Source organism: Erythrolamprus reginae, chromosome 13 (genome assembly GCF_031021105.1).
Source record: "Erythrolamprus reginae isolate rEryReg1 chromosome 13, rEryReg1.hap1, whole genome shotgun sequence".
NCBI classification, from domain to species: Eukaryota; Metazoa; Chordata; class Lepidosauria; order Squamata; family Dipsadidae; genus Erythrolamprus; species Erythrolamprus reginae.
In genome coordinates this window covers 6,732,609-6,875,328 of record NC_091962.1, presented here as the reverse complement: position 1 = coordinate 6,875,328, position 142,720 = coordinate 6,732,609, and the positions used below count along the sequence as shown (strand labels likewise).

The 142,720-nt window shown below is 42.2% G+C and overlaps 5 protein-coding genes across 9 annotated transcripts; 4 read left to right on the top strand and 1 right to left on the bottom strand.

Annotated features, from left to right (window-relative positions):
* Positions 1-1,299: 1,299 nt before the first annotated feature.
* On the top strand, positions 1,300-33,866 carry DPP3 (dipeptidyl peptidase 3). 4 transcript variants are annotated; one of them, XM_070766250.1, is made up of 19 exons: positions 1,300-1,369; positions 2,154-2,212; positions 4,018-4,296; positions 7,363-7,452; positions 9,397-9,534; positions 9,661-9,735; positions 11,551-11,641; positions 14,450-14,577; positions 16,972-17,102; positions 18,647-18,705; positions 21,224-21,418; positions 25,010-25,122; positions 25,526-25,618; positions 26,817-26,879; positions 29,004-29,128; positions 29,338-29,458; positions 31,532-31,711; positions 32,678-32,840; positions 33,539-33,866. In XM_070766250.1, exons 3-19 carry the CDS (start codon positions 4,027-4,029, stop codon positions 33,682-33,684), a joined length of 2,181 nt encoding a protein of 726 aa, XP_070622351.1. In that variant the 5' UTR covers positions 1,300-1,369; positions 2,154-2,212; positions 4,018-4,026; the 3' UTR covers positions 33,685-33,866. The 4 variants fall into 4 exon arrangements, with proteins under 4 accessions (XP_070622351.1, XP_070622353.1, XP_070622352.1 ...); XM_070766252.1 differs by having other exon boundaries at positions 1,363-1,545; XM_070766251.1 differs by having other exon boundaries at positions 1,363-1,580.
* Positions 33,867-36,600: 2,734 nt separating this feature from the next.
* LOC139175251 (transmembrane emp24 domain-containing protein 10-like) lies at positions 36,601-43,708 on the top strand. The gene is made up of 5 exons (XM_070766254.1): positions 36,601-37,211; positions 37,368-37,488; positions 38,672-38,745; positions 39,739-39,865; positions 43,255-43,708. Exons 1-5 carry the CDS (start codon positions 37,017-37,019, stop codon positions 43,374-43,376), a joined length of 639 nt encoding a protein of 212 aa, XP_070622355.1. The 5' UTR covers positions 36,601-37,016; the 3' UTR covers positions 43,377-43,708.
* A 2,375-nt stretch (positions 43,709-46,083) lies between these two features.
* Positions 46,084-80,626, top strand: BBS1 (Bardet-Biedl syndrome 1). Of its 2 annotated transcripts, none has more exons than XM_070766795.1 (17): positions 46,084-46,145; positions 46,950-47,026; positions 48,285-48,319; positions 48,600-48,872; positions 49,852-49,898; positions 50,201-50,239; positions 52,158-52,230; positions 54,342-54,473; positions 56,427-56,533; positions 60,281-60,401; positions 63,052-63,210; positions 66,230-66,299; positions 68,073-68,231; positions 71,820-71,953; positions 74,130-74,264; positions 76,016-76,102; positions 78,941-80,626. In XM_070766795.1, exons 1-17 carry the CDS (start codon positions 46,108-46,110, stop codon positions 79,025-79,027), a joined length of 1,773 nt encoding a protein of 590 aa, XP_070622896.1. In that variant the 5' UTR covers positions 46,084-46,107; the 3' UTR covers positions 79,028-80,626. The 2 variants fall into 2 exon arrangements, with proteins under 2 accessions (XP_070622896.1, XP_070622897.1); XM_070766796.1 differs by having other exon boundaries at positions 46,129-46,268.
* A 1,968-nt stretch (positions 80,627-82,594) lies between these two features.
* Positions 82,595-103,437, bottom strand: LOC139175247 (cathepsin W-like). Its single transcript, XM_070766248.1, has 11 exons — positions 103,316-103,437; positions 101,743-101,809; positions 98,810-98,923; positions 91,064-91,203; positions 90,616-90,712; positions 89,913-89,996; positions 88,798-88,917; positions 87,052-87,116; positions 85,545-85,635; positions 84,112-84,188; positions 82,595-83,839 (listed from the first exon to the last, which is right to left on the bottom strand). The coding sequence occupies exons 1-11, from the start codon at positions 103,409-103,411 to the stop codon at positions 83,537-83,539; spliced, it is 1,254 nt and encodes a 417-aa protein (XP_070622349.1). The 5' UTR covers positions 103,412-103,437; the 3' UTR covers positions 82,595-83,536.
* Positions 103,438-117,380: 13,943 nt separating this feature from the next.
* Positions 117,381-135,695, top strand: LOC139175249 (growth/differentiation factor 15-like). Its single transcript, XM_070766249.1, has 5 exons — positions 117,381-117,629; positions 119,829-119,992; positions 128,556-128,630; positions 132,613-132,776; positions 133,370-135,695. Exons 1-5 carry the CDS (start codon positions 117,499-117,501, stop codon positions 133,481-133,483), a joined length of 648 nt encoding a protein of 215 aa, XP_070622350.1. The 5' UTR covers positions 117,381-117,498; the 3' UTR covers positions 133,484-135,695.
* Positions 135,696-142,720: the final 7,025 nt, after the last annotated feature.

The window sequence follows — 142,720 nt, the reverse complement described above, 5'->3', positions numbered from 1 at the left end:
AAGGAGGAAAGAAGGAAGGAGATAAGGAGGGAGGGAGGAAAGAAGGAGGGAGGGAGGAAAAGAAATGGGGGGAAAGGTAGGAATGAGGGAGAGAGGAAAGAAAGAGGGAGGGAGGAAAAAGAAATGGAAAAAAGGAAGGAAGGATACAGGAAGGAAGGAGAATGGGAGGGAAGGGGGAAGAAAATGGAAAGGGAAGGAGGAAAGAAGGAAGGAGATAAGGAGGGAGGGAGGAAAGAAGGAGGGAGGGAGGAAAAGAAATGGGGGGAAAGGTAGGAATGAGGGAGAGAGGAAAGAAAGAGGGAGGAGGAAAAAGAAATGAAAAAAGGAAGGGAGAAAGGATACAGGAAGGAAGGAGAATGGGAGGGTAGGGGGAAGAAAATGGAAAGGGAAGGAGGAAAGAAGGAAGGAGAGAAGGAGGGAGGGAGGAAAGAAGGAGGGAGGGAGGAAAAGAAATGGGGGGAAAGGTAGGAATGAGGGAGAGAGGAAAGAAAGAGGGAGGAGGAAAAAGAAATGAAAAAAGGAAGGGAGAAAGGATACAGGAAGGAAGGAGAATGGGAGGGTAGGGGGAAGAAAATGGAAAGAGGAAAGAAGGAGGGAGGGAGGAAAAGAAATGGGAAAAAGGAAGAAAGAAAGGATATGGGAAGGAACAGGAGAAAATGGGAGGGAAGGGGGAAGAAAATGGAAAGAAAGGGAAGGAGGAAAGAAGGTAGGAATGAGGGAGGGAGGAAAGGAGGAGGGAGGGAGGAAAAGAAACAGAAAAAAGGAAGGAAGGAAGGATACAGGAAGGAAGGAACGGGAAAGAAAGGGAGGGCAGGGGGAAGAAAATGGAAAGAAAGGGAAGGAGGAAAGAAGGAGAGAAGGAAGGGAGAAGGGAGCAAAAGAAAAAAGATACAAGGAGAAGAATAGTAGGAGAGAATGGGAGGGAAGGAGAGAAAGAAGGAAAAAGGGACAAAAGGAAAAAAGGAAAAAAGATACAAGGAGGAAGAATAGTAGGAGAGAATGGGAAGAAGGAAGAAGGGAGGAAAAGATAAATAAAGGATACAAGGAGGAAGGAACGAAGGAGAGAAGTGGAAAGAAGGAAGGAAAAAGGAAGGAATAGAGGGAAGGAAGGAAGGAGTGGACGGAGGGAGAGAGAAAACAAGATGAGAAGAATTAGGGGGGAAAAAGCCAGCAAAAAGAACGAATCAAGCCAAAAAGGGGAAAAAAAGAAAAGGCCGGCCTTCGGTCTCCCAGCAACGCAGCTATCACCCTCCATTGGCTGGATGCGCCCGGAGGGGCGTGTCCGCCCGATAGCCGAGCCGAATGGCCGAGCCGAGAAGGGGGCGTGGCAGGAAGTTGGGAAGTCTCGCAGGGCGGCGAGCTGCTGCAGGTGAGCGGAGCGGCCGGTCACGTGGGCGCGGGTGCGGGCAGTCTCGTGGGAACGGGAGCACGCGTGTACACCCACCCGGGTACTCTTGACCTCGGACCCGCCCTCGGGGCAATCCTCGAAGTCGGTGGAGATCTCAGGAGGGCGGGTCGCCTGGAAGCCCTCTGGGTTTCAAAAAAGCAAGTTTCTGGTCCTCGTGGTTTTGGAGAGGCAGGTGGGATTCACCGCAGAGGAAGCTGGTGGCCTGTGGATCGTGGGGAGGACAATTTGGGATGGCAAAGGGGATCGCCAGCCTGTTGGACAGGCAAATCCCTTCCCCACCCGCCTCCCCTGGAAATGGCTGGCAGGGAAGGGAAGGACTTTGTCCCAAAGAGGCTTCATTGATTTTATTTCCTCCCAAGAGTGCAACTGGACTTTCTGGTTGGGTTTTTTCCCCCCCTCCCTTTTGAAGACGTTTCGCTTCCCAAACCCAAGAAGCTTCTTCCGTTCTGACCGTTTCCCACCGTGCAAGTCAGAACGGAAGAAGCTTCCTTGAGGGGAGAAGCGAAACGTCTTCAAAGAACAAAAAAAAAACCCACCCAGAAAATCCAGTTGCAATCTTGTGGGAGGAAAAAAAAAAGTACTTTTTGGGAGAACCACGAGTGAGTTGAGAGGACTTTGTTTAGGTAACGCAGGGCGCAACCTGCTCCTTGTAAAGCCATATAAAAATTGCCCCCTGTTTAGGAAAATGTTAGAATATGAAAACATGGGTTTGGGGTTTTTTCCACTTTTTCTTCTTCTTTTCCAGGTTTAAAGCAACAGATTTTATGTCTGGCAGTTGCTACTTGAATTCAGGAAGAATCTGAGGTATTGGGGACGGGCTAAGGAAAAAGGGTCCCTTCCTTCTTTCCTTCCTTCCATTCATCCTTCTTTCCATTCTTCCTTCCTTTCTTTCATCCTTCCTCCTTCCTTCCTTCCTGTCATCCTTGCTTCCCTTCCTTCCTTCTTCCTTCCTTCTATTCTTCCTTATTTCCTTCCTGTCATCCTTCCCTCCCTCCTTCCTTCTTCCTTTCTTTCTTCCTTCCATTCATCCCATCCTCCCTCCCTTCTTCCTTCATTCCTTCCATTCCTTCCTTCTTTCTTATCATCCTTCCCTCCCTTACCCCTCCCTCCTTGTTTCCTCCCATTCATCCTTCCTTCCCTCCCTCCTTCTTCCCTCCTTTCTTCCTCACATTAATCCTTTCCTCCCTACCTCCATGTATCCTTCCTTCCTTCATCCTTTCTTCTTTCCATTCATCCTTTCCTTATTCCTTCCTTCTTTCCATTCTTCCTTCCTTCCTTCCTTCCTGTCATCCTTGCTTTCCTTCCTTCCTTCTTCCTTCCTTCTATTCTTCCTTCTTTCCTTCCTGTCATCCTTCCCTCCCTCCTTCCTTCTTCCTTTCTTTCTTCCTTCCATTCATCCTATCCTCCCTCCCTTCTTCCTCCCTTCTTCCTTCCTTCCTTCCATTCCTTCCTTCTTATCATCCTTCCCTCCCTTCCCCCTCCCTCCTTCTTCCTTCCTTTCTTCCTCCCATTCATCCTTTCCTCCCTACCTCCATGTATCCTTCCTTCCTTCATCCTTTCTTCTTTCCATCCATCCTTCCATCCATCCTTCCATTCATCCTTTCCTTCCTCCTTCCTTCCTTCCATTCATCCTTCCCCTTCCCCTTATTTATTGATTTTTTTATCCTGACTTAATTTTATTAATAAGTAACTCAATGCAGCAAATATGTTCAATGCACTTCCTATTTTCCCCACAACAACCCTGTGAGGTGGAATGGGTTGGAGAGGGGGAGTGACCTAAAGTCACCCACCCAGTTTTCATGCCTGGTGATTGACCCAAAGTCCTCCACTTGGTTTTGACAAAATTGAACGGGTCCAAAGACGGGCTACAAGAATGGTGGGAGGTCTTAAGCATAAAACGTACTGTATCAGGAAAGACTTCATGAACTCAATCTGTATAGTCTGGAGGCAGAAGGAAAAGGGGGGACATGATCGAAACATTTAAATATGTTAAAGGGTTAAATAAGGTTCAGGAGGGAAGTGTTTTTAATAGGAAAGTGAACACAAGAACAAGGGGACACAATCTGAAGTTAGTTGGGAGAAAGATCAAAAGCAACATGAGAAAATATTATTTTACTGAAAGAGTAGTAGATCCTTGGAACAAACTTCCAGCAGACATGGTTGATAAATCCACAGTCACTGAATTTAAACATGCCTGGGATAAACATATATCCATCTTAAGATGAAATACAGAAAATAGTATAAGGGCAGACTAGATGGATCATGAGGTCGTTTCTGCCATCAGTCTTCTATGTTGCTATGTTTTCATGCCTAAGGCAGGACTAGAACTCGCCGTCTCCTGGTGATTGGCTAAAAGTCACCCAGCCAGCTTTCATGCCTAAGGCAGGACTAGAACTCACAGTCTCCTGGTAATTGGCTCCAAGTCAACCAATCAGCTTTCATACCTAAAGCAGGACTAGACTTCATTGTCTCCCAGTCTCCAGCCTGGTGCCTTAACCACTAGACCAAACTGTCTCTGTTTTTATCTTTATAATAAAGACGTTTTTATAGGAAATTACCTACCGTGACTGGGCTGAAGGACGATGCCTCAGTTTCCTCCATTTTTCCAGGTTGGCGTCATGGTGGACTCTCACTACGTTTTACCCAACGACATTGGGATCGCGGCCTTGGATTGTGCCGAAGCCTTTGAGCTGTTGTCCCCGGAAGAGAAACTCTATGCTCACTACTTGTCACGAGCTTGCTGGTACGGGGGACTGGCGGTCCTGTTGCAAACGTCCCCGGAATCTCCCGCCATTTACGTCCTCCTCTCCCGCATCTTCCGAACCCAGGACCCGAGTGAGTTACAAGAGGTGGCCCGTTCGCTCGGCATCGCGGATGAAGAATATCAGGTAAGCAATCAATCGGAAGGCGGCTGGGAGGGATCGTGGAGGTCTTCTAGTCCAGCTCCCTGCTCGAGCAGGAGACGGTGTCCCATTTCAGACAAGTGACCGGCCCTTCTCTTCTTAAAATCAATCGGTCAATCAAAATAGATCTGGAAGGGACCTCGGTGGTCTTCTAGTCCAGCTCCCTACTCAAGCAGGAGAACTCTTGGGAGCCGCACCGAGTCTTCGGAAAAGGGCAGCATACAGATCTAATAATTAATAATAATAATAATAATAATAATAATAATAATAATAATAACTTATAGCAGTGATATAAGGCCGCACCCATAATGCAATGCCCCCCCGGCGTTTACACTGCCCCCATGCATGTGTAACCTGCCCCGTTCTGAACCGCCTCCACTGTACATCCGCGCACAAGTACCCCTATCCCCCGCAGCACCCTATTTTGGGCCTAGCAGGCCTCCCTGAAGCCTCCAGAACCCATTTCCGGACTTCTGGTAGGCCTGTTTTCCACTCTCCCCAGGCTCCAGAGGATTTCCTGGAGCCTGGAGAGGGTGAAAAACAGGCCTCCTCAGGCCCTCCAGAGGCTCTCTGGCAGCTGGAAAAAGCCCATTTCCGGACTTCCGGTAGGCCTGTTTTTCACTTTTCACCCTCCCCAGACTCTGCAGGCTTTCCTAGAGGCTGGAGAGGGCGAAAACTGCCGCGTCAGGCCCTCCGGAGGCTTTCTGGTGGCCAGAAAAGGCCCATTTCCAGGATTCCTGAAGGCCCATTTTTGCCTTCCCAGAGCCTCCGGGCAAACTGGCATTTAAAATAGTCCTCATGGAGACTCTTGGGAGGGGAAAGGCGGTGTGGGCGGGCCTGCTCACATGCATGCGCAGTAGAGGTGACCTAGGGCAACAGCTCACTTGCCCACTGAGATGGCTGCGCATGCTGCAGGTTCACCATCATGGACCTATACCATGGGTAGGCAAAGCTGGCTCTTCTATGACTTGTGGACTTCAACTCCCAGAATTCCTGAGCTGAGATGATTGGCTCAGGAATTCTGGGAGTTGAAGTCCACAAGTCATAGAGGAGCCAACTTTGCCTACCCCTGACCTATACCATGTCTTCTTTAAATCCCGTGATGACTTCTGGCGGCAAGCTGTTCCACTGGTTAACTGTCTCAAGTTTCTCCTCAGTTCCAAGTTACTTCTCCCTTTGATTAGGTTTCCCTCCATTGTTTCTTGTCTTGCTTTCTGCTTCTTTGGAAAATAAATTGTCTCCCTCTCCTTTGTGGCAGCTCCTCAAATACTGAAATACTGCTATTATGTCATCATTAATTCCTCTCTTCTCTAGATTGTCCAAACCCAATTCTTCATATATACAATCTGAAGTTAGTTGGGGGAAAGATCAAAAGCAACATGAGAAAATATTATTTCACTGAAAGAGTAGTAGATCCTTGGAACAAACTTCCAGCAGACGTGGTTGGTAAATCCACAGTAACTGAATTTAAACATGCCTGGGATAAACATCCATCCATTGTAAGATGAAATACAGGAAATAGTATAAGGGCAGACTAGATGGACCATGAGATCTTTTTCTGCCGTCAGTCTTCTATGTTTCTCTGTTTCTATATTCTTCATATATTTTAGTCTCCAGTCCCTTAAATCATCTTGGTTGCTCTTCCCTCACTCTCTTTCCAAAACCTCAACGTAATAATAATTAATAATAATTTATTAGATTTGTATGCCGCCCCCTCTCTGAGGACTCTTTTTTGTAATTTTGCAAACATCTTTTTGTAATGTGGTGACCAAAACTGGATGCAGTATTCCCAGTTTGGCCTTTCTAAGGTTTAATAAAGCGGTACTAATACCTCATGTGGTTTTGATTCTAGGCCTTTGTTCGTGCAACCAAGGATCGTATTCGCTTTTACAAATCCAATTAAATCTTACATCTTTTGGTTGCTACTGGACATGGCTGGCTCATATTTCAATGACCGTACACTAGGACTCCATGGTTCCTCTCATGGTTACTGGTTTCGAGTCACTTAAACACAGTTGCTTAAACTTCGGAGTCTTTGGAGAAGGGTGGCATATAAATTATTATTATTATTATTATTATTATTATTGTCATTGTTTCACATTTAATGACCGCACAATCCTTGGTCCTTGGTAATTTTTCACATTTAATGACTGCACAATCCTTGGTCCATGCGATCCAAATTTGGACTCCATGGTCCATCTCATGGTTACTGGTGGTTTTGAGTCACAGTTCGGAGTCTTTGGAAAAGGGCGGTATATAAATTTTATTATTATTATTATTATTATTATTATTATTGTTGTTGTTGTTGTTGTTTGTTGATGTTGATGTTGTTAATAATAATAATAATAATAATAATAATAATAATAATAATAATAATAATAATAATAATATAATGGGTTTTCTTGCCAAAGTAGAAAACTTTGCTACATTATTTGATGCCTGCGACAATTTTATACCTCATGATTCTTAACAAATGTACACTGCTCAAAAAGAAATAAAATAAAGGGAACGCTTAAACAACACACTATAACTCCAAGTAAATCAAACTTCTCTGAAATCAAACTGTTCACTTAAGAAGCAACGTTGATTGACAATCAATTTCACATGCCGTTGTGCAAATATTTCCTTTATTCAGATCTAGGGTGTGTTGTTTGAGTGTTCCCTTTATTTTTTTTGAGCAATGTATATTTTCTTTTAGAGCAATTCCTTGTGTGTCCTCATTTGGCCAATAAAAAATTCTGTTCTATTCTATTAAATTTCGTGTTTTTTGAAAGGATCCCTTTTTTAAGTCTGTCAAGATCCTTTTGGATCCTGAGCTTGTCTTCTGGGGGGGTCGGCGACTTCTGCCAGGTTAGCGTCGTCTGCCAATTTGATGAATTTCCCTTCTATCCCCCTCAGTCATTTAGGTCAATACTGAAGAGTATTGAGCACAATTTTGTGGTAAAGTACTGGAGATCATTTTTATTTCTTTTCCTTGCTTTCTGTTGACGTCAATTTTGGATAAAAATTAAGCTCTGGTTTTGTAAATAAAATGGATTTTCTCCCTTGCAGGCATTTCTGGTTTACACGGCGGCCATTTATGCCAATATGGGCAACTACAAGTCCTTTGGGGACACCAAATTTGTTCCCAGTCTCCCTAAGGTGAGCGCTGAAAAAAAGTCTAATAATTAACTTTTTAACATCTTTCCTTCAGCCAATCAGAAAACTCTTTAGACCTCATTGGGCAAGGGTTTGATGGAGGGGGCGGAGTCTTGCCAGTGGCTCCGCCCCTCTTTGGCCTTAAATATTTTTACTTTTATGTTTATTTATTGTCATTTTTTCCCTCAGGTCCAGTTTGAATTCTTTATTTTCATTTTCAATTTGTTTCAAAGGTTTGTTTTTTTTCATTCTTCTTGCTTACTTTGATTTCTGATATACTATATATTTTTAGTCCTGATTTTTTTTCCCACCTCACTTTCATTGGCTTTCTTTTATTTTTATTTATTTTTTATTTCTTTTAATTATTACTTTCCTCCTCATTATTTGTCTTCGGAGAGGGGCGGCATACAAATCTAATAAATTATTATTATTATTATTATTATTATTATTATTATTATTATTATTTCAGTTTTGCATCACTAATTTGAGGTTCTTTTGTTTGTCGTTTTGGTTTTCTTTTAGCTTTCATTTTTATTCTCTCTCATAATTCCTTTCCTCACCTTTATTTGTATTTTATTTCATTTCCCCCCCATTTATATGCCGCCCCTCTCCGAAGACTCGGGGTGGCTAACAACAATATAAAAAGACAATGTAAACAAATCTAATATTAAAAATAATCTAAAAAACCCCAATTTAAAGAACCACTCATACATACAAGCATACCATGTATAAATTCTATAAGCCTAGGGGGAAGGGGAAAATTTCAATTCCCCCATGCCTGACGACAGAGGTGGGTTTTAAGGAGCTTGCAAAAGGCAAGGAGGGTGGGGGCAACCCTGATCTCTGGGGGGAGCTGGTTCCAGAGGGTCGGGGCCGCCACAGAGAAGGCTCTTCTCCTGGGCCCCGCCAAAGGACATTGCTTAGTCGACGGGACCCGGAGAAGGCCAACTCTGTGGGACCTAACCGGTCACTGGGATTCGTGCGGCAGAAGGCGGTCCCGGAGATATTCTGGTCTGATCCCATTGCTAATTTGAGGGATTTTTTTGTTGTGATTTTGGTTTTCTTTTAGTTTCCATTTTATTCCTTTCCTTTGTTTTTCATTTTCATTTTGCTCTAGTTTCAATTTAATTTTTCTTTCGTTTTCCTCTTCGTTCTTCTTTTTCATATTTATTTTGACCCTTTTCATTTGGATTTTTGTTTTAATTTTTAGCAATAGCCCTTATAGACTGCTTTACAGGCCTCTCTAAGTGGTTTGCAGAGTCAGCCCCCGCCAACAAAAAATAGCAATAGCATTTATTATTATTATTATTATTATTATTTATTATTATTATTTATTAGATTTGTATGCCGCCCCTCTCCGAAGACTTGGGGCGGCTCACAACAGTAATAAAAACAATATAGTAGTGGAACAAATCTAATATTAAAAAACATATAAAACCCTATCATTGTTTTTTTTAAAAAACCAAAAAAACCAAACAGCACATTCATACCAAACATAAAGTATTAAAAAAAGCCTGGGGGAAAGGTGTCTCAACTCCCCCATGCCTGGCAGTATAAGTGAGTCTTGGAGTAGTTTACGAAAGACAGGGAGGGTGGGGGCAGTTCTAATCTCCAGGGGGAGTTGGTTCCAGAGAGCCGGGGCTGCCACAGAGAAGGCTCTTCCCCTGGAGCCCGCCAAACGACATTGTTTAGTCGACAGGACCCGGAGAAGGCCAACTCTGTGGGACCTTATCGGTCGCTGGGATTCGTGCAGTAGCAGACGGTTCCGGAGGTACTCTGGACTTCATTGTGTTTTTATAGCCCTCTCCAAGCAGTTTACAGAATCAGCATATTGCCCCCAACAATCTGCATCATCATTTGACCTATCTTGGAAAGATGGAAGTTAAGTCAACCTTGACTCTATTTTATCTTTTTACTTTATCTTTTGTTTCTTTTTTTCCCCCCTAGGAAAACCTGAAGAAGGTGGTGTGGGCGAGCCAAGCATTTTTGGAAAACCCGGAAGAGATGGAAGCTTTGTGGAAGAGCTGCGAGAAGCTAATGTATTCCCTGGAGCCCCTTCAGAGGCACTTAGGGCTCAGTGGGGAGGTATTGTCCTTGGGCCCATCTGAGTCCCATTTCTAAGCAGAGGGGTGGAAATCGGCCATTTGGGGTGAGGGATGGGTCTCTGACATCCATGCCTGGAACTCTCAGGGTACCTCTCCTTTTTCTTAGGGGGTTTCCACATACTTCTCTGCAAATTGTTCCATGAAAGATGCAAAACTGGCTCAGAAATTCCTGGATTCTCAGGTACGGTAGGAATTTTAGGAATTTTATTTATTTTATTTTATTTATTTATTTTATTTTATTATTTTATTATTTATTTTATTTTATTTTATTTTATTAGATTTGTATGCCGCCCCTCTCCGTAGGCTCGGGGCGGCTAACAACAATAATAAAAACAGCATGTAACAAATCTAATATTTAAAACCACAAAAAAACCCTTATTAAAAACAAAACACACACGCAAACATACCATGCATAAATTGTATAGGCCTTGGGGGAAATGAATATCTCAGTTCCCCCACGCCTGACGGCAGAGGTGGGTTTTAAGGAGCTTACGAAAGGCGAGGAGGGTGGGGGCAATTCTGATCTCTGGGGGGAGCTGGTTCCAGAGGGTCGGGGCCGCCACAGAGAAGGCTCTTCCGCTGGGTCCCGCCAAATGACATTGTTTAGTTGACGGGACCCGGAGAAGGCCAACTCTGTGGGACCTAATGGTCGCTGGGATTCGTGCGGCAGAAGGCGGTCCTGGAGATATTCTGGTCCGATGCCATGAAGGGCTTTATAGGTCATAACCAACACTTTGAATTGTGACCGGAATTTGATCGGCAACCAATGCAGACTGCGGAGTGTTGGTGTGACATGGGCATATTTGGGGAAGCCCATGATTGCTCTCGCAGCTGCATTCTGCACGATCTGAAGTTTCCGAACACTTTTCAAAGGTAGCCCCACGTAGAGAGCGTTACAGTAGTCGAGCCTCGAGGTGATGAGGGCATGAATGACCGTGAGCAGTGACTCCCGGTCCAGATAGGGCCGCAACTGGTGCACCAGGCGAACCTGGGCAAACGCCCCCCTCACTACAGCTGAAAGATGCATTAACACGAAGTGCAAAGTGTTAATAACACTTTAGAAACATAGATTGACGTCAGAAAAAAAACCTCATGGTCCATCTAGTCTGCCCTTCTACTATTTCCTGTATTTTATCTTAGGATGGATCTATATTTATCCCAGGCATGTTTAAATTCAGTTCCTGTGGATTTACCAACCACGTCTGCTGGAAGTTTGTTCCAAGCATCTGCTACTCTTTCAGTCAAATAATATTTCCCCCCGTTGCTTCTGATCTTTCTCCCAACTAACCTCAGATTGTGCCCCCTTGGTCTTGTGTTCACTTGGAATACTGCATTCAGTTTTGATTGCCACGATGTAAAAAGGATGTTGAGACTCTAGAAAGAGTGCAGAGAAGAGCAACAAAAATGATTAGGGAATTAGAGGCTGAAACATATGAAGAACGGTTGCAGGAACTGGGCATGGCTAGTTTAATAAAAAGAAGGACTAAGGGAGACATGATAGCAGTGTTCCAATATCTCAAGGGCTGCCACAAGGAAGAGGGAGTCCAGCTATTCTCCAAAGCACCTGAGGGTAGAACAAGAAGCAATGGGTGGAAACTAAACAAGGAGAGAAGCACCCTAGAATTAAGGAGAAATTTCCTGAAAGTAAAAACAATTAATCAGTGGAACAGCTTTCCTCCAGAAGTTGTGAATGCCTCAACACTGGAAGTTTTTAAGAACATGTTGGATTTGTCTGCAAGGTTTCTTGCCTAGGCAGTGGGTTGGACTAGAAGACCTTCAAGGTCCCCTCCAACTCTGTTATTCTATTCTATTTTATTCTATTCTATTCAATCCTCTCTCTCAGCCAAAACCACCTCACAGGGTGGTTATTGTGGGAAAAATAGGAGGAGGAAGGGTTATTAGGTGTTGTTAGCTGCATGGAGTTATTTATAAATATAATAATGACGGTTAGAAAAAAAATTACCTTTTTCCAATGCTTGATTCTTTTCTTATGTAGAACATCAGCGCATACAACACCCGGCTTTTCAAAACAGAAACCGGAGGGAAAACCAGCTACGAAGTCCGTTTGGCTTCAGTTCTTCTGGATGGTAATGACTGAAGCCTCCCTCCACCTCTTCTTCTCCCTCTTGGTTGACTGCTATGGTGTCCCCTAAACAAAAAACATTAATATTATTAATTAACATTAAAAACATTGCCCCCAAGATGTGAATACATTCAGGTAGCCCTCGACTTGCCATCTGTCATTTAGCTCAGTTAATTCAGAAGATATCTTCTCATTCCTTGGTATCATCTGTTTGTTTACAAGATTTTCATATTGCTCTTTACCGCCCAGAAGGCATAGGGCATTACCAAATAATAACCTATCCAGTAGAGAGAAGGTAATCTCTGTACTCATATCTTTATTGTTTACTATCTATTTTATATCTATCTTATCTATCTATCTATCTATCTATCTATCTACCTACCTACCTACCTATTCATTCGATTTTTTTAATGCCGCCCTTCTCCTTAGACTCAGGGCGGCTTACAACAAGTTAGCAATGGCACTTTTTAACAGAGCCAGCCTATTGCCCCCACAATCGGGGTCCTCATTTTACCCGCCTTGGAAGGATGGAAGGCTGAGTCGACTTTGAGCCGGTGATGAGATTTGAACTGCTGACCTACAGATCTAGCAGTCAGCTTTAGTGGCCTGCAGAACTGCACTCTACCCACTGCGCCACCTCGTCTCCTTATATATATATACACACAGACACAAATATATGGGTCTGCACATATATTTTTCCATTACAAATAAATTATACATTTATCAATTTTATATGTACATACGTATACCACACACACACACATCAGTCATGTACATAGATAGATAGATAGATAGATAGATAGATAGATAGATAGATAGATAGATAGATAGTTAGATAGATAGTTAGATAGATAGTTAGATAGATAAGATAAGATAAGATAGATAGGATAGATTTGATAGATAGATAGATAGATAGATAGATAGATAGATAGATAGATAGTTAGATAGATAAGATAAGATAAGATAGATAGGATAGATTAGATAGATAGATAGATAGATAGATAGATAGATAGATAGATAGATAGATAGATAGTTAGATAGATAGTTAGATAGATAGTTAGATAGATAGTTAGATAGATAAGATAAGATAAGATAGATAGGATAGATTTGATAGATAGATAGATAGATAGATAGATAGATAGATAGATAGATAGATAGATAGATAGATAGTTAGATAGATAAGATAAGATAGATAGGATAGATAGATAGATAGATAGATAGATAGATAGATAAGATAAGATAGATAGGATAGATTAGATAGATAGGATAGATAGATAGATAGATAGATAGATAGATAGATAGATAGATAGATAGATAAGATAGATAAGATAGATAGGATAGATAAGATAGATAGGATAGAGTAGATAGATAGGATAGATTAAATAGATAGATAGATAGATAAGATAGATAGGATAGATAGGATAGATTAGATAGATAGATAGATAAATAGATCGATAGATAGATAGATAGATAGATAGATAGATAGATAAGATAGATAGGATAGATTAGATAGATAGATAGATAGATAAGATAGATAAGATAGATAGATAGATAGATAGATAGATGATAGATAGATAGATAGATAGATAGATAGATAGATAGATAGATAGATAGATAGATATCAGATGTAGATACATATAGATATATATGAATTGGTAAAATTGATACATGTGTGTTTGTTTGGGGGGGGGTGTTTATACACACACAATTCATATATTCATATTCATATACACATACATGTATCATTTTTATACATACACATATAGATATATCAATTATTTTTCATCCATCAGTATTTATGTCCCTGATAGTCTCTCTCCATTATGGCCATAAGTAGAGGACTCTTTCTGTTCTGTCCTTTTCTTAAGTCAAGGAGAGAATATATTTATCCTGTTTCCTCCAAAACAAGACATCCCCTGATAATAAGCCCAAGCTGGCTTTTGAGTGCATGGCAGTAAGGCCAAGCACTTATTTCAGGGTTCAAAAAATATAAGACTGTTCAGGGTTCAAAAAATATAAGATCTATCTCATCTTATTTTGGGGAAAACATGGTATATGTGTGTGTATGTGTATAGATATATGCGTGTGTGTGTATACTTTATATAAAATGTACACATGTATATACACATATACATATATAAATTATACACATACATATATCCATATCTATCTAATCTTATCTATCGGTAATCCTTGACATACAATCACAATTGAGTCTAGAGTTTATGTTGCTAAGTGAAAAATTTGTTGTTAAATGAGTATCCTGATGGTTTAAGTCAGTGGTTCTCGACCTGGGGGTCGGGACCCCTTTGGGGGTCGAATGACCATTTCACGGGGGTCGCCTGAGACCCTGGGAGAAAAGACAAATTTCTCCTGGTATTAGGAACTAAAGCTTCTATTCTGGCATCTTGGAACGTATTTTTACAATCCGACCAATCAGGCGTTTACAGTGGGGGTGTCTCTCTGACCTTCCTGCCAATCAGCTCAAAGCTCTGTTGGGAGAATTGGCGCTAGACTTATGGTTGGGGATCACCACAACACGAAGAACTGTATTAAGGGGTTGCGGCCTTAGAAAGGTTGAGAACCACTGGTTTAAGTGAATCATTGACTTTGCTTATCGAAAGGTCAAAAAAGGAACACTGCAACCCATCATAATTGTGAGTCAGTTGCCAAGCAACAGGATGGTAATCGTGGCGGTGCCGCAACAGTTTGAAAAAGGGTCATCGGTCATTTTTTTTTTCTGTGAGGTGGTCGCCAAATGAACCGTTGTAAGTTGAGATCTTTAAAAATGCTGAATCCTTTCTCTCTTCAGAACCCCAACTTGATGAGGTGTCGGCCAAAACGAAGCAATTCCAGTTTGAGGGCTGCACGTTTACTGTCACGCGAGGCGATTACAGCCCAATTCTGAAGAGGGTTGTGGAGAATTTGCAGAAAGCTCAGGTAAAGAACGAGCGGGAGGGATTTTCTGTGGATTATGGGTTATCAGCTCCCTTCCGAACAAAATATCTCAATCTTGTAAGCTCACGTGTCCTTTTCAAACCCGTGAAGGCCTGAAAGGAAACAATCCTTCCCTCATGTCTGTGGAGACTCTCCGTTGTCCAAAAGGTGCTTTTTTAAAAAAGGCAACTGGACTTTCTGGGGTTTTTTTTTTCTTTTGAAGACATATCACTCCTCATTTAGGAAGCTTCCTCGGTTCTGACTGGATGGTGGGGAATGGAAGGATTGATTCTCCTTGCAGACAAAGCTGGTCATTTGCATCCTTTTAGAGAGCCGTTGAGGCCACTTGAAGGTTTATCTGTCTCCTCAAGGTCACCTGAGTGGCGCAAATGCTTCCTGTAGTCTGCATTTTTTCTCATAATAGCCCATATGCCTCAATTCTGACTAGAAACAGGGGTAGGCAAAGTTGGCTCTTCTATGACATGTGGACTTCAACTCCCAGAATTCCTGAGCTAGCATGACTGGCTCTGGAATTCTGGGAGTTGAAGTCCACAAGATAGTACACCCTCATTTGGTGGAGGGACCGAATGATTGTTGTTGGGTGGCAGGAGCACATATCACTGTTTTGTGTTGTGTGTATTTGTTTATATTATTATTATTATTATTATTATTATTATTATTATTATTATTATTAATTAGATTTGTACGCCGCCCTTCTCCAAAGACTTGGGGCGGCTCACAGGATACAAAAGCAACACAGCAACAAATCTAATTAATTAAAAATTACTCCTAAAATCCCATATATAATAAAATCAGTCAGCCAATTCATTCACAACCACACCTTACATCTCATAAACAGAGGAAGGGGGCTTGATCTAATTGCCCCATGCCTGGAGCTATAATGAGTTTTGAGGCTCTTGCGGAAGGCGAGGAGGGTGGGGGCAGTGCGAATCTCTGGAGGGAGCTGATTCCAGAGGGCCAGGGCTGCCACAGAGAAGGCTCTTCCCCTAGGCCCCACCAGGCGACATTGTCTAGCCGATGGGACCCAGGGAAGGCCAACTCTGTGGGACCTAACCGGTTGCTGGGATTCATGCGGCAGAAGGCGGTCCCATACGTAATCTGGTCCGATGCCATGTAGGGCTTTATAGGTCATCTCCAACACTTTATTATAAAAATCAATAAATTTTTATTATTATTTTTTTAAAGAGCCAACTTTGCCTACTCCTGGATTAGATCATTCTGGGAGTTGAAGTTCAGCAATCTTAAAAACACGGTTTTGGTTAACATAAGAACCTAAGAAGAGCCAAGCTGAATCGGGTCAAAGCCCATCGAGTCCAGTATTCTGTGTCACACAGTGGCCCACCAATTGTCCATGGGGATCTTGAGCAGAAAAAGAAGGCAAAACCTTCCCTTTCCCTTGACCCCCAACATAGAAACATAGAAACATAGAAGACTGACGGCAGAAAAAGACCTCATGGTCCATCTAGTCTGCCCTTATACTATTTCCTGTATTTTATCTTACGATGGATATATGTTTATCCCAGGCATGTTTAAATTCAGTTACTGTGGATTTACCAACCACGTCTGCTGGAAGTTTGTTCCAAGGATCTACTACTCTTTCAGTGAAATAATATTTTCTCACGTTGCCTTTGATCTTTCCCCCAACTAACTTCAGACTGTGTCCCCTTGTTCTTGTGTTCACTTTCCTATTAAAAACACTTCCCTCCTGAACCTTATTTAACCCTTTAATATATTTAAATGTTTCGATCATGTCCCCCCTTTCCCTTCTGTCCTCCAGACTATACAGATTGAGTACATGAAGTCTTTCCTGATACGTTTTATGCTTAAGACCTTCCACCATTCTTGTGGCCCGTCTTTGGACCCGTTCAATTTTGTCAATATCTTTATGTAGGTGAGGTCTCCAGAACTGAACACAGTACTCCAAATGGGGTCTCACCAGCGCTCTATAGAAGGGGATCACAATCTCCCTCTTCCTGCTTGTTATACCTCTAGCTATGCAGCCAAGCATCCTACTTGCTTTTCCTACCGCCCGACCATACTGCTCACCCATTTTGAGACTGTCAGAAATCACTACCCCTAAATCTTTCTCTTCTGAAGGTTTTGCTAACACAGAACTGCCAATGCAATACTCAGATTGAGGATTCCTTTTCCCCAAGTGCATTATTTTACATTTGGAAACAAATGATACCCCACAAATGATACCCAAGGGAATCCTGCCTGCCTCAACCAACATAGTGGTTGGGTGAACATCAACTCCCAGAATACCCAAGCTTACAGTGCTGGCTGAGGCATTCTGGGAGTTGAAGTCCACCCGCCTGTAAAATGACTTAACTTTGAGACGCAGTGTTTGGCAGCCTCTCGATGTTTCTTCCCCAGAAACATACCTCCAGGCCCGTTCAGACGGAGATGTTGGAGCACTACGTAACCAGCTTCAGGCAGGGCTCCATCGTGGCGCACAAAGAAGGCTCTCGCAGCTGGATTCGCGACAAAAGTCCCATCGTGGAAAGGTGAGCTCGGAAAGCAATCAATGTCCTTCCTTGGGATGAGATGAAATAATTGCTTAATTCTCCAAAAGTCGTGTCAGTTTGTGAATTTATCGTTAATTCTTAAGTTGGTTACCCATTCAAAGTTATAATGGCGTTGGAAAAAGTGACTTACAATGGTGCCTCTACTTACGACCTTAATTCGTTCCGTGACCAGGTTCTTAAGTAGAAACGTTTGTAGGAAGAAGCAATTTTTCCCATAGGAATCATTGTAAAAGCAAATAATGTGTGCGATTGGGGAAAACACAGGGAGGTGGAGGCCCTGTTTCCTCCCAGGAGATTCCTAGAGAGGCCCCACGGAGGCTTCTCCCCGTCTTTTCTGGCCCTGTTTCCTCCCAGGAGATTTCTAGAGAGGCACCTCAGAGGCTTCTCCCTGCCTTTTCCGGCCCTGTTTCCACCCAGGAGTTTCCTAGAGAGGCCCCACAGAGGCTTCTCCCTGTCTTTTCTGGCCTTGTTTCCTCCCGGGAGATTCCTAGAGAGGCCCCAGGGAGGCTTTTCCTTGCCTTTTTCGGTTACGGAGTCTACGGAGAGGGGCGGCATACAAATCCAATAAATTATTATTATTAATTATTATTACACTTTCGGAGGCTCGGGTTTGTAAGTGGAAAATGGTTCTTGCGAAGAGGCAAAAAAATGTTGAACACCCGGTTCTTATTTAGAAAAGTTCGTAAGTAGAGACGTTCTTAGGTAGAGGTACCACTGTACGGCTGTTTTTCACACTTACAAACATTGTAGCTAACCCTATGGTCACTTGATCAAAATTCCGGCAACTGGCTCATACATGATGGTTGTGGTGTCCTAGGGTTACGTGATCTCCTCTTGCGATTTGACAAGCAAAGTCAATGGGGAATCCAGACTCACTTAGTGACTGCGTTGCTAACGATTCACTTAACAACTGTTGCCAGAAATGTCGTACAATGGGGCAAACTCACTTAACTCACATTAGCACTTAGTAACATAAATATTGGACGCCGTTGTTGTCATAACCTGAGGACTACCTGTATAGGATTAGACCGCCATTATCAGACCTGAAAATGAGATCTATAAAAATTACATTCAATTGAATTTAAGGAATGAAATGAAGTTTTTTTCAAATGAAATCAACCCAAAAAATGTCATGAAACAAAAATTAAAGTGAAGCCCATTAAAAAATGAAATGAAATTTAAAAAATGTAATTCAGTAAAAAGGCTAAGTAAAATTTTAAAAGGTGAAATGAAATTTAAAAAATGAAATGAAATTTTAAAAATGTAATGAAATTTTAAAAATGTAATTCAGTAAAAAGGCTAAGTGGAATTTTAAAAGGTGAAATAAAAATTGAAATGACGTGAAATTAAAAAGTGAAATGCGATCGAAATGAGATGAAATAAAAAGTAAATGAAAATTGAACTGAAAAAAATGAAATAAAAATAAAATGAAACAGAATTATATGACATTATGGGAAGAAATAAAATAAAACAGTAGTGTGTAGGTATATTTCTGTTGATACTTGTCCAATTTGCCTCCACAGCTACATTGGTTTTATTGAGAGCTACCGAGACCCCTATGGATCCCGGGGAGAGTTTGAAGGTATTTCCTTTTCTGCCATCTGGAAATCTTTGAATCATGTCCATTAACGTGGACTCGAAGGGGGAAGATTGGAGACGGTCAAGGAATCGTTTTTGCCTATCCCCTAGAAAATATGATTCCGTTTCCCACAAATCAGCTCAGCTTTGATTCTTCCACGCTTAAGTGACACAAAAACGAATTCGGTCTTTCGTTCATCTTTTTGTTGTTGTTATTAGTCACGAAGTTGTGTCCGAAATATTGGATCTCCATCCTTTGTCGCTCATCCTTCCTGATGGTCCAGCTTTCATTGCACCTGGAAAACCCATCGGCTTGACTATACACACTTTGATTGGCAGGTCGATATCTCTGCTTTTTTAGCACGCTTTTCCTCTGCAAGAGCAAACATCTTTTAATTTCTCGGCTGCAGTCCGCACCTGTGGTCATCTTGGAGCCGAGGAAAATAAAATGATTTTTTTTTTTTTGCTTTTGAAAGAACTTTAGAATCAATCATATGCCTTTTCAATTCAAACCTATTTGTGATATTTATTATATACCAACCAAATATTGTTTATTATAGTTGGAGCTCATTGCAGTTGCAGTTATCAAAGATACTCAAAGATTCAGTTACTGTGGATTTACCAACCATGTCTGCTGGAAGTTTGTTCCAAGGATCTACTATTCTTTCACTAAAATAATATTTTCTCATGTTGCTTTTGATCTTTCCCCCAACTAATCAAACTTAATATTAACCGCTCCAAACTTGACTGTATTTAACAATCAAGTTGTCGAAGCGTGGAACTCATTACCGGACTCAATAGTGTCAACCCCTAACCCCCAACATTTCTCCCTTAGACTATCCACGATTGACCTCTCCATGTTCCTAAGAGGTCAGTAAGGGGCGTACATAAGTGCACTAGTGTGCCTTTCGTCCCCTGTCCAATTGTCTTTCCTTTATCTCATATATCATATATATTTTCTTCCTTTCATATATCTTCTCCTCTATTTTTACATATTATCTTTATATATATATTACTTCATGTCTATTTTCTTCCATATGTATTGTGTATTGGACAAATGAATAAATAAAAAATAATCTGAAGTTAGTTGGGGGAAAGATCAGAAGCAACGTGAGAAAATATTATTTGACCGAAAGAGTAGTAGATGCTTGGAACAAACTTCCAGCAGACATGGTTGGTAAATCCACAGTAACTGAATTTAAACATGCCTGGGGTAGACATAGATCCATCCTAAGATAAAATAGGAAATAGTATAAGGGCAGACTAGATGGATCATGAGGTCTTTTTCTGCCGTCAGTCTTCTATGTTTCTAAGTTTCTAAGAAGGGATAAAATGTAGATGGAACAAATCTAGCTGTCAGAAAAGTTGAGAAAAGACAAAACTGAAAAACCAGACAGCTATATTCTTCCAAAAAATCTTGCTAATAGCCACAAGCTAAAATCAAGTACAGTGATACCTCGTTTTACGAACTTAATTGGTTCCAGGACGAGGTTTCTAAGGTGAAAAGTTTGTAAGACGAAACAATGTTTCCCATAGGAATCAATGGAAAAGCGATTAATGCGTGCAAGCCCAAAACTCACCCCTTTTGCCAGCCGAAGTGCCTGTTTTTGCGCTGCTGGGATTCCCCTGAGGCTCCCCTCCATGGGAAACCCCACTTCCGGACTTCCATGTTTTGTGATGGTGCAAGGAAATCCCAGCAAGGGAATCCCAACAGCGCAAAACGGGTGCTTGGCTGGCAACGGAAGTCCAGAGGTGGGGTTCCCCAGTGAGGGGAGCCTCAGCGAAATTGCAGCATCGCAAAAACACGGAAGTCCTCAAAACCCCATCTCCGGACTTCTGTGTTTTTGTGCTGCTGTGATTTCGCTGAGGCTCCCCTCGCTGGGAAACCCCACCTCCGGATGTCTGTTGCCAGCGAAGCGCCCGTTTTTGCGCTGCTGGGATTCCCCTGCAGCATCGCAAAAACGCGGAAGTCTGGGGGTGGTGTTTCCCATGGAGGGGAGCCTCGGGAATCCCAGCAGCGCAAAAACGGGCGCTTCGCTGGCAACAGAAGTCCGGAGGCCGGGCATCCCTGTGGCAGCGGCTTGGGTTTGTAAGGTAAAAATAGTTTGGAAGAAGAGGCAAAAAAATCTTAAACCCCGTGTTTGTATCTCGAAAAGTTTGTATGACGAGGGGTTTGTAAGACGAGGTATCACTGTATTTGTTTATTCATTTGCATAATTGACTATTGATTATTAAAAGCAGGAGTGATGGTGGGAGTTCTAATTTTAACATATAACTCATTGGTTTTCCACCAAAGTACACCCACACTTCTTTATGTTAGGACTTTTCTCCATAACGTGCCAGTTCTAAAAACTAGCTCACTTTAAAAAAGGACACGTTCAGACTGTCGTGTGGTTTACGACATCCCCTTGTTATTTATTTTAATTCCATTCACTGGTAAAATACACGATCTGCAACCGTCACTCCATTTCTTCCCCCGTCTATTTTTGTCTATTCGTTCATCTGATCTCTGTCTTTTTCAGGTTTTGTGGCGGTGGTGAACAAAGCGATGAGCGCCAAGTTCGCGCAGCTAGTGGCCCAGGCTGAGCGCCTCCTAGAAGAACTGCCGTGGCCGCGCACTTTTGAGAAGGACCACTTCCTGAAGCCGGACTTCACTTCCCTCGATGTACTGACTTTCGCAGGAAGTGGGATTCCCGCGGGCATCAACATCCCAAATTGTAAGCTTGTTCTAACATTTTGGTTTTTTAAAAAAAATTATTAGAGCAGTGTTTCTCTTAAAAAAAAAAAGATTATTTACATTAAAAATGGCATAGAAACAATAAAACAAAACAATACAATGACATACTGTATATACATCTATTCGTTCTCATGCGGTAATTTATACCGATGATCTATTTATGCTTATACAATTCCTAAGATTAACGTAATTCTATAATTGCATTACAATTTTTGCTTCCTGTTGTGATTCAGCCTGAGGCTCCTCAGGGACCGGCTGGAGCTCTGCCGGATCCATGCCCAGAGGAGGAGGACAGTGACCAGGAGGGGGAGGACCAGGCAGACGGGGGAGAGGAACGTCAGGAAGAGGAGGAGGGAGAGCAGCCTGAGACCCCCCGGGGGGGGGGGGCTCTCCCCAGCTAGTAGCCTGGATTCATTGGATGAAGATGCACAGGCTATAATAGACATGAGGCAGAGACGTGCAGCTCAAAGAAGGGGCCAATTAGAAAGATATTTCCATCCCTGAATTGGCAACAGCTGGGTTTGGGTGTGGTTCTCCTCAGCAGGGTTGAAAAGGCAGGCCCGCCCCTACAGTCTTGTGGAGAGTTATCAACTGGGAGTCCTGTGACCTTGCTTCGATTCTTGGCGTCTCTGATCTTGGCTTGTGGTCTAGAAGTCTGGAAGACTTGGGGGAGGCGTGGGTTTTATTATCTCCAGTGTTGTTTTTGCCAGCAAGAATCCTGTTTTATTGCCTGGCCTTCGTGAAACCTCTGTGAAGCTTCATCGTGTTCCTGTCTAAGAACAGTTTTTGTTACCTATGTTTGCTTTCCAGTATATAAACTGCCTTTGCTTTTTACCAGTGTGTCTAGATACTGTTTTTGGTTGGTGTTGGCGTCTGGGGGGACCCAGACAGAACACTTCCTAAGTATAATTTTAGTAACTTAAACAAAATCTTATATGTATCACTCAGTTGAATGTTTACAAATTTATTTTAATTTTCTCTTTTCAAGCCCATTGTAGAATATATTCCAAATTTCACAGTACAGTGTTCCCTCGGTTTTCGCGGGTTCGAACTTCGTGAATAGCCTATACCACGGTTTTTCAAACAATATCAATTAAAAAAATACTTCATGGTTTTTTCCCTATACCACGATTTTTCCCGCCTGATGACGTCATACATCATTGCCAAACTAATCATTTTTGCAAATAAATAACAAATAATAGTAATACGTAATTGTTAATAAATAATTATGTTTATAAATATCAGGATCACTAAGTGTCTTGTTCAATGGTGAGTACCAGTAATAATGGTGAGTAAATGGTTGTTAAGGGAATGGAAAATGGTCATTTAGGGGTTTAAAGTGTTAAGGGATGGTTTGTGATACTGTCCATAGACAAAAATGGTGTATTTACTTCCGCATCTCGACTTCGCGGAAATTCGACTTCGCGGGCAGTCTCAGAACGCATCCCCCGCGAAAATCGGGGAACACTGTATTCCGAATCCTCCTTTTCATTTTAACTCCATTGTCATTTAATCTTCGGAGAGGGGCGGCATACAAATCTAAATAATAATAATAATAATAATAATAATAATAATAATAATAATTCAGCACAGTCAAAAGTTTTCTTTATTATGTTTTCAGTTGAGTTTCAGTTCAGTTACATTTGTTTTGTTTCCAATATTGTGCAAGACTAATTCTAGTTAGAGCAGTGTTTCTCTTACTCCTTACATTTTTTTTACTTTTATTGTATAATATACAAAAATAGAATAAAATAGGAAATTAAGGGAACGAGAAAAAGGGGGTGTGAAATACAAGAGAGAAGAGAAAAAGAATGAAAAGGCAGCATTGACTTCCAACTCTTCCTAGCACAGAACAAGATTAAAAAATTCTGTAAAGGTAGCTTGAAGGGATAGAGCTAAATGCAATATTGAAATTTAAAGCTTGTATGGCAAAGTCAAAGAATAAGAAGTATTAGAAAGTTTTGATTTAAAAGCAAAAAGTGCTCTTTTGTTTGTTTTTTTAATGTGGTTTTTTAAATTTAGTACTTGAGGGAAAGAGGAGGATGAAAAAAAGGCAGAAAGAAAGGAGAAAAAGATTTCCCTCCCTCTCTTCAGCAAGGTCAAACAATTTGAAAGAGTACAATAAATTTTGTAAATAAAAATGGTGACAGTTCAGAATATTTTGAAATCTGGGATAAATTGTACCATCAATGGGAATTGAACAGTATTGCTGGGATTATGAATCAGTGACAAGTGGGAAATGTATACATTCTTACATTCTGTGTTAGCAAAAACTTCAGAAGAAAAGGATTTAGGGGTAGTGATTTCTGACAGTCTCAAAATGGGTAAACAGTGCAGTCAGGCGGTAGGGAAAGCAAGTAGGATGCTTGGCTGCATAGCTAGAGGTATAACAAGCAGGAAGAGGGAGATTATGATCCCGCTATATAGAGCGCTGGTGAAACCACATTTGGAATCCTGTGTTCAGTTCTGGAGACCTCACCTACAAAAAGATATTGACAAAATTGAACGGGTCCAAAGATGGGCTACAAGAATGGTGGAAGGTCTTAAGCATAAAACGTATCAGGAAAGACTTAATGAACTTAATCTGTATAGTCTGGAGGACAGAAGGAAAAGGGGGGACATGATCGAAACATTTAAATATGTTAAAGGGTTAAATAAGGTCCAGGAGGGAAGTGTTTTTAATAGGAAAGTGAACACAAGAACAAGGGGACACAATCTGAAGTTAGTTGGGGGAAAGATCAAAAGCAACATGAGAAAATATTATTTTACTGAAAGAGTAGTAGATCCTTGGAACAAACTTCCAGCAGACGTGGTTGCTAAATCCACAGTAACTGAGTTTAAACATGCCTGGGATAAACATATATCCATCCTAAGATAAAATACAGAAAATAGTATAAGGGCAGACTAGATGGACCATGAGGTCTTTTTCTGCCGTCAGACTTCTATGTTTCTATTAGCAAGAAGAAAAAAATGAGTTCAGTATTATATTAAAGTTTGTATATATTCATAGAGATAAAGAATTGTATTTATGAGAAGGAATACCTTTGACAGAAACATTTAAACTGGAATGTTATGTCGTGTCCAACATTTTTCCTTTTTAATTGTATTATATATATAAAATACTTTTTTTTTAAAAATGGTGACAGTTCACAAAGATTACTAGGTGAAAATAGAAGTACATACTATTTCCATAGCAAGGAAGATAACAGCAGGAATGGTTACATTGAATACTTTATTTAAAGAGGAAAATATGTTCTCATTTAGATACGGCTTCTGGAATTGGTGCTTGTGAAAGGGAGGAAAAAAATGAAACCTTGGTTTTGTTGATTAGAAAGATTTGGTATTACAGAAATGGCTAGTTATATATTAATATGTAAAAGAAAAAAAAAGTTGAGTTTGGAGTGTTAGAACGGAGTTCTCAAACTTCTAACTCACAGAATTGCCCAGCCTTTTTGTTTTAATATCTGGACGCGGGGCAGAAAAAAACCCCGACCCTTTTTTCTGCTCTCAGCCCAGCTTCTGTTGGCCTGGGGATGATGGGAACTGTAGTCTACCCTTTCCTCCTCCACAGATGACGACATCCGCCAGACGGAAGGATTCAAAAACGTCTCGCTGGGGAACGTACTAGCGGTCGCTTACGCCACCCAAAAGGAGAAACTGACGTTCCTGGCAGAGGAGGACAAAGTACGGCTTTTGTGTTCCGGTTTGCCCGTTGGGCCGTTTTTCGCACTCCGGGGTTTCAAGAAGCCTCCCTGAAGTCTAGAGAGAGTGGAAAAACAGCACAACGGGCAAACCGGAAGTCCATTTTTCCAAACTTCCGATTTGCCCATTGGGCTGTTTTTTTGCACTCCGGGGCTTCCGGGAAGCTTCCTTGAAGCCTCCCAAGGGCGAAATGGCCTTCCCCAAGGCCAAAAATCAGCGCGCGCTGGAGCTGACATAGCACGACGCTTTGCATGCCCTCCGTTGTCACCTGTGGCCTGTGTCATAGGTTCACCGTCACTGCTATGGAGGAATAACAGAATAACAGAGTTGGAAAGGAACTTGGAGGTCTTCTAGTTCAACTCCCTGCTAACCGTGTCTTTTGCAGGATCTCTACATCCAGTGGAAAGGACCTTCTTTCGAAGTCCAAGTTGGCCTCCATGAACTTCTCGGCCATGGGAGCGGGAAGCTGTTTGTCCAGGTAAGGCCTACCTGTCTCTCTAGCCATACCCAAAACTTCAATAGAATAGAATAGAAAAATATAGTTAGTTAAATGCTAATATAATGCTAATATCTGTATATACTACTATTAATTTAATTTTCATTGATTTTCTTCTGTACTTTTACTATTGTGTTTTCTTTTTTAAAAGTGGAAAATTAATAAAAATATTTTAAAAGAATATAATATAATAATAATATAATAATAATAATAATAATAATAATAATAATTATTATTATTATTATTTATTAGATTTGTATGCCGCCCCTCTCCATAGACTCGGGGCGGCTAGAATAGAATAGAATAGAATAGAGCCTGAAGGGACCTTGGAGGTCTTCTAGTCCAGCCCTCAAGCAGGGCAACCTATGCCATCTCAGACCAGTCTCTTCTTAAAAATCTCTAGGGATGGAGCGCCCACGATTTCTGGTGGCAAGCAGTTCCACTGGTTCATTGTCCTCACTCTTAGGAAGTTTCTCCTTTTATTCCAAGTTACTTCTCTCCTTGTTTATTTTCCATCTGTTGTTTTTTGTCCTGCCCTCTGGTGCTTTGGAGAATAATTTGACCCTTTCTTCTTTGGGGCAGCCCTTGCAATACTGGAATCCTGCTATGCTGTCACTCTTAATTCTTCTTCTTCTTTTTTTAGACTAGCCAAACCCAAAACCTGCTTTTCTAGTATATTTTTAGCATCAGGGCTGGATATCTTCCAGGTGTTCGGGTGCCACACTTATAAATCTCTGCAGGTCCGCCTTTTATTTTATAAAAGCCGCTCCGAGTCTGCGGAGAGGGGCGGCATACACATCTAATAAATTATTATTATTAAATTATTAATTTAATTTATTTAATTCGACTTCTATGCCGCCCAATCCTGAAGGACTCAATATACAACAATATAAAATACAAAAAACAATAAAAAGAAGTCGAAGATACAATCTAAGACTATAAAACCCTAGTTAAAACCCGTAATTAAACATGCATGCCAGTTATTTATTTATTTTCTGCGACAACACTGCTTTGGCATTAATTTTGCACGGGATGGGCATTTTTTTTTTAAAAAAAATATTTTTACTTATTTTCAAATTTTATGTTACAAACAACAGTAAAACATGGCAAAAGTGTCAAAACAATAATAGGATGGGCATTTTAATAGCTCCCCTCCCCCCCTTTCCCCCCCTCTATATAGGACGATTCAGGGGCTTTCAACTTTGACAAGGATGCGGTGATCAACCCTGAGACCGGAGAATTGGTGAGGATGGAGAAAGAGGGTTTTAAGATGGATACCACATCCATCCTGACTTGTTGCATCAGGATGAAAATAAGTGGTGGAAGGTCATAAGCATAAAACGTATCAGGAAAGACTTCATGAACTCAATCTGTATAGTCTGGAGGACAGAAGGAAAAGGGGGGACATGATCGAAACATTTAAATATGTTAAAGGGTTAAATAAGGTCCAGGAGGAAAATGTTTTTAATAGGAAAGTGGACACAAGAACAAGGAGACACAATCTGAGGTTAGTTGGGGGAAAGATCAAAAGCAACATGGGAAAATATTATTTTACTGAAAGAGTAGTAGATGCTTGGAACAAACTTCCAGCAGACGTGGTAGATAAATCCACAGGAACTGAATTTAAACATGCCTGGGATAAACATATATCCATCCTAAGATAAAATACAGAAAATAGTAGAAGGGCAGACTAGATGGACCATGAGGTCTTTTTCTGCCGTCAGACTTCTATGTTTCTATAATAATAATAATAATAATTAATAATTAATAATAATAGTTGGGGGAAAGATCAAAAGCAACCTGAGAAAATATTATTTTACTGAAAGAGTAGTAGATCCTTGGAACAAACTTCCAGCAGACGTGGTCGGTAAATCAACAGTAACTGAATTTAAACATGGCTGGGATAAACATAGATCCATCCTAAGATAAAATACAGGAAATAGTATAAGGGCAGACTAGATGGATCATGAGGTCTTTTTCTGCCGTCAGTCTTCTATGTTTCTAAGTCACATCGTAGAGCAGGGGTCTCCAACCGTCCTGGGCCACAGCCTATTCGAAACTAGGCCATGGAAGAGATGGGGAAGAGACGTTACAAGAAGTCTTACTTGCGTGAGCGCCTGGCAAGCAGGTAGACGCGTTCAAAATTTCCTCACACGAGCAGAGGCTCATTAAATGAATAGTTGTAAGTCCAGGATTATCTGCAGTGGCTTTGGCTTAGGAAGGACAAAGTTTTGGAGAACTTTGCTGTTCTCCTCGCATTTACTATACACTTGTTACCTTCCGGGTCCTTTTAGACCTGGAGTATAGAAAGGTTGGCTCTAGCTACTGGAATAGTCTTTTTGAATACTTTTTTCACTAGTATACAAATCTGAACATTTCTGAAGACAATGATATGAAAATTGAAATGAAAAAATTAATACTTATTTGTTTATTTTGCTCATAAAAGTCCACCCTCCCGTTTTTCTGCAATTTTGTTCATTTTTATCTAGATTAGGCTACAAAATCTGACTTTTTTGACCATCTTTGGCATTGGCACACTAATTTGAACATTTCTTAACATAATGAAATGAAAATTGAAGTGAAAAAAATTGATGCTTATTTGTTTATTTTGCTCATAAAGCCCCCCCCCCAATTTTTGTGAAATTTTGTTCATTTTCATCTAGATTAGGCTACAAAATTTGACTTTTTTGATCATCTTTGGCATTGGCATACTAATTTGAACATTTCTTAACATAATGAAATGAAAATTGAAATGAAAAAATTGATGCTTATTTGTTTATTTTGCTCAGAAATGGGCCTCCCCCCCCCCCCCACGGTTGTGTGCAATTATTTCACTTTATATACAGTATATGTAAGGCTTCCAATTTAAAATTTTTAAAATACCTTTGGCCGTTACATAGTAACTTGAACATTTCTGAACATAATGAAATGAAAATTGAAATGAAAAAATTGATGCTTATTTGTTTATTTTGTTCAGAAAAGGGCCTCCCTCCCCCCCACCGGCTGTGTGCGATTATTTCACTTTATATATAGATTGGCCTGCCATTTCCAAATTTTTTGACCATCTTTGGCAATTATTTCACTTTCTATATAGATTAGGCTTATACTTGAGTATAAGATGAGCAAAATTTTGCTACTGGAACCAAAGCTCCGGTAGCAAAACTAGGCTTATGCTCAAATAGGCTTACACTCAATTCAATTTTCATATCATTGTGTTCAGAAATGTTCAAATTAGTATACTAGCGAAAAAAGTATTCAAAAAGACAATTTTGAATACTTGGGTGCTACTTGGGGTGCTACTTGGAACCCTCCCTAACAGTGTTTTTCTCTGCTCACCCTCTTCCCCCCAACCTCACACCCCTTCCAGATTCGGAGTTGGTACCAAGGGGGCGAGACCTGGGACAGCAAGTTCTCCAGCGTGGCCTCGAGTTACGAAGAGTGTCGGGCGGAATGTGTGGGCCTCTACCTCTGCTTGAACAAGGATGTTCTTCGGTGAGGCGCGATGGGTTTAGGGGCGAGTGAAGAACGAAGGGGTGCCTGCTGAGCTGCAGGAAATCTGAATTGCGGTACCGAATTCAGGGGCAGATAGAGGGGGAAGTCTTTTACTCACGACCACAATCGAAAATAGAAATATATTTGCATTTATCATATTTTTTACCCCCTCTTAACTGGAGTGTTCATTTTCTTTTCGGCTTTGTCAGGATCTTTGCACTGAAAGGGGAAGATGCTGAAAATGTGATCTATATTAATTGGTTAAATATGGTCCGTGCGGGACTCTTGGCTCTGGAATTCTATACCCCAGAATCTGGATCCTGGCGCCAGGTAAGGGTCCAATTTCAGAATTGTATTTCCTTCATGTTTCAGTGTGCCCCATTTGCAAAAGATAGAGATATTGGCATTATTATTATTATTATTATTATTATTATTATTATTATTATTATTTTAAATGATGATGGTGATAATAATTTAATGCAGTGTTTCTGAACCTTGGAAGCTTGAAGATGAATGGACTTCAACTCCCAGAATTCCCCAGCCAACCTAGATAGGGAAGTCTTCACTAATAATTGTTATTAACTTTATTTTTTTCTTTATTTGTGGATATTATTTTTGCACCAAAAGCAGTAGCACCAAGGTGTTTCCGGAATGAATAATCTTATCAATCAATCTTATATTTATTTTATAAATTGAGTGAAGCATAATGACAGCAAGTAAGCACAAAATACATTATATTGTTCCTAGGACACCGTTTTTTTGAATTGCTTGGAGAGGGACAGGATATAAATCCAACAAACAAGCAAACAAACAAAAGTTACATTTTGTTTTCTATTGGTTTGTGTGTTTTTTAAAAAAAACATTTTGCTCATGTTATTTATCTATTTCTATTGTGATTTTGTTCAATGTTGGCTTTATTGCTGTTGTTGTTGTTGCAATGGAAACTGCAGTTTAATTTTTCCAAATGTAAAATAATGCATTTGGGGAAAAGGAATCTTCAATCTGAGTATTGTATAGGCAGTTCCGTGTTAGCAAAAATTTCAGAAGAGAAGGATTTAGGGGTAGTGTCTTCTGACGGTCTCAAAATGGGTGAACAGGTGGTGGGGAAAGCAAGTAGGATGCTTGGCTGCATAGCTAGAGGTATAACAAGCAGGAAGAGGGAGATTATGATCCCACTATATAGAGTGCTGGTGAGACCACATTTGGAATCCTGTGTTCAGTTCTGGAGACCTCACCTACAAAAAGATATTGACAAAATTGAACCGCTACAAGAATGGTGGAAGGTCTTAAGCATAAAACTGATCAGGAAAGACTTCATGAACTCAATCTGTATAGTCTGGAGGACAGAAGGGAAAGGGGGGACATGATCGAAAAATTTAAATATGTTAAAGGGTTAAATAAAGTTCAGCAAGGAAGTGTTTTTAATAGGAAAGTGAACACAAGAACAAGGGGACACAATCTGAAGTTATTTGGGGGAAAGATCAGAAGCAATGTGAGAAAATATTTGACTGAAATAGTAGATACTTGGAACAAACTTCCAGCAGACGTGGTTGGTAAATCCACAGGAACTGGATTGAAGCATGCCTCCGTGGGGCCTCTCTAGGAATCTCCTGGGAGGAAACAGGGACGGAAAAGGCAGGGAGAAGCCTCTTTGGGGCCTCGCTAGGAATCTCATAGGAGGAAGCAGGGCCAGAAAAGGCAGGGAGAAACCTCCAAGGGGCCTCTCTAGGAATCTTCTGGGAGGAAACAGGGCTGGAAAAGGCAGGGAGAAGCCTCTGTGGGGCTTCCCTAGGAATCTCATAGGATGAAACAGGGCCGGAAAAGGCAGGGAGAAACCTCTGTGGGGCCTCTCCAGGAATCTCCTGGGAGGAAACAGGGCCTCCACCCTCCCTGTGGTTTCCCCAATCGCACGCCTTATTTGCTTTTACATTGATTCCTATGGGAAAAATTGCTTCTTCTTACAAACTTTTCTACTGAAGAACCTGGTCACGGAACGAATTAAGTTCGTAAGTAGAGGTACCACTGTACTAGTAAGGAAGAGAGGAATTTGTATGCCGCTCCGAGTCTTCGGAGAGGGGCGGCATACAAATCAAATCAAATCAAATCAATCAAATCAATCAATAAATAACGCAATCTTAGTAAATTATTTGACAGTGTTGTGGGAATTAATTGTTAAGCAGACTAATGGCATTCTGAGGAGGGGGGGGAACCTGACTAGGGAATTCTGGGAGTTGATTGCCAACATGGAAACCTTTAAAGGAGATGGGGAATTTTGCTTTGCTCTCTTGGAAACGGGCACACTGATTCTACTTGCAAGATAGGGGAGCGTGCAAAGCGCCTTGCACCTGCTACGTCTCTTTTCTTCCCTCTTAATGCCCCCTTGTCTTTCTCTCTCTCCCCAAGGCTCACATGCAGGCCCGCTTTGTGATTTTAAGAGTGCTGCTGGAGGCTGGCGGGGGACTAGTGGCCCTGCACCACACCACGGGGACGGACGGCAAACCCGACGCGGCAGTCTTGCTAGACCGCACCAAGATCACCACCGTGGGGAAACCAGCTCTGGAACGTTTCCTCCGGAAGCTACAAGTAAGTGAGGCTTAGCTTCCTTCCCTTAGCAATGGACGCTCTGCTCCTAATTGTGAAAAGAACGGAGCCAGTTTGATCTAGGGCAGGGGTCTCAAAGTCAAGGCCCGTTGGCTAGATTCGGCCCACCGGACCGTCCTGGGAAATGTAAGGGGCCAGCCAGAGATTGGCTGCTAAAAATATTACCGCCACACTGTGTCCGTGGCTTATTTTGTGGGTGTGGTTTGCTGGTCATGTGACTTTATTAGATTTGTATGCCGCCCCTCTCCGAGGACTCGGAGCAGCTCACAACAAGTAAAAGCATCATATACAAATCCAATATTAAAACAGTTTTAAAAACCCTTGTTAAAAAAACAATAATACAACCCAAACAAACCATACATAAACCAAGACAGCTAAGGATATATCAATTCTTCCATGCCTGGCGACATAGGTGGGCTTTCAAGAGTTTACGAAAGGCGAGGAGGGTGGGGGGCAGTCCTAATCTCCGGGTGGGAGTTGATTCCAGATGGCTGGGGCCGTCACTGAGAAGGCTCTTCCCCTGGGTCCCACCAGACAACATTGTTTTATCAACGGGACCCGGAGAAGGCCAACTCTGTGGGACCTAATCGGCCGCTGGGACTCGTGCACCAGCAGGCAGTCCCGGAGGTATTCTGGTCCGATGCCATCTAGGGATTTATAGGTCATAACCAACACTCTGAATTGTTTTTATTATTATTTTGTTTATTTTATTTATATGCTGCCCAACTCCCAAAGGGCCTCCAAGGTCCCTTCCAAATCTGTTAATCTATTAAAAATGATTATTTTTTAAATGGTTGATGTTGTTAAATATCTGGTGTTTTGTATTGTATTGTCTTTTTTTGTTTGATATGTTTTTTTAAAGAAGAAATTTAATAAAAACTATTTTTTTAAAAAAATGATAATTTTAGCAAGATTTCCCGCCCTTCCCCCCTTTTTTAATTTTTTCAGATCCTGAAATCGACTGCCGACGTTGAAGGCGGCCGGAAGCTTTACGAAGCCTATTCAGCCGTGACGGATGACAAACCGGAACGCTTTCTAAGCCTACGGGACACGGTGCTTCTACGCAAGGAAGCACGGAAGCTCTTCGTCCAAGCTAACACCCGCCTGGAAGGTAAGAAGGAGCCGTGGTTTTTAACCTGGTTTTAAGATCTCTCAGGGGTCCAACGTCAATGAATTCTCTCGGTATGGTAAAGCCACGAAAATCCTCCCAGTATATTCCAGTGCAGGGGTAGGCAAACTGCAATTTGGCCCCTTGGGTGTGGCTCTTCTGCAGAAGCTGAGTTTCCAGTATTGCACATGTGTCGCCATTTTGTCTTTGGCAGTTTTGTGGGGTTGGGGGGAATTTTTTCAGGGGTTTTTGCACTCAAGCCATGCTGTGCAGGAAGGAGTGAACCGAAGGCTGCAGAGATGGGTGTGTGTGTGTGAGAAGAGGGCAACCCACTAGAAGCTTTCTGGGCTAGTGGCCCCATCCCGCAGTCAACCAGCGTCTCCCAAAGTTTGCGAGGATAGAGGACGGGAGAGGGCCACACCCACCCAGGTTTTTGTGGCTCCCGGTATTTTTTTTTCTGTGGGAAAATGAGGACCAAGATTGTCGGGGGCAAGAGGGTGATTCTGTCAACCACTTAGAGAAGGCTGTAAAAGCACTGCAAAGCAGTATATACTGTAAGTCTATTGCTATTCACATTAAACATCCACAGATACACTTTTGGTGTTTACAAGCAAGGAGAAAAGATGATTGGGGGAATTATAATCTAATCGGAGAAATAGAGACAGGATAAATGTTGACTTGCTCTCCCCTTCCTCACCCAGATGGCAAAGTTCAACTGACTCAGTACGAAGCCAGCACCGGGGGCCTGATCCGTTCCTTCTCCGAACGCTTCTCCGAAGACGCCGAGATCCTTGAAAAGGAATTGCTGGAGCTAACTCATGCAGATGCTCATTTTTGGGAAAGTTAAGGCTGTAGGCCGGGGTGGGAGGGTGTTTGGGCCTGGGTCTTCTTCCCCCCCTCCATTCCCAGCGAGCCCTCCTGACGTCTGTCAATTCTCTCCGAATCACCTTTGGAAATGGGAGGATTGCCATGGCAGTGACATCGTGCCGTCACCGTTAGGAATCGAATAAAGTTAACTTTTCTAAAGTTTTCAGGTTTCCGTTTGATTTTCCTTTCACACCAATTCAGCGGCGGTCACAATCCATGTCCTGGTTGGGAATTTGGTATCCCCTTGGGAGGAAGGGCCTCGAAAACCGAAAGGAAGAGAAAGAGCAGGGAATGGGAGAGACGGAATTTGATCCAAGATCTTTGTGAAGATTCTTGTGAAAATGCTGTGTCATAAGTACAGAGAACCTGGATGAGATACAGAGATTGTATAACTTTATTTCGTCCTGGCCTAGGCAGTCTGTTCTTGGTCTAGACCAGTGTTTCCCAACCTTGGCAACTTGAAGATATTTGGACTTCAACTCCCAGAATTCCCTAGCCAGGATTCTGAATAGAGTAGAATTCTTTATTGGCCAAGTGTGATTGGACACACAAGGAATTTGTCTTTCCTTGCAATCTGGAACTAAAGAGAAACAGAACAAAACAGAATAGAATAGAATAGAATAAAATAGAATTCTTTATAAGGTCCAGGAGGGAAGTGTTTTTAATAGGAAAGTGAACACAAGAACAACGGGACACAATCTGAAGTTAGTTGGGGGAAAGATCAAAAGCAACATGAGAAAATATTATTTTACTGAAAGTAGTAGATCCTTGGAACAAACTTCCAGCAGACGTGGTAGATAAATCCACAGTCACTGAATTTAAACATGCCTGGGATAAACATATATACATCCTAAGATAAAATACAGAAAATAGTATAAGGGCAGACTAGATGGACCATGAGGTCTTTTTCTGCCGTCAGACTTCTATGTTTCTATATTTCTTTATTGGCCAAGTGTGATTGGGCACAAGGAATTTGTCATTGGTGCATATGCTCCCAATGTACATAAATATATATATAGATTTGAGGTACAACATTTAATGATTATCATAGAGGCTAAATAAACAATGGGAAAACTATTAATAAAAATCTTAAGATTACAAGCAACAAGTTACAGTCATACACTCCTAAGTGTGAGAAATGGGTGATGGGAATGATGGAGAAAAAAAACTAGTAGTGTAGACTTAGTAAATAGTTTGACAGTGTTGAGGGAATTATTTGTTTAGCCGAATGATGGCGTTCGGGAAAAAACTTCTTGTGTCTAGTTGTTTTGATGGTAGGGGTTGAAACAGTTTGTGTCCAGGATGCGAGGGGTCGGTAAATATTTTCACAGCCCTCTTTTTAACTTACGCAGTATACAGGTCCTCAATGGAAGGCTGGTTAATAGATAATGTTATAGAATAAGAGAACACAACAGAATATGGAATAGATTATATGGCATGTAATTGAATGGAAGGGAATAGAATTATAATTGAATTGAACAGAGAATAGAATACTTTATTGTCACACTGGACCCGAATCGGCAAAGATTAAAATGAAATGACATTGCATACAGCTCTCAAAAGGTCACCCCCTCCAATATACAATACCTAACCACGATGGAATTTATATAGTCTCACATATATGACACAGAGAAACAACACTCTAGTATTTATTTGTTTGTTTGTCCAAAATGTATAGGATATTTATTTATTTATTTTGTCCAATACACAATGAGAGTTTTAGTTGGTATACACATAGTAAAATACATGATGAAGGTTATAGAGGAGATACTCATAGTAAAATATATCTAAGAAATAATAGAAAAGAAGATATAGTAATAGAATATATCAATGAAAGAATAGAAGAAGAGATATAGAAATAGAAGAAAGGTATAGGAGAGCAATAGGACAGGGGAGGGAAGGCACTCTAGTGCACTTGTACTCACCCTTTACTGACCTCTTAGGAATCTGGATAGGTCAACCGTAGATAATCTAAGGGTAAAGTGTTGGGGGTTTGGGGATGACACTCTGGAGTCAGGTAATGAGTTCCACGCTTCGACAACTCGGTTACTGAAGTCATATTTTTTACAGTCAAGTTTGGAGCGGTTAAGATTAAGTTTAAATCTGTTGTGTGCTCTTGTGTTGTTGTGGTTGAAGCTGAAGTAGTCTCTGACAGGCAGGACGTTGCAGCATATGATCTTGTGGGCAATACTTAGATCTTGTTTAAGGCGTCTTAGTTCTAGGCTTTTTAGGCCCAGGATTAGTAGTATTGTGTATAAACATAACAAAAGTAGAAAGTAAGGATAAAAGAGGACAGTAGGATAGGGACGGCAGGCGCAATGGTAATTTGTTTCTTTTTTTCCTTTCTGGGCTCTGGGTATGTTTTTCCTGTCGCAGCAAATGAGGTTGAATGTGTATAATTTTAAAAGAGCTGTGTGCGTGTCTGTGTGTATACAGGCATAGAGTTTATATAGTAGATAATGTCTATTTTTGTGTGCCTGTGTGTAATATGTATTTACCCACATGGCATATATACATAGCATTAAATAGGGAAAGTGTATCTCTGAGGCGAGAAGAGGCCAGGACCCCAAACCCTTGAGGTGAGGGATGTCAAGATGGCCACCTTTAAGCCAGTCACATGACTTTTAAGCCACCCCCCCTCCCGTCACATGATCAAGCCACTCCCACAATATAAGCCACGTTCGCCGTGCGATGAACAGATGGAGAAAAACGAATCTCCCAGAATCCCTTGCGCGCTGGCTCACTGAGGAACTCTGGGATTTGAAGTCCACTCCTGAAAGTACCCCAGCTCGGGAAATATCGCGGGGAAGAAACCCCGGGTGTCCAACCGCACCTTCCCCCCAGCCTCGTCACCCTCCTTTCCCCGCCTCAAAACCCAGCTGCCCTCCGCCGAAATGGACGCGGATGGCACACCCGCCCCTTTCCCTTACAGGCCCTTGCCCCCCTAACTGTTTTCGTGAGGGGGCGTTGCTTCGTCAGGCCCCACCCCTACCCGGAACGAAGCTGTAGGCTGCGCCACGTCGCGCGTAGACGCCGGCCGAGGGGGGCGCGGCGAGAGAAGCGAGGAGCGCATGCGCGCTCAGACAATTCCCCGGGTTGTAGATGGCATAGAACGGTTGGAGGTCGCGGCGGCGTGTTTTTGCACCGTGCAGAAGGAGATCCGGGTTAGGAGGGTCGTGTGAACGTGCCAAGCCGGGTTCTGGGGGCGATCTGAGCCGGGGGTCGCTGCAACAGCCTCCGGGGTCTTTTGGAGACCCCCGACCCCAAATCAGCACCGGGGAAGGCGAGGGTCTCCCCCTTTGCACCGTCCCCATGTGGCTGCCTGCCTTGCTGGGTCCCTGGGCCGTGCTGCTAGCCTTGTCCGCCGGCCGCTGCCGGGGTCTCTCCTTCCACCTGGCCCCGCTGAGCCGCAAGTGCTTGAAAGAGGAGCTGCACCGGGATGTGATGGTCACCGGGGAGTACGAAGTGTCCGAAGCGGCCGCACCGGGCATCCGGACGGACTTAAAGGTGGGAGGCATGACATCCCTTTCTTTCCCCTTCCCCGGCTCCTTTTTGCCCCCCAACCTTGAATGCACCAACCTCTGCAAAATAGATTGCTGATCTGCCTTTTTTTTTTTTTTGGCACTCTGTGCATCCTCAGGGGTTCTCTTGTTCTGCCCGCAGGTGACCGACTCGGCTGGACACCTGCTCTACTCCAGAGAGGAAGCCAAGAAGGGGAAATTCGCTTTCACCACCGAGGACTACGAAGTCTACGAGATTTGCTTTCAGAGTCATGGACAGCCTGGTAAGAAAGGGTCGGTCCAGCTGCCTGACTACAGGTCCCGGGTAGGGACGATGGGCATTTTGTCAATGCCAGTAGTGTTCCAGGTGTGTTCCAGGTGTTTTGGGATTGCACCCAGGGCTTCTAACACTATTGGTCCCAATTGCTATCTTTTGCCACAGTTGTTTCAAGTCTGCGTATTAGGATTTTCTCTGGGTTTATTATTATTATTATTATTATTATTATTATTATTATTATTATTATTTTGTATGTATGTTTGTTTGTTTGTTTGATTATTAGACTTGTATGCCGCCCCCTCTCCGAAGACTTTTTATTAATTTATTATAAATTATAAATTAATTTATTAATTTATTATTACTGCTAATTTATTATTACTGCTATTCAGTTCACTTAATACACTATAACATAGAAAATATTAAGAATATTAAAAACATACTTTACTATTACAATCAGAGTCAGCCAGATTGGATTTGCCTTTTTATCCATCTATTGAGTCTTTACATTACTATTAATCTATATATATAAACCAAATACCACTCACGCATCATCACAAAATCTCCAGAGCCGTAAAACCTACAAATTTGAAACTTGTCACCTATGTTCCTCTTGGCTTTTAGGTACTCGCTAAGAAAGTATTTTTTGAAATGGCCATCAGATCATTAGCTATTACTTATATTATTATTAACACACTCTAATGCTAAGAAGTTAGATGTTATACTCCTCCTCCCCACCTGAAAAGAACTTTGTACCAACTGCCAGTTGCCTTACATTAATACGCTCTGATGCTAAGGAGTTCTGCTCCCCACCTGAAAAAAACTCTGTTCCAACTGCCAGTGGGTGTGGCCAGGCGTGACTCATCCGGCCTGTGGGCTGGGAGTTTAGACATTCTACTCCATGCTAAAGAGTTCAGTTTCATAGCGAAGCACAGGTATCCAACTACTATTATAATTAATAAGAGCATGCAAAGCTGCAGTAGGCTTTCTTAGTTTGGCTTTGCTACGTTTAGCAAAATCACCCATTGCAATTTGTAAAGCACGATTGGTGACTTAGTACATCGTGGGAAGCCAGCCCTTTCAATAGAATGAATCATGGCTTAGGCTGAGGGACCAACCTTGCTTGCAGCTAATGGGATTTTTCTCCCTGTGTTTTGTATCCTGTATTCAACTTTTCCTTTTTATCATTTTAGGGAACTTCCGTCTTCCAGATCAACTGGTCACCCTCAACGTTAAACATGGAGTAGAAGCCATGAATTATGAAAACGTAAGTCAAATTGGTGTAGCTGTGAATATTGTTAAGATAATACTGCAGTAGGTTCAGAGGCTGCATTCAAACCACAGATTTAACGTGATTGCTCAATTAACTCACTTTCTAGGTTTGCAAAGTTCTAGGCTTTATTCGGTGTATAAGACACGCCAACATTTCCACCCTCTTTTAGAGGGGAAAAGGGTGCATCTTATACTCTAAAAAATATGTTATATACTGCTTCACAGTGCTTTAAAAAAGTTTAAAAATGGTGGAAGGTCTTAAGCATAAAACGTATCAGGACAGACTTCATGAACTCAATCTGTATATGGAGGACAGAAGGAAAAGGGGGGACATGATGGAAACATTTAAATATGTTAAAGGGTTAAATAAGGTCCAGGAGGGAAGTGTTTTTAATAGGAAAGTGAACGCAAGAACAAGGGGACACAATCTGAAGTTAGTTGGGGGGAAAGATCAAAAGCAACAGGAGAAAATATTATTTCACTGAAAGAGTAGTAGATCCTTGGAACAAACTTCCAGCAGACGTGGTTGGTAAATCCACAGTAACTGAATTTAAACATGCCTGGGATAAACATATAACCATCCTAAGATATAATACAGAAAATAGTATAAGGGCAGACTAGATGGACCATGAGGTCTTTTTCTGCCGTCAGACTTCTATGTTTCTATGTTCGTAAAATTGGGGGCAACTTCCTTAGTAGGAAATTTTGATCCAAATTATGACTGTAATTTGAGGTGGATAATTTGAGGTCATTTGTGTGTGTGTAGGGGGGGGGGGGAATCCAATTGTTCATGTTATGGAAATAACCTTTGAGGACTGGTAACTTGATTAGGTGTGTGGTGTGACGACAGCCATTCATAGTGGCGCTACTTTCCCAGTTGGCTCCTAAGAGGGGTCAGGATGACCTCACAAGCAGTGGTGATGTTGCTGCAGACGTGCGGTCACTCAGCCCTCTTTCTCTGCCAAACTCTATGATTCTTCTGACGCAGGTCGCAAAAACGGAGAAGTTGAAACCGTTGGAGATAGACCTCCGTCGCCTGGAGGACTTGTCCGAGTCCATCGTCAAGGATTTCGCCTTCATGAAAAAACGGGAAGAGGAGATGCGCGATACCAACGGTGAGGCCGGACTTTCTAATTGGGGGCTTTTGACCGCTGCTTTTCTGGGCAGCTGACCCCAAGGAAAACAGCAGGACGTAGCACCTTGTGCATTGGCTGCCCCGGGCTTCCAATCTTCTCTAGTTCTTCTGAAACTGTTCGGAAACTTCAGATCGTGCAGAATGCAGCTGCGAGAGCTATCATGGGCTTCCCCAAATATGCCCATATTACACCAACACTCCACAGTCTGCATTGGTTGCCGATCAGTTTCTGGTCACAATTCAAAGTGTTGGTTATGACCTATAAAGCCCTTCATGGCATCGGACCAGAATATCTCCGGGACCGCTTCCTGCCGCATGAATCCCAGCGACCGATTAGGTCCCACAGAGTTGGCCTTCTCCGGGTCCCGTCAACTAAACAATGCCGTTTGGTGGGACCCAGGGGAAGAGCCTTCTCTGTGGTGGCCCCGACCCTCTGGAACCAGCTCCCCCCAGAGATTAGAACTGCCCCCACCCTCCTCGCCTTTCGCAAACTCCTTAAAACCCACCTTTGCCATCAGGCATGGGGGAATTGAAACAATTCTCCCCCGGGCCTATACAGTTTATGTATGGAATGTTTGTGTGTATGTTTGCTTTTAATAATGGGGTTTTTAGTGTTTCTCTTAAATTATTAGATTTGTTATATATTGTTTATTATTGCTGTGAGCCGCGCCGAGTCTACGGAGAGGGGCGGCATACAAATCCAATAAATAATAATAATAATAATAATAATACAAATCTAATAAATAAATAAACAAACTCCCAGCGAAGCCAAAACTCAGTCTTCCTTAGCCTTAGCCACTGTGTGGACTTCAATTCCCAGAATTCCCCCCAGGCAGCATGCACTGACTCTGATTGTAAACTTGAGGTTAACAAGCGAAGAGATTCAAACTGTAATACATGGATATGAACCACCAGCCCATTCTCCTTCTAACAAGGGGCTAGATAGCAATTGCACTTAGACTTACCGTATTTTTCAGACTATAAGATACACTAAGATTTCAAAAAGGTAAGTAAGAAAAAAAAGTTTTTGTCCTCTCCAGCTCACAGAAGCACTCCGCAGGCCTCCAAAACTCTTTGCACTCTTTCTTTTTCACAAAAGCGGGCTAATTTTTCACCCATTTTTGTGAAAAATGGGGTGCCCAGAGAGTTTGGGAATCCTGCAGAGTGCTTCTGGAGCTGGGGGAAGGCAAAAACGCCTATTTTTGTGAAAAGTAGCCTGTTTTTAGCAAAAATAGGGGTGTTTTTTGCCTTCCTCCAGCCCCTGGAAGCATTTTGCAGGCCTCCCAAACCCTCTACACACCCCGTTTTCTGCAAAAATGGGCCTATTTTCATAAAAATGGAACACGGGCAGGGTTCTAGGAGGCCAAAAATGGCTACATTTGGTATATAAGACGCACTAACATTTCCACCCTCTTTTAGGGGCGGAATGGTGTGTCTTATACTCCAAAAATATGGTATATACAGTAATACCTCATGATACGAACTTAATTGGTGCAAGGAGGAGGTTCGTAAGACGAAAGGTTCATAAGACAAAACATTGTTTCCCATAGGAAACAATGTAAAGTCAATTAATCCGTGCAACCAAAAACCCCCCCCGCAAAAAAACGGCGTTCGGCGACTGCTGGGAAGCCGCGCAGCTGTTTTAAAAGGTGACAGCCGGCCTGGGGGGCTTCCCAGCAACCTCCCGAACCCCAAACCCGGAAATTCGGCAAAAGTTCGGGGTTTGGGAGATTGCTGGGAAGCCCCCCAGGCCGGCTGTCACCTTTTAAAACAGCCGCGCGGCTTCCCAGCTGTCTCCCGAAGCCGAACGCCAAACCCGAACTTCTGCGTTCGGCGTTCGGAGACAGCTGGGAAGCCGCGTGGCTCTTTTAAAAGGTGACAGCCGGGCTAGGGGGCTTCCCAGCAACCTCCCGAACCGAACCCGGGGTTCAGAAAAATTTTGCCTCTTCTTACGAACTTTTTTCGAGTTACGAACCGGCGTTCGGGAGGCTTCTGGGAAGCCCCGCCGCCCGGCTGTCACCTTTTAAAACAGCCGCCCGGCTTCCCAGCAGTCTCCGAACGCCGGTTCGTAACTTGAAAAAAGTTCGTAAGAAGAGGCAAAATTTTTCTGAACCCCGGGTTCGTATCACGACTTGTTCGTAAGACGAGGGGTTCGTATCTTGAGGTACCACTGTATTGCTTCACAGTGCTTTATAGCCCTCTTTTTAAAAAAGTTTTTTATTTTATTTTATACACTGCTCAAAAAAATAAAGGGAACGCTTAAACAACAGAATATAACTCCAAGTAAATCAAACTTCTGTGAAATCAAACTGTCCACTTAGGAATCAATACTGATTGATAATCAATTTCACATGCTGTTGTGCACATTCAACTTTGTACAGAACAAAGTATTCAATGAGAATATTTCATTCATTCAGATCTAGGATGGATTATTTGAGTGTTCCCTTTATTTATTTTTTGAGCAGTATACAGTATAAACAAATCCCTCTTAGATTTAAACTCTGTGTCATCTGCTTACAAATATTTTGTGCAATAACAATTAAAAATTTACCACCATATTCATTTTCTAATCCGTTCTTAACTTACAAGTACGTTAAGTATCTAATACTATAGCAGTCCCCTTCTTAATTTCTTTATACATACAGATAGATAGATAGATAGATAGATAGATAGATAGATAGATAGATAGATAGATAGATAGATAGATAGATAGATAGATAGATAGATAGATAGATAGGGAGGGAAGGAAGGAAGGAAGGACGGACAATAGCTCTTAGACTTATATACTGCTTCACAGTGCTTTACAGCCCTCTTTTAAAAATTTTATTTTATTTTATATAAACAAATCCCTCTTACATTAAACTCGGTGTCATCTGCTTACAAATATTTTGTGCAATAACAATTAAAATTTACCACCATATTCATTTTCTAATCCATTCTTAACTTATCAGTACGTTAAGTAATACTACAACAGTTCCCTTCTTAATTTCTTTATACATATAGATCAAAAGGAAGGAAGGAAGGAAGGAAGGAAAATAGCCCTTAGACTTATATACCGCTTCACAATGCTTTATAGCCCTCTCTAAGTGGTTTACTGAGTTAGCATTGGTGAAGCCAATGATGGTTTGGCATAATGTGAGAATCTAGTTTGGTGCATTCAGGACCAGAAGTTATGTAGTAGTCTTGGTTAGGGGTCCCCAGGTTTGGCCATTTTAAGACTTGCGGACTTCAACACCCACAATTCCTCAGCCAGTCATGTTGGCTAGGAAGTTCTGGGAGTTGAAGTCCACACACCCAAGTATTAAAGTCCCCACTGTCTTAGTAACAGCCGTCGACGTGTTGTTGAATCCTTCATCTTTCTTTTTGCAGAATCCACCAGCACTCGAGTTTTCTACTTCAGCATTTTCTCCATGCTGTGTCTGGTCAGTTTAGCATCCTGGCAGGTGTTCTATCTACGACGGTTTTTCAAGGCCAAAAAACTCATCGAGTGACGGGGACCCGATCCAGGATTCCTGGTCTCCATACCTGATTGTGCCAAGATCTTGGGACAAACCACTTTTATCTTCTCCTCACTGACCCTCCGATCTCAATGAGGGTGACACAGAAATTGAACCGGATCTCTTTTGGGCCACAGATCGGTTTGAAAAACGTCCCAGCTTCTCAGTTTGGGGTGTGTTTCTTTTCTCTCGGACTCATCTGCGTGATTTTTTTTCGCCGTCTCTTCATCTTTGGGGTGGGTTTGGAGGGTAGGCATCTGATCTGACTGTTACACAATTTGAGCACACTGGATAATATTTGGAAATAATAAATCTTGGTTCCTAGACTGGCGGCTGTTGGTGGGGAAAACTCGCTTGAAACTTAAATTGGGAAGAAAAGTTTTCAAGGTCAGAAATATAAGATCGAGGGGGAGAAAGAGGGAGATTGTGATCCCCTTATATAGAGCGCTGGTGAGACCACATTTGGAATACTGTGTTCAGTTCTGGAGACCTCACCTACAAAAAGAGATTGACAAAATTGAACGGGTCCAAAGACGGGCTACAAGAATAGTGGAAGGTCTTAAGCATAAAACGTATCAGGAAAGACTTAATGAACTCAATCTGTATAGTCTGGAGGACAGAAGGAAAAGGGGGGACATGATCGAAACATTTAAATATATTAAAGGGTTAAATAAGGTCCAGGAGGGAAGTGTTTTTAATAGGAAAGTGAACCCAAGGACAAGGGGACACAATCTGAAGTTAGTTGGGGGAAAGATCAAAAGCAACATGAGAAAATATTATTTTACTGAAAGAGTAGTAGATCCTTGGAACAAACTTCCAGCAGACGTGGTAGATAAATCCACAGTAACTGCATTTAAACATGCCTGGGATAAACATATATCCATCCTAAGATAAAATACAGAAAATAGTATAAGGGCAGACTAGATGGACCATGAGGTCTTTTTCTGCCGTCAGACTTCTATGTTTCTATGTTTCTATTACTTAATTCACAATATTGGTATGTTCACTCATGTCCCTAAAACTAAGCCATCGTTTTTCCAACTTTAAGATCTGGGCTTCAGCTCCCAGAATTCCCTGGTGGGTCTTGCCTGGGGGAATTCTGGGAACTGGAGTCCAGACATCTTCAAAGTTGCTAGGAAAAATACTGCTCTAAGCAGTAATGCTGCTGGATATAATTCTAGTTTAGGATGTGTGAAGCCACACAACCAAATTATGGTTTATAAACCATGGCTTTGTGATTTATGATTGTGGACTCAGCCAGTTGTCACAGGTGGCTTATTAACAAACCTTGGTTCCCATCCTGTATTTGAGAAAGCAAGCTATGATTTTATGCAGGAGAGGGAGTGTTTATATAAACGTGTGAATATGAGCTATTGGATTTGAAAAATAAAAAGGGCTCACCGTTGCAGAGTTGATTACCAATGAGGCATTGAAAATGCACTTTCATTGAAACACCCTACCCATCCAAGTCCCAGGTGGCTGCAGCGGGACTACAACACACATAATTCCCAACCAGGGTTGGTACAGGTAGCCCTCAACAACAGTTCATTTAATGGCTTGAGTTACAACAGCACTGAAAAAAATGATTTATGACCTGTTTTTACACTTTAAACCAGTGTTTCCCAACCTTGGCAACTTGAAGATACTTGGACTTCAACTCCCAGAATTCCCCAGCCAGAAAATGCTGGCTGGGGAATTCTGGGAGCTGAAGTCCAGATATCTTCAAGTTGCCAAGGTTGGGAAACACTGCTTTAAACCATCAGATGTCACTGAAACACAGATGCTTGGCAACTGAATCACATGACTATCGCAGTGTCTCAGAATCATGTGATTTCGTTTTGCAACCTGACAAGCCAATAGGGAAGCCAGATTCACTTAATAACCAGGTGGCTAACTTAACGACTAACAGTGACAAGACAAGTTGTAAAATGGGGGGGGGGGGGGTGTTCAATTAATGACTGTCTCGCTTAGCAACAGAAATTTTGGAGCTAAATTCTGGTTGTAAGTTGACTTATCAATATTTGTTACCTGGGATGAGAAAGAAATGGGAGTCAAGATGTTCCCATGCCTCGGAAAGAGCTCAGCTGCAGAAATGGAGCTCTACCACAAAGGAAGGAAAAAAGCACTCCGTGCATGGACAGAAGTCCGCTTGTTATTCATCATTGAGTTTGCTATAAAGACAAGCAGGTTTAGGTTCCACAAACAGGAGACCTAGCAGATGCATTAAACGCAGCATGTTTCTGTCAATTTAATTTTTTGTGTGGCAGGTTTTGCCAGAAATTGTGCAAATGGAGAAAAAAAAAGATGGAAATGCAACTAATTTATTGCAAACCTTTATTTTTTAAGTGGCTAACCCCTTGCTAGCTGTGAATCCTAGAACCGAGCCTGTTTATAAACCTCACCTCCCCACAAAAAATAAATGTTGATGTGTATCCCAAGCCCAAAACGATCGGGATAAATAATCGCTCGACGGTGGACCAAATTCAATATTTATTTCAATGGCTTTCCGCGAAGAAGCTTCCTTCGCGGGTCCCTCTAACTTTTGGGAGTTTGTGAGTCCGTTTAGGGGGGACTCATTTTCGTGACGCACCCATTGCACGCCGTGGGGTTTCCATAACAACGGGCCTCGCAGGCGAGGACTCCCTTTCGCGTTGCACCCGTTGTACATCGCGGTGTTTCCAAGGCAACGGTCTCCGCGGCCTTGCAGGGAAGGCTTCAAAGGACCATGGCGATGGCAGCGTCTTCCGGAGGCGCCGGCGACGGGTAAACAAACACCCGGGAAACAACGGCATCCAGCCAAGCATACAGCAAGCAGAGCCCTTCAGGGCGGGGAAAAGTTGTGAGGGACGAGAAAATGAACCAGTTCTCCCTCATTCCCACTTCTTGGTAGTCTTTTACGGGAGAGGGGTTGATTTGTATGGAAAGGAGAATATTTAGGAATTTAGCTCTCACCTTTCTCAATCTTGGCAACTTTAAGATGGGTGGACTTCAACTCCCAGAATGCTCCAGCCAGCATGCTTTAATGTCTGGACTTTGATTCCCAGGGTCAGCATGCTTCAATGTATGCACTTCGACTCCTAGGATTCCAAGGCAGTCTGCTTTAACAAGGGTGGACTTCAACTCCCAGAATCCCCCAGCCAGTATGTTTTAAGATGGGTGGACTTCAATTCCCAGCCAGCATGCTTTAATGTCTGGACTTTTGACTCCCAGAATCCCCCAGCCAGCATGTTTAAGATGGTGGACTCCAACTCCCAGAATCCCCCAGCCAGCAATTGAGGTTTTCTTATCTTAAAGCATGCTGCATGGGGAATTCTGGGAGTTGAAGTCCACCCATCTTCAAACTACGAAGGTTGTGAAACACCTTTCTGCCATGTTAAAATATATATACTGTATTAGATTTGTTTATATTGTCTTATTATTGTTGCTAGTCTACGGAGAGGGGCGGCATACAAATCTGATAGATAGATAGATAGATAGATAGATAGATAGATAGATAGATAGATAGATAGATAGATAGATAGATATAACTCTATCTTTTCCTCTTTTTTTCCCTGTGGTTGCCAACAGTGTTCGCACCAGTTCCAAATGGCTGGATGCCTACTACGATCCCGTTGCCAATTTGCACACCTTTTCCTCGTGTGTCAGTAAGTCTCAGATACTTTTTTTCAACTTCCTCTTGCTTCTTTTTTGGGGGAGGAGTGGAGTGAATTCTAGAAGTTGTGGGTGCTCCAACGTTGGAGGCTTTCAAGAAGAGACTGGACAGTCCGGAATGGTACAGAATCTCCTGCTTGAATAAGGGGTTGGACTAAATGACCTCTGCGGTCCCTTCCAGCTCTATGATTCTATTGTGTCTAAACTGGCAGTGCCAGCTATTTTTAGTATCATGGTGAAGGTCCTGGCTTAGAAATCAGGAATTTGTAAGATTTTAATTTTGTCTTTTATTATTTTCAGTCCCCCTCCATATTCTTATATTTGTTGTATTAATTTTGGTCCTTCTCTTCTAAACTGAACACCAAGTCATCTGCAAAAGCCTTTAAATTATTATTATTATTATTATTATTATTTATTAGATTTGTATGCCGCCCCTCTCCGTAGACTCCGGGCAGCATATAAATATAATAATAATAATAATAATAATAAGTAGTAGTAGTAGTTGTTACAGGCTTTTGCAGATGACTTGGTGTTATATTCTTCTTTCTTAATTCTCATGCCTTTTATTGCCTCGTTTTGTCTTATCTTTCTAGTTAATATCTCTAGTGTCAAAGCAAACAATAATGGGGATAGAGGACACCCCTGTCTTGTACCTTTCATAATATTCACCTTCTCCGTCATATCTCCATTTATGATCACTTTTGCTGCTTGTTCACAAGAAATTGTTTTGATCATATTTACAAATCTTTCCCCCCAAATCCCTAAATTGTAATTGAGTTACCATGTATTGCCATTTCACATTATCAAACGACTTTTTGTACATCAAGGAAAATCAATGCTATTTGTTTTTCAAGATGTTCTTCATAATATTCCAACATGTTCAGGATTATTGTCATGTTGTTTCTAATCTGCCTCTTAGGTAAAAATTCATTTCGATCTGTGTGCATAAATTTGGTTAACAAGCTCTTTAGCCTTTCAACCATAATTGATACAAATATTTTGTAATCCACATTTAACAAAGAAATAGGTTTTTGATTTTTCTTATGTCTGACTCTTATTTCGGAATAAGAGTAATATATGCCTCCATCCATTTAGTAATTTGCTTCTATCATGAGCCCATTAAATATGTCCAGCATTGTGTTATCTATCACGTGTTGATAGAACATATTCCAAGATTCCTTCTGTCTGTTCTTGGTAGACTTCGATAAGCTTATATAATTGTCCTCTCATTGATTGTTAATTTTCTTCCAGCTCTGGCTGACTTGCATGGGGATGGAGACCACAAGGTAAAGAAAATATCCCTATCGTAGATAGAAAATCCCTAGCCAACTTTTCCCATATCCACCCAAGATATAAATCCACAGCCCTTTTTAGTGCTTGGTGGGCGCTAAATAAATGGTTGGAAATTAAAGTTGATCGTTATCTTTTTTCCCCCTTGATCTGTTGTAACTTTGAACACTCACTAAGCAACATCATAAGTGGAGAACTATCTATATCCGCTTCCTGATGATTTAAAGAAGTCAATGATGTTATATTTATGTTTTCTCTCTCCTCTCTCTCCTGCAGTTAGTAGTGGGTAATTTTGGCTGGACGGGCCACGAGATGAAGCTGAAAGTGTACCAGGGCACCACCCTCTTGAGCGAAAACACCCTGCCGGATTTACCCACAAGCGTTGTTTCCTTTCTGATGGAGCTACATGAGCCCCGCATGCCAGCCCTGGCTGTGGCTTCTGGGCCGTATATCTATGTCTACAAGAACCTGCGTCCCTACTTCAAATTTACTCTGCCAGCTATGGAGCCCAATCCGATGGAGAAAGTGGTTTGGGATCAAGCAAAGGAGGTGAGAAGAGAAAGAGAGAGAGAGAAACCAGATTTTAAATGAGCGCATTCTTTGACAAACCAACCCACCCCACAGGTGGTTGTGGGGAAAATAGCAGGAGGCAGGTGGGCTAGATATCTTCTCCACCTTGACTCCTTCCCCTTCCTCCCCTTCCTCCTCCTCCTGTTTCTTTGCATGTACACTGGGTACTTCTGCACCAGAGACAAATTCCTCGTGGGTGTAATCAGAAAAAGAGACTTAAATAGCCACCCATCTTATAGCATTTAGAGTTATATACCGCTTCACAATGCTTCATAGCCCTCTCTAAGCGGTTTTACAGAGTCACCCTCTTGCCCCCAACCATGACTCACCTCGGAAAGACGGAAGGCTTGAGCAGTCAGGATCGAACTGCTGGCAGTAAGCAGAGTCATCCTGCAAACCTGCATTCAAAGCACTGGGAGGGAGAGAAAGGGGAAGGAAGGAAAGGAAGGAGAGAGGGAGGGAGGGAGGAAGGAAGGGGAAGGAAGAGGAAGGAAGGGAGGAAGGAAGGGGAAGGAAGAGGATGGAAGGAAGGAAAGGAAGGAGAGAGGGAGGGAGGGAGGAAGAGGAAGGAAGGGAGGAAGGAAGGAAGGGGAAGGAAGAGGAAGGAAGGAAAGGAAGGGGAAGGAAAGGAAGGAAGGAAGGAAGGAAGGAAAAATTATTAATAGCACTTAGACTTATGTATCACTTTACAGTTCTTTTCAACCCTCTTTAAACAGATTACAGAGTCATTCTATTGCCCCCAACAATCTGGGTCCCCATTTTATCCACCTCAGAAGGACAGAAAGCTGAGTCAACCTTGAGCCTAGTGAGATTCGAACTGCCAAACTGTAGTCAGCCGGCAGTCAGCAGAAGTAGCCTGAGTACTGCACTCTAACCACTGCGCCACCGTGACTCATTATAACCATAACCCTGTCGGTTGCATGATGTGCCTGCTGCCCTTTTCTCTGTCTCCTCACAGGAAAAGGTTGATCCTTTGTCAATGAAAGAGATGCTGGAATCCATCAGGTAAGAGAATCTTAGCGCTCAGGCAGGAAACCCTCTACCATTTCAGACAAATAGTTTATTTATTGGATTTATTTATTTATTTATTGGATTTGTATGCCGTCCCTCTCCGGAGACTCGGGGCGGCTAACAGCAACAATAAAACAGTGAAGCCCCTTCTTAAAAGGGACTCTGGTGTTGGAGCATCCACAATTTCTGGAGGCATCCAGGCTCACCTTGAAATGTTGAGTTGTGAAGTCCCCTTGGCCCTTCGCTGCACCCGTAGCTCGTTCTAATATGTCTTCCCTGCTCTTCTTCCTTCACAGAGAAAATGCCGAAATGCCTCTCTCGGTCCAGTCTTTGAGGTGAGCTGTTAATATATAAAACGTAACCAACTTGGGTATTGCCATACAGTAACTAACAATGATAGTTTTTATAATGTGAAGACTGTACCTATAAAGAACTTTTACTGGTTGGCCTTAAGAGGGCGCCAATACGGTTCCCTTTTGGGGGGGAGTTACTTTGTTAGAGATATATTTGCCATGAGCTGTATTCTTGCTGTGTGCATGGTTTGTAAACTATTAGTATTATTGATCCTGTATATTTGTACATAATATTATTTATTATTATTTATTATTATTATTATTATTTATAATAATATTGTTTTATATATATTGATATTAAGTCTGAGTCATTGTCTGGCCAACACACATTTTCCTACACCACAACAACTCTGCTTAAAGTGTGTTGAAGGTTTCATACCGAGACATACTAACATGAGCGTCTCACGTTGGAGATGTTGGTTGTGGGAAATGTTCTCTCTCACTCACTCTCTCTCTTTGGTGGTACTTCTTGATCTGGGAATCTATACTGCTCAAAAAAAAAAAGGGATACTTAAACAACACAATATAACTCCAAGTAAATCAAACTTCTGTGAAATCAAACTGTCCAGTTAGGAATCAACACCGATTGACAATCCATTTCACCTGCTGTTGTGCACATTCAACTTTGTACAGAACAAAGTATTCAATGAGAATATTTCATTCATTCAGATCTAGGGTGTGTTCTTTGAGTCTTCCCTTAATTTTTTTGAGCAGTGTATATTGGGAGCCCTTGACTTTCAGTCAGCATTGAAATCACCCCAAAAGTTTATTGTTTAAGCAAGACCATTGTCGAATGAATGCCGCCCCATTTTACCACCTTTCTGGCCACCGCTGTTAAGTGAATCACTGCCATTGCTAAGTTGGTAACCCGGTTGTTAAGTGAATCCAGCTTCCCCCATTTGACTTGGCTTGTCAGATAGTCTCAAAAGGGGAATCATGTGACACCCCCCCCCTGCGCATACCCAATTTTGATCATGGGGGATAATAATAATAATAATAATAATAATAATAATAATAATTATTATTATTATTATTATTATTAATTAGATTTGTATGCTGCCCCTCTTCGTAGACTCGGAGTGGCTCACAGCAAAATACAGTGATACCTCGTCTTACAAACCCCTCTTCATACAAACTTTTCGAGATACAAACCCGGGGTTTAAGATTTTTTTGCCTCTTCTTCCAAACTATTTTCACCTTACAAACCCAAGCCGCCACCACTGGGATGCCCCGCCTCCAGACTTATGTTGCCAGAGAAGCGCCCGTTTTTGCGCTGCTAGGATTCCCCTGAGGCTCCCCTCCATGGGAAACCCCACCTCCGGACTTCCGTGTTTTTGCGATGCTGCAGGGGAATCCCAGCAGCGCAAAAACGGGCGCTTCGCTGGCAACAGAAGTCCGGAGGTGGGGTTTCCCAGTGAGGGGAGCCTCAGCGAAATCGCAGCATCGCAAAAACACGGAAGTCCGGAGATGGGGTTTCTCATGGAGGGGAGCCTCAGGGGAATCCCAGCAGCATAAAAACGGGCGCCTTGGCTGGCAAAAGGGGTGAGTTTTGGGCTTGCATGCATTAATTGCTTTTCCATTGATTCCTATGGGAAACATTGTTTCGTCTTACAAACTTTTCACCTTACAAACCTCGTCCCGGAACCAATTAAGTTCGTAAGACAAGGTATAACAGTATAACAAATCTAATATTAAAAACATCTAAAAAAGCCAACATTAAAACCATACAACAGAATCATACCATGCATAAACTGCTGGACGGTTGTAAGTGTAGACAAAAAAAATCCCGAGCATAAGTCACTTTTGTCAGCGTTGTCGTAACTTCGAGTGGTCACTAAATCAACTGTTGTCAATGGAGGACTAGTTGTATTACCCTCACTGCCTTTTCTCTGCTCTATAGGTTCCTGACCCTTGACCTCCCTGAGATGGAATCCTTTGTGAACCAGCATAAGTTCCAGCCCATCAAACGTCAGGTCCGTACTCCTGCATCTAATAGCAGAGTTCATTTAGTGAACGTTTGAAGTTACAACGGCATTGAAAAAGATACAAGAGTGTTTTGGAACAAACGGTTGGATAATAGAGGGATAATAGAGGGAGAAATTAGGAACCGGGAAATTAGGAACCGGGAAAGCATTATTATGTACCCAAAGGGGGGTAAAAACTTGGGGGCGTTTTATACACTGAATGTAGCTCCAACAGCCACCTCCCACCCTGTGGCCTCTGCCTCCCAGCAATTTACCTCCTTGCAGCAAACAGAATGGAGCCCTGTTAAGCCAAGCATCTGATTATCATCTTCCCGACCTTCATCTGATTAAGGCTGCAGGTGGAGGCTAAAACTGAAAGCGAAACTAAAGCTGCAAGGAGGCAAATTGCTGGGAGTTAGAGACAGAGGCAGAATTTTATTTTCTTGTGCTGATCAAATGGCTGAATCTGGATGCAAGGGGGTAAGTCAACTATAAATGTCTACCGAATGTTCAAATTCTTAGACATTTTTTAAAGACTGCTTTATTGTTGTTCGAGACAACTGACCAAAATGAAGAAGCTTATAAAAATAAATGCTTGATCTGAAGAGGCTATTGTATCTTCTTTTAAATAGCAGAGAATAACCAGAAAGCCACATCGATTTTAACAGCATCTATACAAGTATAGTCTGAAATGTAACAGTATTACCGTAGTATTTAGTATTAAAATAAAACAGCTGAATTAAATCCTGACTTAGTCATGTTTGCAGTAGATCTATTTAAATAATTGGGAGGAGTTAGTGCGATTATGTTTAAGAAAACTTTCTGGCATTGATATACAGTAGTCCCTCACCTATCGCTGGTGTTACGTTCCAGACCCGGCCGCGATAGGTGAAATCCGCGATGGGGAATTTATTGACTGATAGTACTTATTTAACTATTTATATTGTAATTGTTTGGTAAGTTTTCATTGTTTTAAGTGTTTATAAACCCTTCCCACACAGTATTTATTTTAGATACAGTATTTAAATACAGTATTTACAATTTTAGATATATATATTTTTTGAAAAACCTGCCGATCAAGTTCGGCGGGCTGTTTAAATCAGCCGATCGACTTCCTCAGAAACCCGCGATGAAGTGAAGCCGCAGTAGGTGAAGCGCGGTATAGCGAGGGACTACTGTACTGCCATAATCCTCGGAGAGGGGCGGCATAGAAATCCAATAAATAAATAAATAATGCACATTTCTCCAATTCTTTGCTATTTCTATGGATCAGGCACAGAAATACACAGCAAACAGTGCATAGCATCTGTGCTGTTTGCTGTTTAGCAAATTTCTGGGAGGCAGAATTTTGTCCCCTTGTTTTCCTCCCCCGAAACTAAGGTGCGTCTTATACTCTGAAAAATACGGCAAGCAAAATGATCCAAACGGTACACTGTTCACTAAGCATGTATGTATGTATGTATGTATGTATGTATGTATGTAATGTGAAAATGTATAAATAAACCCTTAAAAAATAATAGATTTTTTTTAAAAAGGTGACTTACAACTGTTTTTCATAGTTAACAACTTTTGCAGCATCCCCATGATCGTGTGATCAAAAATCCTGCAGTTTGTCAACTAATTCATATTTATGACATACCTGGGGTTGTGTGACCCCAGTTTGTGACCTTTTGACAAGCAAAGTCAGCGGGGAATGTGGAGTCCCTTAGCCTTTTCATTATTAGATTGTTAGTCTCAAGTGTTCGATTGCTGTAGCACTTGAGACTTTCAAGAAGAGATGGGACTGCCATTTGTCTGGGGTGGTATAGGGTTCCTGCTTGAGGAGGAGGTTGGACTAGATGACCTACAAGGTCCCTTCCAACTCTAGAAAGTAAGTAAATAAGTAAGTAAGTAAGCAAGCAAGCAAGCAAACAAACAAATTACTACTTTAGCAAGTGTGGTGATTCACTCAACAACTGTGGCAAGAAAAGCCATTAAGCAGAACTCACTTAGCAAATGCGCGGCTTAACAATGGAAATATCGAGCTCTATTGTAACCATATGTCAAGGACTACCTATTAATTCTGCTGGCTGGTTAATGGAATAAAGTGCCTTTTTTCGTTTTTCCCGGGTGTTTATCAGACGGTGATCACCTGTATGGCCACTCTGAAAAAAAACCGGGTGGAAGAGGACGCGATCAGCTGCTTGGTGGTCGGGACGGAGAACAGGGAAATCCTGATTCTGGATCCCGAAGCCTTCACCATCTTGTCCAAAGTGAGGCTCCATTCCTGAATTTTTTTATTCCCCCCCGCCTTTGTAATATGGTATGCTCTCCTTCTTTCTCAAACATATTCCCCCTGCTATTCAATATCTACATGTGAGTGACATAGGGGAAGGTTTGGTAGGGAAGGTTTGCCTATTTGCCGATGACTCTAAAGTGTGCAATAGGGTTGATATTCCTGGAGGCGTCTGTAATATGGTAAATTTTATTATTAATCAGGTAAATGATTTAGCTTTACTAGATAAATGGTCAAAGCAATGGAAACTGCAGTTTAATGTTTCCAAATGTAAAATAATGCACTTGGGGAAAAGGAATCCTCAATCTGAGTATTGTATCGCCAGTTCTGTGTTAGCAAATACTTCAGAAGAAAAGGATTTAGGGGTAGTGATTTCTGACAGTCTCAAAATGGGTTAACAGTGCAGTCAGGCGGTAGGGAAAGCAAGTAGGATGCTTGGCTGCATGGCTAGAGGTATAACAAGCAGGAAGAGGGAGATTATGATCCCGCTATATAGAATGCTGGTGAGACCACATTTGGAATCCTGTGTTCAGTTCTGGAGACCTCACCTACAAAAAGATATTGACAAAATTGAACGGGTCCAAAGACAGGCTACAAGAATGGTGGAAGGTCTTAAGCATAAAACGTATCAGGAAAGACTTCATGAACTCAATCTGTGTAGTCTGGAGGACAGAAGGAAAAGGGGGGACATGATCGAAACATTTAAATATATTAAAGGGTTCAATAAGGTCCAGGAGGGAAGTGTTTTTAATAGGAAAGTGAACACAAGAACAAGGGGACACAATCTGAAGTTAGTTGGGGGAAAGATCAAAAGCAACGTGAGAAAATATTATTTTACTGAAAGAATAGTAGATCCTTGGAACAAACTTCCAGCAGACGTGGTAGATAAATCCACAGTAACTGAATTTAAACATGCCTGGGATAAACATATATCCATCCTAAGATAAAATACAGGAAATAGTATAAGGGCAGACTAGATGGACCAGGAGGTCTTTTTCTGCCGTCAGACTTCTATGTCTCTATGTTTCTCCGAAGACTCGGGGCGGCTCACAGAATAGATACAAACATAAGCATGTAGCACAAATCTAATAATTGAAAATACAGTCCAATCACACCATACATTACATTTATTGGTCAGAGGGGCAAGGTGTAATTGCCCCAGGCCTGGCGACATAGATGGGTCTTGAGACTCTTGCGGAAGGCGAGGAGTGTGGGGGCAGTGTGAATCTCTGGGGGGGGGGAGCTGATTCCAGAAGGCCGCCAAAATAAAAAAAAATCCCCAAAAAATATCAAAATTTGTTTTTGAAAAAATGGAGCAGCACCAACCGAACCAATTCTGTGATGTCATTAGGGGGTGTCACTATTTTAAATATTTCATTTATTCAATTTTTTAATGCCGCCCTTCTCCTTAGACTCAGGGCGGCTTACAACATGTTAGCCATAGCACTTTTTTTAACAGAGCCAGCCTATTGCCCCCGCAATCCGGGTCCTCATTTGACCCACCTTGGAAGGATGGAAGGTTGAGTCAACCTTGAGCCGGTGATGAGATTTGAACCGCTGACCTACCGATCTACAGTCAGCTTCAGTGGCCTGCAGTACAGGACTCTACCTCGGCTCTACCAGTTTGTTTTAACCAGTAGGAACCCACCTCTGGTGTGGGCATATGCGTGCACAGGCCATTTTTGGCACCCGAGCCCAAAAAAAGTTCGCCATCACTGCGATATTGTGTCAACCCAACAGGCCACGTTAAAGAGAGAAAAAAACAACAACGCTAATCCAGTTTAACAGGCGGAGCAAAGTTAACCACGCCAGGCAAAAATAACCTGGTTGGATGTTGTGTGTGAATTCGGCTATCGCGTCCTATCCTCCCTTCCAGGTTTTGTGGACAGAGGTCCAACAAAGAGTTCAGGATTCTCTTTTTCTCTGGTAGGTGGCCATACCAAGTGTGCCCGCCTTTCTGGACGTCACAGGCCAGTTTGACGTGGAATACTACCTCACCGTGGCGTGTCGGAACGGTAGCATTTACATCCTCCGCAGGTACATCATTCCTCCAGCTGCGAAGAGGCTGTTCTGGAGCAGACAGTGGGTGAAGCACCTTCAAGCCTCGGTGATATCAGCCGCTTCCCAGAGCATCCCATAATAAAATATGATATTTTAGAAAAGTCACAACTGGGGCAAGGTGGCCGTATTGTGAGAAATTTGTGACACAGTGGGAAAAGACTGTGCGTCCTCCTTGATCCACAGCTCACATTAGAGAACCATCTTTCGGCTGTGGTGAGGGGGGCGTTTGCCCAGGTTCGCCTGGTGCACCAGTTGCGGCCCTATCTGGACCGGGACTCACTGCTCACAGTCACTCATGCCCTCATCACCTCGAGGCTCAACTACTGTAACGCTCTCTACATGGGGCTACCTTTGAAGAGTGTTCGGAAACTTCAGATCGTGCAGAATGCAGCTGCGAGAGCAATCATGGGCTTCCCTAGGTATGCCCATTTCACACCAACACTCCGCAGTCTGCATTGGTTGCCGATCAGTTTCCGGTCACATTTCAAAGTGTTGGTTATGACCTATAAAGCCCCTCATGGCATCGGACCAGAATATCTCCGGGATCGCCTTCTGCCGCACGAATCCCAGTGACCGATTAGGTCCCACAGAGTGGGCCTTCTCCGGGTCCCGTCGACTAAACAATGTCGTTTGGCGGGTCCCAGGGGAAGAGCCTTCTCTGTGGTGGCCCCGACCCTCTGGAACCAGCTCGCCCCTGAGATTAGGATTGCCCCCACCCTCCTTGCCTTTCATAAACTCCTTAAAACCCACCTCTGCCGTCAGGCATGGGGGAACTGAGATAACTTCCCCAGGCCTATATTGTTTATGTATGGTATGTTGTGTGCATGTTTTTTTAAATTATGGGTTTTTAGTTTTAATTATTAGATTTGTATTCTACATTGTTTTTTCTATTACTGTTGTGAGCCGCCCCGAGTCTACGGAGATAGATAGATAGATAGATAGATAGATAGATAGATAGATAGATAGATAGATAGATAAATAAAATAAGAACGGAAGGGAAAGGAGACAATAAATCAGAGTTCCATGACCTTGAAGATAGGTGGACTTCAAACTCCAGAATTCTCTAGCCAGCCATGGAGTCCTGGGAGTTGAAGTCCACCAGTCATAAATAATAATAATAATAATAATAATAATAATAATAATAATAATAATAATAATTTATTAGATTTGTATGCCGCCCCTCTCCGAAGACTCATGTTAAAACATGTTGGCTGGGGAATCCTGAGAGTTAAAGTTCACACATTAAAGCAGATGTGAATAAGACATGGTGTGAATGGTATTTATTTTTTCTTTCCTTCCTGGAATTTAAAGAGAAGTAAATTTGGAAATCTCTTTTGTTAAGGGCAGCTATGATAACATGAGGGTTTAAAAAGCAGGAATGAGTTAAGTAAGGATTCAAGAAATGAACTGAAGCACAACGGCAGGGTTTTGAAAAACAGCAAATAGCCAAGAGAAATTTAGATAGCTAATAGCACTTTGAACTCAAATGAAGGCGAAGAATAACATCTGAAATCCGGATGATAGTACAGTGATCCCTCTATTATCGCGAGGGTTCCGTTCCAAGACCCCTCGCGATAATCGATTTTTCGCGATGTAGGGTTGCGGAAGTAAAAACACCATCTGCGCATGCGCGCCCTTTTTTTCTATGGCCGCGCATGCGTAGATGGTGGCGTTTGCGTTCCCCGCCGCCCACGCAAAGGGGAAACCCAATTCGGCTCCTCGCTGCTGCTGCGCTACCGAGCAGATCAGCTGCTGGGCAGCCGAAGGAACCTTCCCTGGGTCTTCCCGGCCGCCCACGCAAAGGGGAAACCCCGGCTCCTCGCTGATGCCCGCCGCTCGCCCGCCCGCCAGCAAGAGGGGGAAGACCCAAGGAAGGTTCCTTCAGCCGCCCAGCAGCTGATCTGCTCGGTAGCGCAGCAGCAGCGAGCAGACGAAGATCGGGGTTTCCCAGCCGCCCACGCAAAGGGGAAACCCCGGCTCCTCGCTGATGCCCCCGCTCGCCCACCCGCCGCCCGCCAGCAAGAGGGGGAGAGATAGAGAAAGAGAGAGAAGGAAAGAAAGAGATGAGAGAGGGAGGAAGGGAGTGTGAGAGAGGAAGAAGCAAGATAGAGAAAGAGAGAGAGAAAGAAAGATGAGAAAGGAAGGAAGAGAGTGACGTCATCGGGTGGAAAAATCGCGATATAGCGTTTCGCAAAGATCGAGATCGCGAAACTCGAGGGATCACTGTATTTGAAAAGGAGGTAACAAAGAAATAAATAAAAATTTATGCAAAGCAACATGTCGAATAAAAGAATTGAAAAATTAATACTATGTGAAAGAAGTAAAATTCTCTGAGCGAACACCTAAAAAGTGGGGACACTTTCCTTTCCCAAATGTTGTATGTGTATGTTTCTGTGTATTTTTTTTTCTTTTTTTATGTTATATTTGAAAAGAAAAGAAAAAAAGAAAAGGAGGTAGCACAGGATGAATGATATGTACCAAAATAAATTGGATAATTAGGAAAATTGGATTAAGAAATTGGCATTTGATATTATATTGTATTTTAATTCGAGGGATGTGAATTTGAATTAAGGTGTGGAAAAACAATAAAAATGTATGCCCCCCCCCCCCCCCAAAAAAAAGCATGGTGCTGGAGAATTCTGGGAGCTGAAGTCCAGACATCTTAAAGCATGCCGGCTTGGGAATTCTGGGAGTCGAATGTTAGAATAGCATTTTGGAGAAGATACATAGCCCAACCAGCCAACCACAGACCAAGATTGAAGTTTTGAATAAATGCAACATAGCAGGAATTCTTGAGAAAACATTTTACTTCTTCCTAGCAAAAACTATTCTGTCCATTTACATTAGATAGATAGATAGATAGATAGATAGATAGATAGATAGATAGATAGATAGATAGATAGATAGATAGGATTTGTATGCCGCCCCTCTCCGCAGACTCGGGGCGGCTAACAACAGCAATAAAACAGCATATAATAATAATCCAATGCTAAAACAGTTAAAAACCCTTATTATAAAACCAAACATACATACAGACATACCATGCATAAAATTGTAAAGGCCTAGGGGGAAAGGAATATCTCAATTTCCCCATGCTTGGCGGCAGAGGTGGATTTTAAGAAGCTTACGAAAGGCGAGGAGGGTGGGGGCAATTCTAATCTCTGGGGGGAGTTGGTTCCAGAGGGCCGGGGCCGCCACAGAGAAGGCTCTTCCCCTGGGTCCCGCCAAGCGACATTGTTTGGTTGACGGGACCCGGAGAAGACCCACTCTGTGGGACCTAACTGGTCGCTGGGATAACTATAACTATCTTACCAGTACAATATAGACAACAAGCCACCCACAATTCACAACAAGCCGCCTACAACAAGCCACCCACCACAAGCCACACCCATGCAAAGGTGCATTACATTATTATGCATGTATCCATCAATCAGGTTGTAGCACATTCTGTAGATTCACAGTCTTTACTTGCTACAATCATTGCATGAATTATAATCCTTCTTCCTACATTGGGATATTAGGTCAAGTCAGTAGTAATCCTGACATTGAAGTCCACCCATTTTAAAGCCTGCTGGCTGGGGAATTCTGGGACTTGAAGTCCACAGTGTTTGGATATATATATATATATTTTGCATTTTCTGCCCCATTGGAACCATGTCCCCTGTTCCATCCATGTCTCCGGGCTTAATTTTTTTCCTGTTTTATTATTTTTTCCCCACACAGGGACTCCAAGCGGCCCAAACACTGCATCGAACTCAGCTCCCAGGCTGCGGGCTTGGTTCGAGTCCAGAAGAACATCATGGTAGCTTGTTCAGATGAGACGCTGCGAGGCTACAACCAGAAGGTTAGGGGCAGTGAGTTGTAGCCATGGACAAGTTGTTGCTCCCAAATTGTGTGTTTACACAGATTTTAACAACTCCCTTAATCCCGGGCACCGTGTGAAAAGCGAACCTAAATCTGCCATCAGAACGTAGCTGGAGTTTGTAACAGCTAGATGGGCTTTTAATTTTATTTTTATCCAAACAAATTAAAATACACAAAGTTTAAATTAAAAGGAACGCCCACAAAGAATGCAAAACAAAAGCATTAAAAAGGAGACATGTAGAAACATAGAAACATAGAAGACTGACTGCAGAAAAAGACCTCCTGGTCCATCTAGTCTGCCCTTATACTATTTCCTGTATTTTATCTTAGGATGTATATATGTTTATCCCAGGCATGTTTAAATTCAGTGACTGTGGATTTACCTACCACGTCTGCTTGAAGTTTGTTCCAAGCATCTACTCCTCTTTCAGTCAAATAATATTTTCTCACGTTGCTTCTGATCTTTTTCCCAACTAACCTCAGATTGTGTCCCCTTGTTCTCGTGTTCACTTTCCTATTAAAAACACTTCCCTCCTGAACCTTACTCAACCCTTTAACATATTTAAATGTTTCAATCGTGTCCCCCCTTTTCCTTCTGTCCTCCAGACTATACAGATTGAGTTCATGAAGTCTACTACTGAAAGAGTAGTAGATCCTTGGAACAAACTTCCAGCACACATGGTAGATAAATCCACAGTAACTGAATTTAAACATGCCTGGGATAAACATAGATCCACCCTAAGATAAAATACAGAAAATAGTATAAGGGCAGACTAGATGGACCATGAGGTCTTTTTCTGCCGTCAGACTTCTATGTTTCTATGTTTCCTGATACGTTTTATGCTTAAGACCTTCCACCATTCTTGTAGCCCGTCTTTGGACCCGTTCAATTTTATCAATATTTATGTATTTATTTATTTATTTATTACTTAGATTTGTATGCCGCCCCTCTCCGAAGACTCGGGGCGGCTCACAACATGTAGAAACAAATCATGGGTAATCAGACAAGTTTAAAATGTTTAAATATTAAAAACCCCATATGCTAACAGACATACACACAGACATACCATGCATAAATTAAACGTGCCCAGGGGGAGATGTTTCAGTTCCCCCATGCCTGACGGCAAAGGTGGGTTTTAAGGAGTTTACGGAAGGCAGGAAGAGCAGGGGCAGTCCTAATCTCCGGGGGGAGTTGGTTCCAGAGGGCCGGTGCCGCCACAGAGAAGGCTCTTCCCCTGGGTCCCGCCAGACGACATTGTTTAGTTGACGGAACCCGGAGAAGGCCCACTCTGTGGTACCTAATCGGTCGCTGGGATTCGTGCGGCAGGAGGCGGTCTCGGAGATATTCTGGTCCGATGCCATGAAGGGCTTTTTCTTTTTGTAGGTGAGGTCGCGAGAACTGAACACAGTATTCCAAATGTGGTCTCACCAGCATTCTATATAGCGGGATCACATAGGCAAAAACATATACATATATTGTGTTCCTGAGTTAAATAGTGATAGTTGTATTACAGCAATAATCGTTCACACACACACACTTTGCAAAACAGGCTAACAATTTATAAATTGTACACCTCTGTTTGTACATGCATGGGGAGGAGGGAGAATGGATTAACCGAAAGCAGGGAATGGCTTTATGACTTGCTATAAAATTGAGTCCAGTCGTGCAGTGAGTGGCTCAAATTATGACTGCAGCTCATTTAACCGATGTCTCACTTTTAATGACAACAGAAATCCAGAGCTCTGTTATAGTGGTGATGAAATCCAAAGACGGGCTACAAGAATGGTGGAAGGTCTTAAGCATAAAACATATCAGGAAAGACTTCACGGACTCAATCTGTATAGTCTGAAGGACAGAAGGAAAAGGGGGGACATGATCGAAACATTTAAATATGTTAAAGGGTTAAATAAGGTCCAGGAGGGAAGTGTTTTTAATAGGAAAGTGAACACAAGAACAAGGGGACACAATCTGAAGTTAGTTGGGGGAAAGATCAAAAGCAACATGAGAAAACATTATTTTACTGAAAGAGTAGTAGATCCTTGGAACAAACTTCCAGCAGACGTGATAGATAAATCCACAGTAACTGAATTCAAACATGCCTGGGATAAACATAGATCTATCCTAAGATTAAAATACAGAAAATAGTATAAGGGCAGACTAGATTGATCAAGGTTGACTCAGCCTTCCATCCTTCCGAGGTGGGTAAAATGAGGACCCGGATTGTGGGGGCAATATGCCGGCTCTGTTAAAAAGTGCCATTGCTAACATGTTGTAAGCCACCCTGAGTCTAAGGAGAAGGGCGGCATAAAAATTGAATAAATAAATAGATAAATAGATAGATAGATAGATAGATAGATAGATAGATAGATAGATAGATAGATAGATAGATAGATAGATAGATAGATAGATAGATGGACCATGAGGTCTTTTTCTGCTCTCAGACTTCTATGTTTCTATATTCTTCTGCAATGCCTTGAACAATCCTGAGGGGGGCAGCATTGCTCTGCTCAAACTCCTCCAGCAAAGGAAGGACTACGGTATCTAGAGTAGTTAGAAAGGGATCTTGGAGGTCATCTAGACCCTATGATTTTTCTCACACACACACACCCTCCCTATCTTCTTGTACCAGGGAAAGAAACTCTGGGCTGTGACGTTGTCAGCAACCCCCATCACTTTGGGCCTCATGGACGAGAGATTGCAAAGTTTCCAGGCTGTGTTGGTGTCGCTGGCCAACAGGGAAATTCATGTCTACCGGGATAAAAACCTCGTCAACGTCATCCCGGTGCCGGTAAGCTTCCAAGCTTCGGGAATGTTTGTGGAAATCCCGTCAAGCTAACGCTAATCTCCACTTCCTCCTCCCGTCCCTTTTTTTAACTTCACGTTTCTCTTGCCACTTACCTCCCAGAGACCTATAAGAGCACACAGAGTTGGCCTCCTCCAGGTCCCGTCAGCTAAACAATGCCGGGAAAGGCCTTCTCTGTGGCTGCCCCGGCTTGATGGAATCAACTGGGTGAGATCATCCAAGGGCATGGGGTGAGGTATCACCAGTACGCTGATGATACCCAGCTTTACATCTCCACCCCATGTCCAGTCAACGAAGCAGTGGATGTGATGTGCCGGTGTCTGGAGGCTGTTGGGGCCTGGATGGGTGTCAACAGACTCAAACTCAACCCGGATAAGACGGAGTGGCTGTGGGTTTTGCCTCCCAAGGACAATTCCATCCGTCCGTCCATCACCCTGGGGGGGGAATTATTGACCCCCCTCGGAGAGGGTCCGCAACTTGGGCGTCCTCCTCGATCCACAGCTCACATTAGAGAACCATCTTTCAGCTGTGGCGAGGGGGGCGTTTGCCCAGGTTCGCCTGGTGCACCAGTTGTGGCCCTATCTGGACCGGGAGTCACTGCTCACAGTCACTCATGCCCTCATCACCTCGAGGCTCGACTACTGTAACGCTCTCTACATGGGGCTACCTTTGAAAAGTGTTCGGAAACTCCAGATCGTGCAGAATGCAGCTGCGAGAGCAGTCATGGGCCTACCTAGGTATGCCCATGTTTCACCATCACTCCGCAGTCTGCATTGGTTGCCGATCAATTTCCGGTCACAATTCAAAGTGTTGGTTATGACCTTTAAAGCCCTTCATGGCATTGGACCAGAATATCTCTGAGACCGCCTTCTGCCGCACGAATCCCAGCGACCGATTAGGTCCCACAGAGTGGGCCTTCTCCGGGTCCCGTCAACTAAACAATGTCGGTTGGCGGGTCCCAGGGGAAGACCCTTCTCTGTGGCGGCCCCGGCCCTCTGGAACCAACTCGCCCCAGAGATTAGAACTGCCCCTACTCTCCTTGCCTTCTGTAAGCTCCTTAAAACCCACCTTTGTTGTCAGGCATGGGTGAACTGAGACATCTCCCCCGGGCATGTACAATTTATGCATGGTATGTTTGTATGTATGTTTGTTTAGTAAATGGGGTTTTTAAATATTTTAAACTACAATTTAGATTTGTTATGAATTGTTTTGTTTTGCTGTGAGCTGCCCCGAGTCTGCGGAGAGGGGCGGCATACAAATCTAAATAATAAATAAATAAATAAACTCCCCCGCCCAAGATCCGTATGGCCCCCACCTGCTGGCTTTTCATAAAGTCACAAAGACCTGGCTATGCTGGCAGGCTTGAGGACCCTAAACTAACTACAGTGGTACTTCTACTTAAGAACTTAATTCCTTCCGTGACCAGGTTCTTAAGTAGAAAAGTTTGTAAGCAGAAGCAATTTTTCCCATAGGAATCAATGTAAAAACAAATAATGCATGCAAAGTTATTAGGAAAGAAATAAAAGCTCGGAATTTGGGTGGGAAGAGGAGGCAGAAGAAGAGGAGGAGGAGAGTCGCTGCCGAAGGAAGAAGGGGATCCAAAACTTTGACTGTGCCAGAGAGAGAAACCCAGGTGGAATGGCAGGAAACCGGCCGGTCCTTCATGCCGCTCTCAAATTTCCTGATAATTTTTTCCGGGCTCAGGTTCTTAAATAGAAAATGGTTTTTAAGAAGAGGCAAAAAATCTTGAACATCCGGTTATCTTGAAAAGTTCTTAAATAGAGGCGTTCTTAAGTAGAGGTACCACTGTACTAGCTTGTCCAAGTGTATGAATTGATATGAATGAGTAGTACGCGTGCGGCTGAACAGTTTTAATTAGGGTTTAAGAAATTCATTCGTTTTTGTCTCGACTTCGTTTGATTGTTATTGTTACTTGTAATTTACACTGTGGTGAGCTGCCCTGAGTCCTTCGGGCATAGAAGTCAAACTAATAAATAAATGAATGAATGAATGAATGAATGAATGAATGAATGAATGAATAAATAAAATAATAATAATAATATTTTTTTTACAAACGTATCAATGCATGAACAGCGTGATACCCGAGTGTCATACATTTTGATACCGTTTCCCTCAAAATAAGATCTCCCCTGATAATAAGCCCAATCAGGCATTTGAGTGCGTGGCAATAAGGCCAAGTGCTTATTGCAGGGTTCAACAAATATAAGACAGGGTCTTATTTTCAGGGCAAACACAGTAAATAGATGATGGAGGGATGGATGGGAGGGAGGGAGAGAGAGATACCCTATTTTTCTCAAAATAAGACTTTCACTGATAATAAACCCAATTGGGCTTTTGAGTGCATGGCAATAAGGCCAAGTGCTTATTGCAGGGTTCAACAAATATAAGACAGGGTCTTATTTTTAGGGAAACACGGTAAATAGATGATGGAGGGTGGATGAAAAAGAGAGAAAGAGACATAATAGGAAGGATATATATATATAGTAGGTAAATAGATGGATGGATGGATGGATGGATGGATGGATGGATGGATGGATGGATGGATAGATAGATAATAGATAGATAGATAGATAGATAATAGATAGATAATAGATAGATAGATAGATAGATAGATAGATAATAGATAGATAGATAGATAATAGGTAGGTAGGTAGGTAGGTAGGTAGGTAGGTAGGTAGGTAGGTAGATAGATAGATAGATAGATAGATAGATCGGTAGATCGGTAGATAGGTAGATAGATAGACAAGCAATGGATGGATAGGCCTGACGTGCAATGTCCCACTTTGTAAACATCACAATGAATTGACTCTCGCTGCAGGCTCCATGACGGTTGTAAGTCGAGGACTGCTGAGAAAGCCTCTCACACCTATATTGTCATGGAGGATCCCAGCAAAAATATCCAGCTCATCCCCTCTCAAGGTTTCTAATTTCGCTCCTTCGTTGCTGACCAATTGTCCCTTGTTTCTTTCCCGATTCTTGGCAGGACGTGGTCACCAGCATCGTTTTCGGCCACTATGGACGAGAGGACAACACCCTCATCATGACAACCAAAGGTGTGAATGTTAAAAACGAGCTTGGTTTGGGATCCGATCTGGGTCGGTCAATGGGAACCGGAGGTTTTGTCTTCCGGGGGTTTCGGAACCGTGCTGGAGCCCAGCCTCATGGAACTTCCCTCTTGCCAGAATGTAGGTGAAGTTGGCTAGCGAAGCCTTTCCATCATTTGTGGGAGCAGGACAGCTAGCCTTAACTTTAACAGATTTCTTTAACAGAGTTGGAAGGGACCTTGGAGGTCATCTAGCCCAACCCCCCACGCAAATAGGAGACCCTACAGCCAAGATCACAGTCCAGTTTCTTCTTGTAAGCTTCCAGTGATGAAGCTCCCACAACTTCTGAAGGCAACTTCTGTTCCATTGGTGGATTGTTCTCACCATTAGGAAATTTCTCCTTATTTCCAGGTTGAGTCTCTCCCTGGTCAGTTTCCATCCATTATTCCTTCTCTGGCCTTTGGGTGCCATCGAGAACAGCCTGACCCCCCTCCTCTCTGTAGCATCCCCTCAAATATTTATTCATTTATTGGATTTGTATGCCGCCCCTCTCCGAAGACTCGGGGCAGCTCCACAGCATATAAAACAATAAATGCAAAGACAAATCTAATGAAACTACATAATACAAAGAGAAATCTAAATAAACTGCACTGTTCACCCAGAAGAGAAGGATTTAGGGGTAGTGATTTCTGACAGTCTCAAAATGGGTGAACAGTGCAGTGAGGCGGTAGGGAAAGCGAGTAGGATGCTTGGCTGCATAGCTAGAGGTATAACAAGCAGGAAGAGGGAGATTGTGATCCCGCTATATAGAGTGCTGGTGAGACCCCATTTGGAATAATACTGTGTCCAGTTCTGGAGACCTCACCTACAAAAAGATATTGACAAAATTGAACGGGTCCAAAGACGGGCTACAAGAATGGTGGAAGGTCTTAAGCATAAAACGTATCAGGAAAGACTTCATGGACTCCATCTGTATAGTCTGGAGGACAGAAGGAAAAGGGGGGACATGATCGAAACATTTAAATATATTAAAGGGTTAAATAAAGTTCAGGAGGGAAGTGTTTTTAATAGGAAAGTGAAGACAAGAACATGGGGGCACAATCTGAACTTAGTTGGGGGAAAGATCAAAAACAACATGAGAAAATATTATTTTACTGAAAGAGCAGTAGATCCTTGGAACAAACTTCCAGCAGACGTGGTAGATAAATCCACAGTAACTGAATGTAAACATGCCTGGGATAAACATAGATCCATCCTAAGATAAAATACAGGAAATAGTATAAGGGCAGACTAGATGGACCATGAGGTCTTTTTCTGCCGTCAGTCTTCTATGTTTCTAAACTACATAACCTAAAATCCCAATATATTAAAAATCAATCAAACAAATTCAAATCACAACCATACATCACATTTATTGGCCAGGGGGCCAAGATCTAATTGTCCATGCGTATTGCCTCCTAGATATTCCAATCTAAATATTGGAATACTGCTCTCATGTCTCCCCTGGTCCTTCACTAGACTAGCTGTGCTTGGTTCCTGCGCAAACGTTATGATGATGATGATGATGATTATTATTATTATTATTATTATTATTATTTAGATTTGTATGCCGCCCCTCTCCGAAAACTTCTTCTTCCTATGTTTTAGCCTCCAGTCCCCTCATCCTCATACAAATCTAATAAATCTTAAATCCTCCTGGTTGTTCCTCACTGCCCTTTTGCTAGTCCCAACATCACTCTCCGTCATACCTTGCGCCCACCCCAACTTTTATATCCTCTCCAGGTGGGGGTCTCCTCATCAAGATCTTGAAACGCACCAGCACTTTCCATAAGGGGGACGCAACTGCTGGCGTTCCGGTGGCCCAGAGCACCAAACTCAACGTGCCCAAGAAAACAAAACTCTACGTGGACCAGACACTGCGGGAACGAGAATGTGGAGTCGGTAAGCAGAATCCAGGGTCCCCCTCTCTCTCACTCACTTTATTGTCCAGGGAAGGTGCTGGGTTAGAAAGAGAGAGTGTGTGTGTGCTGAATTCTAATCCCACCTTAGGCACAAAAATTGCTGGGTGATTTTGGACCAATTGCCAGGAGATTTATTATTTACTTCCTTATTTATTATTTCGACTTGTATGCCGCCCAAGCCCATTGGGACTCAGGGCGCCATACAACAATATAAAAACGTGATACAATAATAAAAGAATAGAATAGAATAGAATAGAATTTTTATTGGCCAAGTGTGATTGGACACACAAGGAATTTGTCTTGGTGCCTATGCTTTCAGCGTCCATAAAATAAGATATACATTTGTCAAGAATCATGTGGTACAACACTTAATGATTGTCATAGGGGTCAAATAAGCAATGAAGAAGCAATATTAATAAAAAATCTTAGGATATAAGCAACAAGTTACAGTCATACAGTCCTAACTGGGAGGAAATGGGTGATAGGAATGATGAGAAAAACTAGTAGAATAGAAGTGCAGATTTAGTAGAAGTCAAATATAATTACCAAACAATTTAAAAAAAAACATTGTAAAACCCACAATGCAGATTAAAAAAAATAATATAAAATATAATACAAAAGAATAGAATAAATAATTTTTTTTAAAAAAATAATAATACAAAAAACAATGGCTGTCTATTGAGGACCTGTACACTGCACGAGTCAAAAAGAGGGTGGGGAAAATATTGACTGACCCCTCGCATCCTGGAGATAAACTGTTTCAACTCCTACCTTCAAAACGTCGCTACAGAGCACTGCACACCAAGACAACTAGACACAAGGACAGTTTTTCCCAAATGCCATCGCTCTGCTAAACAAATAATCCCCTCAACACTGTCAGACTTTCTACTAAATCTGCACTTCTATTCTACTAGTTTTTCTCATCATTCCTATCACCCATTTCCTCCCACTTAGGACCGTATGACTGTAACCTGTTGCTTCTTATCCTTAAGATTTTTATTAATATTGATTGTTTCCTCATTGCTTATTTCATCCCATGACAATCATTAAGTGTTGTACCTCATGATTCTTGATAAATCTATATTTTCTCTTATGTACACTGAGAGCATCTGCACCAAAGACAAATTCCTTGTGTGTCCAATCACACTTGGCCAATAAAGAATTCTGTTCTATTCTATTCTATTCCTATTCCTATTCTATTCTATTTTATTCTATTCTATTCTATATTCCAGTGTTTCCCAACCTTTTTTGAGCCGCGGCACATTATTAATATTTTCAAAATTCTGGGGAACACTGAAGGGGGGGCGGGGGGCGGGGCTAAAGAAAAGTTTGGACAAAAAAAAAATATCTTCCTCCCTTTCACTCTATTTCTCCCTCCCTCTTTCTCTCTCTTCCTTCCCTTCTTTCTCTCTCTCCATCCCTCTTTCTTTCTTCCTCTTTTTTGCTCTTTCTCTCTCCCTCCTTCTCTCCCTCCATGTCTTTCCCTCTCCCTCCTTCCCCCCTCTCTTTCTCTCTCTTGCTTTCTTTCCCTCTCTTTCTCTTGCTTTCTTTCTCTCTCATTCTCTCTCCCCTCCTTTTTCTCTCTCTCTCTTTCTCTCTCGTTCACCATGCCGGCAACAGAGAGAAAAAGAAAGAGAGAGAGAGAGCTGGAGAGAGAATGGAGGGCGCCGTTGTCTTCGCCTCCACCCGCCGGCTCTGCAGCTAAGAGGCAACAGCAGCCATCAGCCTCCTCGCCCTCCCAGACGTTCCCAGCGCCCGGCCACGCGCCGCCTCCCGTTAGCCCGGCTGACCTTTCCCTGCTGCCGTTTTCTCTTCATGGCGCAAAGCCACACAGTCCCGGACTCCCGGATTGCTCGCTTTTCCGGCCAGCAAGCGCGGCGCTTTCCTGGGCAGATGGCTTTGCTGACCGGAGAAGCGAGCGATCCGGGAGTCCGGGACTGTGTGGCTTTGCGCCATGAAGAGAAAACGGCAGCAGGGAAAGGTCGGCTGGGCTAACAGGAGGCGGCGCGTGGCCGGGCGCTGGGGACGTCTGGGAGGGCGAGGGGAGCCGGCGGGCGGAGGCGAAGACAACGGCGCCTTCCATTCTCTCTCCGGCAGCGAAGGAGAGGGGGCGGATCACGCCCCAAGACAGGAGGCGGCGGCGGCGGAGGAGGAGAGGGGGCGGATCGGGCGGGCAATGGGGCAGGGCAGAGAAGCCAGGGGCGCGTTTGGCCAGAGGCACCGTGGGGAGGCAGGGGCGGCCGCGGCTCCCTTTACTCCTACTGCTGGACCTCCCCGCCCCTGCCTCCTTTTTCCCGCCTTCCTTCTTTGGGGCCCAGCCAGAAACAGCTGCATCGGGCTGCGAGTGGAAGCTCCAGGTCGGAGGCACTGGCAGTGCCCCGCCCACCTGGAGCTTCCTGCGGCACACCTGACCGTGTCTCGCGGCACACTACTGTGCCGCGGCACACCGGTTGGGAAACGCTGCTATATTCTATGACTTATGACTGCTTTTCAAACTTAATGACCTCTGCAGCGACCCATGGCCCCATGATCAAAATTGAGGCGCTTTGCAACCGCCTTGTGCTATTTAAACATTTTTCAGTGTCCCTTGGTGGGGGTCTCATCATTCCCCCTTTCATGACTTTCTGACAAATAAAAGGAGCCAAATTCACTTAAAAACCGTGTTACTAACTGGCTTTATAGGTCATGATCAACACTTTGAATTGTGACCGGAAACTGATCGGCAACCAATGCAGACTGCGGAGTGTTGGTGTGACATTAGGTCCCACAGAGTCGGCCTTCTCCGGGTCCCATCGATGAAACAATGTCGTCTGGCGGGATCCAAGCGAAGAGCCTTCTCTGTGGTGGCTGCGGCCCTCTGGAACCAGCTACCCCCGGAGATTAGAATTGGCCCCAGCCTCCTTGTCTTTCGTAAACTTCTTAAAACCCACCTCTGCCGTCAGGCATGGGGGAACTGAGACACCTCCCTAAGGCTTTAATATTTTATGTTTTGGTATGTATGTGTTGCATGGTTTTTAATTGTTGGGGTTTTATATATCTTTCTCTTTTAATATTAGATTTGTTGCAATGTTATATTGTCTTTGATTATTGTTGTGAGCCGCCCCGAGTCTTTGGAGAGGGGCGGCATACAAATCTAATAAATAATAATAATAATAATAATAATAATAATTATTATTATTATTATTATTATTATTAACTGAGACATCTCCCCCGGGCCTATACAGTTTATGCATGGTATGTTTGTGTGTATGTTTTGCTTTTTGATACGGGGTTTTTAGTGACTTTTAATTATTAGATTTGTTATATATTGTGTTATTGTTGTTGTGAGCCGCCCCGAGTCTACGGAGAGGGGCGGCATACAAATCTAATAAATCAATAAGTAAAATAAACAAATATTGGAGCTGAGCTAGGGCAGCGGCTCACGTGCCAGCAGATACGGCTCCGCGTGCCACCTGTGGCGCCTGTGCCATAGGTTTGCCCTCACTGGCCTCTATGGCAAGAGGGGGTAGAATAGAAGGGCTCCTCCACTTGCCTTCCGTTCATCCTCCTCTCTTCTCCCCATTCCCAGCCATGCACCAAGTCTTTCAGACCGACCTCAGCCGCATCCGTCTCACGGCGGCCCGTGCCTACGTCCGGGCGCTGGAGTGCAGCATGGCCCCTGTCTCGGAGTCCCTGCAGGAACCACTCAAGCTGAACGCCGTGGTGAGGAAACCACTGAGAGATCCTGGATGAGCTCATGGGTGTCTTGGGCCTCAAACACATCTTTATATTATATCAATACTGTCAAGATTGTTTTGCAATTTGGTGCCATTTGTTTGGAGGGAGAATTCTGAAAGTTGAAGTCCATGCTTTTAAAACGGGTTATCAAACGATGTTTTCTTGAGCTTAGATTCAGATTACAATAATAATAATAACAACAACAGAGTCGGAAGGGACCTTGGTGGTCTTCTAGTCCAACCCCCTGCTTGGGCAGGAGACCCTACACCACTTCAGACAGATGGTTATCCAACATCTTCTTAAAAACTTCCAGTGTTGGAGCATTCACCACTTCTGGAGGCAAGCTGTTCCAATGATCAACTGTCAGGAATTTTCCCCTTAGTTCTAAGTTGCTTCATTCCTTGTTTAGTTTCCACCCATTGCTTCTTGCTCTGTCCTCAGATGCTTTGGAGAATAGCCTGACTCCCTCTCCTTTGTGGCAACCCCTGAGATATTGGAGGACTGCTATTATGTCCCCCCTGGTCCTTCTTTTCATTAAAATTCTTTCATTCATTCATTCATTCATTCATTCATTCATTCATTCGATTTTTATGCTGCCCTTCTCCTTAGACTCAGGGCGGCTTACAACTTGTTAGCAATAGCACTTTTTTAACAGAGCCAGCCTATTGTCCCCACAATCCGGGTCCTCATTAGACCCACCTTGGAAGGATGGAAGGCTGAGTCAACCTTGAGCCAGTGATGAGATTTGAACCGCTGACCTACAGATCTACAGTCAGCTTCAGTGGCCTGCAGTAAAGCACTCTTCCTGCTGGGCCACCCTGGCTCTTTATAGACTTTATAGACACACCCAATTCTTGCAAGCATTACAATTAGATTAGATCCAGATCTAAAAGGTTAGATTCAGATTAACAGAGCTGGAAGGTACCTTGTAGGTCATCTAGTCCACCCCCACCTCGCCCCCTGCCCAAGCAGGAGACTCTGCCAAGAACCTTAGCCACTTCAACTCCCAAAATGCTCCAGACAGCCCTCCCCCTGTCTCCTGGAGAGATTTCATGCCCTGATTTGCTTAAGGCAAAGGTAGAGGGTCCCCTCCCAGGTATATGCTAGTCGTTCCCTGCTCTAGGGGGTGCTGCTCGTCTCCTTTTCTAAGCCAAGGAGCCAGCGCTGTCCAAAGACGCCTCCATGGTCATGTGACCAGCATGACTCAACGTCGAAGATGCAAGCTACGCTGTTGACCATCCCACCCAAAGGGGTCCCTATTGGTCTTCTTGCATTTTTTACATACTTTCGAACTGGATGCCAGCGATAATACATTTTATAAAGATTCTCTTTGTACAGTGGTACTTCTACTTACGAACTTAATTCGTTCCGTGACCAGGTTCTTAAGTAGAAAAGTTTGTAAGAAGAAGCAATTTTTCTCATTGGAATTAATGTAAAAGCAAATAATGCGTGCGATTGGGGGAACCACAGGGAGGGTGGAGGCCCTGTTTCCTCCAGGAGATTCCTAGAGAGGACCCACGGAGGCTTATCCCTGCCTTTTCCAGCCTTGTTTCCTCCAGGAGATTCCTAGAGAGGACCCACGGAGGCTTCTCCCCACCTTTTCCAGCCCTGTTTCCTCCCATGAGATTCCCAGAGAGGCCCCACGGAGGCTTCTCCCCACCTTTTCCAGCCCTGTTGCCTCCCAGGAGATTCCCAGAGAGGCCCCACGGAGGCTTCTCCCTGCCTTTTCCAGCCCTGTTTCATTCCAGGAGATTCCTAGAGAGGCCCCACGGAGGCTTCTCCCTGCCTTTTCCGGTTACACTTTCGGAGGCTCAGGTTTGTAAGTGGAAAATAATTCTTGAGAAGAGGCAAAAAAAATCTTGAACACCCGGTTCCTCTCTAGAAAGGTTCGTAAGTAGAGACCTTCTTAGGTAGAGGGACCACTTTACCATGCCGTCATAGTCAATTTATAATTTTTTCGTCCATACTTTTTCCCAATCATCTAGTTGAATAGTGTAACCAATTTTTTTTGCCCATGCCTATCATATTATCTTTTTCACAATCTCTTCAGACTTCTCAAGTTGTAGTAAATAGTTAAACATTTTGGATAGAATTTTTTTTCTGATCCTTTGTCCTCATTTAATACGGCTTCCTCTTCCTCCTCCTCTTCCTCTTCCTCCAGGTGCAGGGCATGGGCCCCGTTTTCAAACTCTGCCTTAACCTCCAGAACATGTCCGAGAATCGCGCGATAGCAAATCTTCTCATCTGCTTCATTTACAACGAAAGCCATTATTCTGTCGAGCGTCCGTTCTTCAAGGTAACACCGTGTCCTTCTCTGGATCTCTCCTTCCCCTTGATTTTTCTCGTTGGCACTACGTTGTTAACTTCAATTGGTAACCAAACAAATGCTTGTAAGCTGAGGATTACCTGCATTTATTTCTCTTTGCAACACTAGAGTGCCTTCCGTCCCCTGTCCTATTGCTCTCCTACATCTCCTATACCTTTCTTCTATTCCTATATCTCTTCTTCTATTCTTTCATTGATATGTTCTATTACTATACCTTCTTTTCTATTCTTTCTTAGATATATTCTACTATGAGTATCTCCTCTATAACCTTCATCATGTATTTTACATATATATATATATATATGTAGATTGTTCTGAGTTCGGGTTTTGCCCCGAACTCAGAACAATCTACATACATATACCCATGAAAATCTACGAATATATATATATATATATATATATATATATATATATATATATATATATATATATATATATATATATATATGTAGATTGTTCTGAGTTCGGGTTTTGCCCTGTGTAATGTTTTGCATGTCTATGCGACGTTTCGGTAAAATCACATTTACCATCATCAGGCTGGAGTTCCAATCTCTGTGTTTTTGCAAAAACACAGAGATTGGAACTCCAGCCTGATGATGGTAAATGTGATTTTACCGAAACGTCGCATAGACATGCAAAACATTACACAGGGCAAAACCCGAACTCAGAACAATCTACATACATATACCCGTGAAAATTTACGAAAACAAATATATATATATATATATATATTTGTTTGTTTTCGTAAATTTTCACGGGTATATGTATGTAGATTGTTCTGAGTTCGGGTTTTGCCCTGTGTAATATTTTGCATGTCTATGCGACGTTTCGGTGAAATCACATTCACCATCATCAGGCTGAAGTTCCAAGCTACAACAACACGAAGCTTGGAACTTCAGCCTGATGATGGTGAATGTAATATTTTGCATGTCTATGCGACGTTTCGGTGAAATCACATTCACCATCATCAGGCTGAAGTTCCAAGCTACAACAACACGAAGCTTGGAACTTCAGCCTGATGATGGTGAATGTGATTTCACCGAAACGTTGCATAGACATGCAAAATATTACACAGGGCAAAACCCGTTTCTTCCCGTGTAGGATTTGGAAATTTCTGGCGACGTTTCGATAAGGTCCCACTCATCATCTTCAGGCTGGTGTTTCTGTCCTCGTTCTAGGTCTCGCAGTGTTCGCCTTAGAACAAGGACAGAAACACCAGCCTGAAGATGATGAGTGGGACCTCATCGAAACGTCGCCAGAAATTTCCAAATCCTACACGGGAAGAAACCCAAACATACCAAGACCGTCATATATATATATACGGTATATACCCACTAAAACTCTCATTGTGTATTGGGCAAAATAAATAAATAAAATAAATAAAACTTTACCCTTAGTCTATCCACTGTTGACCTCTCCTGATTCCTAAGAGGTCAGTAAGGGGCAGGTACAAGTGCACTAGAGTGCCTTCCGTCCTCTGTCCTATTGCTCTCCTATATCTCCTATACCTTTCTTCTATTCCTATATCTCTTCTTCTATTCTTTCATTGATATGTTCTATTCCAATATCTTCTTTTCTATTTTTTCTTAGATTTTTTTACTATGAGTATCTCCTCTATAACCTTCATCATGTATTTTACTCTGTGTACATAGATATATACCCACTAAAACCCTCATTGTGTATTGGACAAAATAAATAAAATAAATAAACTTTCTCTTCAGGCTCCAATGTTGATCCCAGGATTGAATTATCCATTGACCACTTTCGTCGAGTGTCTCAGCAACCAAGCCATCTCGGATGTTATCAAGGTTGGTGACCTTAAGTTGGGTTTCCCCACCATTCTCAAGCCCCACCACCCTCCAATCCTTTTGTTTAAAGAAAAAAAAGAAGGCTTAATGGAAAAGACGGATCAATGAAACCAGCCTTCCAATATTTGAGGAGCTGACATAAAGAAAAGGGGCGGTCAACCTATTCTGCAAAGCACTGCAACACACGAAGCCATGGATGGAAACTAAACAAGGAGAGGAGCAACCTGGAACTAAGGAGGAATTTCTGGACCGTGAGATCAGTTTATCGATGGGACAGAAGTTGTGGGTGCTCCAACACTGGAGGTGTTCAAGAAAAGATTGGAGTGGGTTCCAAAAATGGTGGGAGGTCTTCAGCACAAAACTTATCAGGAAATGAACTCAATCTGTTTAGTCTGGAGGACAGAAGGGAAAGGGGGGACACGATCGAAACATTTAAATATGTTAAAGGGTTAAATAAGGTTCAGGAGAGAAGTGTTTTTAATAGGAAAGTGAACACAAGAACAAGGGGGCACAATCTGAAGTTAGTTGGGGGAAAGATCAGAGGCAATGTGAGAAAATATTTGAAAGAGTAAAAGAGGCTTGGAACAAACTTCCAGCAGACGTGGTTGGTAAATCCACAGGAACTGAATTTAAACATGCCAGGGATAAACTTACAGTGGTACCTCTACTTACGAACTTAATTCGTTCCGTGACCAGGTTCTTAAGTAGAAAAGTTCTTTAAGTAGAAGCAATTTCCCCCATAGGAATCAACGTAAAAGCAAATAATGCGGCCAAACCCATTAGGAAAGAAATAAAAGCTCAGAATTTGTATGGGAGGAAGAGGAGGAAGAAGAGGAGGGGGAGGACAGTCGCTGCTGAAGGAAGAAGGTGAGGGGAGGGGAAATTTAAAAAATCTAAAACTTTAAGGCTTAAAAAAAAAGAGGGACTCTGAGGTGGTGCCCAGAGAAAGGAAAACGCTCCGTTCGCTCTGGGCTGCCAAAGCCTCCTTAAGCGCCACCGAAAGGCTCCTCTGGCAGCCCAGAAAAGCCCGAGATGCCCGGGATTAAAGAGGGAATGGAAGGAAACTGGCCGGGCCTTCATGCCGCTCTCAAATTTCCTGGGAAATTTTTATGGGCTCGGGTTCTTAAGTAGAAAATGGTTCTTAACAAGAGGCAAAAAAGATCTTGAACGCCCAGTTCTTATCTAGAAAAGTTCTTAAGTAGAGGTACCACTATATATCCATCCTAAGATAAATACAGGAAATAGTATAAGGACAGACTGGATGGACTATGAGGTCTTTTTCTGCCGTCCATCTTCTATGTGTCTATGTTTCTATGACAGCCGTTTATTCAAAATGGTTGCAAAAATCACATGACCTTGGGACACACATAGCAGGATCGAACTGTTGGCAGTTGGCAGAGTTTAGCTGATGTGATAGCTACTAGAAAGGCAGTTTTTATTGACAAAGGGTGTAAGTCAATCGTTCTAAGAGGTTCAAACGGGGGCCCTGTTAATGACTCTAATACTAGAGTTAAATCCCAAGATGGGAATCTATGAATTTTTGCTGGACAGATGTTTAAGGCCCCTTTTAAGAAGTCCCTAATCCAAGGATGCCTTGATAGGGGGCGGTTGAAGTCCCAGACTAAGATGGTAGATAGAGCCGCCACATGTCTCCTTAAAGTGTTGGGTGCCAGTCCTTTATCTAGACCTGACTGAAGAAATCTTAAAACTATGTCAGGCGTAGCAGATTGAGGATCAACCTCTTGGATTGTGCAAAAATTACAAAAGGCCGCCCATGTGGCTTGATAAATACGTCTGGTAGAAGGTCGACGTGCTGCTTGTATGGTGGCAATGACCGTGTCTGCGTTCTCACCACTGAGCCACCTCGCTAACCCATCAAATCCCCTTTCCCTCCCCTCCCCTCCCTCCCCCATTTTGCTATTGGGAGAAATCTAGTTGAGCCGGGATGGCGCAGTGGTTAGAGTGCGGCACTGCAGGCTCCTTCAGCTGACTGCTAGCTGTCGTTCAGCAGTTCAAATCCCACCACCGGTGGACTCAGCCTTCCATCCTTCCGAGGTGGGTAAAAACGAGGACCCAGATTGTTGGGGGCAAGAGGCTGATTCTGTAAACCGCTTAGAGAGGGGTGTAAAAGCACTGTGAAGCGGTATATACTGTAAGTCTAAATGCTATTGCTATAAAGCAAGAGAAGGAAAAGAAGTATAATTGTGAGCTCCTTAGATGCAACGACTGTGATTTCCAAAGCAAAAGAAGGAAAGAAAGAAACAACCAACAAGGAGGGAGGGAGGAAGAGGGGAATGGGGAGGGAGAGAGGGTGGAAGGTGGAATGGATGGGAGCAAGAAAGGAAGGAAGGAGAGAGGGAAGGAAAAAGGAAGGAATAAAAGAAGGAGGGAGAGATGGAAGGAAGGAAAAAAGAAAAGGAAGGAAATAAGGATTGAGGGAGGGAGGGAAGGAAGGGAAAGAGAAGAGGGAAGGAGAAAGGGAGAGAGAAAGGAAGGAAAGAACAAAGGATATATACTATAGGGCTTCCTGCTTGAGCAGGGGGTTAGACTAGAAGACCTCCAAGGTTCCTTCCTTCCTTCCTTCCTTCCTTCCTTCCTTCCTTCCTTCCTTCCTTCTCATTTTTTCCTTCTGCAACACACACACACACACACACACACACACAAAGCTGATCGAACAATAGTCTAAATGCTATTGCTATTATCTCGGTCCTCAATTCCTTCTGCGGGACCCTGTCTGTCTTTCTGTGCTCCAAAAGGGAACAATTCCATACGCCCCCCATCCTCCTCTTTGATGCCCTTTGACCTTCAGACCTCTCTCTCTCTCTTTTCCCCCTGCAGGTGTTTGTGCTCAAGGAAGGCGACCATCAGCCGCTGCTCACAGCCCACATTAGCATGCCCGTGAGCGAAGGCTTGGCCGAGACGTGAACCGTCTCCGAGGGGAGGCCTGACTTCCTTGACCGTCTCGGCACAGCAACTGGGAACCGCAAGAGGAGATTGGAGTCCCAATGTTGCTGCATCTTCTCAAACGTAGGAAGGACATTCTCCTTTTGCTGCTGCTAAGGAGAAACAACCCACACACGGGGGGAGACCTGGTTAGAATTAGCTACCCAACGGCAGTTAGAGGCCCGGAGGCCCGAAAGGTAGATTATATAATAAATTATATTCATCCTGCCATCTAAAGAAAAGGAGCATTTCCTGTTTGAGAGGAACCAAATAAACCCCAAAACAAACTAATGTATAGCTGGAATGGAATACATAGTGTAAGAGTAGGATAGAGATGGATTGGAATGGAATGGAGATGGAATGGAAGTCCATCTAAGAAAGTCACAAAGAGCCATCACGTTACACACAAACACCAGGATTGTCGTACATCCATGCCAGCTGCCAAGGGCCTGAATTTTTATCATAAGGTCTTGGGGTGGTTGTATGTGCGAGTCTCTTTTTTCCCCAGTGCTATTGAAACTTTTCAACAGTGGATAAATGAATGGATTTAAGTCAAAGATTACCAGTCTATTGGGGGTCACCTTCCTTCCCCTGATTTCCTGAAAGCCCAGCTCTTGATTTCTCCTCTTCTGCCGTCTGTCAGTTAAAACTTTCTTTCTTTTCCTTCCTGTTTTCTAAAGCTGGGTTCTTTCTTTCTTTCTCTCTCTCTCTCTCTCTCTCTATCTATCTCTATCTCTCTCTCTCTCCCTTTCTTTCTTTCCTTTCTTTCTCTTCCTTTCCTTCCTTCCTTTCTTTCTCTCTCTCTCTCTCTTTCCTTCCTTTCCTTCCTTCCTTCCTTTCCTTCCTTCTTTCCTTCCTTTCTCTCTCTCTCTCTCCTTTCCTTTCCTTCCTTTCTTCTTTCCTTCCTTCCTTCCTTTCTCTCTCTCTCTTCCTTCCTTTCTCTCTCTCTCTTCCTTCCTTCCTTCCTTTCTCTCTCTCTCTCTCCTTTCCTTTCCTTCCTTCCTTTCTCTCTCTCTCTTCCTTCCTTCCTTTCTCTCTCTCTCTCTTCCTTCCTTCCTTCCTTTCTTTCTCTCTCTCTCTCTTTCCTTCCTTCATTCCTTCCTTTCCTTCCTTTCTTCTTTCCTTCTCTCTTTCCTTTCCTTTCCTTCCTTTCTTCTTTCCTTCCTTTCCTTCCTTTCTTCTTTCCTTCCTTCCTTCCTTTCTTCCCCCCTCCCTCCTCTCCGCCTCCTCCTCTTCCTCCTTCTCCTTTTTTTTTTGCAACGTTGAGGGGAACAGCCACCTGTTTCAAAAGCCTAGCAGCTTTTTCTTCTTTTGTGTGGGCTTTTTAAAAAAATAAATAAAAATCACACCCTTTTTCACACCAGGGTGTGAATTGGAAGCTGACAGTCATAGTCTTCCTAGCAGCAACAGCCTGGTTTATAAGAAGAGAGCTCATTTCCCTTCTCTGGCAGTGAAGCCTTTCATTAAAAGACGTTTTCTTTCTATCCTGCCTAACTTCCTATTGTGTCAACTCCATAAAAAAGGAGAGAGAGAGAGAGAAAAACAAATCAAAACAACAATAAAGAAGAAATATAGCCTATCCATCGTCTCTTGTTGCTTCAATACTTTAATTGCTATCCTTTTTTTTTTAAAAAAAATTCCTCCTATATTCCTCTCTCAAATCTTTTATCGATCACTGCGAATATTTCTTGGCTATTCAGACCGAGTATTTCTTAAGCGTAAGAATAGCATTTCATTAAATTCATTAATTTAAGTGGAAAAAATGCTGTTTCTTGATCTGGGATGATTCGGTCTGTACAAAATATATTCTTGTTTTTCCCTCCCACGCCCCCCTCAACTGTGTATGTGTTTAGGTTTAAATATGTATAAGTTAAAGAAGCCTGGGGATGCCACATCAAACCGACCAACAACACACTTGAGTTGGGGCACACAGTGGAAACGAAATGAAACTCTGAACAAAAAAATACCCAAAGAAACAAAGATACAAAACCATGAAAGATCTTGTGACTTTAGAGGTGTGAAAAAAAAACACACATTCCCACGCATCTAATCGGAGCAAAAAATGCAAGGGCAAAACAGTCCAAATTTCTTCCTGTCTTAGCCAAAAAGAGGATGAAGAGAGAAACAAATGTGAAGAAGGGGATTTTTTTAATATATATAACGAAAGACGGTTTTGATTCCAGAATTGGGGGGGTGAGGTGGGGAATACACAGTTGTTTTGATGATAATCCCTTTAAAAAAAATTCATTCTGTACGAAGATTACCAGCAGTGTTCATTGTATTTTCATAATCTGCTTTCAATTTACAAAGTCTGCACTGAGTGACATAAGGGAAGGTTTGGTAGGGAAGGTTTGGTAGGGAAGGTTTGCCTATTGCCGATGACTCTAAAGTGTGCAGTAGGGTTGATATTCCTGGAGGCGTCTCTAATATGGTAAATGATTTAGCTTTACTAGATAAATGGTCAAAGCAATGGAAACTGCAGTTTAATGTTTGCAAATGTAAAATAATGCACTTGGGGGAAAAGGAATCCTCAATCTGAGTATTGCATTGGCAGTTCTGTGTTAGCAAATACTTCAAAAGAAAAGGATTTAGGAGTAGTGATTTCTGACAGTCTCAAAATGGGTGAGCAGTGTGGTCGGGCAGTAGGGAAAGCAACTAGGATGCTTGACTGCATAGCTAGAGGTATAACAAGCAGGAAGAGGGAGATTATGATCCTGCTATATAGAGCGCTGGTGAGACCACATTTGGAATACTGTGTTCAGTTCTGGAGACCTCACCTACAAAAAGATATTGACAAAATTGAACGGGTCCAAAGACGGGCTACAAGAATGGTGGAAGGTCTTAAGCATAAAACGTATCAGGAAAGACTTCATGAACTCAATCTCTATAGTCTGGAGGACAGAAGGAAAAGGGGGGACATGATTGAAACATTTAAATATATTAAAGGGTTAAATAAGGTCCAGGAGGGAAGGGTTTTTAATAGGAAAGTGAACCCAAGAACAAGGGGACACAATCTGAAGTTATTTGGGGGAAAGATCAAAAGCAACATGAGAAAATATTATTTTACTGAAAGAGTAGTAGATCCTTGGAACAAACTTCCAGCAGACGTGGTAGATAAATCCACAGTAACTGAATTTAAAAATGCCTGGGATAAACATATATCCATCCTAAGATAAAATACAGAAAATAATATAAGGGCAGACTAGATGGACCATGAGGTCTTTTTCTGCCGTCAGACTTCTATGTTTCTACCATTACTACTAGTTTTTTCTTCATCATTCCTATCACCCATTTCTTCTCACATATGACTGTAACTTTCTGCTTGTATCCTTAAGATATTTATTAATATTGTTTCCTCGTTGCTTATTTGACCCCTGTGACAATCATTAAGTGTTCATGATTCTTGACAAACATATCTTTTCTTTTATGTACACTGAGAGCATCTGCACCAAAGACAAAATTCCTTGTGTGTCCAATCACACTGGGACAATAAAGAATTCTATTGGAGAATGATAGAAAAAATAATAAAAGAAATAGTAAGACAGGAAATAGAAATAACCCCGGAATTTTATTTACTGGGTATAACCAATCAGAAATATAAGAAAGAAATTTTACACCTAGTCATTCATATTTTGACAGCGGCCAGGATAGTGTATGCGCAAAATTGGAAAGGGGAAAATATTCCCAAAGAAGAGGAAGTTATTAAGAAAATATTATTGGGGGGAAAAAAGAATTCTATTCCATTCTATCAATCAAAACAACACGCATACCAACCACACAATTCAGCTGTGACAGATGTTGCTAATCACGGCCCCAGGTCCATCAGCAAAGCCAAGACTTTGCAGCCTTTCAGAAGGCCAGTAGGGTAGGAGCAGTACAGACATGAGGGGAGGGAGTTGGTTCCATAGAGCTGGGGCAGCCACAGAGGAGGCCCTCCCTCATGGTCCCACCAACCTGCATTGCTTAATTGACAGGACCCGGAGAACGCCAACCCTGTGAGATTTTATTGTCACTGGGAGGTATGCGGCAAGAGGCGGTCCCATAATTATGGGTTCTAGTCCTTAAGATATTTATTAATATTGTTTCCTCATTGCTTATTTGACCCTTATGACAATCATTAAGTGTTTTTTAGTTCATGATTCTTGACAAATGTATCTTTTTCTTTTATGTACACTGTGAGCATCTGCACCAAAGACAAAATTTCTTATGTGTCCAATCACACTTGGCCAATAAAGAATTCTATTCTATTCTATATTCTATTTTATTCTATTCTATATTTTCTATTCTATTCTTTACATCGATATACCCTATTCTGTCCATGCACTTATTCTGTTTCCATTCAGATATTCCTTTCGCCCAGGTCCACATACTTGCACACCCACATATACGTACACAAATATGTAAACACAAAAGATTTTGCACAAAAAAAACCCTGGCGATTCGGTCCATCATCCCCCCAGTGTTGTACTTGGCAATTCTAAAAAGTTAACACTACTCATCGGTTGCTCTTAAAAATGAAGAAAGATTCGAGAAGCCTTTTGCATTCGAAAGGAACGGAATAACTCGGAGGAAAATCAAATAGTGCAGGCCGCTAATATCTGGAGCGCGCCGGGGCTGCGAAAGCTTGAAAAGGAATGGGATCGAGTACTTCGAAAGCGGAAAACGGACAGATACATGCACAGCCTCATCTGGGACAAACGGCCGGCTTCTCTCCTTCCACATATTTGAGGAAAGCTGTTGAGACATACTGGGCAATCCACAGGTGTTTGAATTCCTCTCCATCCGGAAATAGCCCTTAACAGAAAATATAAACAATCCAGTTCATTGCTAAGGCAGGACTTGTTTCCAGCCTGGTATACCTTGCCTTAAGAAGAGATTGGACTGCCATTTGTCAGAAATGGTGGAAGGTCTCCTACTGTTTGTGTGGGGGTTGGACTAGATGACCTACAAGGTCCCTCCCAACACCGTTAAATCTAATCTAATTTAATCTAACCACTAGACACCCCCCCCAGAGAGGCACTTCCATTCTATCCTCTTTTCCCGCCAATCAGCGGAACGCAACCCACCTCTTCTCCCCAATCTTTCCCCCAAGTGTTCTGGATAATCCAGTATGGTCCACTCCAGGTACCACGTCGGCTTTTTCCTGCAATCCAAAGGAAAGAAAACCACGCAAAATTAAAATGACAAAATATCAAGAAAGTTTTTGACAGTCCATTCTTGCTCTATTGAGCTAAACACTCCACGGACTGCATTGGTTGCCGATTGGTTTCCGGACGCAATTCAAAGTGTTGGTAATGACCTACAAAGCCCTACATGGCATCGGGCCAGATTACTTCTGGGACCGCCTTCTGCCGCATGAGTCCTAGTGACTGGTCAGGTCCCACAGAGTCAGACTTCTCCGGGTCCTGTCAACCAGACAATGTCACTTGGTGGGGCCTAGGGGAAGAGCCTTCTCTGTGGCGGCCCCAGCCCTCTGGAACCAGCTCCCCCCAGAGATTCATACTGCCCCTACCCTCCTCGCCTTCTATAAGAGTCTTAAGACTCATCTATGAGGCCAGGCTTAGACTCTAGACCCAATGAATGTTACGTAAGGATTTAGAACCTACTACTGGATTACCTATGAGAATCCTTCGGGAGTTGGGCGGCATATAAATTAAATTAATTAATAATTAAATTAAATTAAATTAATAATAGATTAATTTAATAAAATAAAATTAATAAATTAATAAACAGATTCGCACAGCAAGCTAAGTCTCTCTCTCACACACACACAGATCAGAAGTGAGTTCTAAGATCCATTACTACCGGTTTGTACACATGCTTGCAGAGGGGCCTGATGCTTCTGCACATGTGCAGAAGCGTCCCGGGTAAGTGGGCGGAGCCTCCTGCTGCCGCTACCAGTTCACAGAACTGGGACGCAACCCACCGCTGATAAGACCATGATGGAGCCCCAAATTACGACTGTACGTCGATGCAGCCGTTAAGCAGGTCCGCTCCATGACCGCATGCTGATTTTATTGCCATTTGTGTGGATGTCGTTAAATAGACAACCATGACGGTTAAGGAAACATGGCGGTCTTTTAAACAAATCTGTTTTAATCTGGCAAAACCCATCGAAAATTGTGGTGAGATTCTGCAAATCGCCATCAATGTGATCCAGTTGCCAAGATCCTGTCACTGTGAAAGGAGGGTATGTATCATAACTTTGACATCACATCAGGAGTACCTTCGTAAGGGGGCTGTTGCCACTTTAGACGGTCATTAAACGGGGACTAAATCGGATTAAAATCCTAACGTTAGGACACTGGGTGATTTGCAACGTCTCCGCCAGGATTTTAGCCCTGTTTCTCACCCGAAAGGTTTTGGGGTTCATCCAACAACCCAACCGCCTTCAAACTGGTGTTTTGATGATGTACCCATCTCCAAAACTGGCGGGACACTGAATGGAGAATCACGCTGGAATCCAGTGGATCCCAACAGCCAAGGAAATATGGCTTACCTTCACCGAAGCCAACAATAAGGACCACATGGTCAAGCCGCTTTGGGTCACAGGTCTGCTTGGGCCTCTGGATGATGCCTTTTTCGTAATGCTGCCCCCCAGGGAGAGAATCGAAACAGACCATTATTAGCCACAGATGGAGGATTCTTTAAATCTCGGTTACCTCTCTAGGTCTCTCTTTCTCTTGAGTCTTTCTGGAATCCGTTCCAGTGGCCAAATTCACACATCTCATCTGTACTTTGCCCCATTTTTTCATAAATTCTATATTCTATTCTATTCCCTATTCTACTCTCTATTCTCTATTCTATTCTAATTCTGTTTAGAAAAGAGAAGAATAGAATTAGAATGGAATAGAATTGAATAGATAGAATAGAGAATAGAATTTATGAAAAATGGGGCAAAATACAATATTCTATTCTATTTATTCTATTCTACTCTGCTCTATTCTTATTCTATTCTATATTCTATTCTATTTTATATCTATTCAATTTTTATTTCTATTCTATTCACTATTCTATTTTTATTTCTATTCTATTCACTATTCTATTCTCTATTTTATATTCTATTCTATTTTTATATCTATTCTCTATTCTATTTTATATCTATTCTGTTCTCTATTCTATTCTATTTTTATATCTATTCTATTCTATTCTATTCTCTATTCTATTTTTATATCTATTCTATTTTCTATTCTATTTTTATATCTATTCTATTCTATTTTATATTCTATGTTATATCTATTCAATTTTTATTTCTATTCTATTCACTATTCTATTTTTATATCTATTCTATTCTATTCACTATTCTATTCTCTATTTTATGTTCTATTCTATTTTTATATCTATTCTCTATTCTATTTTTATATCTATTCTATTCTATTCTCTATTCTATTTTTATATCTATTCTATTCTATTTTCTATTCTATTTTTATATCTATTCTATTCTATATTCTATTCTATTTTATATCTATTCAATTTTTATTTCTATTCTATTCACTATTCTATTTTTATATCTATTCTATTCTATTCACTATTCTATTCACTATTTTATATTTTATTCTATTTTTATATCTATTCTCTATTCTATTTTATATCTATTCTATTCTATTCTCTATTCTATTTTTATATCTGTTCTATTCTATTCTCTATTCTATTTTTATATCTATTCTATTCTATTTTCTATTCTATTTTTATATCTATTCTATTCTATATTCTATTCTATTTTATATCTATTCAATTTTTATTTCTATTCTATTCACTATTCTATTTTTATATCTATTCTATTCTATTCACTATTCTATTCACTATTTTATATTTTATTCTATTTTTATATCTATTCTCTATTCTATTTTATATCTATTCTATTCTCTATTCTATTTTATATCTATTCTATTCTATTCTCTATTCTATTTTTATATCTGTTCTATTCTATTCTCTATTCTATTTTTATATATATTCTATTCTATTTTCTCTTCTATTCTCCACCAGAATTTCCCCCCTATTCTCACCTGAAAGGCTTTGCTGTTCATCAAAGCTGTTACAGGACCCTGGGTGGCCACAATAGCAGCGATATCTGGGAGGAAAACATCACAAATTAACAGGGAAGCTTCGATAAGCCAAAATTTATAACAGCAAAATCAGGATTTTGGCACTAGTCATTCCCCATCCCACATTTCAAAGTTACAACGGCCCTGGGGAAAAAAGCGACTTGTGTTCATTTTTCACACTTAGCGACCATTGCAGCAGTCATGGTCACATGTTCAAAGTTCAGATGCCCTTATGCTATTTCCTGTATTTTACCTTAGGATGGATTGATGTTTATCCCAGGCATGTTTAATTTCAGTTCCTGTGGATTTACCAACCAAGTCTGCTGGAAGTTTGTTCCAAGCATCTACTACACTTTCAGTCAAATAATATTTTCTCACGTTGCTTCTGATCTATCCCCCAACTCACCTCAGATTGTGGCCCCTTGTTCTTGTGTTCACTTTCCTATTAAAAATACTTCCCTCCTGGACCTTATTTAACCGTTTCACATCTTTAAATGTTTCGATCGTGTCCCCCCTTTTCCTTCTGTCCTCCTGACTATACAGATTGAGTTCATTAAGTCTTTCCTGATAGGTTTTATGCTTAAGACCTTCCACCATTCTTGTAGCCCGTCTTTGGACCCGTTCAATTTTGTCAATATCTTTTTGTTGGTGAGGTCTCCAGAACTGAACACAGGATTCCAGATGTGGTCTCACCAGCGCTCTATACAGCAGGATCACAATCTCCCTCTTCCTGCTTGTTATACCTCTAGCTATGCAGCCAAGCATTCTCCTCGCTTTCCCTACCGCCTGACCGCACTGTTCATGGTATCATGCTCTGGAGTCCCCAGAAATTAAATAAATAAAATAAATAAGTAAATAAATAAATTATCATAATCTTTTAACAACCCCATAATCCCTTGCAGGGTGGAGTAACTGAATCAGTGGTGCATTGCTACCAGTTCAACCCAGTACAGTGAACCAGTAACGGCGGTGGTGGGAGGTTCTGCCCACTCAGACATCATCAAAAAACCCCGCTCTGCACATGCGCAGGGGCATTGCGCATGCTTCCGTTCTCGAACCGGTAGCAAAATTAAATAGAATCTGCTACTGGTTTGAATGGCTGGATGCCCTCCCTGTCCCCAATGCGGAGGGTTTTTTTCAACAGATCTCATCGGGCCCAGAGAGAGAAATACCTGCCTCTACCTAGGATCGAACTCCCAGCCTCCCGAATGTGACCTCTAGGCCGCCGCACCACAATGATTGTAAGAACACTGACTATACCTGTATTAAGCCACAATGTTGTGGTGGCTGTTTATGACGGACAATAAATGCACCTCTTGCTTTTAAATTGGTTCAACTTGTAAAAGAGCCTTTGTCTGCTTTCCAGAGGATAAATGTTTTTATTCCTAATTTTTTCATCTGCAAAAAAAAAAAAAAACCACCCCACAATCCTACTTTCCCCCCCCTCTTTATCTTGACTAAACCTGCTAATTTTTCAGGGGACTGAAGAGCCTTATAATTGTTGGGGTTTTATATATATACTTTTTTAAATATTAGATTTGTATTACTATTATATTGTTTTTGTTATTGTTGTGAGCCGCCCCGAGTCTTCAGAGAGGGGCGGCATACAAATCTAATAAATTATTATTATTATTATTATTATTATTATTATTATTATTATTATTATTATTTCAGATATCTCAATCCAGCCCTTGGCCAAAGACTTACATTTTTCATCCCTTGGAAGCACATTGTAGCCATCAATCTTGGTTACTTTTCGCTTCCTGTGTTTCTGGCAGCTCTGGTTTCTCCCCACATAAGGGTAAAGTATGCTTGAGGACAATCCACCTAGAAGCCAAGCATGGAAAGATGTAGATGAGAAAGACTTTTTTAAAAAAAAGGTTTTTATTACTGTTATTATTTTGAAATTCCCCAGTTAAATAACTGCCTTGAAACTTTTTAACATTCAGGCAGATAATCCACTAATCCAACCGAGCTTTCTGTGGCACAGAATCCAGCACCCAGCCAAGTTGATCATCAAATAACTAATATGAAAACAGCTGCAGGAATTGGGTGTGTTTATTTTAATGAAAAGAAGGACCAGGGGAGACAGGATAGCAGTCATCCAGTAACTCAGGTTGCCCCAAGGAAGAGGGAGTCAAGCTATTCTCCAAAGCACCTGAGGGTAGAACAAGAAGCAATGGGTGGAAACTAAACAAGGAGGGAAGCAACTTAGAACCAAGGAGAAATTTCCTGACAGGGAGGACAATTAACCAGTGGAACGGCTTGCCACCAGAAGTTATGGGTGCTTCATCACTCTTTTAAGAAGAGATTTTTGTGTGTGTCCCTTTGTTCTTTCAAGAACAAGGGGACACAATCTGAAGTTAGTTGGGGGAAAGATCAAAAGCAACATGAGAAAATATTATTTTATTGAAAGAGTAGTAGATCCTTGGAACAAACTTCCAGCAGACGTGGTAGATAAATCCACAGGAACTGAATTTAAACATGCCTGGGATAAACCTATATCCATCCTAAAATAGAATACAGAAAATAGTATAAGGGCAGACTATGTTTCTATGAGATTGTATAGCCATTTGTCTGAAATGGTGTAGGGCTTCCTGCTCCAGCAGTGGGTCCAGCTAGAAGACCTCAAGGGGTCCCTTCCAACTCTGTTGTCTTATTATCTCTGCCTCCTTCATCTGCTTACACTGAGGCCAACCTAGTGGGTTGTTGTGAGGCTCCAACCCGGGTGGAGCCATCACAGACTTCAATGAGGAGGGGAACCGTTGTGTTTGAACTCACATAAACGCTACAACAACAACAAAAAAGGGATGTCCACATACTGTTGTTGAAAACGTAGTGAAACGCGTCCCAGGGGTAGCCCCCTAGGCAGCCTTTTCTGGAAGGGTAGGTGCAGTCGACGAGTTCTAGGATGAAAGGAAGGAAAGAAAAAAGATCATTTCGAAGAAGATTGTCGGGCAGTCTCACATTAACGGAATTATAAAGGAAATTGTCCCCATTCCCCAATTTGACAGCGTTTCACCATTAAGGGGGCTACCCAGTTGTGCTTCTCAATCCCAGCAATTTTAAGATGGGTGGACTACAATTCCCAGAATTCCCCAGACGGTTTGCTTCAAGATGGGTGGACTTCAACTCCCAGAATTCCCCAGACGGTTTGCTTTAAGATGGGTGGACTTCAACTCCCAGAATTCCCTACACAGCATGCTTTAAGATGGGTGGACTTCAACTCCCAGAATTCCCTACACAGCATGCTTTAAGATGGGTGGACTTCAACTCCCAGAATTCCCCAGCCAGCAGACTTCAAAATGGATGGACTCAGCATGCTTCAAGATGGGTGGACTTCAACTCCAAGAATTCCCTGGCCAGCCTACTTTAAGAAGGGTCAACTTCAATTCCCAGAATTCCCTGGCCTGCAAGGAATTCTGGGAGTTGAAGTCCCCACCCCGTCTTAAAATTGCTGGGATTGAGAAACACTTGAATAAATCCTCCTTTCTCTCCTTCCTTCCTGCCCATCATCTCTCATACCTTGCACCGAGAGGCTGCAGTTAACATTTCGGTGAATCTTCCACAACGCCTCGATGTTGGAGGCCGCCGCGAAAGCCCAGCAGGACCCGCACTTTCCCTAGGAAAGAGTTAGGAAACATTAAACTAATTTTTAGGCGGCTTTTTAGTTTCTTTTTAAAATGTAATTCTTAATTTTAACTTCATTTTTTTGATGTAGCTTTTATATGTTGTGAGCTGCCCCGATTCTTCGGAGAGGGGCGGCATATAAATTTAATTTTTTATTAATATTATTATCATTATCATTATCATCATCATCATCATTATTATTATTATTATTATTATTGTTCAGCGTAAGTCACATCCATTGGCCCCAAAAACACCATATGGCTAAGAAGATGGAAATTGGTGTCCTATGTGACGTTAGTTTCGCAGAAGATAAGTTGGCAGCCCGCTTTCTCTCCGCACACACCTGGTACTTCACGGGGGACAAGCCCTTTTTTCTCCAGTCGCAGAATTGTGTAGCCGTGGAGAAACTGCGTCGCGGCTCCGTCGGCCCAAACGGTACAGACCGCAAAACCGGGTTGGCAAACCTCTCAGCAAACTCGCTTTCTGCGTAGGGAAGAAAACACATTTTTAAAATTTATTTATTTATTCATTCATTCATTCATTCATTTATTTATTTACTTATTTATTTATTTTGTCCAATACACAATGAGGGTTTTAGTGGGTATATATCAATATACACATAGTGAAATACATGATGAAGGTTATAGAGGAGATACTCATAGTAAAATATATCTATGAAAGAAGAGAAAAGAAGGTATAGGAATAGAATATATCAATGAAAGAATAGAAGAAGAGATATAGGAATAGAGGAAAGGTATAGGAGATATAGGAGAGCAATAAGACAGGGGACGGAAGGCACTCTAGTGCACTTGTACTCGCCCCTTACTGACCTCTTAGGAATCTGGATAGGTCAACCATAGATAATCTAAGGGTAAAGTGTTGGGGGTTTGGGGATGACACTATGGAGTCTGGTAGTGAGTTCCACGCTTCGACAACTCGGTTACTGAAGTCATATTTTTTACAGTCAAGTTTGGAGCGGTTAATATTAAGTTTAAATCTGTTGTGTGCTCTTGTGTTGTTGTGGTTGAAGCTGAAGTAGTCGCCGACAGGCAGGACGTTGCAGCATATGATCTTGCGGGCAAATACTTACATCTTGTTTAGGGTGTCTTAGTTCTAAACTTTCTAGACCCAGGATTGAAAGTCTAGTCTCATAGGGTATTCTGTTTTGAGTGGAGGAGTGAAGGGCTCTTCTGGTGAAGTATCTTTGGACATTTTATACTCTTCGCTGGTGGCTTAGGCTTACAACTCCAGTCTCTCTCTTAACAGGCCTGACTGAGTTGTGTGGGCAGGGGATGAGGGATATTGTAGTGTGGTGGAGGAAGTGCCCGACGGAGTTTGCAGAACTGGGCAACTTGGTTAATCTAGCTTTACTCTTTTGCCAAAAAGCGCCGAAGCTTAAAAAGTAGCCTAAATGTGGGCAACAGTCATAAATCCCCTTTTTTCAATTCTTTTCAAAGACAGATTTTATTTTTCTCCAACTTAGGATAAAAAACAGTACAGAAGTACAAACACTACAACCATGCTTAAAATAAAACATATAATTTTTTTTCTATTATTCATTGGAGGCTTATCTTTCTTCCATTAAAAAAACATTCTATAGAACTTATATATTATCAAATAAGAAAACCTCAAAAAACGGATACAAATCTAATTAATAATAATAATAAATAATATACAGTATTGTGCTACCACCAATTCTTATCTTGCCATCTGGCTAACAATATCTTAATTCAATTTTCATATCTCATCTTTCCCCAAAATAAGTACCGGTAAGTATTTATTTATCTTTTAATATTCCATCCAGTCATAAAACTTCCCCCAAATTATATAATAATCAGAATCTTGTTTATCTTTCATTTTCAAAGTCAATCTATTCATTTCTGCACAGTCCCTTTTTTCAGTTCTTGGCTTAAGTTTGAGCGGTCACTAAATGCACTGTTGTAAGACGAGGATTACCTGTCCATCCTTTTTTATGTGTGTGGTGGAAATGAATGGGTTAACACTCCAACTGACTAAGAGAAAAGGATGAAACCGACTTTTACATAATTTGGGACAAATGGTATTTATTTTATTTATTTATTGGACGTTTATGCCGTCCCCCTCTGAGGACTCGGGGCGGCTTACAACATATAATAAAACAATACGAAACATTTTCCAATTAATTAGAGATCTAAAAACCCAAAACCAATAAAAACAGTCATTTCATTCAATCAACTTTCTCTCAACACATTCATTGGCCAGGGGAAAGAATCCAAGCCTGGCAGCATAAATGAGTCTTAAGACTCTTATGGAAGGCGAGGAAGGGGGGGCAATACGAATCCCTGGAGAGAGCTGATTCCAGAGGGCCGGGGCCACCACAGAGAAGGCTCTTCCCCTAGATCCTGCCAAGCGACATTGTCTAGTTGACAGGACCTGGAGAAGGCCGACTCGGTGGGACCTGACCAGTTGTTGGGATTCACGCGGCAGAAGGCGATCCCGTAGATATTCTGGTATGCATGGTAGAATAAGAAAAATAAAACAAATTGATATTAGTAGTACAGAGGTGATATAAATGTGAATTCTTAGAACTGTAGAGTAGAGATAAGTGTGAATTAAATATCAATGTGATTAACATCGTAGGTATTAACATGCTAAATTTGACCGATGATTTTTAGGATAGATAAAGCAATAAGACATAGTACAAAGATAGATAAAATAACGATATGTAAAATTACGTAAGATTATCAAGAATTTATGCTGAAAATTTGGAAGTTTGGAGAGAATTAATGGTGATAGATGTATAGAGAGAGAGAAATTAATAACCGAAACAATTCTCTTTACCGATTGTATTTGCCAAAACAAGAAAACAAAAGAATATAAGGAGGGTGTTTGATGTAATATTGTTCTTGTAAATGTATTTATTGTTATGTGCATTTGTTTGGTTTCTTTTTTGTTTTCTTTTTCGTGCCTTTTCTTTCTTTTTGTCTTTTGGTGTTATTGTTATTGTATGTCCATTTTTCCTTTAAAATTTGAAAATTCGATCAAAGATATTTTTTAAAAAAGAATTTATGCTGAAGATTTGGAAGTTTGGAGAGAAACGGGTTGTTTCTCTCATTTTTTAACTATTTTTTTCCTTATGATTTTTTGTGGTTTTTTAAATTTTCTTTTTGTTTTGGGGTGGGGTTTTTTGTTTTTTGTTTGTCAATAATAATAATAATAATAATAATAATAATAATAATAATAATTTATTAGATTTGTATGCCGCCCGTCTCCGAAGACTCGGGGCGAAGACCCTATCATTTTTACATCATATGTGAAGTTTGTATCTCTGTGTTAAATATCTTAATAAAATCTTATATATATATGCAGATTGTTCTGAGTTCGGGTTTTGCCCCGTGTAATATTTTGAGTGTCTATGCGACGTTTCGGTGAAATCACATTCACCATCATCAGGCTGAAGTTTTAAGCTTCGTGATGCTGTAAATATGGAATGTTTGCAACTGCCATTTGTTCCTTATATATAGTGTTGGGGGTGGAGATTTGGTTTGAATGTAGCAAATAGATTGGGTGACTATGTTTTAGTGATTTGATTGGTTGGTGGAATCACAATTACTTGAAGGATTGACATGGTGATTATTATGATATGTTTTTTTGTTTAAGGCTGATTTCCGAATCTCTGGTAGGCGGGACGTGTCATCCCGTTTGTTCATGCTGAAGGGGTGCTTCTCTATCTCTATGGCTTCCATAGCAATTCTTCTGTATAAATTTTCTGTTTTGGAAAGTAATTTAGTTTTTTCAAAGTCAATTTCGTGCCCTGTTTTTTTAATGTGCCGGACAAGGGAGGAAGTCTTTTCTTCTTTTTTAACTGCATTCTTATGTTCTGCAATGCGTGCGCTCACTCTTCGATTGGTTTGTCCAATGGATGTGGCTGCACATGTTTTGCAAGGGATTTCATAGATTCCTTGGTGTTCGAGTTGGATTTTATCTTTTGGGTTTCTTAGGATGTATATACTGTATATAAAATGCCTGTCAATCCTGAAGGCTTTCCCAGTTGGCCCTTTGCCTACCTGCCTTTAATAAACATTTTATTAAACAAACCGAGGAGATGTGATTCTACCGCAGGCGTGGGGTGGCATAGCCTGCCTTCTACTTTTTATTAATTTTTCTATTTTTACTCTTTTCCCCAAAGAGGGAGACGTCCGTGTGGAATTTTCGGCCTCGGCTGCCAAAATAATTTGGCCAGCTTTGGGGTGTTGTGTACCTTCGCAAAGGAGTAGGGAAAGAAACCAGAAAGTTGGGGGGGGGCGGCAGTTCTTTTGATCCTGGGTGACGATAGCCTTGAAAGACTCGGGGTGAACGTCTCCAGGAATTCAACACTCTTGGACCATTTGCTTGGTATTCCACCGAGTGTTGTGCCAGCCAAGTTGCTCCCTCTCTCAGCTCATCCCTTCAACCCGGGTGAATAAAACACACAACACTTGAACAAAAGAGCCATTGTGTGGCTGTCTGTCCCAAGCCCTTTCCTGCAAGCTGCTGAGATAAGGGCAGCTTCCCCACCATACGCTTCGCCCGTTTCAGTTTAACAGAATTACAGAGTTGGACGGGACCTTGGAGGTCCCTCTGCGTCGCCTAAAACAGTGTTTTTCAACCAGTGTGCCTTGGCGCACTAGTGTGCCGGGAGACATGGTCAGGTGTGCCACGAAGAAGGAAGCTCAGGTTCCGGTCTCGCAACTTTTTGCTGAGAGAGTGAGAGTGAGAAAGAGAGAGAGAAAGAAAGAGAGAGAGAAAGAGAAAGAGAGAGAGAGAAAGAGAGTGTGAGAGAGAGAGAGAGAGAGAAAGCAAGAGAGAAAGAAAAGAGAGAAAGAGAGAGAAAGCAAGAGTGAGAGAGCAAGAAGGCAAGAGAGAGAGAGAAAGAAAGCAAGAGAGAGAGAGAGAGAAAGAAAGAGAGAGAGAAAGAAAGCAAGAGAGAGAGAGAGAAAAGGAGAGGATGAGAGAGAGAGAGAGAGAGAAATGAGCAGAAAGGGGAGGAAAAAAGACAAATGAGAAAAAAATGATTGAGACAGAGAATGAGAGGAAAGAGAAACAAAAGAGAGAGAGAAGTGACTCTTGATTTAAAGCATATGATAAAAAGCACCCAAAGAATAAGAGAGAGAAAAACCCCAGCCCTCACCTGTTTTTGGAAATGGTTCAAGAGTGTGTATACACACACACACACACACACAAGGGTGGGGAGGAGACAGGGGTGGAAAAAGAGAGGAGAGTGTCTTAGGGTGTCATTTTGTGTCATTTTGGTTGGTGGTGTACCCCAGGATTTTGTAAATGTAAAAAATGTGCCGCGGCTCAAAAAAGGTTGAAAATCACTGGCCTAAAACACGATCTAAGTATTGCCCACAAGATCATATGCTGCAACGTTCTACCTGTCAATGACTACTTCAGCTTGAACCGCAACAACACAAGAGCACGCAACAGATTCAAACTTAATATTAACCGCTCCAAACTTGACTGTAAAAAATAGGACTTCAGCAACCGAGTTGTCGAAGCGTGGAACTCATTACCGGACTCAGTAGTGTCAACCCCTAACCCCCAACATTTCTCCCTTAGACTCTCCACGATTGACCTCTCCAGGTTCCTTAGAGGTCAGTAAGGGGCGTGCATAAGTGCACCAGTGTGCCTTCCATCCCCTGTCCGATTGTCTCTCCTTATCTCATTTATCTTTTCTTCCTTTCAAATATGTTCACCTATACTTTTATATCTTTTCTTCTATTCTTTTCTTTACTTATATTACTACATATCTTTCTCTTCAATGTGTATTATGTATTGGACAAAATAAATAAATAAAATAAAATAAAATAAAATAACCCCCTGCCTAGACAGGAAACACTATGCTAACAATAACAATAATAATAACAACAGTGTTGGAAGGGACCTTGGACTCTACTCCAACCTCCTGCTTATAAGGGCAGACTAGATGGACCATGAGGTCTTTTTCTGCCGTCAGTCTTCTATGTTTCTATGTTTCTATGAGGTGGTCCTGTAAATAGGGCCTAGCAGTGCTCCCTGAAACCTCTGGAAGTTATAGTTATAGTTTATTAGATTTGTATGCCGCCCCTCTCCGAAGGCCCGTTTTTCACCTTCTGAGGCTTTGCTGAAGCCTCCAGGTGAGCGAAAACAGCCTCCCGCAAACTCTGGAGGCCAGAAACGGCTCATTTCCCGACTTCTGAGTAGCCCGTTTTTCACCCTCCCAGAGCCTCCACGCGAGCCCTCGTGGTCTTGTTTGAACAAGCTACGGAGAGATTTAGCCATTGTGTTGATGCAACAAGACTGAAACTCGGCTGGTTAGACCCTGGTTAGACCCTGAACGGATGTTGAGCCCTGTGGTGGGCTTGTCTCTAAAACATCCTGCTTTGCCACAGCGGTGTGGCGGCCCGCCTACTTCTGCAGGGAACCTTCAGCTCACCACCAGCCCACCGCTAAGCCAGGGTTTGTTTGCACACGCTGCCCATGGCAACACTTTCCAATTTGCAAAAGGGCTGCGCGGTTTACCCCACGACTCATTTCACTTTATTGAAGTCCGTAGGCCCGCCGGCTGTTTTGGGAACGTTCACCCCCCCTCTCCTGCTCCTTAGGCACTAGAAACATAGAAACATAGAAGTCTGACGGCAGAAAAAGACCTCCTGGTCCATCTAGTCTGCCCTTATACTATTTCCTGTGTTTTATCTTAGGATGGATCTATGTTTATCCCAGGCATGTTTAAATTCAGTTACTGTGGATTTATCTACCACGTCTGCTAGAAGTTTGTTCCAAGGATCTACTACTCTTTCAGTAAAATAATTACTTACTTACTTATTTATTTATTAGATTTGTATGCTGCCCCTCTCCGCAGACTCGGGGCGGCTCACAGCAATAATAAACAATATATAACAAATCTAATAATTTAAGAGGAAAGCTAAAAAACCCATTATTAAAAGCAAACATACACACAAACATACCATACATAAACTGTATAGGCCCGGGGGAGATGTTTCAATTCCCCCATGCCTGACAGCAGAGGTGGGTTTTAAGGAGCTTACGAAAGGCGAGGAGGGTGGGGGCAATTCTAATCTTTGGGGGTAACTGGTTCCAGAGGGTTGGGGCCGCCACAGGGAAGGCTCTTCCCCTGGGTCCCGCCAAACGACATTGTTTAGTCGACGGGACCCGGAGAAGGCCAACTCTGTAGGACCTGACTGGTCGCTGGGATTCGCGCGGCAGAAGGCGGTCCCGGAGATATTCTGGCCTGATGCCATGAAGGGCTTTATAGGTCATAACCAACACTTTGAATTGCGACCGGAAACTGATCGGCAACCAATGCAGACTGCGGAGTGTTGGCGTAACATGGGCATACCTAGGGAAGCCCACGATTGCTCTCGCAGCTGCATTCTGCACGATCTGAAGTTTCCGAACACTTTTCAAAGAGAGCGTTACAGTATTAAGCATTAAATGTTCCCTTTTTTTAGCAGTGTATCTTTCTAAAAAACCCAGTTTCTTAAGAACCAGTCATCCACAATCATTCGATCAGACATAGAAATTCATTCATCGGCCGGGGCTAGATGTTAAACTTCGTGGCCCCAAGCCTGCCAGCAGAGATGGGTTTTTTAAGACCTTGCGGAAGGCAGGGAGGGTGAGGGCGGTACAAATCTCTGGTGGGAGTTGATTCCAAAGAGCCGGGGCCACCACAAAGAAGCCTCTTCCCTTAGGCCCCGCCTGGCAGCATTGTCTGGCTGACAGTACCTGGAGAAGGCCAAATCTGTGGGACCTGACCGGCCGCTGGGGTATATGAGGCTGAAGACGGTCCCGTAAGTCAGTGTTTTTCAACCATGAGACATGGTCAGGTGTGCCGCGAAGCTCAGAGAGAGAAAGAAAACAAGAGAGAGAGAGAGAGAAAGAAAGAAAGAGAGAGAAAGAAAGAAAGAGAGGAAGAAAACGAGAGAGAAAGAAAGGAAGAAAGAGAGAGAGAGAAAGAAAGCAAGAGAGAGAGAAAGAAAGAGAGAGAGAGAGAAAGAAAGAAAGAAAGAGAGAGAGAGAGAGAGAAAGAAACCCGTTGATCAAATATTTCATTTCCCTTCCGCCTTACCTGTCAAGTCGCTGAAAGGGGTGACCCCGTATTGTGCAGTCCCAACCTCACTGTCCTGCAAGGCGCGGCTGATTTCCATGTTCTGTACAAAAACCTTGAAGCGGTAAATCATCTCTAAGGTGAAGAAATCAAAGAGTCAGGAGGCAGAAAACACCACTTAGTTAACAAACGTGGACTCTTAGCTGACTTTGGACCCTGATTTGTCTTGCCTCTCTCTATCCGGGGTAGATGGTGGTTTTAATACTTTTTGATTGGGAAGTCAGGTCACCATTCCAGAAAGAGAGGGGTGCAAAAACCTCGTAGCCAAATCCCTTTTTTGTGTCCCTGTCGTTTTTGTTGGGTATTTTGATTATTATTAATATTATTTGTATTAGCAGAGTTCAGCTGGCTTAATTCGCAGCAGAAGCGTGCTGGGCCCATAACCCTTTGTTGGGTATTTTGATTATTATTAATATTATTTGTATTAGCAGAGTTCAGCTGGCTTAATTTGCAGCGGAGTTGGCATGGCAAGAAATAACACGTGGTTCAGAATCCCATTGGTTAGCAATGAATGACCACTCCTTCATAAAGATGAACAATGCAATCTTCACTTACAATTATGTTGATTCATGCAATTGATAGATTGCAGGCAGATAAGTTTATATCCCAGTCCATATTAATAACTTCTGGATGGTCCCATGTGTGAGGTTGGCTTTGGATTTCATCTCACACATGTGTCCTCAGCCGAGGACAATGGAACACACACAGAAGAAGAAGGTAGAAGAGGTAGAAGAGAAAGAAGAAGTGGGGGAGCATCTACTTTGCAGAGGTTTATATAGCCTGCAGGGTATCTGCCTCTTTTGGTCATCAAAAGGTGACACACTGGTCAGTTAATTGCGACCTGACCATAGAGATGTGTTTACAAGACAGTGCAAGCATGTAGTAGAGTAGTTAAACCCAACAGTTTTAACTCCTCGGGAGTAAAAAAATGGTTTTATTTTAAGCTCCCGGAGTGCACTGAAATGCTGCAAAATGAGCAATAGCCTTTCGACTTATATATCGCTTCCTAGTGCTTTTACAGCCCTCCCTAAGCGGTTTACAGAATCAGCCTATTGCCCCCAACAATCCGGGTCCTCATTTGACCCACCTCGGAAGGATGGAAGGCTGAGTCAACTTTGAGCAGGTGGGGAGATTTGAACTGCTGAACTACAGCTAGCCGTTGGCTGAAGTAGCCTGCAGTTGCTCAGCTGGACACATGAAAATCAACGCAGGTGAAGTCTAATATTTTTAGAACTGTGTTTTGCAACCTTGGTAGCTTGAAGAAGTGTGGTGTGGACTTCGACTCCCAGAATTCCCCACCCAGCCTGCTTTAAGATGTCTGGATTTCAACTCCCAGCATTCTTCTTTAAGATGGGTGGTCATCAGTCCCAGAATTCCCCAGCCAAATTGCTTTAAGATGGGTGGACTTCAACTCCCAGAATTCCCCAGCCAGAATGCTTTAAGATATCTGGATTTCAACTCCCAGAATTCTTCACCCAACTTGCTTTAAGATGAATGGACATCAATCCCAGAATTCCCCAGCCAGAATCCTTTAGGATGGGTAGATTTCAACTCCCAGAATTCCCCAGCCAGAATCCTTTAGGATGGGTAGATTTCAACTCCCAGAATTCCCCAGCCAACATGCTTTAAAATAGGTAGGCTTCAACTCCCAGAATTCCCCAGCCAGAATGCTTTAGGATGGGTAGGCTTCAACTCCCAGAATTCCCCAGCCAACATGCTTTAAAATAGGTAGGCTTCAACTCCCAGAATTCCCCAGCCAGAATCCTTTAGGATGGGTAGATTTCAACTCCCAGAATTCCCCAGCCAACATGCTTTAAAATAGGTAGGCTTCAACTCCCAGAATTCCCCAGCCAATATGGCTTAAGATAATTGGACTTCAACTCCCAGAATCGCCCAGCCTGCAGTTTGACTGAGGTATTCTGGGAGTTGAAGTCCATGTATTTTCCTGCTGCCAAGATTGAAAAATACACTGCCCTCGAGGACATCCAATTGACCTACTTACCTCGAGAGTCTCAGCTCTGCTTCTCTTATTATTATTCAAATCTGCATTTCACACATACTAAAAACACGGCTCGATTCAACCGCTTCTGTGATTTCCCAGAAGAATACCATTTCTTTGGGCTACTTTTACGATTTACGGTGTAGTAGAGCAGTGATTATCAACCTTTTTTGAGCCGCGACACATTTTTTACATTTACAAAACCATGGGGCACATTGAGTGGGGAGAGGGGGGTGGCTAAAAAAAGTTTGGACAAAAAAATTCTCTCTCTCTCTTTTCCTCCCTTTCGCTCTATTTCTCTCTCCCTCCCTCTTTCTCTCCCTTCCTCTTTTTTTTCTCTCTCTCCATCCCTCTTTCTTTCTCTCTTCCTTCCTTCCTCTTTTTTGCTCTCTTTCTCTCTCTCCCTAGCTCCCTCTGTCTTTCTCTCTCCCACCTTCCCTCCTTCTCTCTCTTTTTCTTTCTTTCTTTCTTTCTTTCTTTCTCTTTCTCTCTTTCTTTCTTTCTCTCTCTTGCTCTCTTGCTCTCTCTCTTGCTTTCTTTCTCTCTCTTGTTCTCTTTCTCTCTCTTCCTTTCTTTCTCTCTCTCTCTCGTTCTCTTTCTTTTTCTTTCCCTTTCTTTCTTTCTTTCTCTCTCTCTTGCTCTTTCTTTCTCTCTCTCTCCCTTGCTTTCTTTCTCTCTCTCTTGCTCTTTCTTTCTCTCTTTCTCTCTCTCGCTTTCTTTCTGTCTCTCTCTCTCTTTATTTCTTTCTTTCTCTCTCTCTCTCTCTTGTTTTCTTTCTCTCTCTGAGCTTCATGGCACACCTGACCATGTCTCACGGCACACTAGTGTGCCGCGGCACACTGGTTGAAAAACACTGTAGTAGAGGGTGGAGGAGAAATTCATAGATACTGCTTACCTTCCTGGCTGTTGTAGGTTTTGCCAAACTTCACCATAAAATCCTGGAACTTCCCCCTCAGCTCCATCTGGATTAAACAACAATATATAGAAAGTTACTTAGCTTCAGAATAAAAACATTGCAAAGATAAATTTCCCTTTGCGTTTGATTTTCCCCCCCTTACAAGTGCAATGCTGCCTATAACATCTGTGTTAGCTGTTAACTCTCTTTTACGTTCCTGGGGAAATTTGAACAGAACAAAATAGAATTTTATTAGCCAAGGGTGACTGGACTCACAAGGGATTTGTTTCGGTGCGTATGCTCTCAGTGTACATAAAAGAAAAAGTGGGGGAAAGGAAAAATCAGTCGAATTGCAAAGCTGTTTTGAAATTCCTAAAACATTCCTTTCTTTGGCCCAAGAGGCTTCTGTGCTTCTATTTCACTCTCAGGCTGCTTGATATATTTATTTTTTTTAGATTTTTCTCTTTAGAGGTTTCTGGAGCTGGTTGACCCCGGAGGCAAACCTATGACAGTTCTCCCCATCATTCTACCAAATGCAGCCCATATTTTCCAATCTGAAAAAAATAATAATAATAATAATAATAATTTTTCTCCCTCAATAATAAGGGAGAATCATTGGGAAGCTGGGGAGAAAATTAAAGATGATTTATCAAGCGCATCTATGGATCCAAGAGAGATTTAGAACTAGAACCAAGGAGAAATTTTCTGGCAGTGAGAACAATTAACCAGCGGAACAGCTTGCCTCCAGAAGTTGTGAATGCTCCAACACTTAAGAAGAGATTGGATAACCATTCATCTGAGATGGTGCAGGGCCTCCTGCTTCGGAGCAGAGGGTTGGACTAGAACAGTGTTTCCCAACCTTTTTTGAACCGCGGCACATTATTCACATTTACAAAATCCTGTGGAACATTGAGCGGGGGGAGGGGGGGCTAAAAAAGGTTTGCACAAAAAAAATATATCTCTTCCTCTCTTTTGCTCTATTTCTCTCTCTCTCCCTCTTTCTCTCTCTTCCTTCCTTCCTCTTTCTTTCCCTCTCTCTCTCCATCCCTCTTTGTTTCTCCCTTCGTTCCTATCTTTTTTGCTCTCTTTCTCTCTCCTTCCCTCCATCTATGTCTTTCCCTCACCCTCCTTCCCCCCTCTTTCTCTCTATCTCTTGCTTTCTCTCTCTCTCTCTCTTGCTGTCTTTCTCTCTCTTTCTCTCTCCCCCTCTTCACACTCTCAGCAAAACGTTGCAAGACCAGAAGCTGAGCTTCCTTCTTCGCGGCACACCTGACTGCGGCACACTGGTTGGGAAACACTGGACTAGAAGACCTCCAAGGGTTAGGGTCCCTCCCATCCTCTCCCCATCCATCCATCCTTCCTTCTCTCCCTCCTTCCTTTATTCCTTCCTTCCTTTCCTCCCCTCCTTCCTTCCTTCTAACACTTCTGTTATTTTCTGCACAACAAATTATTATAGGCAGCGCTGATCAGAGATGTGGAGTAAAAAAAAAAGGAATTTATAACCATTTCACTCCCTTCTTTCGAGCACCGCCTCCCCATCCTCTTCCCCTACGATGGGGTCTCCAGTTCTCACCATGCCCGGATCTGCAGGAAAGCTAAAATTGGCATGAATAGCGGAGATCCATGCCGCCCATAGCGTTAAGCCAGCGGCGAGCTTGGCCTGCCGCATCGTGGTTGTGTCTTGTTGCCTCTGGGTTCGTTGTGAAAGTATCGACAAAGGATGGAAAGAAAGGTGAAGATTCGGTGGAGTTGGAGGGGGGGCGTGGAGTGGAAAACCTCAACTACAGGAAGGCGAGGTGTGAATTTTAACCCTTGATTTCAAAAGCAAGCTCTTTCGCTCTGGCTCTCTCTCTTTTTAAGTTCTTGGAACTTCTCTAATCGTGGCTAAATAAATCAACCCCAGCATGAACAACAATAAAAACATTGATGGAAATTCTTAAGTCACCCAGATAAGAGTCGGTCCGAACGTTGACTCATTTGCAACCGGACTCATTTTTATTATTTAATTTGAGAGGGAGATTGTGATCCCGCTGTATAGAGCGCTGGTGAGACCCCATTTGGAATAATACTGTGTGCAGTTCTGGAGACCTCACCCACAAAAAGAGATTGATAAAATTGAACGGGTCCAAAGACGGGCTACAAGAATGGTGGACGGTCTTCAGCATAAAACTTACCAGGAAAGACTTCATGAACTCAATCTGTATGGTCTAGAGCAGTGTTTCCCAACCTTGGCAACTTGAAGATATCTGGACTTCAATTCCCAGAATTCCCCAGCCGGCATTTGCTGGCTGGGGAATTCTGGGAGTTGAAGTCCAAATATCTTCAAGTTGCCAAGGTTGGGAAACACTGGTCTAGAGGACAGAAGAGAAAGGGGGGACATGATTGAAACATTTAAATATGTTAAAGGGTTAAATGAGGTTCAGGAGGGAAGTGTTTTCAATAGGAAAGTGAACACAAGAACAAGGGGGGCCAATCTGAGGTGAGTTAGGGAAAAATCAGAAGCAGCGTAATAAAATATTATTTGACTGAAAGAGTAGTAGATGCTTGGAACAAACTTCCAGCAGACGTGGTTGATTAAATCCACAGTCACTGTTACAGAATCCGAGGTGGGTGAAATGAGTACAGCTAACTGCTAGCTGTAGTTCAGCAGTTCAAATCTCCCGAGTGGCTCAAGGTTGACTCAGCCTTCCGTCCTTCCGAGGTGGGTCAAATGAGGACCCAGATTTTGGGGGGCAAGAGGCTGACTCTGTAAACCGCTTAGAGAGGGGTGTGAAGACAATGAAGTGGTAGACTAGGTGCGATTGCTATTCTGTTATTTGAGTGGCTGCCACAGAGTTCTGAGAGCAGGACAGGAAGCAATGGATGGAAACCAATCAAGGAGAGAAGAATAGTACAGAACAGAATGTAGAATAGAGTAGAATAGAATAGAATAGAATAGAATATAGAGTAGAGTAGAATAAGGAACAGAATAGAATATAGAGTAGAGTAGAATAAGGAACAGAATAGAATAGAGTATAGAGTAGAATAAGGACTAGAATATAGAATATAGAATAGAATAAGAATAGAATATAGAATATAGAATAGAATAAGAATAGAATAGAAAACAGAATAGAATAGAATACTGTATAGACTAGAATAGAATAGAATATAGAGTAGAATAGAATATAGAGTAGAATATAGAATACAATAGAATATAGAATAGAATATAGAATACAATAGAATAGAATAGAATTATTTATTGGCTAAGTGTGATTGGATACACAAGGAATTTGTCTTTGGTGCACATACTCTCAGTGTACATAAAAGAAAAAAAATACATTTGTCAAGAATCATGAGGTAGAGCACTTAAGGATTGTCATAGGGCTCAAATAAGCCATGAGGAAACAATAAAAATCTTAAGGATACAAGCAACAAGTTAGTCATACAGTCCTAAGTGGGAGGAAATGGGTGATAGGAATGATAAGGGAAAAAAACCCAGTAGTAATAGTAGTGCACGCTTAGTAAATAGTTTGAACGTGTTAAGGGAATTATTTGTTTAGTAGAGTGGTGGCGTTCGGGGGAAAAACTGTCCTTGTGTCTAGTTGTCTTGGTGTGTGGTACTCTGGAGCGACATTTTGAGGGCAGGAGATCATTTACTCCACAGAGTTTCTCAAACGTGGGGTGGACTTCAACACCTACTCAATCCACCCCATGTCCATAACCAGCATGCTTCAGACAAATAGAATAGAATAGAAATAAGGAAAGGAGAATAGAGTAGAGTAGAATACAGCAGAGTAAAATAGAGTAGTGTAGTGTAGTGTAGAGTAGAATACAGTAGAGCAGAGCAGAGTAGAGTAGAATATAGTAGAGTAAAATAGAATAGAATAGTGTAGAGTAGAATACAGTAGAGTAAAATAGAATAGTGTAGTGTAGTGTAGTGTAGAGTAGAGTAGAATACAGTAGAGTAGAGCAGAGTAGAGTAGAATACAGTAGAGTAAAATAGAATAGTGTAGAGTAGAATACAATAGAGTAAAATAGAATAGTGTAGAGTAGAATACAGTAGAGTAAAATAGATTAGTGTAGTGTAGAGTAGAGTAGAATATAGTAGAGTAAAATAGAATAGTGTAGAGTAGAATACAGTAGAGTAAAATAGAATAGTGTAAGTAGAATACAGTAGAGTAAAATAGATTAGTGTAGTGTAGAGTAGAGTAGAATATAGTACTGTAAAATAGAATAGTGTAGACTAGAATACAGTAGAGTAAAATAGAATAGTGTAGAGTAGAATACAGTAGAGTAAAATAGATTAGTGTAGTGTAGAGTAGAATATAGTAGAGTAAAATAGAATAGTGTAGAGTAGAATACAGTAGAGTAAAATAGAATAGTGTAGTGTAGTGTAGAGTAGAGTAGAATACAGTAGAGTAGAGCAGAGTAGAGTAGAATACAGTAGAGTAAAATAGAATAGTGTAGAGTAGAATACAATAGAGTAAAATAGAATAGTGTAGAGTAGAATACAGTAGAGTAAAATAGATTAGTGTAGTGTAGAGTAGAATATAGTAGAGTAAAATAGAATAGTGTAGAGTAGAATACAGTAGAGTAAAATAGAATAGTGTAAGTAGAATACAGTAGAGTAAAATAGATTAGTGTAGTGTAAAGTAGAGTACAATATAGTAGAGTAAAATAGAATAGTGTAGACTAGAATACAGTAGAGTAAAATAGAATAGTGTAGAGTAGAATACAGTAGAGTAAAATAGATTAGTGTAGTGTAGAGTAGAATATAGTAGAGTAAAATAGAATAGTGTAGAGTAAAATAGAATAGTGTAGAGTAGAATACAGTAGAGTAAAATAGATTAGTGTAGTGTAGAGTAGAGTAGAATATAGTAGAGTAAAATAGAATAGTGTAGAGTAGAATACAGTAGAGTAAAATAGAATAGTGTAGAGTAGAATACAGTAGAGTAAAATAGATTAGTGTAGTGTAGAGTAGAATATAGTAGAGTAAAATAGAATAGTGTAGAGTAGAATACAGTAGAGTAAAATAGAATAGTGTAGTGTAGTGTAGAGTAGAGTAGAATACAGTAGAGTAGAATACAGTAGAGTAAAATAGAATAATGTAGAGTAGAATACAGTAGAGTAAAATAGAATAGTGTAGTGTAGTGTAGAGTAGAGTAGAATACAGTAGAGTAGAGCAGAGTAGAGTAGAATACAGTAGAGTAAAATAGAATAGTGTAGAGTAGAATACAGTAGAGTAAAATAGAATAGTGTAGAGTAGAATACAGTAGAGTAAAATAGATTAGTGTAGTGTAGAGTAGAATATAGTAGAGTAAAATAGAATAGTGTAGAGTAGAATACAGTAGAGTAAAATAGAATAGTGTAGTGTAGAGTAGAGTAGAATATAGTAGAGTAAAATAGAATAGTGTAGACTAGAATACAGTAGAGTAAAATAGAATAGTGTAGTGTAGTGTAGAGTAGAGTAGAATACAGTAGAGTAAAATAGAATAGTGTAGAGTAGAATACAGTAGAGTAAAATAGAATAGTGTAGTGTAGAGTAGAGTAGAATACAGTAGAGTAGAATACAGTAGAGTAAAATAGAATAGTGTAGAGTAGAATACAGTAGAGTAAAATAGATTAGTGTAGTGTAGAGTAGAGTAGAATACAGTAGAGTAAAGTAGAATAATGTAGAGTAGAATACAGTAGAGTAGAGTAGAGTAGAATAGAGTAGAATACAGTATAGAATAGAGTAGTGTAGAGTACAGTAGCTTAGAACAGAATAGAATAATAGAATATAATTCTTTATTGGCCAAGTATGATTGGACACACAAGGAATTTGTCTTTCCTTGCAACCTGGAACTAAAGAGAAATTTCCTGACAGTGGAACAGCTTCCCTCCAGAAGTTGTGGCTATTCATCCCTGGAGCTTTTCCAAAACCTACTGGACATCCATATGACCGGGCTGGTGAAAAGGGGCATAAGGTTGGACTAGAAGACCTCGGAGGTCCCCTCTTCCATCCCGTACCAGCTCTGTACTCTCTGTTCTCCAAAGACGCGTAAACAATTGCCTTGACTTCCAACATGCTGAACATTCCTACCTGGGCGGGTCCCGAAACATCAAAAGGGCCAGAGAGAACGTCCTCCAGCTGAATCGGGGCTGGGGTATTTATTTTATTTTATTATCTTCAAAGCGGAGGCCCCACATCCCGTCCTTTGGGCTGAGGCTGACCGATGCGCCCTCCGCCTGGAAGACTTTTGATGTGGAGACCTTGGGTGCAGGTGGCTGCGGAGCTGTTTGTGAACAGCTAATCTCGGGCCGGCAATGCGCAGCCCCACGGCTGCCTAGGCTTTCCAGCTCACATTCCACCCTACAGATTCTGGGAGGGTGGGGGGATATTTATAGCTGATAGACAAGAGGTTTCTCTGTTTGGGAGGAAGGCCAGGTCTCGGAGGAGGAGGAGGAAGGGGGGAGACCTTCAGGTTTCTCTTCCTCAGGGTTACTCTCTGGGTTTCAGAAATGAAGGGCAGGTAGCCACACAATAACAAAAGTTGGGAGGGACCTTGGGGGTCTTCTAGTCTGCTGGATCAGGGTCTGAAACCCCTGTTCAAGCAGGAGACCCTGAAACCATTTCAGACAAAGGGCAGTGCAATTTCTTGTTTAAAACCTTCAGGGAAGGAAGGAAGGAAACGAAAGGGAAGGAAGGAAGGAACATAATGGAAGGAAGGAAGGAATAGAATGAAGGAAAGGGGAAGAGGGAAAGAAAGAAAGAACAGAACAAAGGAAAAGAAGGGAAGGAGGGAGGGAAGGAAGGAAGGAAAGAGAAAGAAAGAAAGAAAGAAAGAAAGAAAGAAAGAAAAAGAGAAAAGAAGAAAGAAAAAAGTTTTGTAAAAAGAGATTGAACAATGAGCTTTGAATCCAGTTGTCTTTCTGCAATTTAAAAATTGCAAACCTTGTTCGATTAGCTTTGTGTGACTGTGTGTGTGTGTGTGTGTTGCAGAAGGAAAAGAACTAAGGAAAAGATGAGAAGGAAGGAAGGAAGGAAGGAATAGAATCAAGGAAAAAGAAGGGAAGGGAGGGAAGGAAAGAAAGAAAGAAAAAGAGAAAAGAAGAAAGAAAGTTTTGTAAGAAGAGATTGAACAATGAGCTTTGAATCCAGTTGTCTTTCTGCAATTTAACAAATTGCAAACCTTGTTCGATTAGCTTTGTGTGTCTGTGTGTGTGTGTGTGTTGCAGAAGGAAAAGAACTAAGGAAAAGATGAGAAGGAAGGAAGGAATAGAATCAAGGAAAAGGGAGGGAAGGAGGGAAGGGAGGGAGGGAAAGAAAGAAAGAAAGAAAGAAAAAGAAAAAGAGAAAAGAAGAAAGAAAAAAAGTTTTGTATGAAGAGATTGAACATGAGCTTTGAATCCAGTTGTCTTTCTGCAATTTAACAAATTGCAAACCTTGTTCGATTAGCTTTGTGTGCCTGTGTGTGTGTGTGTGTTGCAGAAGGAGCAGAACTAAGGAAAAATGAGAAGGAAGGAAGGAAGGAAGGAAGGAACCTTGGAGGTCTTCTAGTCTAACCCCCTGCTCAAGCAGGAACCCCTATAGTATATATCCTTTGTCCTTTCCTTCCTTTCTCTCTCCCTTTCTCCTTCCCTCTTCTCTTTGCCTTCCTTCCTTCCTTCCCTCCCTCAATCCTTCCTTCCTTCTCTTTTTTCCTTCCTTCCATCTCTCCCTCCCTCTTTTATTCCTTCCTTTTTTCCTTCCCTCTCTCCTTCCTTCCTTTCTTGCTCCCATCCATTCCACCTTCCACCCTCCCTCCCTCCCCATTCCCCTCTTCCTCCCTCCCTCCTTGCTGTTTCTTTCTTTCCTTCTTTTGCTTTGGAAATCACAGTCGTTGCATCTAAGGAGCTCACAGTTGTACTTCTTTTCCTTCTCTTGCTTTAGAGCAGTGTTTTTCAACCAGTGTGCCGTGGCACACTAGTGCGCCGCGAGACATGGTCAGGTGTGCCGCGAAGAAGGAAGCTCAGGTTCCGGTCTCACAACTTTTTGCTGAGAGAGAGAGAGAGAGAGAAAGCAAGAGAGAGAGAAAGAGAGAGAAAGAGAAAGCAAGAGAGAGAAAGAAAAGAGAGAAAGAGAGAGAAAGAATAAGAGAGAAAGAAAGAAAGACAGAGAGAAAGAGAGAGAAAGAAAGCAAGAGAGACAGAGAGAAAGAGAGAGAGATAAAGAGAAAGCAAGAGAGAGAGAGAAAAGAGAGAAAGAGAGAGAAAGAGTGAGAGAGAGAAAGCAAGAGAGACAGAGAGAAAGAGAGAGAAAGAAAGAAAGCAAGAGAGAAAGAAAGAGAGAGAGAGAAAGAGAAAGAAAGAGAGAGAAAGAAAAGAGAAAAAGAGAGAGAAAGAGTGAGAGAGAAAGAAAGCAAGAGAGATAGAGAGAAAGAGAGAGAAAGAAAGCAAGAGAGAGAGAGAAAGAGTGAGAGAGAAAGCAAGCAAGAGAGACAGAGAGAAAGAGAGAGAGCAAGAGAGAAAGAGAGAGAGAGAGAGAAAATGAGAGGAAGGGAGAGAGAGAGAAATGAGCAAAAAGGGGTGAAAAAAGAGAAATGAGAAAATGATTGAGACAGAGACTGAGAGGAAAGAGAGAGAAACAAAAGAGAGAGAGAAGTGACTCTTGATTTAAAGCATATGATAAAAAGCACCCAAAGAATAAGAGAGAGAAAAAACCCAGCCCTCACCTGTTTTTGGAAATGGTTCAAGATTGTGTATACACACACACACACACACACACACACACAAGGGGGAGAGGAGACAGGGATGGAAAAAGAGAGTAGAGTGTCTTAGGGTGTCATTTTGTGACATTTTGGTTGGTGGTGTGCCCCAGGATTTTGTAAATGTAAAAAATGTGCTGCGGCTCAAAAAAGGTCGAAAATCACTGCTTTAGAGCAATAGCATTTAGACTTATATACCGCTTCACAGGGCTTTTACACCCCTCTCTAAGCGGTTTGCAGAGTCAGCCTCTTGCCCCCAACTATCTGGGTCCTCGTTTTTACCCACCTCGGAAGGACGGAAGGCTGAGTCCACCTTGAGCCGGTGGTGAGATTTGAACTGCTGGACAGCTAGTAGTTAGCTGAAGGAGCCTGCAGTGCTGCACTCTAACCACTGTACCACCCTCCCTGGCTCTTTGAAGCAACCCCAGCTGTTCAGTCATCACCACAACTGTCTGTCTAACAAAACTAACACACTCAAGACGGCATCCTAGCTTCCCAAAGACTTTTAACTGGCATATCACATCAAAATCATGGTTTGTTCACGGTTATTATTTTTCATTTATTTAATTTATTTTTATTTATTTATTTTGTCCAGTACACAATGAAGGTTTTAGTGGGTATATATCAATATACACATAGTAAAATACATGATGAAGGTTATAGAGGAGATACTCATAGTAAAATATATCTATGAAAGAATAGAAAAGAAGGTATAGTAACAGAACATGTCAATGAAAGAATAGAAGAAGAGATAGAGGAATGGAAGAAAGGTATAGGAGATATAGGAGAGCAATAGGACAGGGGAGGGAAGGCACTCTAGTGCACTTGTACTCACCCCTTACTGACCTCTTAGGAATCTGGATAGGTCAACCGTAGATAATCTAAGGGTAAAGTGTTGGGGGTTTGGGGATGACACTATGGAGTCAAGTAATGAGTTCCACACTTCGACAACTCGGTTACTGAAGTCATATTTTTTACAGTCAAGTTTGGAGCGGTTAAGATTAAGTTTAAATCTGTTGTGTGCTCTTGTGTTGCTGTGGTTGAAGCTGAAGTAATCGCCGACAGGCAGGACGTTGCAGCGTATGATCTTGTGGGCAATACTTAGATCTTGTTTAAGGCGTCTTAGTTCTAAACTTTCTAGGCCCAGGATTGAAAGTCCTGTCTCGTAGGGTCTTCTGTTTCGAGTGGAGGAGTGAAGGGCTCTTCTGGTGAAGTATCTTTGGACATTTTCAAGGGTGTTGATGTCTGTTAATGTTAATATTCCCAGCCATTTATTTATTTATTGCATTTGTATGCCGCCCCTCTCCGTGGACTCAGGGCGGCTAACAACAGTGCTAAAACAACGTGTGACAATCCAATAGTAAAACAATTAAAAACCCTTATTGTAAGACCAAACATACATACAAAACATACCATGCATAAATTGTAAAGGCCTAAGGGGGAAAGAATGTCAATTCCCCCATGCCTGACGGCAGAGGTGGGTTTTAAGAAGCTTACGAAAGGCGAACCTTCTGCATGCTGACTGTTTATGGTCCTCCTCACCCTCCGGAAGGAAATGAAGCTCCTAGTCCTCATGGCTCCAAGGCTCATGGGCAGAGACATATTAGATCGTGGGTAGATAAAATAAATTCAGGGGGCACAAAACAAATAAGGTTTCCCCACCATCGCACGTCTTTGACTCGGATGAAAAATAAAACGAAAACCCCAGCTTTGAGAGCCAGATTGAGTGTGAATGTGTGAGTTTTCACTGAACTAAAATAAACTTAGACCACAGCTAGAGTACTGCATCCAGTTTTTGGTCACCACACTGCAAAAAAGACCTTGAAACCCTAGAGAAAGTGCGAGAGAAAAACAACCAGGATGATGAAGAGACAGGAGGCTGAAACATACGATGAACAGTTGCAGGAACTGGGTATGTCTAGTTTAATAAAAAGAAGGACCAGGGGAGACATGGCATGGGACCAGAATATCTCCGGGACCGCCTTCTGCCGCACGAATCCCAATGACCGGTTAGGTCCCACAGAGTCGACTAAACAATGTCGTCTGGCGGGACCTAGGGGAAGAGCCTTCTCTGTGGTGGCTCCGACCCTCTGGAACCAGCTCCCCGCAGAGATTAGGATTGCCCCCACCCTCCTTGCCTTTCGGAAACTCTTTAAAACCCAACTCTGCCGTCAAGCATGGGGGAATTGAAACATCTCCCCCTTGCCCATGTAGTTTAGAAACATAGAAACATAGAAGTCTGACGGCAGAAAAAGATCTCATGGTCCATCTAGTCTGCCCTTATACTATTTCCTGTATTTTATCTTACAATGGATATATGTTTATCCCAGGCATGTTTAAATTCAGTTCCTGTGGATTTACCAACCACTTCTGCTGGAAGTTTGTTCCAAGGATCTACTACTCTTTCAGTAAAATAATATTTTCTCATGTTGCCTTTGATCTTTCCCCCAACTAACTTCAGATTGTGTCCCCTTGTTCTTGTGTTCACTTTCCTATTAAAAACACTTCCCTCCTGGACCTTATTTAACCCTTTAACATATTTAAATGTTTCGATCATGTCCCCCCTTTTCCTTCTGTCCTCCAGACTATACAGATTGAGTACATGAAGTCTTTCCTGATACGTTTTATGCTTAAGACCTTCCACCATTCTTGTAGCCCGTCTTTGGACCCGTTCAATTTTGTCAACATCTTTTTGTAGGTGAGGTCTCCAGAACTGAACACAGTACTCCAAATGTGGTCTCACCAGCGCTCTATATAAGGGGATCACAATCTCCCTCTTCCTGCTTGTTATACCTCTAGCTATGCAGCCAAGCATCCTACTTGCTTTTCCTACCGCCCGACCACACTGCTCACCCATTTTGAGACTTTCAGAAATCACTACCCCTAAATCCTTCTCTTCTGTTTAGTTTCTGTGTATGATTCGACTGTGTGCTTGTTTTTTATATATTGGGGTTTCTTTTGGATTTTTTAAGCTAAAACTGTAATTTAGATTGCTAACAATACTATGTATTGTTTACCATTGTTGTCCCCGAGTCTACGGAGAGGGGCGGCATATAAATCCAATAAATCTAATCTAATCTAATCTTCCAATATTTGAGGGGCTGCCACAGAGAGGAGGGGGCCAGGCTGTTTTCCAAAGCACCAGACAAGGAACAATGGATGGAAACTGACCAAGGAGAGATTCAACCTGGAAATAAGGACAAACCTTCCGACGGTGAGAACGATCAACCAGTGGAACGGACGTTGCCTTCAAAAGTTGTGGGAGCTACAACACTTGAGACTTTCAAGAGAAGATTGGAGGTCCATTTGTCCAAAATGGTGTAGAGACTCCTGCTTGGGTGGGCGGGGGTTAGACAAAGTCCCTTCCAACTCTAATAATGTAATCTAATCCAAACTGTGCTTATGCTCAGAAAAAAATATATCCCCTTTTTATTAAAATTGTTGCAATGCCACTGAAAATAAAATGCTGAAGACAAGAGGGAAGACACACATGGAGTATTGAGTCCAGTTCTGGTCCAGCACAATGCAAAAAAAAAAAAAAGGATGTTGAGACTCTAGAAAGAGTGCAGAGAAGAGCAACAAAGAGGACTAGGGGACTGGGAGGCTAAAACCTATGAAGAACGGTTGCAGGAACTGGGCATGGCTAGTTTAATGAAAAGAAGGACCAGGGGAGACAGGATAGCAGTCCTCCAATATCTCAGGGGTTGCCACAAAGGAGAGGGAGTCAAGCTATTCTCCAAAGCACCTGAGGGTAGAACAAGAGGCAATGGGTGGAAACTAAACAAGGAAAGAAGCAACTTAGAACTAAGGAGAAATTTCCCGACAGTCAAAATGATTGATCAGTGGAACCACTTGCCTCCAGAAGTTGTGAATGCTCCAACACTGGAAGTTTTTAAGAAGATGTTGGATAACCATCTGTCTGAAGTAGTGTAGGGTTTCCTGCCTAAGCAGGGGGTTGGACTAGAAGACCTCCAAGGTCCCTTCCAACTCTGTTGTTGTTATTATTATTATATAATGGCCCGTTTCCATTTTATGTATGGTTTGTCTGAAATGTGTGACTGTTTTTTATATTAAGGGGTTTTAAATTGTTTTTAACTACAGTATTGGATTTGTACTGTTTTATTGTTATGAGCCGCTCCGAGTCTTTGGAGAGGGGCAGCACACAAATCTAATAAATAATAATAATAATTATTATTATTATCAACCATACAACACAGCAAACGAGATCACTATGCTGGATTTCGCATTTCATCACCAGTCGGGCACTTCCCAGGAACCTAGGACTGCGTGAAGTAGCGGCAAATTATGTGTGCCAATCTCAATAAAGCGGCCTTCTGCATTGTTATTATTGTTACTATTATTATTACATATAATAAAAAAACAATAAAATACAATGACAAATCCAATTAATTAGCTAAACAACTAAGTTGGTCATCACCTATAAAGCCCTTCATGGCACCGGACCAGGGTATCTACGAGACCGCCTTCTGCCGCACGAATCCTAGCGACCGGTTAGGTCCCACAGAGTTGGTCTCCTCCGGGTCCCGTCAACTAAACAATGTCGTTTGGCGGGACCCAGGGGAAGAGCCTTCTCTGTGGCGGCCCCGGCCCTCTGGAATCAGCTCCCTCCAGAGATTAGAACTGCCCCCACCCTCCTTGCCTTTTGCAAACTCCTTAAAACCCACCTCTGTCGTCAAGCGTGGGGGAACTGAGACATCTCCCCCTGCCTATGTAGTTTTTTGTGCATGATATGACTGTATGTATGTTTTTATATATTGGGGTTTCTTGTTTTTTAGACTTTTTAAATGTATTATTGTTATTTTAGATTCTAACTATTAGATTTGTCATTATATATTCTTGTTGTTTTTTAATAATTTTTATTATATTACAATGGTTAAAAAGAAGAGCAAATATATATTGTTTTACATCATTATTTCAAAACATACTCATAGTTATATAATCATTGTGCTTAACTTCTTAATTATTTTGTACAAATATTCCATCATTTCAAAGCGAAAACATTGTTATATCATCATTGAGATTAAATACTAAACTTTCTATATAAATACAGTGATACCTCGTCTTACAAACGCCTCGTGATACAAACTTTTCGAGATACAAACCCGGGGTTTAAGATTTTTTTGCCTCTTCTTACAAACTATTTTCACCTTACAAACCCACCGCTGCCGCTGGGATGCCCCACCTCTGGACTTCCGTTGCCAGAGAAGCTCCCCTCCATGGGAAACCCCACCTCTGGACTTCCGTGTTTTTGTGATGCTGCAGGGGAATCCCAGCAGGGGAATCCCAGCAACACAAAAATGGGCGCTTCGCTGGCAACGGAAGTCCGGAGGTGGGGTTTCCCAGCGAGAGGAGCCTCAGTGAAATCACAGCATCACAAAAACACAGAGGTCCAGAGGTGGGGTTTCGAGGACTTCGGTGTTTTTGTGATGCTGCGATTTCACTGATGCTCCCTTCGCTGGGAAACCCCACCTCTGGACCATAGTTCCCTCTAAGCTGAGCAGTGAGCAATCGCTCACTTAAAAATCATCATCAACTCAGAGTTTTCCAAACCTGCCCCGAAGCCGAGAGGGAAAGAGTGAGAGGGAAGGAGAGAGAGAGGAAGAGAGAGAAACAGATAGAAAAAAGAGAGGAAGGAAAAGAGAAAGAAAAAGAATGGGAGTAAGGAAGAGAGAAAGAAAATCAAAATCTAGTTTGAAACTAGCTCAACTATTTAAGTGGCATTTTGATATGGATAGAGTTGCCCTATTATGAGCTCACTGTTATAGACACACAGTATTTATTTATTTATTTATTTATTTATTTATTTATTTACTTACTTACTTACTTACTTACTTACTTATTTATTTATTTATTTATTTATTTATTTATTTATTTATTATTTCTGTGCCGCCCAGTCCCGAAGGGACTGCCGCTCAGACACTATACTTTTCCGCCCACCCCAAAAAAAAATTAGAGGGAACACTGCTCTGGACTTCTGTTGCCAGCAAAGCACCCGTTTTTGCACTGCTGGGATTCCCCTGCAGCATCACAAAAATACAGAAGTCCGGAGGTGGGGTTTCCCATGGAGGGGAGCCTCAGGGGAATCCCAGCAGCGCAAAAACGGGCGCTTCGGCTGGCAAAAGGGGTGAGTTTTGGGCTTGCACGCATTAATTGCTTTTCCATTGATTGCTATGGGAAACATTGTTTCGTCTTACAAACTTTTCACCTTAAGAACCTCGTCCCGGAACCAATTAAGTTCGTAAGACAAGGTATCACTGTACTTTAAACACTATTGCCCTTCGTTAGCCCGTACCCTCCCATTGAACTGTTTTATAACAGTTCCAGATTTCTTTTAATTGTTGGCATGCGGCATATGGCGGCTGCGGGTTTTGGAAGATTTTGTTCTGTCCTACACTTTATCTAAGATCAGTTCGGATTGAGTTTCATCTCAAATCAATTGATGATTTTCAGAACCCAGTGTTTATTCACTGTCGTTGTTGTTTTCATGTATCTTCTTGTTTTAGTTTTAATTTTTTATCTTTTTTCCTTGTTGTTACCCATTCATAAAATCATTATATATTGCTTTTATCATTGCTGTAAGCCGCCCCGAGTCTACGGAGAGGGGCGGCATACAAATCTAATAAATAATAATAATAATAATAATAAGCTAAAATCCCTAATATTTTCAAAATCTGGGCAATTCCCCGGCGCGAAATGCTGGTCTTGTTTAAGTTTTCAAGCAGGGGCCACTGTCTGGAGGGAGGGAAGGAAGGAAGGAAGGAGATAGAGAGGGAAGGAGGGTCCCGAGGGGTGGCCAGAATGCCTTGGCTTTGCCCCCAGGGAGCTGGCAGCCACCTCTCCTCCTGCACTTGCTGTCTTTGGGGGCTGAGGAGTCGGAAAAAATGCCAAGGTCACTACAGGCCTGGAGGAGAGGCAGATAAAAGTCCGTTCCCAGCGTCCCATCGCATCCCCGTTGCAGAAGGCAACACCTTAGCGGCTGCTTGCATTGCTGTTGCCCACCTGTCCCCCATTCCGACAGCCCCTTTGTGCTATGTTCCTCCTGGTTTTCCTGCCCCTTTTGCTGGCCAGGATGCCCGGCGGTGGTGGCATCTCCGATCTCAGGAAAGGAGACCCCGCAGAGGAGCAGCAAATTGAAATATCGGTCCTGACTCTCGACGGAAGGTAAGGCTTGCCAGCAGCCTCACTCACTCGCCCTCTCCAAATATCTGGGGGGGGGGGGGGGAGAGGCAAGGCAGTTGAGGGGTGGGGGTGGCTGGCTGGGAGGAGCTGGGTTCAAATCCCCCCACTTGGCCAGGAAAGTCCTTGGGCGCATCTGTTGCAAAGACAGAGGGGGAAAACCTCCGCCCCACCCCATCACCCTTGAGTGAGAAGAGGAGTCCCATATTCTGAAATGGGGAGATGGGGGAATTTGGGGATTGATGCCATGGATCAGCGCACTGGGAGTTTTTTGGGGGGGGATATAAGCAAGGTTGGGACAAATCTGCATTTTTTGGGAGTTTTTTTTTCCTGGAAACATTTTGAAAATGTGGGAAAGGTGGCAACCTAAGGATGAATGAAAGGAAAAGGAGAGAGGTGTTTTTCAATGGGATTTTGAGGGGGCAGAGGGATCTGGCAGCTGCCGGACTACACCTCCCATCAGGCACAGGAAAATAAGCTCCGGAGGGTGGTCATTTGCACCTCTTTTGAGTCCAGCAACTGGTTGCCAAGTTTTTTAAATGTCCCTGCTTCGGTGCCTCAGCTACCTGGAGGAATCCCCAGGGGTGCAGAAAATTAAAATTAACTTTTTAGCATTGTACTTTCATCATTCTTGCCTCTTTTAAAATTTTATCTTCGGGTTTTTTGTGTTTCCATATTTTATCTGTGTCCTTGCCCAGTGTCCTTCAGTGAGGGACATGGGCGGTTTCAAAATTTGATAGATAGCGGATGGATGGATAATAGATGGAGGGATGGATGAAGAAATAGACAGACAGATAGATAAGGGAGTGGATGGATAGGGTGGATGGATGGATGGATGGAGAGATAGATAAGATAAGCAATGGATCGACAGGATGGATGGATGGATGGATGGAGATATAGATGATAGATAGATGGATAAGAGATGGATAGATATAGATAGATAGATAAATAGATAGATAGATTAGATAGATAGATAGATAGATAGATAGATAGATAGATAGATAGATAGATAGATAGATAGATAGACAGACAGACAGATTACATGAGAGTGATATATAATGATGAATATATAGATGATGTATGTATGTATGTATGTATGTATGTATGTATGTATGTATGTATGTATGTATGTGGGTGGGTTCCTCCCAATTCGGGCGAACCAGTAGCGATCCGCTGATGATATCATGATGACATAATCTACCCAGTTGGGGTGGGGCTGATCCCTGGACGCTGCCATCTTTTTTTATTAATTTAAAAATATATATTTTATTTATTTATTTTCTGAGCATGTGCAGAAGCTGAGTTTCTGTACATGCGGTCGCCATCTTGTTTTCAACATTTTGGGGGGTGGGATTTTTTTGCTACTGCGCATGTGCAGCATGGAAGGAAGCAAACCCACCCCTTGTATGTATGTATGTATGTATGTATGGATAGATGGATGGATGGATAATTTGAGATATACAGAAAAAGAAAGATAGAGAGAGAAAGAATAATGAATGAATAGATGATGTATGTATGTATGAATGGATGGATGGATAGATGGATAGATGGATAAATGATGAATGAAGAGAGAGAGAGAACAATGGAAGGATGGGTGGATGGATGAATAAATGATGGATAGAGACAGATGAGAAAGAGAGAGAGAGAGAACAATGGATGTATTGGATGGATGGATGGATGGATGAATAAATGATGGATGGAGACAGATGAGAAAGAGAGCGAGAGAGACAGAGAGAACAATGGATGTATTGGATGGATGGATGAATAAATGATGGATGGAGACAGATGAGAGAGAGAGAGACAGAGAGAGAGAACAATGGATGTATTGGATGGATGGATGGATGGATGAATAAATGATGGATGGAGACAGATGAGAGAGAGAGAGAGACAGAGAGAACAATGGATGTACTGGATGGATGGATGGATGAATAAATGATGGATGGAGAAAGATAAGGAAGAGAGACAGAGACAGAGAGAGAGAGAACAATGGATGTATTGGATGGATGGATAGATAGATGGATGGATGAATGGGTATCCTCATTTATTCCCCTCTGCCCTTCGAGGCAGGAACAGCTCACTCCCCAGCTTCCAAGAGAAAATAGGGGACCTCCGTCTTCTCCCCCTCTTCCCATTTCCCCAAATTTTGCTGTGGCTGAGCCCGTGTTTGATTGTATCCTCCCACAGCTGTCGGGAACAAATCCTCCAGCGAGCAAGGACAGCGATGTGCCAGCTGCTGCGGTTAGACCACCCGCCCCGGCTGACGGCCAGCATGACCCAGCAGGTGCGGGAGGAATGGGCCAAAGAAGGAAGGAGATCCCTGGATCTCTCCATGGAGGGACCGATTCTCAGTAAGTGTCCCTCTGCACCCTCCTCGCTTCTCCTCTCTCCGCCTCCCCTTTTCCGAGACCCCCCAATGAAATTCAGAGGGGAGTTTAAGTTTTATTGGACTATTCCATCTAGTCTGCCCTTATACTATTTCCTGTATTTTATCTTAGGATGGATATATGTTTATCCCAGGCATGTTTCAATTCAGTTCCTAACCAACCACGTCTGCTGGAAGTTTGTTCCAAGCATCTACTCCTCTTTCAGTAAAATAATAATATTTTCTCACGTTGCTTCTGATCTTTCCCCCAACTAACTTCAGATTGTGTCCCCTTGTTCTTGGGTTCACTTTCCTATTAAAAACACTTCCCTCCTGGACCTTATTTAACCCTTTAACGTATTTAAATGTTTCGATCATGTCCCCCCTTTCCCTTCTGTCCTCCAGACCAGTGTTCCCTCTAATTTTTTGGGGGGGTGGGCGGAAAAGTATAGTGTCTGAGCGGCAGTCCCTTCGGGACTGGGCGGCACAGAAATAATAAATAAATAAATAAACAAACAAACAAACAAACAATTTCAAAATAAAGAATTTCAAAATAAAATACTGTACTGTGTGTCTATAACAGTGAGCTCATAATAGGGCAACTCTATCCATATCAAAATGCCACTTAAATAGTTGAGCTAGTTTCAAACTAGATTTTGATTTTCTTTCTCTCTTCCTTACTCCCATTCTTTTTCTTTCTCTTTTCCTTCCTCTCTTTTTTCTATCTGTTTCTCTCTCTTCCTCTCTCTCTCCTTCCCTCTCACTCTTTCCCTCTCGGCTTCTGGGCAGGTTTGGAAAACTCTGAGTTGATGATGATTTTTAAGTGAGCGATTGCTCACTGCTCAGCTTAGAGGGAACTATGCTCCAGACTATTCAGATTTGAGTTCATGGAGTCTTTCCTGATAAGTTTTATGCTTAAGACCTTCCACCCTTTTTGTAGCCCGTCTTTAAACCCGTTCAATTTTATCAATATCAATAGCTGGAGGATTAACAACAGTAGCAAGGAAGGTGGTTGGAAGGGGGCAAAATTTACTTAATGTTTGGTTTAGCCACAGAAATGTTGGGTTTAACTACGTTTGTAAGTCGAAGGCCACTTGTGGTTTCATCACTCCCAACTGCTGAGTGATGCAAACTCAGAAAAGGGTTAAACATGTCGCAAAGAAGTTGACTCACATGCGTGCGCACGGGCATATCAAGAGCGCCCTTTCTCTCATACCAAGGAATATAGCCTACGCTTTGCTGGCTGTTTGCTTAAGGGTTTAAAAAGCATTGCTGTTCTCTCTTTTGGGAGGGGGGAGCGCGTTCACCACCACCATCCGTTTTGTTTACGTCAAAGAGTTGCCATCAAATACTCACTTCTCCTTTTAGGCTGCACAAACGGATCCAGCTTTTGCGTCTGTCCGGTTTTCAATCTGCAATTCAGCCTGGGAAACATTAAAAAAAAACAAAAACGGCGTTGCGCAAACTGTGTGGCTTTGCACTCCCAAAATTCCCCAGGCAGCAATTTCGCTGCAGAGAATTCTGGGAGTAGAAGTCCACAAGAGTTGGAGCTGTTCGGACAAGGAAATCGGGATGGGATGGGATGGGATAGAATAGAATAGAATAGAATAGAATAGAATTCTTTATTGGCCAAGTGTGATTGAAAACACAAGGAATTTGTCTTTGGTGCATAAGCAGAGTTGGAAAGGGACCTTGTAGGTCTTCTAGTCCAACCCCCTGCTTAGGCAGGAAACCCTACACTGCTTCAGACAAAAGTTTACCCAACATCTTCTTAAAAACGTCCACTGTTGGAGCATTTACAATTTCTAGAAGCAGATTATTCCACTGATTAACAATAATAATAATAATAATAATAATAATAATAATAATAATAATAATAATAATAATAATAATAATATAAATATTATAATAATAATAATTTATTAGATTTGTATGCCGCCACTGTCCACAGACTCAGACTAATTGTTCTCGCTGTCAGGAAATTTCTCCATAGTTCTAAGTTGCTTCTCTCCTTGTTTAATTTCCACCCATTGCTTCTTGTCCTACCCTCAGGGGCTTTGGAGAATAGGTTGACTCCTTCTTCTTTGTGGCACCCCTGAGATATTGGAAGACTGCTATCATGTCTCCCCTGGTCCTTCTTTTCATTAAACTAGCCATGCCCAGTTCCTGGAACCATTCTTCGTATGTTTTAGCCTCCAGTCCCCTAATCATCTTGGTTGCTCTTCTCCGCACTCTTTCTAGAGTCTCAACATCCTTTTTGCATCTTTATGTCTAATTTATGAAAAGAAGGACCAGTGGGGGACATGTTAGCAGTCTTCCAGTATCTCAGGGGTTGCCCCAAAGAAGAAGCAGTCAGGCTATTCTCCAAAGCACCTAAGGGTAGAACAAGAAGCAATGGGTAGAAACTAAACATGGAGAGAAGCAACTTAGAACTAAGGAGAAATTTCCTGACAGTGAGAACAATTAATCAGTGGAACAACCTGCCTCCAGAAGTTGTAAATGTTTTTAAGGTTTGATAGCCATTTGTCCAAATTGTTCTAGGGTCTCCTGCTTGAAATGGGGGGGTTGGACTAGAAGACCTCCAAGGTCCTTTCCGATACTGTTATGAAACTCACCCAATCGTAAAGCACGTCAGCTAAGGAGATTCTGAGCACTGAAGCCCACCCATCTTGGAGTAGCCAAGTTTATTTATTTATTTATTTTATTTTATTTATTTATTTTGTCCAATACACAATGAGGGTTTTAGTGGGTATATATATATATACACATAGTAAAATATATGATTTATTTTTATTTATTTATTTATTTATTGGATTTGTATGCCGCCCCTAACAGCAATAATAAGACAGCGTACAATAATAATCCAATAATATAAACGATTAAAAACCCATTAATATAAAAACCAATCATACATACAGACATACCATGCATAAAATTGTAAAGGCCTAGGGGGAAAGAGGATCTCAATTCCCCCATGCCTGGCAGCAGAGATGGGTTTTAAGGAGCTTACGAAAGGCAAGGAGGGTGGGGGCAATTCTAATCTCTGGGGGGAGTTGGTTCCAGAGGGCCGGGGCCGCCACAGAGAAGGCTCTTTCCCTGGGTCCCGCCAAGCGGCATTGTTTAGTCGACGGGACCCGGAGAAGACCCACTCTGTGGGACCTAACTGGTCGCTGGGATTCGTGCAGCAGAAGGCGGTCCCTGGGATAAACTGGTCCGGTGCCATGAAGGGCTTTATAGGTCATAACCAACACTTTGAATTGTGACCGGAAACTGATCGGCAACCAATGCAGACTGCGGAGTGTTGGTGTAACATGGGCAAATTTGAGAAAGTCCATGATTGCTCTCGCAACTGCATTCTGCACGATCTGAAGTTTCCGAACACTTTTCAAAGGTAGCCCCATGTAGATGAAGGTTATAGAGGAGATACTCACAGTAAAATATATCTAAGAAATAATAGAAAAGAAGATATAGGAATAGAACATATCAATGAAAGAATAGAAGAAGAGATATAGGAATAGAAGAAAGGTATAGGAGCTATAGGAGAGCAATAGGACAGGGGACGGAAGGCACTCTGGTGCACTCGCCCCTTTGAGAAAGCTTGCTCTAGTTTAGGCTATAAACGAAATTCACCCCCTTGCAAAAAAAAAACCCACTCCAGACTTTGCACAAATCACAAACATTGCTTGATAAATTCTTGGACAATCTCCCATTGTAGGAACTCTGTATATTCTTTTAGCTCTTCTGAGGAAGCGTACGATAGGGTGCCTATTTATCCTCCTCTGTTGTTTATTGCAAATCCTCAGGGTTATTCTTATTTCAGGAACTTTTTTACTTTTTTAATCTTTCTAACTCCCCTTTTTGGCTTCGAAGGAGAAACAGCTGTTGGAGGGGGTCTTGCTAGGGACATAAAAACCCAGCCTTCGTTATCTGTACCAAAAAGGACATTCCTAACTCAATATCTTTTTTCTAACACAAAGATTACACACCCCGCACACCTGGCTTTTTCCTCACTGTCTGAAGGTGCCGGCTTCAGGATTTACTCCTCCGGATAGCTCTGAGGAAAAAAAAGAGAGAGATGAATACAGTTCATCTGTCTGGAACCCATACCACATCTCGGACATCAACACCCTTGAATATGTCCAAAGATACTTCACCAGAAGAGCCCTTCACTCCTCCACTCGAAACAGAATATCCTACGAAAATAGACTAACAATCCTGGGCCTAGAAAGCTTAGAACTACGTCGCCTAAAACACGATCTAAGTATTGCCCACAAGATCCTATGCTGCAACGTTCTACCTATCAATGACTACTTCAGCTTCAACCGCAACAACACAAGAGCACGCAACAGATTCAAACTTAATATTAACCGCTCCAAACTTGACTGTAAAAAATAGGACTTCAGCAACCGAGTTGTCGAAGCGTGGAATTCATTACCGGACTCAGTAGTGTCAACCCCTAACCCCCAACATTTCTCCCTTAGACTATCCACGATTGACCTCTCCAGGTTCCTTAGAGGTCAGTAAGGGGCGTGCATAAGTGCACCAGTGTGCCTTTCGTCCCCTGTCCAATTGTCTTTCCTTTATCTCATTTATCTTTTCTTCCTTTCAAATATGTTCACCTATACTTTTATATCTTTTCTTCTATTTTATTACATATCTATTCTCTTCAATGTGTATCATGTATTGGACAAAATAAATAAATAAAATAAAAATACATTTCTCTCTCCCAAATAAACGCAATAACAACAACAACAACAACAGAGTTGGAAGGGACCTTGGAGGTCTTCTAGTCTAACCCCCTGCTTAGGCAGGAAACCCTACACTTCTTGAGACAAATGGTTATCCACCAGAGCCGAGGTGGTCCAGTGGGTAGAGGCCACTAAAGCTGATTGCTAAATCTGCAGGTCAACGGTTCAAATCTCATCCCCGGCTCAAGGTTGACTCAGCCTTCCATCCTTCCGAGGTGGGTCAAATGAGGACCCGGATTGTGGGGGCAATAGCCTAGCTCTGTTAAAAAGTGCTATTGCTAACATGTTGTAAGCCGCACTGAGTCTAAGAAGAAAGGCAGCATTTTTTTAAAAAATTGAATAAGTAAGTAAGTAAGTAAGTAAGTAAGTAAGTAAGTAAGTAAGTAAGTAAGTAAATAAATAAATAAATTTTCTTTGAAACTTCCAGTGTTGGAGCATTCGCAACTTCTGGAGGCAAGCTGTCCTACTGATTAATGGTTCTAACCATCAGGAAATTTCTCCTTAGTTCTAAGTTTCTTCTCTCCTTTTTTAGTTTCCACCCATTGCTTCTTGTCCTGCCCTCAGGTACTTTGACAAGTCGTCCTTGATTTAGTTTTTTTTTAAAGAAAATTAAAAGTTTTTTATTTACAAATTTAAAAACCCAATACAATTCAAAAAGAGCAATAAACAATTACAAACATAATTAGAAGAAAAGAATGGAGGAGGGAGAAAAAAAATGATAATGACGTGCTATCTAACTGTTTTCTTTTCTTTCTTTTCTTATTTTGTTTTCCTATTTTTTCCTCTTTTTGTCTCTCTTTCCCTTTCTCTCGTTTCTCTTTCTCTTTGCTTGCCTTTTTTTCCCTCCCTTGATTTGCGATCACAAATCGATCCCCAAATATCTGCCACCAAACGAAGCATTTGTTGAGTTTTGCCTTGTTTGTTTGTTTACTTATTTACTTATTTACTTACTTACTTATTTACTTACTTACTTACTTATTTACTTATTTACTTACGTATTTATTTACTTACTTACTTATTTACTTATTTACTTACTTACTTACTTACTTACATACTTACTTACTTACTTACTTACTTACTTACTTACTTACTTACTTACTTACTTACTTACTTACTTACTTACTTACTTACTTACTTATTTGCTGCCCCTTTCTTGGCTCAGTTGTTAAGGGAATCACTGCAGTGAGTCAAATTTATGATAAATTATTTAGATTTTCCTCCCCTTTTGAATTGATATATGTTAGATTCCTGTAACAGATAAAATTTAAGATTTAGTCGTTATAATTGGGAATTCTGGTTTTTCTTTTTAAAAGGGTGATTACAATAAAAGTAATGGTAAGAAATATATATATTATTTATTTATTTATTTGTTTGTTTGTTTGTTTGTTTGTTTATTTACTTATTTACTTATTTACTTATTTACTTATTTACTTATTTACTTATTTTGTCCAATACAAAATGAAGGTTGGAGAGAATGAACATGTAGTCATATATACCAAGGAAAGGATAGAAGAGAAGATATGAAAATAAAATACGTCAATGAAGAAACGAGAAGAGATATGAATGGAAGAAAAGATATAAAATATATAGGAGAGACTATAGGACAAGGGACGTATGGCACACTGGTGCACTTATGCACGCTCCTTACTGACCTCTTAGGAATATGGAGAGGTCAACCGTGGATAGTCTAAGGGAAAAATGTTGGGGGTTGACACCACGGAGTCCGGTAATGAGTTCCACGCTTTGACAACTCAATCGCTAAAGTCATATTTTTTACAGTCAAGTTTGGAGTGGTTAATATTAAGTTTGAATCTGTTGTGTGCTCTTGTGTTATTGTGGTTGAAGCTGAAGTAGTCGTTGACAGGTAGAACGTTGCAGCATATGATCTTGTGGGCATTACTTAGATCATGTTTTAAGGCATCGTAGTTCTAAGCTTTCTAGACCCAGGATTGTAAGTCTAGTTTTGTAGGGTATTCGGTTTCAACTGATATTAAGGATATATCGAGGAGATTGAAGCAGGATAGCCTAAATAGCACGAATCCCAGCGACCGATTAGGTCCCACAGAGTTGGCCTTCTCCGGGTCCCGTCAACTAAACAATGTTGTTTGGTGGGACCCAGGGGAAGAGCCTTCTCTGTGGCGGCCCCGACCCTCTGGAACCAGCTACCCCCAGAGATTAGAATTGCCAACACCCTCCTCGCCTTTCGTAAACTCCTTAAAACCCACCTTTCCCTTCAGGCATGGGGGAATTGAAACATCTCCCCCGGGCCTATACATTTTATGTATGTTTGCTTTTAATAATGGGGTTTTTTTTAGCTTTTCTCCTAAATTATTAGATTTGTTATATATTGTTTACTATTGCTGTGAGCCGCCTCGAGTCTGTGGAGAGGGGCGGCATACAAATCTAATAAATAAATAAATAAATAAATAAATGAATGAATGAATGAATGAATGAATGAATAAATAAATAAACAGATGTAATAAGAAAAGAAGCAGCGAAAAAAAACTGTACAGTGATACTTCGTCTTACAAACGCCTCGTCATACAAACTTTTCGAGATACAAACCCGGGGTTTAAGATTTTTTTGCCTCTTCTTACAAACTATTTTCACCTTACAAACCCACCGCTGCCGCTAGGATGCCCCGCCTCTGGGCTTCCGTTGCCAGCGAAGCACCAGTTTTTGCGCTGCTGGAATGCCCCTGAGGCTCCCCTCCATAGGAAACCCCACCTCTGGACATTTGTGATGTTTTTGTGATGCTGCATGGGAATCCCAGCAGGGGAATCCCAGCAGCGCAAAAACAGGTGCTTCGCTGGCAACGGAAGTCTGGAGGTGGGGTTTTCCAGCGAGGGGAGCCTCAGTGAAATCGCAGCATCGCAAAAACACAGAGGTCCCAAGCGGAGGTGGGGTTTTGAGGACTTCGGTGTTTTTGCGATGCTGCGATTACACTGATGCTCCCTTTGTTGGGAAATCCCACCTCCGGACTTCCGTTGCCAGTGAAGCACTTGTTTTTGCATTGCTGGGATTCCCCTGCTGGGATTCCCCTGCAGCATCGCAAAAACACAGAAGTCCGGAGGTGGGGTTTCCTATGGAGGGGAACCTCAGGGGAATCCCAGCAGCGCAAAAACGGGCGCTTTGGCTGGCAAAAGGGGTGAATTTTGGGCTTGCACGCATTAATCGCTTTTCCATTGATTCCTATGGGAAACATTATTTCGTCTTACAAACTTTTCACCTTAAGAACCTCGTCCCGGAACCAATTAAGTTTGTAAGACAAGGTATCACTGTACTAGTTAACAGCTTTTTAAACGCATATAAGAAATTTTGAATTATTATTTTTTTATCCAGATGTCAAATGTACAGGAGGTAGCCCTGGACAGATTATGAATACCCCAAAATTCAAAAAAAATATTATTGTATTGTATTTTAAGACTGATGGTGTATTACATTGCATATGTGATTGGTGTGGAGAAAAAAAAGAAAACACTTTTTCTTCAAAAAGAAACAAAAAGTGAGTCAAACTGTTGTTAGGTGAACCTAGCTTTCCTGTTGATTTGGTCGGTTTAGATCACAAAAGAGGGTCCCTATATCGGCTCCCCCAAGACACAGCGACCCTCATAAATCGGAGTCAGTCGGCAAACGTCTGAATTTTCGATCTGGTGCCCGTGAGGATGTTGCAACGTTTTTAAGTGTGAAAAACGGCCCATTTTTCCCCAGTGTCGTCGTAACTTTGAACGGTCCCTAAATGAACTGTCCTATGTCGAAGACTACAAATACTGTACTTACCTGCCTTTTTTTGGTCCTCAGATATCACCTCTAATCAGACGTTGGTGAGCCGAAGAGGGGGCTGTTTACAGATCTCGCAATACATCACCCTGGATGGTAAAATGATAAATAATATGTTAATATCGCAATATTGTTAATATGTTCATATGACAATTCATTCTGGGCTTTAAAAAAAAAAACCTTTTCTGACCAAAGTTTCATCTGTGCAAAATGTCCTTACCAAGATAGTAATATTTTTTTTAACCCTGGTTTGTTGCCTGAACCCTATTGGTCAGTTTGAATAAATTAAGGAAGTCTCAACCAGGTTTTTAATAATGACAGCAGTGTTTCAATATTGGAGGGGGCTGCCCCAGAGAAGAGGAAGGGGGTCAAGCTATTTTCCAAAGGACCTTGGAAGGCCAGACAAGGAATATTATTATTATTATTATTATTATTATTATTATTATTATTAATTGGATTTGTATGCCGCCCCTCTCCGCAGACTCAGGGCGGCTAACAACAGCAGTAAAACAGTACAACAAAATCCAATACTAAAAAAGCAGTTAAAAACCCATTATATTAAGACCAATCATACATGCAAACATACCATACATAAAATTGTGAAGGCCTAGGGGGAAAGTGTATCTTAGTTCCCCCATGCCTGGCGGCAGAGGTGGGTTTTAAGCAGCTTACGAAAGGCAAGGAGGGTGGGGGCAATTCTAATCTCTGGGGGGAGTTGGTTCCAGAGAGTCGGGGCCGCCACAGAGAAGGCTCTTCCTCTGGGTCTCGCCAAGCGACATTGTTTGGTTGACGGGACCCGGAGAAGACCCACTCTGTGAGACCTAACTGGTCGCTGGGATTCGTGCGGCAGAAGGCGGTCCCTGAGATATTCTGGCCTGGTGCCATGAAGGGCTTTATAGGTCATAACCAACACTTTGAATTGTGACCGGAAACTGATCGGCAACCAATAATAATAATGGATGGAAACCGAACAAGGTGAGATTCAACCTGGAAATAAGAGTCCTTTTGGAGTAAGCGGCATATAAATGCAAAAACAAACAGGAAGGAAGGAAGGAAGGAAGGAAGGAAGGAAGGAAGGAAGGAAGGAAGGAAGGAAGGAAGGAAGGAAGGAAGGATTTTCTGGCAGTGATAACAATCAACCCATGGAGAGAAGTTGCCTTCGGAAGTTGGAGGCTTTCAAGGAAAGACCGGACTACCATTTGTCAGAAATAGTGTAAGGCAGTGATGGCAAACCTATGGCATGGGTGCCACAGGTGGCACGCGGAGCCATATCTGTTGGCATGCGAGCCGTTGCCCTCGCTCAGCTCCAACGTGCATGTGTGTGCCGGCCAGCTGGTTTTTGGCTCACACAAAGGCTCTGGGAGGGCGTTTTTGGCTTCCAGAGAACCTCCGGGGGGATGGCAGAGGGCATTTTTAGCCTTCCCCAGCTCCAGGGGAGCCTTTGAAGCCTGGGGAGGGCGAAACACGAGCCTACTGGGCCCACCAGATGTTGGGAAACAGGCAGTTTCCAGCCCCCAGAGGGCTGGGGAATTAATAATATAATAATAATAATAATAATAATAATAATAATAACAACAACAACAGCAACAAACAACACCAGTATTATTATTATTATTACTATTATTATTATTATTAATTATTATTAATTATTATTATTATTATTATTATTTAGACTTGTATGCCGCCCCTCTCCGAAGACTCGGAGCGGCTCACAACAAATAATACAGGAATACAAATCTAATATTAAAAACAGTTATAAAGCTGTTTTTGCCCTTCCCAGGCATTGAATTATGGACGTGGGCACTCGAGCGTGCGCGATAGCACATGCGCACACTCTTTCGACACCCGAGGAAAAAAAGGTTCGCCATCACTGGTGCAGGGTCTCCTAATTGGGTAGGGGGGTTGGACTAGATGACCTACAAGGTCCCTTCCAATTCTGTTCATCATCTGTAACCTGCAGTGATGGCGAACCTTTTTTGGTTCACATGCCAAAAGGAGGGACAAACATACACACCACTCCCGACACGCAATGACACACCCGTTTTCCATTCTCCCCAGGCTTCAGAGCCTTTCTAGGAGCCTGGGAAGGGTGAAAACACCCCCACACCCCCTGGAGGCCCTCCGGTGGCCAGAAAAAGCCCGTTTCAAGTTGGGAAATGGCCCATTTCTGGCCTCCAGAGGGCCTCTCAGGGTAGGGGAGGCTGTTTTCGGTCTCCCCAGGTTCCTAGAAAGGCTCTGAATCCTGGGGAGAGCAAAACAACGGAACTTCCGGTCCAACCGGAAGTCAGCTAAGGGAACATTTCTGGCCTCCCGAGGACCTCCGAGGAAGTGGGAAAGCCGTTTTCGCCCTCCCCAAGCTCCTAGAAAGGCTCTGGAGCTTGGGGGGAGCAAAAAATGGGCCTTCCCCATCACCTCTGGAGGCTAAAAACAGGCTGTTTTACAATTCCCAGTGGCACGCATGCCATAAGTTTGCCATCAAAGAACTAAAGCATAGTTGAGGCCATGGTTTTTTTTGACTAAGCCATGATGGCTGAAAAATGACCTACGATGTTAAGTCAGGATAGTGTGTTGCAACAGGTTAAAAATAAAAAACTAAATGAGTTTAAGAATAGGTTAACAAAACATAAAACATGGTATGTTTTTTAAAAAGGTCAAAAAGTAAAAATACAGTAGGTTAAAAATGAACTAAAAATTAAAAAATGCCTTGGGTTAAAAAATAATGTAGATTGAAAAGTTTTTTTAAAAAAATACATTGGGTTAAAAATTAAATAATACAGTACGTTCAAGTGAGCTAAAAAAATAGTTTGGGTTAAAAAAATAGGTTGAAAGTTAAAAAAAATACATGGGGTTAAAAATAAGCTAAATGTAAAAAAATTATACCTTTGGTTAAAAAATAATAGTAAAAACAAATACAATTTGGGCTAAAATGTGAAAAAGATGGCAGGTTAAAAAATAGGTTTTAAAAGTAACTATGCCCCCTAGTGGCTGAGGTTACACAATAATCCTGGCTTGGTGCAAATGCTACAGAGAGTCGGTTTCCCATTGAACTAAACTGGAATTGGAAACTAGGTTTAGGGCAGGAATTAAGAGTTTCAGAATAACAGAGTTGGAAGGGACCTTGGGGGTCTTCTAGTCCAGCCTCTGCTCGCCGGAGACCCTATCCCATTTCTGACAAGTGGCTGTCCAATCTCTTCTTAAAGAGGAAATATTCTTATTTCAATTTTTTAAATATTTTACAAATATATAAATGCATGAACAGCATGGCACCTGAGTATCAAACATTTTGACACAAATAAAATAGTATTAATAATATTTGTTTCTCTATCAATCAATCAATCAATCAATCAATCATATCTTTCTATTTATCTCTCTCTCTATCTCTCTCTCTCTCTCTAATTGCTCTCTCTCTCTCTACCTATATCTCTCTCTCTACCTACCTACCTACCTACCTTCTATCTATCTATCTATCTATCTATCTATCTATCTATCATCTCTCTCTCTCTCACCTCTCTCTCTCTCTACCTACCTACCTACCTTCTATCTATCTATCTATCTATCTATCTATCTATCATCTCTCTCTCTCTAATCTATCTATCTCTCTATCTCTCTACCTATCATCTCTCTCTCTCTCTCTCTCTCTACCTACCTACCTACCTACCTCTATCTATCTACCGTATCTATCTATCTATCTATCTATCTATCTATCTATCTATCTATCTATCATCTCTTTCTCTCTCTAATCTCTCTATCTCTCTACCTATCATCTCTTTCTCTCTCTCTCCCTACCTACCTACCTACCTACCTATCTATCATCTCTCTCTCTAATCTCTCTCTCTCTCTCTATCTATCACTCTACCTATCATCTCTCTTTCTCTCTCTCTCTCCCTACCTCCCTATCTATTATCTATCTATCTATCTATCTATCTATCTATCTATCTATCTATCTATCTATCTATCTATCTATCTATCTATCTATCTAACTATCTATCTATCTATCTATCTATCTATCTATCTATCTATCTATCTATCTATCTATCTATCTATCTATCTCTTTCTCCACCCCTATTCCACCACCTAGATCTTGGCTGGCAGAATTGGGTGCTGAGCCCCACTTCCTTCACCTTCACCGAATGTCTGGGGTGCCACTGCCACCGAATCAAAGAAGAGACGCAGCTGGATGACTGGCGGCTGGCCTGTGGCCTCCAGGAGCCAAGCCATCAAAGCCAGGTGGATGCCCAACAGGTAAAGCAGAAATGGAGGTGCAGGGCGGTCCCTGGTGCGAGGGTCCAGGCAGACCTGGAGGGGTGTGTGTGTGTGTCAAAGGATTGACACTCGGTCCGGCTGTGTGTGGTGTACAGGAAGTCCTCAACTTACAACCGGAACCGTGCCTAACCTTTCCGTCACTAAGTAAAATTTGACGGATTCCCTCGCCGAGTTTGTTAAGTGAAAACTGCTACGGTTGTGAAGTTAGTAACCCCGTTCCCATGCATCAACTACTCGGTTACTAAAGACGTATTTCCTGCAGTCGAGTTTAGAGCGGTTTGCTTTAAGTTTGTATCTGTTGTGTGCTTGATTCCACATTTCCTTTATGCATTAGAACATATGCGCCAAAGACAAATTCCTTGTGTGATCAATCACACTTGGCCAATAAAGAATTCTATGTCCATCCTTCTTAACTCAGGGGTCGTTCTTTAACTAACAGTTGTAAGTCAAGGACTGTTCTCACTTCAAACGGTTGCTAAAGTCAAGAACTACCTGGAGTAGTCCCAGCAGGGCTCAAAGGGCATGGGGAAGACCCCCAAGTTCACCCCACTTTTTTTACTTTCTCCCGCCAGAGACGCTGCTGTCGACCCCAAAAGACCCCGCTGCCCTTCCTCTTCCTCAAAGAAGACGGCTCCTTCAACCTCCAGACGGTCCGCCTGGCCCACGATTGTCATTGCCGACCCTGAGCTGAGACACAACCACACCCACGAGACCCTCGCCCAGCCCCCAGGAGTCTTCGGCACGGAAAGGAGGAACATCAGCAAGCAACCCCCCTGTCTTTGCAGCGAGAGCATCACTGGGGAAAGGGGAGGAAGGACAAACTTTTAAAATGTTGTTTTCACCTTTATAAACACACAAAAGTAATCCCTGGGGGGGGGGGCTGGAGGAGCCCCTTTTCCACAGCACCCCCACCATCACTGCAAACACCACCACCACTGCACCGCTGTGCAAATATTATCTACTAGGCATGGGTGGCACCAGGCATTCTGGGAGTTGTGGTTTGGACGAGGCGAATGGGTTGCGGGCTGGGGTTCGGCCTTCTTTGCAAACGCCGGTCACTCAGGCTGTCTTGTTGTTTGGGCAGCTTGACCAAAAGGATGTCTTTAGCTAGGGAGACTTTCCCCCCAAGCTGCTTTCCAGCCCTCGTTGTTCCTACACCTTTCACAGCAGCTAAATGCCGATCCAGCTCTCACCTTCATAAGCCATCGTTTTGCTAGGGCAATTTTTCTTCACCTAGGGGACTTCAAGGAGCGTGGACTTCGATCCCCAGAATCCCCCAAGCAGCCAGATTTAAATCCCCCTGCCAGCATAATTTAAGATGGGTGGACTTCAATTCCCAGAATCCCCCAGCCAGCATGCTTTAAGATGGGTGGACTTCCACTCCCAGAATCCCCCAGCCAGCATGCTTTAAAATGGATGGACTTCAATTCCCAGAATCTCCCAGCCAGCATATTTAAGATGGGTGGACTTCAACTCCCAGAATCCCCCAGCCAGCATGCTTTAAGAGGGGTGGACTTCCACTCCCAGAATCCCCCAGCCAGCATGCTTTAAGAGGGGTGGACTTCCACTCCCAGAATCCCCCAGCCAGCATGCTTTAAGAGGGGTGGACTTCTACTCCCAGAAGCCCCCAGCCAGCATGCTTTAAGAGGGGTGGACTTCCACTCCCAGAATCCCCCAGCCAGCATGCTTTAAGAGGGGTGGACTTCCACTCCCAGAATCCCCCAGCCAGCATGCTTTAAGATGGGTGGACTTCTACTCCCAGAATCCCCCAGCCAGCATGCTTTAAGAGGGGTGGACTTCTACTCCCAGAATCCCCCAGCCAGCATGCTTTAAGAGGGGTGGACTTCCACTCCCAGAATCCCCCAGCCAGCATGCTTTAAGATGGGTGGACTTCTACTCCCAGAATCCCCCAGCCAGCATGCTTTAAGAGGGGTGGACTTCCACTCCCAGAATCCCCCAGCCAGCATGCTTTAAGAGGGGTGGACTTCCACTCCCAGAAGCCCCCAGCCAGCATGCTTTAAGATGGATGGACTTCAATTCCCAGAATCCCCCAACCAGCATGCTTTAAGATGGGCGGACCTCCACTCCCAGAATCCCCCAGCCAGCATGCTTTAAGATGGGTGGGTTTCAACTCCCAGAATCCCCCAGCCAGCATAATTTAAAATAAGTGGGTTTCTATTCCCAGAATCCCCCAGGCAAAAGATATAAAATCCCCAGCCAGCATGCTTTAAAATGGATGGACTTCAACTCCCAGAATCCCCCATCCAGCATGCTTTAAGATGGGTGGACTTCCACTCCCAGAATCCCCCAGCCAGCATGGTTTAAGAGGGGTGGACTTCAATTCCCAGAATCCCCCAGCCAGCATGCTTTAAGAGGGGTGGACTGCAACTCCCAGAATCCCCCAGCCAGCATAATTTAAGATGGGAGGACTTCCACTCCCAGAATTCCCCAGTCAGCATACTTTAAGAAGAGCAAACTTCAGCTCCCAGAATTCCCCAGGAAGCATGTCTGGTTGGGGAATTCTGGGAGTTGAAGTCCACCCGTCTTAAATTTCCCAAGGAAACACTCAACACTAGGGTGTTTGTTTGCACCTACCACACTGCAAACTACTGTTGAGAAAGTCTTTTTGGCTAAATTCCATGGACTCTTTTATCAAGCTAGAAAAAGCTACTTTTTCAACATTCCAACCTTATCGCTGTACATTTCTGCAGCTGCAGCTGCTCTGAAGGACCTAGGAAATATCATGGTAAAAACTGATTTAAATGCAGCTTAGATGCCATTGGTTTAAAACAGAAATTGTAAATAGTCTGTGTTGTTTTTGTTGGTTACATTTTTGTTAATTTTTTTTTATCACGCCCGAACCTTCACGGATTTGCAATAAAAGCTCACCAATTATTTTAATAACAACTTGGCCTCTTCGGTTTGATAAGTGAAGGGCAGATTGCATTGAAATTATATTTAAGAGGTTTTTGAAAAGTATAAAGCATGGGAAACTTGGCTTTTCAGCCTTAGCAAACCGCCCCATCTATTTTGGGGGAGGGCAGAATTGGGGTTCAGACTATACAGGCGGGTCCTTGATTTACGATTGCAAATGAGCCCAACATTTCTGTGGTTTTAAGGGAGGTATTGGTTAAGTGAGTTTTGCCCCTATTTTACGACCTTTCTTGCCACGGTTGTTAAGTGCATCACCGCCCTTGATAAATTAGTGACTTCGTCATTAAGTGAAGGGAGGAAGGATAATACGAGGGAGAAAGGAAGGAAGGAAGACAGGGAGAAAAGATAATGGAATGAAGGAGGGAAGAAAGGGAGGGATGATAATGGAAGGAAGCAAGGAGGAAGGAAGGGAGGGTAAAAAGAGGGAAGGGAGGGAGGATAATGGAAAGGATGAGCCGGGGTGGCGCAGCAGGCAGAGTGCAGTATTGCAGGCCACTGAAGCTGACTGTAGATCTGTAGGTCAGCAGTTCAAATCTCATCACCGGCTCAAGGTTGACTCAGCCTTCCATCCTTCCGAGGTGGGTAAAATGAGGACCCGGATTGTGAGGGCAATAGGCTGGCTCTGTTTTTAAAAAGTGCTGTTGCTAACATGTTGTAAGCCGCCCTGAGTCTAAGGAGAAGGACGGCATTAAAAAAAATAAATCGAATAAAATAAATAAATAATGGAAAGGACGAGGCAGAAAAGAAGAAAGGAAGACAAGGGGAAAGGATAATGGAAGGAAGGAGGGAAGGAAGGGAGGGGAAAAAGAGGGGAGGGAGGGAGGATAATGGAAGGAAGGAAGGAGGAAGGAAAGAAGGAAGACAGGGAGAAAGGATAATGGAAGGAAGGAAGGGATGATAATGGAAGGAAGGAAGGATGGACGGAGGGAGGAAAGCGGGGAGGGAAGGAAAAAAGAGGGGAGGGAGGGAGGGAAGAAGGAAGGGAGGGAGGGAGGATAATGAGGAAGGAAGGAGGGAAGGAGGGAAGGAAGGAAGACAGGGAGAAAGGATAATGGAAGGAAGGAAGGATGGACGGAGGGAGGAAAGTGGGGAGGGAGGGAAAAAAGAGGGAAGGGAGGGAAGAAGGGAGGGAGGATAATGAGGAAGGAAGGAGGGAAGGAAGGAAGGAAGACAGGGAGAAAGGATAATGGAAAGAGGGAAGGAGGGATAATAATGGAAGGAAGGAAGGAGGAAGGGAGGGAGGAAAGCTTGGAGGGAGGGAGGAAAGCTTGCAGGGAGGGAGGAAAGAGGGAAGGAAGAGAAGGAGGATAATAGATGGGAGGGAAGGAGAAAAACAAGAAGGGAGGGAGGGAGGAATCAGAAGGAAGGAAGGGAGGGAGGGAGGATAGGAAGGAAGGAAGGAAGGAACTCACACCCCTTGGCGTGCCATTGCCTCCTTTCTAGGGCTCATAGAGAGCGGCCGGCCCAGGATCACCCGGCCGCCTCTCTTACCCAAAAAATAAAATAAAATTACGAACCCAATCGAGGGCGGGGTTTGCAGGAGCCCCCTCCCCTCCTTTCAATGAAGCATCTTCACGTGCTCGGGCTTGGGTCATGTGAGCGCTTCACGTTTCCCGCCGGGCCAAAAAAATAAATAAATTGCAGCCCGTTTCATAACAGGCAGATGAAAAGGGCGAAAAAAATGAGTCACTTTCCCCCATTTCCTCTACGGCCGGTCGGTGGGTGGGCGGGAATGGGGGGGGGGGGGGGAAGAAAGGAAATTAAAGGCTCCGATTGCCAGGTCTTGTCTCTCCCCCCCCCTCCAACACAACACGTTTGTGCATTTGTGGGTGATTCAGACGCCGAGAATGGCATGTCTCGATTCCTTTTGCCAAAAAGGATGAGCCACCCTAGAAATGGAGAATGAATCACCCAAGCCACGTTTGGTGGCCGAGCCCCACGGGAAATGGGGGGGGGTTTAAAATTGATGCTTTGGGGAGGGGAGTACAATTGTTGGGGCTCCCCAACCCATTTATTCTGCTTTCCTGGGTTTTTTTTTTAAGGGCGGGGGAAGAAAGGGGTTGCTTGTAGGCAGGAATCCAACCGGTGCAGCTTTTTCCTTTTTTTTGCCTGCGGTGCAGAAGGGAAGTTCAACCGGTGGAGCCACCTGAAGGCAGCTGAAGAAGAAGAAGAAGCAACGGGTGGAATCGTACCAGGGAGAGAAGCAACAATAGAATTGATTGATTGATTGATTGAGTCCACTTCGGAATGAGCAGCATATAAATGCAATAAATAAATAAATATATGAATGAATGAATGAATGAATGAATGAGGAGCAATAAATATATTGATATATACTGTACTGAATATATACTGAATATATTTTATGTATGGTTTGTCTGAGATGTATGACTGTTTTTTATATTAAGGGTTTTAAATTGCTTTTCATTATTGGATTTGTACTGTTTTGTTGTTGTGAGCTGCTCCGAGTCTTCGGAGAGGGGCGGCATACAAATATAATTAATAATAATAATAATAATAATAATAATAATAATAATAATAATAATAATATATTGAAATATACTGATTAAAAAAAATAAAGGGAACGCTTAAACGACACAATAGAACTCCAAGTAAACCAAACTTCTGTGAAATCCAACTCTCCACTGAGGAAGCAACACTGATTGACAATCCATTTCACCTGCTGTTGTGCACATTCAACTTTGTACAGAACAAAGTATTCCATGAGAATATTTCATTCCTTTACATGTAGGATGGATAGATAGATAGATAGATAGATAGATAGATTACATAGATAGATAGATTACATAGATAGATAGATAGATAGATAGATAGATAGATAGATAGATTACATAGATAGATAGATAGATAGATAGATAGATAGATAGATTACATAGATAGATAGATAGATTACATAGATAGATAGATAGATTACATAGATAGATAGATTACATAGATAGATAGATTACATAGATAGATAGATTACATAGATAGATAGATAGATTACATAGATAGATAGATTACATAGATAGATAGATTACATAGATAGATAGATTACATAGATAGATAGATAGATAGATAGATAGATAGATAGATAGATAGATAGATAAGATAGATAGATTACATAGATAGATAAGATAGATAGATAGATTAGATAGATAGATAGATAGATAGATAGATTACATAGATAGATAGATAACATAGATAGATAGATAGATTACATAGATAGATTACATAGATAGATAGATTACATAGATAGATAGATTACATAGATAGATAGATTACATAGATAGATAGATAGATAGATAGATAAGATAGATAGATTACATAGATAGATAGATAAGATAGATAGATAGATAGATAGATTAGATAGATAGATAGATAGATTACATAGATAGATAGATAGATAGATAGATAGATAGATAGATTACATACATAGATAGATAGATAGATAAGATAGATAGATTACATAGATATATAGATAGATTACATAGATAGATAGATAGATAGATTACATAGATAGATAGATAGATTACATAGATAGATAAGATAGATAGATAGATAGATTACATAGATAGATAGATAGATAAGATAGATAGATTACATAGATAGATAGATAGATTAGATAGATAGATCTTCAATTTCACAAATTGCAAACCTTGTTTGATTAGCTATGCGTGTCTGTGTGTGTGTGTGTATTGCAAGGTTTTTTGTGACCTTAGAAATCAGGAACCAGGTTTAGCTAGTTTTCCTGGAGATTGCAGGAAGTAGGTATGTATAATACAATTTTAAAAATAAAATAAAATACAAGGCCAGCCAGTCAACAAAATACCTTTTTAAGTAGACCGCGGATTAACTGTGGAACCTCCTTGCCACAGGACACAAACATCGCTTGTCCATACAGACAGTGCTCTTAGAGGTCTCCAACCTTGGCTACTTTATGAGGTGGGAACTTCAACTCCCAGAATCCCTCAGCCAGCATAGCTGGTTGAGGAATTCTGGGATTTGAAGTCCACCCCTCATAAAGTTGCCAAGGTTGGAGACCTCTGCTATAGATACCGTTTTTTTATTATTAAAAAAAAAAACATTGCTGGGCTCAGGGGAAAAACTCACTAAAAGTGTCAAAATTCTTCTCCAGAAGTGTTTAAGTTGCCTTTATAACACAGAGCCTCCCCAGCCAGGAGCAGGCCGTCTGCCAGAACGGTGGTTCATTGTTGAGGAGACTGAGGTTTAGATGAAAGGAATATTTTAAGGCCGGTTCCACTAATAATTTTGATTGGAAAGCTGAACTAGGAGAAAGTTTCGACGTGGGAGGAAGGAAAAGGCCATCATCCTTTTCCCTCAGCCAACTTGTGTCTAAATTTTCTTTTGATTTGGATTTAGTAGTAGAGACAACTAGGCCGAGTGGGCTGACGGAGCAACACTGCAGGCAATTTTAAAATCCCAGATACGGGGCATCTGTGGTGCTCCTGTGTTTTGGCCATTTCCATGCCATTTTTCAGGCCATTTTGGGCCCTGAAAATGCCTGAAAAACCCAGGTATATTTTGGGCTGTTTGGGGGGCATTTTCAGGGCTGTTTTTAGGCCCTTTTTAGGCGGTTTTCAGGGCTGCTTTAGGCCCTTTTGCAGGTTGTTTCCAGGCCATTTTCAGGGTTGTTTTTAGGCCTTCTTCAGGTGGTCTTCAGGCTGTTTTCCTGGTCATTTTTCAGGTCGTTTCCCAGTTGCTTTCAGGGCTGTGTTTTTGGCCCTTTTTAGGTGGTTTTCAGGGCTATTTTAGGCCTTTTTTCAGGTGGTCTTCAGGCAGTTTTCCTGGTCATTTTTCAGGTCGTTTCCCAGTTGTTTTCAGGGCTGTTTTTTGGCCCTTTTTAGGTGGTTTTCAGGGCTATTTTTAGGCCTTTTTCAGGTGGTCTTCAGGCCCTTTTCCAGGTCATTTTCCAGGTCATTTCCAGGCTGTTTTCTGGGCTAATTTTATGCCTTTTCCAGGGCTGTTTTTAGGCCTTTTCCAGGTGGTTTTTTAGACTGTTTTCTTGGTGATTTTCAGGCCATTTTCTGGCCTGTTTTTAGTAAGGTGACCAATTTTTTTTTTTACAATGAAAAGGAGGATGAAAAAAATTAAGAAAAAAGTACAATGCAAATAAATGAAACATTTATGTCATTATTAATAAATAAAATCAATAATTAAAACCAAAACTTTAACAACAAAAGCGATAGAATGTTACTACATCTATATTTATATTATTTGACACTTGCATTGAAACACAGGGTTGTATAAAATTGAATGGATGAATGAAACGTGAATTGTACTTACCTCAGTATAATATTCGTGAGAAAGAAATAATTTCGTATTTCCGTTAGAAGTACATGTGAAGTATAATAGAGAGGCAATGGTGGGAGACAGGTGCGAGACAGGTGAAGTTCCCTTGTGCCCTGCGCATGCGTTTCATAATCACGTCTTGCCGTAATAGTTCAGCCTGGCATCTCTGAATACACTGATTAACAGATTAGTTTTAAAATATCAAAAGAGAGGACAGGTAGGATGACACTTTTCAAGGAAGAACTTCCAAAAGAAGTAGGCTGTTTTAGGCCTTTTCCAAGCAGTTTTCAGGGCTGTTTTAGACCTTTTCAGGCAATTATCAGGGGTGCTTTTAGGCCTATTTCGGGCTGTTTTCAGGGCTGTTTTAGACCCTTTTCAGGCAATTATCAGGGCTGCTTTTAGGCCTATTTCAGGGTGTTTTCAGGGCATTTTCAGGGTTGTTTTTAGGATTTTTCCAAGCGGTTTTCAGGGCTGTTTTAGACCCTTTTCAGGCAATTATCAGGGCTGCTTTTAGGCCTATTTCGGGCTGTTTTCAGGGCATTTTCAGGGTTGTTTTTAGGACTTTTCCAAGTGGTTTTCAGGGCTGTGTTTTTTTAAAAATATAGTTTATTGGTTTTTTGATAAAAGAAAAAAGGAAAAAAGGGGGGGGGAATAGGGATACAAAAAGTAAGGGGGATACAAAGCAGTGGACATGTTTCAACATGAGATATATATAACATCAATTTTAAACATTCAACTGTGCATTTTCATGTTATACTTAAATAATTCACGTTTTATGGTTTCGTATCTATAGATTTACTTAAAAATATATTAGTATGGTTAGATAAAATAGGATGGGATTTGGGTGGGGAAAGGGAAGGGGGTGGTACCTGCAGTATAGCAGGTGTATGTAGTTTAAGGACATATTGTTTTCAGGCCCTTTTCAGGGCTGTTTTAGAACCTTTTCAGGCAGTTCTCAGAGCTGTTTTAGGCCTCTTTTGGGCTGTTTTCAGGGCATTTTCAGGGTTGTTTTTAGGCCTTTTTCAAATGGTTTTCAGGGCTGTTTGTAGGCCTTTTTAGGGCTGTTTTCAGGCCATTTTCAGGGCTGTTTTCCAGCACTCCAGCATCTGCAAAGACCAGCTGGCCAACCCCGATGAAAATCAGAAGACCATTTGGTCACGGCGCCCATGTCCAAAGACAGGTCTCTGTGTGCCACCTGCCTGCCAGATTATCACTGTCCACTTCCCTATTCCTCGTCCTTAGACTGACCTCCTGTCCCCACCTCTGGTTTTGGTTACAGGAGGAAAGAGACCCGACTTTGCAAGAGAAGGTGGCTTGGATCCAACCAACATCCTTTGCAATGTGAGTGAAATCACTCCAAGAAGGAAGGATGGATGACTCAGCAGAGAAAACTCTCTGCACCAACCGAGCTTTGGCCCATCAACCCTAGCGCCTTTCCACACGTGAGTCCTTCCGATTGGCTCCTCCAAGACGGTGGAATTAAGGAAAAATGTCCCCGGACGGTGAGATCAATCGGTGGAACAGCTTGCCTCCAAAAGTTGTAGGAACTTTACAACTCTGTAAGGTCCCACAGAGTTGGCCTTCTCCGGGTCCCGTCGACTAAACAATGTCATCTGGCGGGCCCCAGGGGAAGAGCCTTCTCTGTGGCGGCCCCGGCCCTCTGGAATCAACTCCCC

Bases quoted from the DNA above. Each gene is read 5' to 3' on its own strand.
- BBS1 (XM_070766795.1), top strand. From the start codon at position 46,108: ATGGCGATGGCAGCGTCTTCCGGAGGCGCCGGCGACGG. The intron at 46,146-46,949 runs GTAAACAAACAC...GGTTGCCAACAG, and splicing joins TCCGGAGGCGCCGGCGACGG to TGTTCGCACCAGTTCCAAAT. The intron at 47,027-48,284 runs GTAAGTCTCAGA...ATTTTCTTCCAG, and splicing joins CACCTTTTCCTCGTGTGTCA to CTCTGGCTGACTTGCATGGG.
- DPP3 (XM_070766250.1), top strand. From the start codon at position 4,027: ATGGTGGACTCTCACTACGTTTTACCCAACGACATTGGGATCGCGGCC. The intron at 9,736-11,550 runs GTACGGTAGGAA...TTTCTTATGTAG, and splicing joins AGAAATTCCTGGATTCTCAG to AACATCAGCGCATACAACAC. The intron at 31,712-32,677 runs GTAAGTGAGGCT...TAATTTTTTCAG, and splicing joins GTTTCCTCCGGAAGCTACAA to ATCCTGAAATCGACTGCCGA.
- LOC139175251 (XM_070766254.1), top strand. From the start codon at position 37,017: ATGTGGCTGCCTGCCTTGCTGGGTCCCTGGGCCGTGCTGCTAGCCTTG. The intron at 37,489-38,671 runs GTAAGAAAGGGT...TTATCATTTTAG, and splicing joins TCAGAGTCATGGACAGCCTG to GGAACTTCCGTCTTCCAGAT. The intron at 39,866-43,254 runs GTGAGGCCGGAC...TTCTTTTTGCAG, and splicing joins GGAGATGCGCGATACCAACG to AATCCACCAGCACTCGAGTT.
- LOC139175249 (XM_070766249.1), top strand. From the start codon at position 117,499: ATGTTCCTCCTGGTTTTCCTGCCCCTTTTGCTGGCCAGGATGCCCGGC. The intron at 119,993-128,555 runs GTAAGTGTCCCT...TTTGGTCCTCAG, and splicing joins CATGGAGGGACCGATTCTCA to ATATCACCTCTAATCAGACG. The intron at 132,777-133,369 runs GTAAAGCAGAAA...TTCTCCCGCCAG, and splicing joins GCCAGGTGGATGCCCAACAG to AGACGCTGCTGTCGACCCCA.
- LOC139175247 (XM_070766248.1), bottom strand. From the start codon at position 103,411: ATGCGGCAGGCCAAGCTCGCCGCTGGCTTAACGCTATGGGCGGCATGG. The intron at 98,924-101,742 runs GTAAGCAGTATC...TCTTCACCTTAG, and splicing joins AACCTACAACAGCCAGGAAG to AGATGATTTACCGCTTCAAG. The intron at 84,189-85,544 runs GTAAGCCATATT...TTTGGATTGCAG, and splicing joins TATTGTTGGCTTCGGTGAAG to GAAAAAGCCGACGTGGTACC.